Source organism: Perissodus microlepis, chromosome 14, assembly GCF_051167445.1.
Source record: "Perissodus microlepis isolate ML-2025 ecotype Zambia chromosome 14, ASM5116744v1, whole genome shotgun sequence".
Classification (NCBI taxonomy): Eukaryota; Metazoa; Chordata; class Actinopteri; order Cichliformes; family Cichlidae; genus Perissodus; species Perissodus microlepis.
In genome coordinates, this window is record NC_140474.1 from 38,021,671 (window position 1) to 38,165,849 (window position 144,179).

Here is a 144,179-nt window from a genome sequence, read left to right on the forward strand (position 1 = left end):
AAGTGGAAGACTTTTGCATTTTGTGTGCGATCTGTAAACTGTAATGGAAAATCTAACACATACTATTGATAACAGAGAGTTTAAGACTAGATTTATGTAAATGACATAAAAACCTTGTTTATATTTAAAAATAGGGTGTTTGATAAAAGCAGCTGGATTACTTGGAGAGGACATTGCGCGACTGTCTTATCGCATTTACTTCGCAATAAAATGAGTTGACGCACACTCTGGATTTTGTTAATGCAGTTACATGATTGCTGTTTCTTTCTTTGTAAGAGATGCTTTGACCAGACCACAATGTCAGACTCTCTCCTCAGGGCAGGTTTTTGACATAAGAGCAATGTTTGATGGGAAGAGACAAAGAAAAGAACACATATGTTTGAGTGGCTGGAAGTACAGCAACTCATCCACCAATCAGATGGTTGAACCAGGGGTTGCTCTCTGAAAGGTTTCCTGGTTTGGACAGAGAGCACTTAGATATGGGATGAGACATGTAGTATAAAGTGCTTTGAGTAGAAAAGTGTTGTATAAGAACGAGTCTATATGCAACATTCAATACAAGACTAAAGTCCAGAAATTTCACATTTTATTTTTTCTAAACTCTTAGCAGCAGAAATAGATTTTATTGATCCAACTGTTCTTTAAATTATTGTGATTAGCGAATGGACAAAGACTCTTTGGTGGAACATTTGTAAAGCATTAAACTTCCACACAGCATCACAGGTCAAAGACAGAAACGTCACCACTGAGGGTGCACAGTGGCCGACCGGCCCGGTGGTACCCCCAGGTGTGCGTGGCTGTGCTGAATGCAGGGTTTCCTCTCACAGGTTTATTTTCAGCTCATGCATCAGAAACTGCACAATAAGACTGTGCGCTTTAAGTTTTGATGACATTCAAACAACACGAATAAGCCAACAGTGCTGTATATGGTTTTACTTTGGACCACATTCAGTTCCCATCAGTGGAACTAAAGTGGTCCAGTGTGTGGTGTTACACTGCTTTGAAGACATCAGTGATTAATGTCTGTGTGAACCTGCTGTGCTGGTTATGTCACTCCCTGCGTCTCTCTTGCTCTCTTCAGCGTGACACCTGATACCTTCCAGACTATGAGGATCGTGTCACTGGCATCATCGTGTAATGTTTCATTTGTTATAATGCGACGGTCTTTGATCCAGTGCTGTCGCATTGAAAACAGACGCATGAATAGCAGCGGTAGTGAAAGGAGCCTTTTTACTGCCTATGTGTATGTGCGCTCGACTGCATGTTTTCCTTACAGCACTGTGTTGTTAAAATGCTGTGACACACACACACACACACACACACACAGTTTCATGGTATGAGTGTACTATGCATGCACAGTTCCTGCAGGTGAAAAAATGGATGCATTATGTAATATAAGTCAACCCTGTGATTTAGATAGAGGTGCACGGCCGAGATCAAACCAGTGACTCATATGAAAATGTCATTTTGGCACAGCATGGCAGGGGCAGTCACTGTAAAGATGACTGATGAAAACTGTAACAGTACCTGGAACTACAGCTAGCTGTTAGCTCACATGTGACGTTTTTTGAAGTAGAGATTTAGACCCGGATAAAACAAAACACATCTGGTGTTTGGGTTGATGGACCAGGCTGCTGTATAAGTTCAGCACAGGTAGCATGTATGAAAACTGTTTAATTAAACTATATACCATAATTACTGAGACTAGCAGCAACGCATTCATAGCCAGTTTGTATCTAACTATGTTAGTTAGGCATGGATTAGGAAAGCAGGTTCTCTAAACCAGGTGTGGGGAACTCCAGGCCTCGAGGGTCGAGATGCAGGTTTTAGAGATCACCTGGGGCAACACACCTGAATCCTGAACAATTAGTTCATTACCAGGCCTCTGGAGAACATTTTAATTTATCCATTTAAATGAGCTGTGTTGGATCAAGGACACATCTAAAACCTGCAGAACATCTCGAGGCCTGGAGCGCCGCTCTAAATAAAAGCGCTCATTGAAAACTTGATAAAGTTCACAGAAAGATGTGTTTTCAGTCAACTTACCTTAAACAGTGTTAGCTGTATTAGTGCACCAGTGACCAGTGTTGGGGAGTAATGGAATACATGTACCGACGTTACGTATTTAAAATACAAAATATGAGTAACTGTATTCTGTTACAGTTACCATTTAAAAAGGTGGTATTCAGAATACAGTTACTTTGTTGAAATAAAAGGATTACATGGCGGTCTTTTCCTGTTTCATATGTTAGGCTGCCCCCTCTCTATTTTTGGTAAAACCCAAACAAAACACGCGAGGCTCTAATGTCTGTGTCTCAATCTAACGGCCCATGTCAAGTCTACTTGCGGCCGCATAATGACGTGAAGAAATATTTTTAAAAATTACTGTTCAAAGAATTATTTAATATGAAGGCAATAGACAGAGTGTTACAGCCCAGCTGTAAGTAAGCTATTAAGACTCGACTGTACACCGTGTTCCTGTTTTCCTCTGAAACAATAAGTTCTGCTGGAGCAGCCTTTCAGCGCCTCTCTCTGTCTCTCGCTAGCAAAGTCGACCCAGACAACAAAATGGTAAATGGCCTGTATTTGTATAGCGCTTTACTCAGTCCCTAAGGACTCCAAAGCACTTCACACCACATTCAGTCATCCACCCATCCACACACACACATTCACACACTGGTGATGAAGCTACATTGTAGCCACAGCTGCCCTGGGGCACACCGACAGAGGCGAGGCTGCCGGACACTGGCGCCACTGGGCCCTCCACCAGTAGGCAACGGGTGAAGTGCCGTGCCCAAGGACACAACGACCGAGACTGTTGGAGCCGGGGGACAAACTACCAACTCTTGAGCCACGATCGCCCCCTGGTTCAAAACTAGCTTTACTTTGTAAAGCTAGTTTCCAGCTACAAGCCCGACACGAACCCGACGTATTAGCCAGAGGTCCCTTTACTACGGTTCAGAGCCGCGGACCTGTTTTATATACACGCCGAATAGTTTCTATACGAGATCACTGCAAAAAGTGCAGCCTTACCTAATGTCCACCTACTGTTACTCATTTATATTAAGATTTAAACATCTAGCTGGTGTTGGTATGGAGAGTAACCTTCAGTAACAGTAATAAATCACACAGCAATAGCACATTCATGTAGTTGTAAAAAGCATGATAATATGTTAAGTAATCCAAAGTATTCAGAATACGTTACTCTCATTGAGTAACGTAACAGAATACGTTACAAAATACATTTTGGGGCATGTAATCTGTAATCTGTAGTGGGACACATTTGAAAAGTAACCTGCTCAACACTGCCAGTGACAGCTGATAAAATCTGCTAATGTCATTTGAGATAGAATGGGCTGTTTGCTAAAAGTTCAAAACTCGTGTTGTAAGGGTTCCCGCAAAGATCACAGCCAGATGTTCCCGGCTGGTGTTTCTTGGGACTTGTTTAGCTGATTTTATTTTTTGTACCCTGCTTCAAATATCCTGATTAATGGGAGTCTCTGAGGACTGAGTCGCCTCAAGAGGCCATTACAGGAACTGCAGTTGGTTTCCCGTGACGTGAGTTCCAGGAGTGAACAAAAGCATGAATTTACTGTTATTCTGTGTGTGTCTGTGTATTTGCACGTGTGTTGCATGTCCTGCAGATTGCTTGTTCTCTGGCTGACTGAGTCACTGTGAAACGTTGCCTCCCCTCAGAAAGACTCATCAGCGTGGGCTGGGGTGAACTGCTCTAGTGTAAACTTGTTAAGCAAACACAGCGTGTTATGATTAAACTCATGCTGTCTCAGTGAAGCGCGATATGCGACTTAGAGCATAGCAGTCGGCATCGCGGCAGCTGGGGAATGTCTCCACTATCGTCTCCTCTTGTTGTTGTTTTTCCTAATTTCTCCTTTTTTCTTCATTGCAAACTTTTCCCTCTGCACAGTTTGTTTCTGGTCTGGCCGTCAGCCAGCGTGGAGCAGAGGCCGCTCCGCAGGATCAATGCCCGCTGGCAGCTTCGGCAGATTCTTGCCATCCATCGGTCCCGTCTCCTTCACATCACAAAAGACAGTTTTGTTTTGAGAGGCAAGCAAGCATTTAAAATGTGCAAGGTCTCAGAGTGGAAGTGAATTAGTCATTGTTGGTGTCTTGAGTGGGGCAGCAGGCTGGATCTCAAAGGTGCTGCTCTGTTTTTCATTAACTTGACCTTTTCTGGCTGGTGGAGCATTCAGTTTGTCACTTCTGAGTATACAGCTTTAGCACAATCTGTGCTGTCTGCTTTGGAAAACCTTGCTAAATTCATCAAGTCACGTGATCTGTGCACATGTCAGGGTGCAAACACGTTTGCTAAACTGTTATTACAGTCATGAAAATCCTCCGGCTAGGATGACAGACACTACAAAGAGCCAGTGACACTCGTTTCTCTCTTTGCTCTCTGCTTTTCGTTACAGCCCGCATGATTGTTGAAACATTGGAGGAGAGGGTAACTAACCCGGCCCTTATTTTGTAACATCTCCATGGCAACGTAAATCTATGTAGGCACTGGAAAAACCCCAATTTAGACCTTACCATTTTTTTCTTTGAGGGGAACAACAAAGGGGAAGAAGTGAGAGACTAATGCCTCCTTATGTCACTCAGATATGGTGTTAGATAGTGTGCATGTTGTTTCTGCTAACACTGAATTACACATTCTTAATTGTGTGTGTCAGTGTGAGACGCTGGCAGCAGTTGCCAGCTGTCACTTGCGATTAGGAATTCAGCTGAGTGTAAAACATATGAAAGCGACAGTGTTTGAACAGTTACATGTGTTTTCTTCTTCAGCCTTTATATATTAAGTCTGGTATTAAATAAAAGATTAAAGTACCAAGTCTCACCCAACACAGGACAACTGTACTTGTGCTACATACTAATATACAATATATACAGTACACAAAACAATGTGCACTATTGTGTGCTATTATAAGCAATGACAACAAAGCCTTATATATATATATATATATATATATATATATATATATATAAATATATATATATATATATATATATATATTTATCTTGCTGTCAGTCAAATTCCTGTGAATCTTTGCTAAACCTGACCCAGTGAGAAAAAGAAAAAAAAAGCCAAAAAACAGTTAGATTAAATGCAACAGTTTTAACCCAATTAAAATGCCCATTTTAAGAGCCATGATCAGTATATTTATAGTACGGTAGGAAAACTGCATCTTTTGTTTTTCATAACTCTGGGGTGTGTAGATCCCGGCTGACAGTTGCCCCACGATAACGAGCTGTCTACTTGGCCTCAACAATAACCACAGAATGTGAGCCAGATGTTACCACATACTGTGTGATGCAGCACATCCAAGCAGTAAAGTAGAGAAAAATTCTATTATTTTATTAGATTAATAATTAGCACTATTTGAATGATTTGTCTGGACGTTGGATCTGGACATGTCAAAATAATAAGAACATCATCTTCATCGTTACATCAAGCAGAAATCTCCGGGGCTGAAAAGCTTTTTGTTTGAATTTACTCATTAAACCATAATTTACTTATACAACTCTTTACAAACAACACGTGGCCAAAGTGCCGCACAGCAGAAATATCAACAATAGGAATAATAAATACAATAAATAAATAACAATAAAATACCCACTGAGTGAAAGGCCAGTGAATAAAAACGTTTTTACCTGGATTTAAAGAGCACCACTGATGTAGACGGCCTAGTGTGAAGTTTCAGCCGTGATTTAGGGACTGAGAGCAAGCTCAGCTGACCAGAGAGAACGAGGGGGGGCGTAGGGCGAATATACAGGTGCCAGACCATTTAAGGATTTAAAAACCAGTAAAAGGATTTCAAAATAGATCCTAAATTCAATTGGAAACCAGTGCAAGGAGGGCAGAACAGGAGTAACATGCTGAAATGTTCTTTTACCAGTTAAAAAGCGTGCCGCAGCATTTTGCACCAATTGCAGGTGTGCCAGAGTGCCCTGGCCAGCCCCTCGGGCCCCTCAGGCCCCTCAGGCCCCCTCGGGCCCCCCGGGCTTGGCAGCTTTTTGATGGACTCTTTATTTGCATCACTGTCTAAAACATTGTGATGTTAACTAACTACTGACTGTTGGCCTATTACAGACATATACTTGGTATTTCATAGATATTTCCAAATTAAACTTCTTGCGGTGACATGCTACGTGTCGCTCTGGAATTCTTTCATGCTACCTTTTTTATCAATTCAAAGCAAAGGAAACAAACCAAAATAATAAAGTTATATATAAATGTAGACATTGGACGGCTGTGTTTGATGATAGTTTCATAATCAGAGCTGTGCTGAATCACCACCTATGTTGTGGACAAAAATGTTCTAATGTTATTTTGTTTGTGTGTGGTTTGAGATAACAGGAAAATAACAGTATTTCATCCGTTTTTGCTGGGATCCCTTTGGGATGGAGCGTCTCACTACAATTATCTGACAGATCAATAAAGTATATGCACTCCTGCATTTATTAGAACTTAAATAAGAATGAGGCACTAATACGCAGAACCTGCTTTGGAGATGACAAGTGATTAATAGACAGTTAACTAATCGTCCATCCTATTAAATAGCCTTTGAAAATCGTGAAAGGCCTTTTGCTGAACATTTAACACAACTCGAAAACTGGTGTTGTGTTTGATAAGCGATTAAAGTTGGTCAAAAGTTTCAGCACGTCTGATTTCAAAGACTGCTGGACAGATTTCAGACACTGTACATGCTTTTTCCTCAGAAAAACATTACATCTGAAAATAGTTTGAGTGAAAGATCTGAAAAGATGAGCATTTCTGGATTATCATCTTTATTTGTGCAAACTGGTTCAAACAGTATTTGTTTTAAATATGTTGAAAAACATAAATATAAATACATGCGAGTATAAAGATAAAAAGGGAATTCATTGTAAAAAGTGCTGCTGAATGCATCCTGTAAGGGTTTAATTAAAAACACACAATGCTGGTATCACACATGTGGCTGTGCTCTCGGCTCTAGTTCAATTCAATTCAATTCAATTCAATTTTATTTATATAGCGCCAAATCACAACAAAAGTCGCCTCAAGGCGCTTCATAGATACAGAGAAAAACCCAACAATCATATGACCCCCTATGAGCAAGCACTTTGGCGACAGTGGGAAGGAAAAACTCCCTTTTAACAGGAAGAAACCTCCGGCAGAACCAGGCTCAGGGAGGGGCGGCCATCTGCTGCGACCGGTTGGGGTGAGAGAAGGAAGACAGGATAAAGACATGCTGTGGAAGAGAGACAGAGGTTAATAACAGATATGATTCAATGCAGAGAGGTCTGTTAATACATAGTGAGTGAGAAAGGTGACTGGAAAGGAAAAACTCAATGCATCTTGGGAATCCCCCGGCAGCCTACGTCTACTGCAGCATAACTAAGGGAGGATTCAGGGTCACCTGGTCCAGCCCTAACTATATGCTTTAGCAAAAAGGAAAGTTTTAAGCCTAATCTTAAAAGTAGAGATAGTTTCTGTCTCCCGAATCCAAACTGGAAGCTGGTTCCACAGAAGAGGGGCCTGAAAACTGAAGGCTCTGCCTCCCATTCTACTTTTAAATACTCTAGGAACAACAAGTAGGCCTGCAGAGCGAGAGCGAAGTGCTCTAATAGGGTGATATGGTACTACAAGGTCATTAAGATAAGTTGGGGCTGATTATTTAAGACCTTGTATGTGAGGAGCAGGATTTTGAATTCAATTCTGGATTTAACAGGAAGCCAATGAAGGGAAGCCAAAACAGGAGAAATATGCTCTCTCCTTCTAGTCCCTGTCAGGACTCTTGCTGCAGCATTTTGGATTAGCTGAAGGCTTTTCAGTGAGTTTTTAGGACTTCCTAATAATAATGAATTACAGTCGTCCAGCCTGGAAGTAATAAATGCATGAACTAGTTTTTCAGCGTCACTCTGAGACAGGATATTTCTAATTTTAGAGATGTTGCGCAAATGGAAGAAAGCAGTCTTACATATTTGTTTAATATGTGCGTTGAAGGACATGTCCTGGTCAAAAATGACTCCAAGGTTCCTCACAGCGTTACTGGAGGCCAAGGTAATGCCATCCAGAGTATGAATCTGGTTAGATACCATATTTCTAAGATTTTCAGGGCCGAGTACAATAACCTCAGTTTTATCTGAATTAAGAAGCAGAAAGTTAGCGGCCATCCAGGTCTTTATGTCTTTAAGACATTCCTGCAGTTTAACTCATTGGTGTGTGTTATCTGGCTTCATGGACAGATAGAGCTGGGTGTCATCTGCATAGCAGTGTAAATGTATGCTATGTCTTCTAATGATGCTGCCTAAGGGAAGCATGTATAATGTAAACAGAATTGGTCCTAGCACTGAACCCTGTGGAACTCCATAATTAACCTCAGTGTGTGAAGAGGACTCTCCATTTACATGCACAAATTGGAGTCTATTAGATAGATATGATACAAACCACTGCAGTGCAGTACCTGTAATACCTACAGCATGTTCTAATCGCTCTAATAGGATATTATGGTCGACAGTATCGAACGCTGCACTGAGGTCTAGCAGGACAAGCACAGAGATGAGTCCACTGTCAGAGGCCATAAGAAGATCATTTGTAACCTTCACTAAAGCTGTTTCTGTGCTGTGATGAGCTCTGAAACCTGACTGAAACTCTTCAAATAAGCCATTCCTCTGCAGATGATCTGTTAGCTGTTTGACAACTACTCTTTCAAGGATTTTTGATATGAAAGGAAGGTTGGAGATTGGCCTATAATTAGCTAAGACTGCTGGGTCTAGAGATGCTTTTTGAGTAAAGGTTTAACCACAGCCAGCTTGAAGGCCTGTGGTACATAGCCGATTATTAGAGATAGGTTGATCATATTTAAGATCGAAGAATTAATCAATGGCAGGACTTCTTTGAGCAGTTTTGTAGGAATGGGGTCTAAAAGACACGTTGATGGTTTGGAGGAAGTAATTATTGAAGTTAACTCAGAAAGATCAATTGGAGAAAAAGAGTCTAACTTAACATCAATGGTACTAAGAGTAGCTGTAGATAATATTACATCTGTGGGATGATTACTGGTAATTTTTTCTCTAATGATAAAAATTTTATTTGTGAAGAAGTTCATGAAGTCATTACTAGTTAACGTTAAAGGGATGGTTGGCTCAACAGAGCTCTGACTCTTTGTCAGCCTGGCTACAGTGCTGAAGAGAAACCTGGGGTTGTTCTTATTTTCTTCAATCAGTGATGAATAGTAAGATGTTCTGGCTTTGCGGAGGGCTTTCTTATAAAGCAGCAAACTATTTCTCCAGGCTAAATGATGATCCTCTAAATTTGTGACACGCCATTTCCTCTCCAGATTACGAGTCATCTGCTTTAGGGTACGTGTTTGAGAATTATACCACGGAGTCAGGTACTTCTGATTAGAGACCTTAGTTTTCACTGGAGCTACAGTATCCAGAGTCGTACGTAGTGAGGAGGTGAAATTATTAACAAGATAATCGACCTCTGTTGGGGTAGCGTTCAGATAGCTGCTCTGCTCTGTGTTGGTACAGGGCATTGAAGATGATAACAGTGGGTGGATTATATTCTTAAACTTAGTTACAGCGCTTTCAGAAAGACATCTACTTTGATAAAATCTACTCTCCACCGCTGTGTAATCAATTATTGTAAATGTAAATGTTATCAGGAAATGATCAGACAGGAGAGGGTTTTCAGGAAACACTGTTAAATGTTCAGTTTCTATGCCATATGTTAAAACAAGATCTAGAGTGTGTTTAAAGTGGTGGGTGGGTTCTTTTACATTTTGAGAGAAGCCAATTGAGTCTAATAACAGACTAAATGCCATGTTGAGGCTGTCATTTTTAGCATCTACATGGATGTTAAAATCACCCACAATAATTATTTTATTTGAGCTCAGAACTAAATTAGATATAAAGTCTGAGAAATCAGACAGAAACTCTGTGTAAGGCCCAGGTGGACGATAGATGATAACAAGTAAGACTGGTTTCTGAGTTTCACAGCTGGGGTGGACAATGTTAAGCATCAGGCTTTCAAATGAATTAAAAGTCTGTCTTGGTCTTTCATTAATTAATAGGCCGGTGTGAAAAATTGCTGCCACACCGCCCCCTCGGCCTGTGCTTCGAGGTTTCTGGTAGTTAGAATGACTCGGGGGTGTTGATTCATTTAAACTAACATAATCATCCTGCTGCAACCAGGTTTCTGTAAGGCAGAGTAAATCAATTTGTTGATCAATTATTAAGTCATGTACTAACAGAGACTTGGAGGAGAGAGACCTAATATTTAATAATCCACATTTCACTGTTTTACTCTTTGGTTCAGATGTGGATACTGTACTGTTCTTTCTTTGTGATTGTTTATGTTTAAGTTGTTTGTTGCTGGTTTTTAGTTTGTTTTTTGTCTGTTTGGAAGCTGACACAGTCTCTATGGAGATGGCCCTTCAGTGCTTCACTCTGAAACAAGCGAACAAACGAGACCACCAAAACATTCCTGTGGCTGAAGTCTTCACTGTTAACCCCACAGTCACAGCTCGGATCCTTCAGATTGATTGATTCAAGCCACGCTCTCGCTTCCTTTAGAGGAAGGGCTTCTGTCTAACCCGAACCGGTACGAAGCAGGCGCCAGTGAATTCAGCTGAAGCTGTTTGTGCCGAGTCAGATGTGAGCTATCCTGTATCCAAACGGTGCTAATAAGCAGAGATCAATCACAGCAAACTTTCAAACATCGTTACAGGCAGAACGTCCGAGTCATTCAAAGAACAGCTTCAGGTGTGTGAGAGAGCAATCACTAACTGTGAGCTTCTGTGAGCCCATAGGTTACACCTTTAAGGTAACATGCAGGACTACGTACAGTAAGAAAGAACTACAGCTTTATAAATGAAACCCACAAATGGGTGTTCCTCTGTAAGTTCCTCATAGTTCGTTGGTGAGCTGTTCTTCTTCAAGATGAAATGACAAACAGTATAACAGATGGATTCTTGGGTTCTTGAGAGCTGCTTTTCTCACAATCTAGGTTAAAAAACAGATGTGATAAGTTGGGTTGGGTCTGACTGTGAAACTACATGCTTATTAACTAATTACTAATGACAGTTTGTTAGCCAGTGAGCATGTTGCTTCATACCACAGATATTCCCACAGATAAAGGGAAGGACCGATATTTACACCACAGACTTTAGTTTGCATTCAAAACGAGGGACCAAGCCCAGAAACTAAGCAGGAAATTATTGACAGAGGTCAGGACAGAAAGCAGATTTCCCATCTACAGAACCAGAGGTCTTTATGCAACCACAGCTATTGCCAGATACAATGCAGGTTTAAAGCACTTCCGCATCGTCCATGTTTCATATATCTACAGAGACAAACAGTGTCCAACACTAGACAGATATTCTCAGACAGGTGGGCAAAGGTTTGAAAATCCCTGCGTCATCCTGCAGCTGTGCAACTATGTTACTATTTGTGGAAGAAATTCTGTTTTAAGAATATGAGGTTCTGGCTCGATATAAGAAGCCAATGTGAATTTCTGTGTATGTAGACAACAACATATCTGCATCAGCAACTGAAGTTGTTTATCACAGTTTATTGTCACATTTTGACAAACTTAATCCAATTCAGTTGAAAACCAATAGCTACTGTAATAAGATGGCAAAGACTCTTTTTTATTGACAATTTGTTGCTGTTTTCATGTCCCAAAAGTTGAAGACTCAGCTGTGAGTGGTGCCAGACCTGGTCCTGTTCTTCAAAAACCCTTTTAACAGCAAACAACCTCCAGCAGAGCCAGGCTCAGGGAGAGGCAGCCATCTGCACTTCCAGTTGTGGATGAGGGGAGGAAGACGGGACAAAAGACCGGCTGTGGAAGACAGACAGAGATTAATAACAACTAATGATTAAAGAGTGGTGTATAAACACATAGTGAGTGAAGAAGAAACACCCAGTGCATCATGGGAATCCCCGGCAGCCTACACCTATTGCAGCATAACTAAGGGAGGATCCAGGGTCACCTGGTCCAGCCCTAACTATATGCTTTACCAAAAAGAAGAGTTTGAGTCTTAAAAGTAGAGATAGTGTCTGTCTCCTGAATCCAAACTGGAAGCTGGTTCCACAGAAGAGGGGCCTGAAAACTGAACTGCCCCCTCCTACTCTAGGAACAACAAGTAGGCCTGCAGTGTGAGAGTGAAGTCCTTTCCCAGGCTTGATACTATACTGTGGGGTCTTTAAGATGAGATGAGGCCTGATTATTCAAGACCTTGAATGACTTTAAATTCAGTCCTGGATTTAACAAGAAGCCAATGAAGTACAGCCAGTATGGGAGAAAGATGTTCAACAGTAACTGGATAATTGACTGACAAGCAGTTTGTGGCCAGATGAGGCCACTTCCACATTATTTTAAGACAAATTAAGCAGATTGAAGATCTGGAGTTGATTCCAAGTGTTTCATTTGGTAGCTGTCCTCTGGAACTCTCAAGACATGATCTAAAGAGATGATAAAGTAAGATGAATGATATGGTACACCAATATTTTTTTTCAGTTCAAAAGGTCGTCTGTATCTAAAAATATTTCATATAGCTTGTAGCAGGGTGTGCTGTCTTGTTTTTAAGCACCAGCCTCTGTATTGGACTTGATTCTGTGTTCTGGGAAAAAAGAAGAAGGATCATTTGTTCTCTGGACAGCTGAGACACACACAGTCTGTGTGTGTGTGTGTGTGTGTGTGTGTGTGTGTGTGTGTGTGTGTGTGTGTGTGTGTGTGTGTGTGTGTGTGTAAGAAGTGTAGACACCGTATTGGAAAAGAGCATATGTTAGTGACTGGTCATTAGCTTGGTAAGTGCACTATAGGACTAACCTCACATGTGCTGCACTTTGCAGACTTCCATTCGTCAGAATAACACATTATCTTGAAAGCTCCTGAAAGCACCAAGCATCAAATCATTCCCACTTCCAGCATGGAAAAATCTGTCTCCCACTGCCATAATGGACTGCCTTTAAGGCAGGGGAGCTGCTAACTGTAGGTCCTGAGAAACAACACAGAATCATACGTCAGCCCAGGGTTTCTCTCTTTGAGTTGTAGCTGCTTAACCTAAAATGATGTTAGGGGAAAGTCTGGGATCAGCTACGTAGCTTTGAGGAGAGGAGGGGGGGAAATGCATGCTTGAAACCTTCGGTGGGAAAAAAACAGTGGTCACTGTGTGGACCTGCCATTTCTCTCCTGTTTTACTGTCTGTGTGTGTGTGTACGGTGCGCTGGGTTTTGTGCAATGCCGGGACCTCACCTAGATTCTTGCCTTCTAGTTTTTGGAAACTGTCGGAGAGCCACGCGTGTCTGTGCGGGAGCCTGGGATCGTCACCGCCGTGTAAGGTCTGATTATCACACACTGTAAATAAACTGCAGTTAACCTGAGACGTGTTCATGACAACAACAACCAGGCAGAAGTCCCCGAAATCAGGAAAGCCCAAACATCATTTACTCTGACACAATTGACCTTTCACAAGACGTTAATCATAATCATCACAAATTATTAACCCTGTAATATCCACCATGTGACCAGCAACCTGTTTTAGGTTCAGGTCTTGACAGCGTGGCAGGAATGATGCTGAAGATGTCGTTAATTAATGTTTCAATTTTAAATGTGACCAGTTCATTTTTTCAATAGGCTGTATATGGCAGGCTTCAAAGATCTGCTAATTAAACCATGAGTTAAACACTCCTCACCTTTTGATGCTGCCGGCCTCCTTAAGCCTCTGACAGTGGACGGTCTCTGTGTTTGTCCCTCTCAGCACATCAGTTGGTGAGCACACCTTTTACTACAGCAACTTCATATTAAAGAAATAAACTACAGTGGTGACAGATTCAAGTTCACATAAACAAGGAGTCTTCACATGTCGTGGACGTCCTTTGTGAAATATTGATAAACTTCACATACAAAATCCTGAATGACAAGGTTCCACCATATTTAATGACCTTTGTTAAGGAATATATATATATATTCGTAGTGTTTATTTTCTGATTATATTGTTTTATGTATTTTAAGAACAGGCCCATATATTAAAGGACACCTTTTAGTCATAAAGTGTGTCAAAGGTTATGAATTGCTGAGCAAGACTGAAACACTGTGCAGAGCAGGAAGTCTTGTGCTGAGCCTAGTATAGTGTAGTATTAAAATATCCCATACTGCAATACCATGACCTAAACTCATCGATGTAGCCACCTTTGGCAGATAAAACCATTTTTCCCATATCTGTAGCAGAAGTTCCCATAAGTGTGGACCTTGTAGGTTGCTTTGCTTTCACTCTTCTGTCCAGTTCATCCCAAACCAGCTCGATGGAGTTTAAGTCTGGAGACTGTGCTGGACCTCCATGTTTTCAAGCTCACCATCTTGTTCTGTTTTCCTGAGGTAGTTCTGGCAGAGCTTGGACTTTGGGGTCATTATCTTGCTGTAGGATGAACTCCTGATCAAGCAGAGGGTGCTGCATGGTGCTTGTAACGTTGGACCCAAGAAACATAAGCTGGAGCGAATTTGACGACAGCAGAACTTTTATGTAATACTGTGGTTTTGTACAGGGACACAGACACTCCCGCTCTCTCTCTCTGCTGTCACGTCCGCTCTCCTCCTCCGACTGTCACTGCCAACATATAAAGAGACACAATCACTGTCAGATCCCAGCACACCTGTTCACCCCGCCCCTGCGCCGCCCCGGGAGCTCACTGCGTCACCCCTCCTCTGCAGCTGGCCAGAGACCACACCCACGCCACACAGCTGTTGAATGCTGTGGTAGCTGTTTTGGTTCATGGTGCCTCCCACTCTACAAATCACCGACCCCCGATCCAGCAAACAGCCCCAGACCGTCACACTTCCTCCTCCATGTTTGACAGTTGATGCCACACACTGTGGATCCATCCTTTCCCCTACTCGACGAAGATCCTGCGTGATGAACCAAACAGTTTTGATTCATCAGTCCGTAAAACCTTCTTCCAGTCTTCAGTAGTCCAATGTTTCATGGCCCAGACGAGCCTCTTTTTTATCTTATTCTGACGTCTTCTTTCTTGCTGCATCTCGTCCTTTCAAACCTGCAGCTTGAAGTCTTCTCCTCACAGCTGAAACTGAGACATGCTCACTACGGCCACTATTAAGCTGCTTGAAGCTGTTGTCCTGTGAGCCGCCTATCACCAGAGATGGGCAGTAACGCGCACTAAGTACTGTACTTGTAACAAGTACTGTCGACCAAACTCCATTCCTGCAGAGCAGCTTGTTAGCCCATGTTGTTTTCCCTGAAAAAGGCCTTTTTGTACATTATTTTACAGTTTTGGGTAAACTTACCTTTTTTTAACCTCTGGCAGTTCACCACTTACCTTTGCACCATTTCAACCACTGGAGTTGAACAACTTGAACTGGAATAAATATGGACTGGTTCTTATAAAGCGCTTTTCAATTCAATTCAATTCAATTTTATTTATATAGCGCCAAATCACAACAAAAGTCGCCTCAAGGCGCTTCATAGATACAGAGAAAAACCCAACAATCATATGACCCCCTATGAGCAAGCACTTTGGCGACAGTGGGAAGGAAAAACTCCCTTTTAACAGGAAGAAACCTCCGGCAGAACCAGGCTCAGGGAGGGGCGGCCATCTGCTGCGACCGGTTGGGGTGAGAGAAGGAAGACAGGATAAAGACATGCTGTGGAAGAGAGACAGAGGTTAATAACAGATATGATTCAATGCAGAGAGGTCTATTAACACATAGTGAGTGAGAAAGGTGACTGGAAAGGAAAAACTCAATGCATCTTGGGAATCCCCCGGCAGCCTACGTCTATTGCAGCATAACTAAGGGAGGATTCAGGGTCACCTGGTCCAGCCCTAACTATATGCTTTAGCAAAAAGGAAAGTTTTAAGCCTAATCTTGAAAGTAGAGATAGTTTCTGTCTCCCGAATCCAAACTGGAAGCTGGTTCCACAGAAGAGGGGCCTGAAAACTGAAGGCTCTGCCTCCCATTCTACTTTTAAATACTCTAGGAACAACAAGTAGGCCTGCAGAGCGAGAGCGAAGTGCTCTAATAGGGTGATATGGTACTACAAGGTCATTAAGATAAGATGGGGCCTGATTATTTAAGACCTTGTATGTGAGGAGCAGGATTTTGAATTCAATTCTGGATTTAACAGGAAGCCAATGAAGGGAAGCCAAAACAGGAGAAATATGCTCTCTCCTTCTAGTCCCTGTCAGTACTCTTGCTGCAGCATTTTGGATTAGCTGAAGGCTTTTCAGGGAGTTTTTTGGACATCCTAATAATAATGAATTACAGTAGTCCAGCCTGGAAGTAATAAATGCATGAACTAGTTTTTCAGCGTCACTCTGAGACAGGATATTTCTAATTTTAGAGATGTTGCGCAAATGGAAGAAAGCAGTCTTACATATTTGTTTAATATGTGCGTTGAAGGACATGTCCTGGTCAAAAATGACTCCAAGGTTCCTCACAGCGTTACTGGAGGCCAAGGTAATGCCATCCAGAGTATGAATCTGGTTAGATACCATATTTCTAAGATTTTCAGGGCCAAGTACAATAACCTCAGTTTTATCTGAATTAAGAAGCAGAAAGTTAGCGGCCATCCAGGTCTTTATGTCTTTAAGACATTCCTGCAGTTTAACTAATTGGTGTGTGTTATCTGGCTTCATGGACAGATAGAGCTGGGTGTCATCTGCATAGCAGTGAAAATGTATGCTATGTCTTCTAATGATGCTGCCTAAGGGAAGCATGTATAATGTAAACAGAATTGGTCCTAGCACTGAACCCTGTGGAACTCCATAATTAACCTCAGTGTGTGAAGAGGACTCTCCATTTACATGCACAAATTGGAGTCTATTAGATAGATATGATACAAACCACTGCAGTGCAGTACCTGTAATACCTACAGCATGTTCTAATCGCTCTAATAGGATATTATGGTCGACAGTATCGAACGCTGCACTGAGGTCTAGCAGGACAAGCACAGAGATGAGTCCACTGTCAGAGGCCATAAGAAGATCATTTGTAACCTTCACTAAAGCTGTTTCTGTGCTGTGATGAGCTCTGAAACCTGACTGAAACTCTTCAAATAAACCATTCCTCTGCAGATGATCTGTTAGCTGTTTGACAACTACTCTTTCAAGGATTTTTGATATGAAAGGAAGGTTGGAGATTGGCCTATAATTAGCTAAGACTGCTGGGTCTAGAGATGGCTTTTTGAGTAAAGGTTTAACCACAGCCAGCTTGAAGGCCTGTGGTACATAGCCGACCATTAGAGATAGGTTGATCATATTTAAGATCGAAGAATTAATCAATGGCAGGACTTCTTTGAGCAGTTTTGTAGGAATGGGGTCTAAAAGACACGTTGATGGTTTGGAGGAAGTAATTATTGAAGTTAACTCAGAAAGATCAATTGGAGAAAAAGAGTCTAACTTAACATCAATGGTACTAAGAGTAGCTGTAGATAATATTACATCTGTGGGATGATTACTGGTAATTTTTTCTCTAATGATAAAAATTTTATTTGTGAAGAAGTTCATGAAGTCATTACTAGTTAACGTTAAAGGGATGGTTGGCTCAACAGAGCTCTGACTCTTTGTCAGCCTGGCTACAGTGCTGAAGAGAAACCTGGGGTTGTTCTTATTTTCTTCAATCAGTGATGAATAGTAAGATGTTCTGGCTTTGCGGAGGGCTTTCTTATAAAGCAGCAAACTATTTCTCCAGGCTAAATGATGATCCTCTAAATTTGTGACACGCCATTTCCTCTCCAGCTTACGAGTCATCTGCTTTAGGGTACGTGTTTGAGAATTATACCACGGAGTCAGGTACTTCTGATTAGAGACCTTAGTTTTCACTGGAGCTACAGTATCCAGAGTCGTACGTAGTGAGGAGGTGAAATTATTAACAAGATAATCAACCTCTGTTGGGGTAGCGTTCAGATAGCTGCTCTGCTCTGTGTTGGTACAGGGCATTGAAGATGATAACAGTGGGTGGATTATATTCTTAAACTTAGTTACAGCGCTTTCAGAAAGACATCTACTTTGATAAAATCTACTCTCCACCGCTGTGTAATCAATTATTGTAAATGTAAATGTTATCAGGAAATGATCAGACAGGAGAGGGTTTTCAGGAAACACTGTTAAATGTTCAGTTTCTATGCCATATGTTAAAACAAGATCTAGAGTGTGATTAAAGTGGTGGGTGGGTTCTTTTACATTTTGAGAGAAGCCAATTGAGTCTAATAACAGACTAAATGCCATGTTGAGGCTGTCATTTTTAGCATCTACATGGATGTTAAAATCACCCACAATAATTATTTTATTTGAGCTCAGAACTAAATTAGATATAAAGTCTGAGAAATCAGACAGAAACTCTGTGTAAGGCCCAGGTGGACGATAGATGATAACAAGTAAGACTGGTTTCTGAGTTTCACAGCTGGGGTGGACAATGTTAAGCATCAGGCTTTCAAATGAATTAAAAGTCTGTCTTGGTCTTTCATTAATTAATAGGCTGGTGTGAAAAATTGCTGCCACACCGCCCCCTCGGCCTGTGCTTCGAGGTTTCTGGTAGTTAGAATGACTCGGGGGTGTTGATTCATTTAAACTAACATAATCATCCTGCTGCAACCAGGTTTCTGTAAGGCAGAGTAAATCAATTTGTTGATCAATTATTAAGTCATGTACTAACAGAGACTTGGAGGAGAGAGACCTAATATTTAATAATCCACATTTCACTGTTTTACTCTTTGGTTCAGATGTGGATACTGTATTGTTCTTTCTTTTTGATTGTTTATGTTTAAGTTGTTTGTTGCTGGTTTTTAGTTTGTTTTTTGTCTTTTTGGAAGCTGACACAGTCTCTATGGAGATGGGTTTTTGGGGGGGTAGCAGGAGGAGAGAAGCTGCAGAGAGGCGTGTAAGACTGCAACTCTGCTTCCTGGTCCCAACTCTGGATAGTCATATTTTGGGGGGTTTAATAAATTTGTCCATATTTCTAGAAATGAGAGCTGCTCCATCCAAAGTGGGATGGATGCCGTCTCTCCTAACAAGACCAGGTTTCCTCCAGAAGGTTTGCCAATTATCTATGAAGCCCACATCGTTTCTGGGACACCACTCAGACAGCCAGCAATTTAAGGAGAACATGCGGCTAAACATGTCACTCCTGGTCTGATTGGGGAGGGGACCAGAGAAAACTACAGAGTCCGACATTGTTTTAGCAAAGTTGCACATCGATTCAATATTGATTTTAGTGACCTCCGATTGGCGTAACCGGGTGTCATTACTGCCGACGTGAATTATGATTTTACTGAATTTACGTTTACCCTTAGCCAGCAGTTTTAAATTTCCTTCAATGTCGCCTGCTCTGGCCCCTGGAAGACAATTGACTATGGTTGCCGGTGTCTCTAGCTTCACATGTCTGAGAACAGAATCACCAATTACCAGAGTTTGACCCCCGGCGGGTGTGTCACCGAGTGGGGAAAAACGGTTAGACACATGAACGGGTTGGTGGTGTACCTGGGGCTTCTGTTTAGGACTATGCTTCCTCCTCACCGTGACCCAGCCGCCCTCTTTCCCCAGCTGCTTGGGGTCTGCCGGGGAACAGCTAGCGGGGCCTACGCTATCTTCGGCTGCACCAGCTACAGGGGCCTGGCTAGCTACGGGTGAATGAAGGGTGCGAAGCCGAGTCTCCAATTCAGTAATCCTGGCCTCCAGAGCTGCAAATATGCTACATTTGTTACAGATATCATTACTGCTAAAGGAGGCCGAGGAGTAACTAAACATCTGACACAATGAGCAAGAAAGTGCAGGAGGGACAGGTGAAGTAGCCATGGTGCTAACGAGTCGGCTACGAGCTAAGCTAAGCTAGCGAAACAGTACAGAGACAGTGAGTGAATACTTTGGCTATAAATTAGGTAGTGAGTACACAGAAAGTGTGCTTCGGATGAAGCACGTGAAGATTATACTATGAAAGAAGAATGTATTTAAAAGTTGTTAATTAAATTGCTAAGCAAATAAGCTACTCAGAAACACCACTGTGTTTGAGCAGGAACAGGAAGTGATACTCTACCGCAGAGCGAGCGAGCTTTTCTACTCTTCTGAGCACTCAAAGCGCTTTACACAACTTGTGCATTCACCCATTCACTCCATTTTTCTCAGTGCTTTCTAACTAACATTCTCACACACGTTCACACTCCGATGGATGCATCGGAGAGCAATTTGGGGTTAATATCTTACCCAAGGATATTCGGCATGCAAACTAGGGGAAGCCAGGAATCAAACAACCAACCTTCCGATCAGTAGACGACCTGCTCTACTGCCTGAGCTACAGCCATCCCAACTGGTAGTGTATATCTGAAATTTAAAATCTTTAAGTTTCTGACTCTACTAAATTATACTTCTTTAGCATGTTTTGATAATAAGATAAGATAAGATAACCTTTATTAGTCCCACACGTGGGAAATTTGTTTTGTCACAGCAGGAAGTGGACAGTGCAAAAGTTATGAAGCAAAAATTAGAATACAATAAGAATAAATACAGTACACAACTATATACAGTAGAGAATAAAATATACAATAGGATAAAAATACAATACAAATTCTATATACAACTGAGTAAAAGTACAACTTTATCAGAAAAGAGTATTGCACTTAGTCTTATTGCACATGTGTGGATGTGTTTGATCAGTTGGAGTCTTTGTTGTGCAGTCTGACAGCAGTGGGGAGGAAAGACCTGTGAAATCTCTCCGTCCCACACCGTGGGTGCTGCAGCCACTGAAGGAGCTGCTCAGTGCTGTCACAGTCTCCTGCATGGGGTGGGAGATGTTGTCCAACAGTGATGACAGCTTAGCCACCATCCTGTCACTCACCACCTCCACTGGGTCCAGAGGGCATCCTAGAACAGAGCTGGCCCTGCGGATCAGCCTGTTCAGTCTCTTCCTGTCCCCGGCAGAGATGCTGCCGCCCCAGCAGACCACACCGTTAAAGATGGCTGAGGCCACCACAGAGTCATAGAAGGTCTTCAGGAGTGGGCCCTTCACTGCAAAAGACCTGAGTCTCCGCAGCAGGTACAGCCTGCTCTGCTCTTTCCTGTAGAGGGCGTCTGAGTTATGAGTCCAGTCCAGTTTGTTGTTCAGATGAACAGAAAGGTACCTGTAGCTGTCCACAGCCTCGATGTCCATACTTTGGATGTTCAGTGGTTGCTTGAGCCTGTGGAAGTCTACCAGCAGCTCCTTGGTTTTATCATTATCATTAATCAGATCTGATCCACCCTGGTCACTTGGTGTTAAAAACCAAACAACCATTCGTTTCTGTAGTTTTTGCCACAGTGCCCAAAGTGCGTCTTTTGTGGCAACATTAAAACTGTAATGGGTGCTTATGCAAACCACTTATTACTATCCATAGTAAATTTGCAGTTATTGAGACACATAGTTGAACAGGGAGGAACTTAGGCCAGACAACAGAGCTGTGACAGTGACGGTGTTCAACCTTTCTTTTCCCAAAAGCATTGTTTTTAAGTTCAAGCTTGTTTGTGCATTAATTACTTATAGGCTGGTCTACTGAAATTCATTAATATCATGTTGCTCTATAGTTCCCTTTCAGCTGATCCAGAGCACTGAAGCAAGAGAACTAAGTGGGACTAGAAACAGGGACAATATTTGGCACTCCGGTTCCTTCAGCCTTCAGCTGGTTCTTCTATTATGGAACCAGCTTGGATTCCAGAGACACTCTTAAGATTAGGACCTTTATTTCTAACATTGCAATATAGCATAAAGATGGTCGTGTGTTGTTGGAAAATTTATCTGGAACCACTACAGATTGTCTCATATGGGTTTTATGACTTTCTTATGACTGAAGAACTGAGCCTGGGTTATTACATGTCAGCGATTGACTGAGTGTACAAAGACTCTGTGAAATCAAAGGTGCTCTGCATGCACTTCTTTGATGCCTTGGCTCAGCAAAGGAACTTCACAGCCAGCTGTTTACAGCACTCCACATGCATTTAATTCTGCAACGCTGGTCATTCTGACGTTGTGGTTCAGTCAATGTAAAGAAAGGGCAACTTAAAGCCTCACAGGTTCCCATGAACTGGGAAACATCAGCCCCTCATGCTCATTAGCCACGTGAGTGGGGCCTGAATAGATGGACAGGCCTCCATTTTGAGAAGAGGAGGGGGAAGTTCAATCAAAATCCGCCTGATTCTTGGCTGAGGCCCGTGTCAACTGCTGTGTTGTTGTGTAAAGCAGATAATGTGATTTCCGGACAAGAGTTCTCTTCACACTTCTCTGCAGCAGCGGCCCACTGTGAGGTAAAAGTCCTTAAGATGAGCTCCAAGAGGGAGATTTTCTAAATACACTGGACTTAAGCTGACATTCAATAGGATCCTGAGCCATTCAGGATGCTACAGCCGGGTCCATTAAAGTGGCTAAGAACTCACACAGCACTCCTTTATTTTTAAGCACAGGGTGATACGAGGTGATGAACTGGGCGGAGGAGCTGTGTCAGCCAGTGGAACGGAAGAGTAATGGCTGATCTAATTTCCACATACACACTCAAATTAGAAATTATATTATTGCAGTGTCACACAGGAATGTATTCCCAATCCCTCATGGTAAACTCGGCCAGCTTGTACAGCAATTGTTTTTATTATTAATGCTAATTCAAACCACTTGCATGAATCACGGCTCTTTGTATTATGCTGGACCCTGTCACATCCCATCATTATGTTCTAAATGCTGTTCAGCTCCATGAACCTGTATTTAACATTCAGGAGGGATGTTTACCAAAATATGAAAGAAAATGGCAAATAAATAAATAAATAACCTAAAAATGAATTAAAATGTTTATTATAATTCATTATTTTTGCACTTCACCTAGTGTAACGGTGAAACTAGGGGGGGGAAAATCTTTTAAAATATGTTGTGTGCTTGATTGGTGGTGAGTAAAAAAGGCCCAGTTTATACAGGCATGTCTCAGTCTGTTGTCTGCTTTACTCTGATTAATGTAATGATGATGTATGAACATAAACATACGTCACTGTATCAAAGAAAACTTCAAACTAGCAATTAAGAACTTGAACTCACCGGCAGAATAAAATCCGCCTCCCCGACATCTACACTGTCCAACTTCTGCATTTGACCTGAATATAATGTCTGCAGGCCACGACACAGAATGCAAGTTTATTGTTCTGAAAAAGCAAGTTCACAGGACTCTGTGCAGTCTGGTGAAAAACTACATGCACCATTACTGCTGCCATAGGAATCGTGAGGGTAAATAGCATCCAAGTGCTGCAAACCAGATGCACTTGAGCAGGTCTGAACACCTCTATGTAAGCAGATGTTCTGACAGTTTGCCAGTCTTGAACATTCAGGTGTGCATTAACACAATGCCAGTCTTTCCAAGAGTGGCCAGCTGTCACAGTCCTGGGTCGTTGGCCCAAAATTTAGAGTTCAGGGAGCTCACGATCTTTTCTTTTGGATTCTAAGATGTGGTTTATTTTGTGTGTACAGTATTGTGAAAAAATGTCTGACCCTTCCTGATTTGTCACACTTACATGTTTCAGATCATCCAACTAATTGTAATATTAGGAAAAGAAAGACTGAGTAAATAGAAAATAGAAAACGTTTTTAAAAGATGATTTCACTGATTAAGAGACAAAGGTTATCCAAACCTAACTGGCCCTGTGTGAAAAAGCCCCTCTTATTAAATCATGAACTAACACGTTTGAAAGCTGAATTCAGTTTCACTAAATACACTCGGGCCTGACGACTAGCAGACCAGTCCAATCAAGAAATGACTTAAAAGCAGACTAAAGATCTGAAAGAGCAGCACATCACGTGGCGATCTAAAGAAACACCCGAGAAACAAGGCCACTGACATCTATCAGTCTAGAAAGGCTTACAAAGCCATTTCTAAAGCTTGGTGACCAGTGAACCACAGTGAGAGCCATCATCCAGAGTCCAGGATTCAACAAAAAGAAAGAGATTGGCATCCATGGGAGAGTCCAAGGAGAAAACCACTGTTGACTGAAAAGAACACAAAGGCTTGTCTCAAAACATCTTGATGATCCCAAAGAAAAATATTCTTGGTTCAAGCACACTTGGTCCCTGCAGCAGGATAATGATCCCAAACACACCAGCCAGTCCACCTCTGAAAGAAAAACCGACTGAAGACTTTGGAGTGGCCTAGTCAAAGTCCTGACCTGAATCTGGTTAAAATGCTGTAGCATGACCTTAAAAGGTTCAAGCTTGAAAACCCTCCAATGTGGCTGAATTACAACAATTCTGCAAAGACGAATGAGCCAAAATTCCTCCACAGTGCTGTAAAAGACTCAGTTGTCGCAAATGCTTGATTGCAGTTTTGCTGCTAAGGGTGCTGCAACGCAGCTTGGCCTTTTTCACCCTTAATAATTATAAACTGCATTCAGTGTTTTTTGTGTTAAAAAACAACTGTGCACAACTGTAGAGTGCAGAGAAGCTTTTTGTGTATTTTATGATGTGATCATGGTACTGTTAAACTATGTGAGTAATACAACCAAAAGAAACAAATCTTCTTAATCACATTTGGTGTTCTGCTTTAAATAATCTCAGCAGGTATTTGTGTTTAGATATTTGCAGAGATGGTTGGCCTTCATCACACAGCTGTTCAGAACAGTGATGGGAGGATGATGATTTGGGCCGTTTTGCAGCCACAGGACTTGATGATCTTAAAATCATTGAGTTGCCCATGCATCTTTGCATGCATCTAGAGTCACATTTGAAGCCATATGTGCAACATCTAAAGCTTGGCCAACATTAATCTTAAGAGAGCTTTGCACAAGTGAAAGCCAACAAACTGCAAAGAAGCAACACTGTAAAGAAGAGTGGGCCACAGTGAAAGTCATGCAAGTCAACTCCAAGTTATTACCTGTAAAGATGCTTCTACAAGCTAATGAGTGATGGGCATGCTGCCTCTGTGACTGCACGGCCTCACAGTCAGACTCACAGCAACAGTGTAACCTGAGCGCACAGACGATTGTGTTTCACTCATCAATATTTGAATTATTGGCGACTGTCAAGCCACTGTAGCTCGTCTCAGCTCGCGCTCTGTGCCCACAAAGTTAGTCCCATTGTCCGAGCGCAGTTCTTGTACCTGACCTCGTCTTGCGATGAAACGTCGTAAGGCGTTAATGAAAGAGTCAGTGTCAAGAGATGAGGAAACCTCAATATGTGCTGCTCTAATTGCCAAACAAGTAAAAATAACACCATACCGCTTCACAAGACATCTCGCACGCTTCACTTCAAATGGACCAAAATAGTCCACTCCAACAAAGCTAAATGGGGGTTTCTCAGGGGTCACTCTGCTTTCAGGCAACTCAGCCATCTGCTGCTGGCCTGCAGCTCCATGAAACCTTCTGCAGGTCACACACCTCGACATGATGCTTCGAATCAAAGTACCAGCACCAGGAATCCAGTATTTCTGATGCAGCTTTGAGAGTATGTGGTTCCTTCCACCATGACCCACCTCTTTATGAATATGCTGTAGAATGAGATTAGAAATGTGAAGCTCTTTAGCGATTATGACAGGATGCTTGGAATCTTCTGACATGACAGCCCTACTGAGACGTCCGCCAACCCGCAGCACATCATCCTCCAAAACAGGATTCAACTTATATATGTGGCTGCTTCGTTTCACAGACTCTCCCCTTTGGAGACGAGAAATTTCTTCGGCATATCTTTTCCTCTGACAGAACTTAATTATTTGCATCTCAGCATCCTCAATCTCTCCCAATGAAAGAAAGCCATGCCGGAAATCAACCTTATGTTGAGCATCTTCAGACTGAATTGTATCAGATGCAGACTGGAAATGTATCTTCTTGCGATGCAATAGCAATGTCTTGAACCTCAAAATCCAACCCATCACCCTGATGAGACGAGTCCAGGATGAGGCACGATGGATTAAAAGGGTCAGAGGATGATCATCATCGTGTGCCTGTAAGACCTCGATGGCAGCAGACACCTTAACTTCAGGATCTTCATGTGGAAGTTCTTGCAAGTTTTCTGGGTTCACAGGCCAATTGTTCTCTGGCTGTGTAAGAAATGCAGGACCAGATATCCATTCAGTGTCACGTAAAAAGGTCTCTGCCTTCATACCTCTGGAGGCAAGGTCCGCAGGGTTATGTGTGGTGTTCACATACCTCCATTGGGAGGCACTAGAAGCCTTGAGGATTTCTGACACTCTGTTCGCCACAAAAACACGGAACCTGGAAGTCTCATCGTTTATATATTTCAACACTGCGGTGCCGTCCGTCCAAAAGACAGAGTTTAAGAGAAAGTCCATCTTGAACTGCTGTTTCCATAGCTTGTCCAGTGTGACAGCAGAAACTCTGTTGGCAGTAACTGTTGCCAAACATCCTGGCCTTCCACAGCATTCTCGATTAAGTGGCCCATTCACTGTCCAGCCAAGCACAGTCCTAATGGCAAAAGGTCCATCACCTACACTCCGGATGACCTCCAAAGGTTCTAGAGCTCTGGGCATATTCATGCCAATCAAAAGCTCAACATTGGCATTTCTGGCAAATGAACATGCTTCAAATGTGGCCAGTCATCCAGGTCCTGTTGATTTGAGATGTTACCAATATCTACAGGCATTTTATGCTGAGTGAAGAGGTCAGGCATATCACAGTACATGTCACTGTCCAATCCAGCAACTTCAAGTTCAGGTACAATGAAACTGTCCACCACTTTCTCCTGTCCCATGGTGCGCAGGAGAATCTTTGTCCTCCTCCCAGCAATATTCAGCTTGTCCATAAGACCCACTGTACAAAAGGATGCTGAACTCCCTTGGTCCAGAAAGGCATACGTTTCCACTATTCTTTGACCTCTCTTTGATTTTACTTTAACTGGCACAATGGCAAGCTTACACTCCTGTTCACCGGCCCCAGTAAGACCACTAGTCTGGATCGTAACAGGAATGTTATCTGCCTCACTATTAGGTTTGACTTCATTCTTCTCTTTGTGGTGGATGTGGAGCATACTTGCATGTCGGAGACCACAGATTTCTGCATTCTTTGCTTATGTGCCCAGTACACAAACAGCCAAAACAGATGCTGTTCTTTTTAAGAAACTAAATCTTCTCATTATGAGGTTTCTTATCAAGCAGAGCACATGACTCCAGTGTGTGTCCGCCTTTGCAGAAAAAACAAGCCTTCACAGTGCTGTGACGATCTTGAGCCCCTGTCTGATTCTGTCTCGCAACATCAGAGACTGTTGTGGCAAAGCTACTTCCTTTGGCTCTTAGATGTGGAGAACGTTTCCCTCCATTGCTGCCCTTGGCTGCTAGATGTGTTGCTGGAACGTCACATAGATTTCCAAAGACGGGATCTGTTGCAATTTTAACTTGACGCTGAAGGAAGGAAACAATGTCAACGAATGCAGCTCTGCGATGTTGCCTTTCCTGAATGTCACATGCTACTGTTCGCCATTTGTCTTTTAACTTATATGGCAGTCTTCTAACCACAGCAAGCATATTGGCAGGTGTATTTAATTCAGAGAGATCATTAATCTCTTCCATTGCATTGCAGCATCCACGTAAGAACAAACAATATGCCTGAAGAGCTTTTCCACCTTCCGATCTAATCAGTGGCCATGAGTGAACTTTGTTCAAATAAGCAGATGCAATCACATGTCCATTCCCAAAGTGCTCATACAGCAGAGGCTTTGTCTTTACATATCCAGCACTCAGACATATGTTGACAGCTTTTAACAAGTTCATTGGGCTGCCCCTTGGTGTACTGTGCAAGATAATGCAGGCAGTCGCCAGCATCGCCAGTCTTCGCTTCTATGACCTGTTCAAACGAGCGCATAAAGGCCTGAAAATGTAAAGGGTCACCATCAAAGGTTTGAATCTCCCTTTTGGGAAGTGAAGAAAGGCTTTGCTGATGGACCAACATACAAGTTAATTCATTTTGTTTTTCCATAATGGACAACAGATTTTCATTGGCTACTGGATGAGCAGCTTGTGGCTTAGGCAAAGGTGGAATTGGTCCAAAAGCGTCAGAAGGCCCCATAAGAGCGGGTGCAGGCCTTTCCCTTTTCATATTCTGTTGCACTGTTTTTACTTGAAGCTCTGCATTCCCAGTGATTGCATTTCCTTTTGTAAGCGTCTGTGGAACAAAAGTCTCTGCATCCGCATTAAGAATTTCAAGGCTGTTCCCCTTTGTTTTAAAATATGATTCCATTCCATTAGATTTCCGTGAAGCGACGCTCCGCGTAGTGGATCCAGTTCTCAGCACGTTCACCTTTGCAACAGCTATATCCGCTTCAAGCTGAAGTTGTTCTTTCTTTCTTCTCAATTGTTCCTCCTGTTCTTCAAGAGAGTGTTTTTCTTTGAGCATATGTTGACGTGCGAGCAAGGCGGCCATTTCAGCTTCTGCCCTGAGACGTGCAGATGAAGTAGATGATACTCTTGAGCTTGACCTACTGCCTTGATTTGACACACTGTCGGATGGCAACACGTCATCATTAACATCATTCTGAGGATTGAGAGGTGATTGAGGTTCTTTTCCAGTGTGCTCTCGCACCTCCATTTCTCCTCCCAGGGAAGTTTCCTGTGACTGTGCCTTGTCAGATGATGGCCTCCCCGAACGTTTATCAGTTTCAGAAAGCCATATCTTAACATCCTCCATAAACCCTTTATTGTATTTAGCGATGCTTGAGAACCATGTATTTTGTTTATCTTTCTCATCAAATGAGATTAGAGAAAGTAAAGATTCATGCAATGCACTGGCATCCTTAAACAGGTGTGTTAACTCATCAAACTGTTTTTTGACTTGTGAATGATTTTTATCATCTTTCATTAGCTCTTTAAGAGACATAATAACACTTTTCATTTTGTTTACATGCCTTTTCCGATCTGTTTGGATGGTTTCAATTTTGTTTGCAAGAGCTTTCTCAGTGAGGGAAATTAATCTTTTATCCTTTTCAGTTTTTCCAACAACAGATGCAGCCTGCGATCCACTCATTTTAAGCATTCAACATGAGCAGCATGCCAAAATCCAAAACAAAGGCAACAGCAATTCCTTCAAACTCAGTTGAACGCCTGCAGAGCCACAGCACACACACACACCAAATCCAACAGCAAACGTAGCGGTGGGCGTGTCACAAAAACATCTTCGTATGGTCAGAATCCAAACTGCGTTCAAACAAACAACACACAGCACAAAAACACAGTTTACATACCACCGTCGTCTTCTCCTTATCTGTCAGACTAGCCGATTTTATGGGTGTAGTGGCGGCGGTGTGTGGGCTCGCGTCGGTGTTTATTCAGCGCTGATTGCGGGAGGCTCCATTGCCGTCGCACTTTTTTCTGACAAATATTGGCGACTGTCAAGCCTTTGAGTCGCCGAGCAGCTGAATAGGGGAATAATGTTGATGCGCCCGCTGTTTAAAACGTAAGTCAAAGTTCCAGGTTAAAACTCCTTTATTTGTTACCAAATCCTTAAAATCCGTAGAAAAACAGTGATCAAAAACATTCTAAGCTTGAGCGGTCAGCAAAAGTCGACTTCCCCCATCACCCACTCATTCACAAAAATTCCCTCGGGCCGTGAACAGGTGATATAGCAATCACTATTACTATTACCGACACCACGTGACCCAAAGCTACGCCTATCCACAACATTAATATTAATCTAATTACTATAGTTAATATGAATGGTGTCAGACAGGAATGCCGAGACAACCATTGCTGGGCTCTGCAGTTCTCCGATAGTCTTCAGTGCTGTTCCAACAGTCCATATTGCTTTTTATTTAAAACTACGGCAGCAAATCAGTCTTTTAACAAACCTTCTGTATATAAGATAAAATGGCCAAACCTGAAGTACTGACAACACTGACTGTATTTTGTTGTTTAGGTATGCAGGCTTTTCAAGAGAAACTAAACCTAAATTACATCAAACTTTACTCTTTCATTGCTGGTTCAACCAATTCAATTCAATTCAATTCAATTCAATTTTATTTATATAGCGCCAAATCACAACAAAAGTCGCCTCAAGGCGCTTCATAGATACAGAGAAAAACCCAACAATCATATGACCCCCTATGAGCAAGCACTTTGGCGACAGTGGGAAGGAAAAACTCCCTTTTAACAATCCACTCACATCATCGGGCAACGTAATCTCACCATCCTGCAGATTCTTTTTATCGCCCAAGCAGAAGTTCCAAGACGTAACATTCAGTCTGCACACGGACGGCCACGCTCACCAACCCAGCCTGCCTGCAATGCTCTGCGCCCAAAGTAAAACACATTAGTAATATATTATAATCTCACTATAGTTTGTTTTCTTCTCAAGAACTGAACACCGTCTGTGGGTGAAGTGCAACTAGTTTGATCTTTGCAAATCCACATATTTGACTTGGGTGTGATTCAGGCCAACAGTAGATAGTCATGTGGCCTTGTGCAACTTTACAAGTCAACCTTTAGGGAACTGATCTCAGACGATGCTCTGGCACAGACTGAACACTCTTCATCACGTTTTATCTATAAAAGCAAACGAGAAAGAACATCTGGTTTACTGGCTCACAGTTTTACCCATGGAGATCTAGAGGAGTTTGAAACATATCAGTAACATACTTGGTTTAGCTGCACATTTACAGAGGAAGGACTTTTGGCTGAACAATGCCTGCTTTAGTCCTTTACAGACTGACATGCTGATCGTGAACTTCAGGCATCCAAATGAAGTTAATGCATTTCAGACTGGGAGGTAGATGCTACCCTCAGAAGGAGAGAGGAAACGAGAAGGCTCAGTAAGCATCTCCATTTCCCACACCTGCCACAGGAGGGTGTAGGGTCTGCAATGGCAACGTCCTGGAGCACCACCAAGTCCAGGGCAGCACCCACCACAGAGAGCACGCAGAGTCACAACACCAGTCATCCACTCAGTTACCACAGAGTTTGCTGTTTAATCCTGTATGACCAAATCAACTGCAGCAATTCTAGCGAAAGCAATCGAATTTAACCCTCCGCAGCATCCTCCTCGTAAGCTCTCAGCTCTTGCAGGAACACATTCAAAAGTGCATAAATTCAAAGGTTGTTTTCTCATGAACTTCATGTCAAGCTCAGTCTTCAGGTCGGCAGTAGTCCACACATTCCAACCAACTTAAAATGGGGAAATTTGGTTCAAGTCACTTTGCTGTTCAGAATTTTCCAGTATTACACTCACAGGGAAATCGAGCCACAGTTATAGAAGTGCAGACCATGTCATTCACTGCAGAGGAAAGCAGGAGTCTCCAGGTTAGTGAGTCTCTCGCCTGCAGAGTGGTCTTTCTTCACCAGAGCAGCATCTGCAGCATCCCCCCCCCATGCTTCAAGTCAGCAGAAAAACGTCCTTTTAGTTTCTAAGAGTCATGAGGTGAATTTTGGGGTTAGCTCGTTAAACGTGTTAGCGCTGTGCAGCCCCACGCATGGAGCGATCCGTGTTAACGAGCGTTAATGCGGTTATGGCGTTAACGTCATTTTAATGAGATTAATGCTGACAGCATTATTATTTATATATATTTTAACCTAATGAAGGATATTAATATGATTCTAATTATTGACTTATCACACAGATAATTGTCAATAGAAAAAGAAAATAGAATAACCCACAATGGAAAAGTGTATTAAACCTACACATTAGGAAAATGGATGGATAAAAAATTGAAACCCAAACACGATGATAAAGCCAGACAGGATTACCTGGTTACTGGATGCTATATTTAGAAGTGGTTTACAACAAATGTCTCTTTAAGAAGAGGGAAACTTTGTGTTTAAGTCAAGTGTTTCCTTGACATATGCACACACCTGACCTCCTCCAGGTGTGGCTCTGAGGCTCACTAAAAGTGAGCCTGACTTTGACCTTAGCATCATAATCAGAGCGCGATGTTTTAGGGTGAATCTGACCCTGTAAACACGTCATTACTATTGAGAGACCTTTCCAGTGTTCACTTATGAGGTTGCAACCAAAAATTAAATTGACAAAAGAGATAAATACCCTCTGGGCCAAAAGGACTGCAGTGGGATATTTTAGGGGTTACCCACAGCTGGAAACATCGTCAGTTTAAAATGGATGAAAGCATCACATTAGTACATTTTTCTCAGTGCCTAAAACAGGACTTTTATTTGTGTTAGGTAATCACAATGCCAAGTTTATTATGTAAGCAGCAAGTTGTGGGTGGGACACACAAATGCACATGTGCTGTGGACCCTACACAGGAGAGCAGCTCAGTGTTTGGCACACGTGTGTTAGGACGATCATTTTTCTTTGTATGAACTTGTGCTGTCACTGAGTCCAGTGCCTGGTTAAGTATCCATTTTTCTTGAATATTGCCACAAGGAGACACATCAACCTGATTCTAGGTAGAAATGAAATGCACACACCTGTGTGTGATTCCCTGTGACAGCCTGCTTTAGCTAACCACACCTTCTAAAAAATGTTAAATATTATGACTAATAAGTCCTTAGATGATTGGAATGATGGTGTCTGCCCAACAATGCGTCAGGCTCGCTCGCCAGGCCGGGTGTGTTATTACAGCACAGTCGAGACAAGGGAGCTTAAATCAGCAGAATACCAAAGTAGATGAATGAATGTGTTTTTATCTGTAGTCATGCTTCAGTTGAGGAAGGGCTTAAGTATCAAGACTGTCTCGTGTGGTGGAAGACTGCTTGGCACAGCAGAAATATGATGTAACAGATACCAACAGGAGCGCTTCACCAAACATCCAGCCAACAACATGTGAATGTGGAATATCTGAATATCTCAATACTTTATTTTATTCAGCTAGATGAATGTATACATAGTATACAATACAAGGGACAACAGTTAAAACAATATTATATGTGCATGAATAATAAAAATAACTCTACATTACCACCTTTTAGATGGTGTAACTGGTCCCTCTAAACAAACGGAAAAAAGGTTTCTGTTAAAGGACAGAGTCGATCAATGCAAACTTCCAATAAACCCAACATTTGATCGTCATGCATGAATTTATGATTCAAAGTAGAGCGCATTACAACAGCTGAACCCTCTGCGGTCTAAGCAATCAGAGGTGGCGACTCTAACACGACTTCAGACTAATCTTATACTTTAAATATTTAATTTAAAGACAAAACAGCCAGTTTTGGAAGAAAGGCGTGAACAGTCTTTGATGTGAGTCAGTTAAGGTTATTATTTTCCTCCTTATCTGATTGGACAGACCTGTGAGACCAACGTAATAAAATGAACATTTCCATATTGTCATTGTCTCGGGTTGGGATTTGGGTTGGAGCTGGGGTCATTACTAACCACCAATCAGACTGCAGAGGGTTAACGTCTTAGTATCTACGTATTTGATTGGAATTTTCACACATTTAACATACAGACGTTTCAATTTGTAATAGAAGAACTGCCAAAATGCATGTAAGGAATTAATGTGAAAGGGAAACTATAGTTCTGTAATACCCGTAAATGGTTTGCTAGTGGTCTGGTGAATATTGCGAGGATAATGGCGAGTACAGACATACCAGCACGCCGTGGATCAACTCTCTGTTCAACAACACATATTAAAGCTACACCAGGGAGGAAAAACAACAGGAGCTGCTTAGTGATACATGTGATTTGTTTGTTTCCATAAGCTTCATCAGGAAAACACATTTTTCTTTTTGTAAACCACAAAGAATAAAATTGAACACTAGAGGAAACGGTCCAAAACCGTGTGTTATAAATGTAGGCAGATATAATAAATGAGCAAAAACAACAACAAAAAAAGCATTCGTTCCCTTCCTGTTGCATGTTTGTCACATGTTGTGTTATATTATTAAACACATTTAATAGCAGACAAAGATGACCGTAAATAGAAAATGCAGTTTAAATAATGATTTGATTTATTACGGGACAACAGGGACAAAAGCTACCTGGCCTCTTGTGAAAAAACCGAAATATTGGTTGGGCCACACTTGGCAGCAAAAACTGCAACCAAGTGTTTGCACAAACTAACAAAGAGTGTTTGACATTGTTGTGGAGGAATTTTGGCCCACTCGTCAGTTCTTTCAGAATTGTTTTAATTCAGCTACACTGGAGAATTTACATCCTGTTTAAGTTCATACCACAGCATCTCAGCTGGATTCAGGTCCAGACACTGACGTCCTGTGTTTCAGGTCATTTTGGGTCAAGTGGACTTTGAGGGACCATCTGACAGCCGGACATTCGCCTTCAGGATTTCAGCAGATTTCCTGATTCCATCAGTGTTGGCAAAGCAGACCAGACACACTGACAACACCAAGACTTTTCCTTTTATCAAAAGCTGTGTTAGTTTGACACCAAATACTGAGACTTGAACTTTCCAAACAGTTACATTTTTGTCTCATCAGTCCACACAAGTCTTGGGGCTCATCGAGATGTTTCTGGACAATGTGAGACCATCATATGTTCTTTTTGGTCTGCAGAGGTTTTCTCCTTGAACTCTCCTTTGGCCTCTTTCATATGGTTGAATCATGAACTCCGAGCTAACTGAGGCCTGCAGTTCTTTAATGTTGTTCTGGGGTCTTTTGTGACCTCCTGTGTGACTCACTGACACACTCTTAATTGTGGTGAGCTGGCCACTGCTGGGAAGGTTGATCACTGGTCCAGGTTTTCTCCCATCATGGATAATGGTTCACGCTGTGGTTCTCTTTTACCAACCTGACACATTGTGGTTAATCAGAGTAAATTCATGATTTAAAGAGAGTGATTTCTCACACAGCTAAGTTTGGATAACTTTTTTCTTAATTAGTGAAACTGTCAATTAAAAACTGCAGTTTGTATCTACTGAGGTTATCTTTGACTATTTCTGCTGCTGGCATTTTACTTTTAATGCTCTGTTCTTTAAGTAAATTCTCTGGTTGGGAGTCTTATTTATATTTTATCTATATAAATTTATTACAAATATTATTATTGACTTATATTTTGCGTGCAGTTTTAGTGCTCCATTGTCCTGCCATCGTCTCTGAGCTTACTCATTCTGTGTCCAGTCGAGGATGTGGATTGTCAGTAGAAATATATCTATCCTGCTAGATTTTCATCCCAGGAATTTTCCCAGGGGACTAAAGACAAATGTATCATGTCCACAGATAAATGTACAGCATGGCCCATCTGTCAGTGTCTGCAGGCAACCTAAAATGTGAAACCTTGGACTGTCTGCACAGCAAAGTAAACTGGACACCATGTCGAAAGATGCTTGTGTTATATTCCACATTCTTGGCCCCATGTTGTTAAGCAGTTGCACAAGTGTTTTGTTTTTCATACACAAAGTGCTTTCAGGAGATTCTCACAGTGCATTCAGGTCTTATTTTGACTTGGAGGGATTTCTGGATTTCTGCTGCTTTTACCACTTAACCTTTCCGTTGAGTTCAAATTCACTAATCCCTCGAAGAGCAACTGGAAGCAGCAGCTTGAATGGTTCTTCCCACAAAGTCTGTCACTGAAGCATTTCTGAGGCTCCAGTTTACTTCAAAATTACATTGCTGTCATAACTGGTTTAGACGTAGTGATAACATAGCAAGACAGTTATGATTTCTTTTTACAATAACGGATTAATTTCCATAATCTTTAGAAGCTTTACTGAGGAAGGAAGCAAACTACAAACTTCTATTGTTTGGTCTGTAAAATGCAGGCAAACATAAGGCAGTGGTTTCACGTCACTAGTTTTGTCTGGTAAACCAGTCAAAATGCTAAATTCGCTTAGAAAATGAAGTACATTATTGTACATTTAAAGGTACAGTGGGTACAGCTGATTGTTTCTTTTGTGGTCCCTTGTGGTTTGTGCTTTATGGAGTGTCTAGTCCTAAACCATGTAACTGGAGGGATGCAGCCACAAAGTGACGGGAATAATCTGCAGAAAATGGTCTGCGGCCGATTCAAACACAGGCACATTTTCATATGGGTTGTCTGCTTAACCAGGTGAGCTATAGCCTATTAATTAGGTGTACATTTAGTGTATGCTAATACTGACTAATTGGGAGGACATGAGTGCATCTACAGAAAAGTCAACTTTGGCCGACCATCACCTTCTGAAATCAGAATGTGTTAAATCTTAAAAAAAAATAAGGAAACCTGTAAAATAATCATTTTAATCTTAGATTTGAAGGTTTTACTGAATGTGTCTACATACTGTGTCCCAGTACTGCAAATCTAGAAGAAGCCGTGCAACCATGTATGCTTTCATGTATAAGAACATATATGTACTTTAAAAGATACACAAAGTTACCTGGAGGTCCAGGTATTTAGTCCTAGTTTGTATTTTCATGCAGGGGTTACCTAAAGGAACACAGATGGAATTTTACTCTATTTCTGAGGGTGAGTTGGGTGAACAGTATTAGTTCATGAATTTATCAATCCACCATTTCAAGTTTTTACCTGATCTAAAGCCTCCTGGAGGTCAGGGTTTGTCAGTACCAAGCCAGCTTCAGGTTGAGGACAGATATGAAAATCACTCTGTGAGCGTCTGTGCAGCTCCTGCAGAGAGCTGTGTTTCACTGTGCTAAGGCTTCGTACCAGCTTACAGGTCTTTGGCAACATAGAAGAAGCAGCTGAACATGTGTTGTTGCTCTATGCACAAAAGACACACATTAGAAACAGCATCATACTGACCGACTACATTCCCTGTATAGAATATAATTTCAGCTCAGCTCTAAACTTACTAATACTTTGGTCATTAATTCAGGAATTCTTTGATTTTTAGCTAACCTCTCATCATCCACCAGGTCACCTGTGAGCCATCCAGAGTGAAAGGAAAACTTAACGCAAGATTTCACTCTGTGACAGGACTCGTACACAGAGACAGACAAACACACGTGCACGGTCAATTTAGAATCGCCAGTTAATCTGTGTGTCCACCGCACAGACACGGGAAACACACCCAAAATCCACACAGATAGGACCAGACTGGATTTGAACCAATCAGGATCCACCACACCACCATGTCACCCTAACACTTTCTGAGTTTCTGTGCTATTTAAACCAAAACCCGTCGCTAACCCTAAAGAGTCATATTAGTCACTAATGACCTGGATCTGTTTCTTTTTGGAGACATATAAAGCTGAGTTCTGTGTTTCCTTTGTCCATATCAGACAACAGCCCATCGCACAAACCGGTAACTAAAAGGAAAACGAACATGTAGAAACTGCATGGATCAAGGAGGCCTTAAATGTGACATATACAGTACCATGTTTCACATTTTCATCAGTTCCTCAGTATTGAGAGAAGTCCAGTACACAGGCAAGACATCATCACAGCACAGTAATGCTTTTGAGATCTCACCCTGTGTAGGTATACCAAGAAGTTTGTGATCGCTGTCTTTACAAGTCTTCTGAACGTTTCCGACAGCGATTAAAAGTCTTTATGTGCATAACGGAGTCTTTCAGTAATGGTCTTTCCACGTCTGGATAAAGCTGTGAGGATGCAGCAGCTCTGCTGCAAACTCTAAGTCTTAGAAGGTCTTTTGTATATGCAGGCATCACGTCATCGGTGCTGGAAGAGGTAGACAAACCACGAGTCAAACCTCCCACTGCAGGTTTGACAGTTTGGGAGGGGGCGGTCTCCTTCCTTTCTCTTAGGGAATAAATGTCTGTCCTTCAGACCATGGAAGACGGCCCTCTCTGGTGTAGCCCCTTCAGTCACAGTAACAGTCACCTGACACAGCAAATTAATCATTATCATGCTGATTAGGGCTAAAGGTTCACTTGACTGCCGAAGGTAACCCCCCAGGCTGCGCCTGCTCAGCTCTAGCATTGCTTCAGATTGCACAGGTCCAGCTCCTGAGGCTTCCTTTTCCCAGAGCAGTGCTCTCTGGGCAGATTCAGGCCGTTCTCGGTAATACAGCGCACCAGCCGCCTTTTAAAGCCCCTCCCACATGACTTGGAGCAGTGAGACCAAGTCCCAACATCCCACATGGGACACGGATCCCCGCATGGTCTTACTGACACGGGCCGGTCAGCACCATCACAGTCCACAGCAGGACGTCCATCCACACTCTGGCACTGTACCAGCCTCTTCTGCAGACCACTCCCACAAGTCACTGTGCACGAATCCCATCCACCTGTCACCCAGTGACTCACGGGTCTCTTCCCCATCACCTGCTTCTTAGACTCAATTTTGTTGTTATCAGCCAAGACGCTGTTCTGTGATTTATGACTTTTTTCTTCTTTCCACAGAGTCTTCTCCTCCTTGCTCTCCTTAGCGATGTAGAAGGAGTAGCGTACTCTGGGAGGAGTCATCTTCCCCACAGAGAGCACCTCCACAGTCAGAGGCTCCACCAGGGGTCTGGTGGCCTGAAGGATCTCCACAGATGTGGAGGTACCGCTGTAGCGCAGAAGGCTGCCCTTCACCAGCAGGTCACGCTCAACAGCTGACACCACGTAGTTGCCGTTCAGGAGGTACTTCCCGTGGCGGTTCTTCACGGCTAAGTAGTTTTCATCGCTGACCATTCCTCGGTAGCCCCGTTGACGGATGTCAATGTTGGACGCCCCAACGGGCAGCATCACCACAAAGTTGTAGCCATGGCTGCAAATGAAAAGGTGTCAAACACTGATGATGTCCAATCGAGTGGTTTTAAATTACAAGTGCCAAAATATCATTAATACAAACTAATTAGGTCCCATGTGTTAGTGCACAATGCAAACAACTAAACTTAGCACAATGACAGAATCCAGAATAAGACCATGTGCCATTTCTATCAGAACCAGTCTTACCAGTACATCTTTGTGTCTTTGTTTGAAGCTTTTTATCAAAATACTTTATCTTTATGATTTGATTCCACTTTGCTGATGTACTGAATTTAGAAACATTCTGTCACATGGAGCAAACTGTAATGTACTAGGTAAAATTTGTATGTGGGGATTACTTACACTGGCTTGGTGAACAATCCTGAGACCTTCTTGCAGCCTTGGTTGTCCCCACCACATACACCACACTTATCAAACTTCCTGTTAGAGTCCAGCTTGCCGTCACAGCCTGCCTTGATGCATTTTCCCTGAACGCACACAGACGTAGTGTCCGGGGAACAGGGTGTCCCATCCACAACCTGCCACATTCACATCATGCATAAATACACACATCAGAGAGAGCTACCAGCCTTTACAATTAAATAAAGCAGAGCCATAAATCACTACAAACCAAGAAGTTTCCCCAGACTGATTGCCACACCATGTCAGTGAGACGTTGGCTTGTATTTCTGCTGATTTCATAAAAGGTTGCTGAGAAGCCACAGCTGTGCAGTGATTCTGTCTCTCCATCTTTGACTTTCTCACCACTCTATTGATTCTCTGCTGCCACCAAAACATCACCTGTCACTTTAAAAGTGATGGACGTAACCATCATCTCCCAAACTGTGAATAAGCAGTGACACGCCAACCTTTCTAACTCAATGCTTCAGCGTCCCATCAGGTTTTGACTCCTGACTTCTGAAGTGTTAAATACTGAGGAGTTCAGATTCATTATGAAGCATAATAGTTGATAGGCCGGTGTCATGTCTGAGCTCGTTACACAGATACAAGCGTGGCAGGACTTTCATTTTGAAATTAACAGCAGCGTAATGAAAGGTAGCAGTGCTGATCTTTGTACTGTGTACAGCCATCACTTATCTTTCATTTAATGAACATAATTTGTGTTCTTGAACACGTTTTTCAGTGTGAAAGAGTTGATAGAAACAGATACAATCAGACTTGTTTCCTGAGTGGAACGGCTGAAAATCAGATGCATACCTTTGGAGCAAGGACGTAGAAGTATCCGGTCCCATTGGCACGGCAGATGAGCTTGCATTTGTCCCTGGGAGAGATGCCTGAATATTTGGGAACCCAAACCACAGACGAGCCCAGCCGATTGGTGTTCAGGTTTAGGCCGTTGAAGGCCTCGCATTGCTCCTCGCGGAAGCTTTTATCTGGTAATGAAGCAACAGCCTCAAATTAGATGGACAACTACAACGCTGAAAATTTGGTCCTGCAATTTTGTTAGCCCTGACTTTGCTCTAAAACGTGTCTTTTGCAGCCGGGCTGAAAAACAGAGCCAGAGCTCATGGGGTCATGCCATTCTGGCTACATCAGCCTTTTAAACAGGTTCTGTTTTTGGTATTTTCAGCATTTTCAGTTGGGATGAGTCAGGATGAGGATTAAGGTGTTTGGTAAAAAGCTTTCTGGGGTGACTTTGACTTGGGTTGCTGGACAATAAACTGCAAAAACAGACAAAACGTTTCAGCACAGACCTTGAAGAACATATATATTTTTATTTTATGCAATCTGTGACACTAATTAGGTCTCAGCCTAAAGCAACACAGAGTTTGATTACCACTGTAGGCTGTCAAGGTCAGTGTCACACTGGCCTAAAGACTAGTTGGAGACCACCTGACAACCACCAGTTGCTAGGGAAAAATCAGTATTCCCCAACTGGTTGGAGGCAGTCATTGGCAGCCTCTGTAAAACTGATTGCTGGAGCCGCAGCCACGCACTACAAAAGGACAGTTAGCATTGCTGGTGTTTGCTGTTGTTGCTGTGTAAAACTGGTTGACCTGTTGGCTAAGCAGCAGTGAAACTGTGAAGAGTGGGATACAAATCAGACATTTAATCTGCCTTCAAATTAAAAGTTGACTGTTTTGCTGGATTTAGTGGTAAGGCACTTTTACTTTGAAAGCAAACATTCTCCATTTCCGATTTGTAGCACGTTTTCAAGTTTCACTGCTGCTCTGTGGTTAATAACTGAGTGCTGGCAGACATCGTGGCATGTTTTATAGAAACTAAAGTTTGGAGGTTGTGTGACTGATTCCACCTGGTGACAGACAGCAACAGGTCCAGAGTAAATGAGGTTGCGAAAGGGTCCTCGACCAGCCTCTAGGCCTGTGTGAATGAGCTCTAAGCTAGCCAGCTGTTAGTCTGCAGCAGTGCCGTTTTACTTAAGAACCAAGTAACTTTTCATTAATTAAATAATCTTAATGCTGAGCTGACTTAATTTCTTCGAACACAGAGCAGAAACTGTCGTACCAGGTTAGCACTAGCTAGTCCCATTAATGCTGCTGTTTCTGTGCTCATGAAAACTGTTAGCAAGTAAGCTAACAGGAAAATGACAAAGCAAAGTCTATGAGGTATTTATACACCTCTCTGACTGTTTTTAAATTTTCTGGCTAAAACTGAAGAAAAAAAATACTGAACACATGTTTGCATTTTAATCTAATGCTAATCTAATACTTGGATATAGGCTTAAGGAGCCCTCCTTGGGGGATTTATTGCAGGATTTTGCCACCTTCTGTTTGAATTACTTGCCATCACTGGACAAAAATACTCAGTTATGGTTGCTAAGGTTTATTTTTATGGTGAATGGTCCGAGGATCAGCGTACCTGTGTCAGGACAAGGGCTGAGGTTACAGGAACGGTACTTGACACGAAGGCCGTAGCAGTATTTGCCTCCGTTTTCAGGGACAGGGTTGTTGCACTGTCTTCTGGCCAGCTGAACTCCCCCTCCACAACTTCTGGAACAGTCACCAAATGAACCCCACTTCCCCCACCGACCATCGACCTGAGACAAAAGAACGATCAAAGCTGTTCGCTAGTCTGTGACAAAAATGCTGGAGCAGGATGGGATGCTGCTTTCTTTCCACACCCTGTCTCACCTTGATGTGCTCGGTGCTGTTCTTCACAGAGCAAGCCCCCTGGTAGCAAACCTTGCCGTTGCCACAGCTTGTGCCATCGGCCCAGGGGAAATGTCGAGTTTGGCAGACCAGCTGTCCTCGGGCCTTTCCCGTGCACCACAGCTTGGAGCAGGGCTGCATGTAAGGGCAGGGTTTGGAGCCGGGGCCAAATGCAAGCTCGCACTGACGGTGCAGGCTGTAGCTGGAGCCGGGCAGGTTGTCGGGCAGTGTCAGCTGCTTCTGAGGCTGGTCCAGCAGACAGTCTCCTAGAAACACACCGAGAGTAACAGCAAAGCTTTATTCGTGGAGTGATCAGTTTCTTTAAATAGCTACACTTAAAGCTACACTAATCAATATTATTACAAAAGGAGAAATGCCTTATTTGCATGTAGGTGGTGCTGATTGAGAAAAACCTGTTATGTAGTTGCACTAACAAGTGTTTGTAGCTGTTCACTGAGCTCACTGTTTCTTACACCCTTGAATGTTTTGGTTCAGTCTCTTTACTCTCATCATTTTGTGCAGCAGGAAATGTTTACACTACACTACATCACCTGCCCAGTACCAAACAAAGTCTGCAGCTAGCAGACGAACACTTTGCAGCAAAAAATGGGATGAGGATGTGAGGCGGTGACGAGAGCAAACACAGAACAGATGAAAGAAATGTAAATTGTGCACTTGTGTTTACCAGGTGGAAAGAAGCATGGCTGTCAATAAATTCAAACATTTCAGCATTGAATGTTGCCGGTCCTCTTTTCTCAGAGTCTGGTCATAGTTGAAAAACAGCTGCGACATGAAAGTTGAATGAATGTCACGGAGGATAAGAGTCTGATGTGTTCACTATGTTACTAAAGAAACACAGTTTAAATGTACAAAAGTGTATAGGACGTGTTTAAAAACAGGAAACAGGCTCTGACAAAGCCAGTCTGCCTGCACGGTCACGCTGTTCTTTGGGCTCCTGTTCACAGCCATTATTCTCCGTATTTGTTTTTCTTTGCAAAAACCTCGTCTATATTTCTCCCTTTGCAAGTGATGGTCTGACGCGACCTTTATTCTCCGAAACGTCGAGTTCAGTTTTTGGCGTCATAACATAGCTGTGGACGGGACATCGGGATTTCAACCAGGTTTGCTTGGATGATGCTTCCTGTCACCTGAACGTGTGAAAACTCATTCGAGGTCACTGAGCTTCATCAGTCAGTGGAAATTTAATTGAAAATGTAACCAGTGTACGTTCACCTCATGCATTCATTTTGATTTGTTTTATATGACACTGACACTGAGGTACATTTAGGTAAGTTAATGTAAGGTCCTGGCAGGGAGATAAACAATGATGCACGTTTAACACGTTTAACACAGACTTAAACCTGCAGCATCAAAGCCTATGGAAGACAGGCACTGCTTGAACTTATAAATAATGTGTGAACAAGCAGAGTGTGCTCTGCATGAGACGGTGCAGATGCCTGATCATGTTTAGTTTAAGCTAATGACTCAGTACTGTTAGCTTGTTCAGGTTCATTTGCTTGTTTTAGGAACGGCAGTCGTTGGTAGCTGGAGATTAGGGGTGATATAATAAATTAGTACATTTAATGACTTCACTTACAGTCACCCTCAGGATGGTTAATCACTCTGTTTGTGTATTCATAATCCAGAATAGAACAAATGTGTATTGTCATTATAACAGAGTGTTACAGTGAAAAAGCGTTCTGCTTCTCTACTGTACGTCAGGACATACGTATAAAATAAACTGAGAGAAAGGTAAACACAGGTCGCTCAAATAATACTGGAAAGGGAAAATAATACATTTTATTATAAAACAATAACATAATATAGAATCTGTATTTTTAATGTGTGAGCTGTACGTCCTCCAAGAAGGCAGGAGGAAAGAACAGGTGATGTTCACAGTGAGTGGGGTCCTTTGTAAAACAGCTGGAGTCAGTGGGGAGCTGTGACGCCGTCACCACCTGCTGTGGATTCTTGTTGTTCCCTGTGAGCAGCTGGTCAACCTCAGCACACGGCAGCAGGTCAGGAGTGTTGAAGACTGAGGCTACGTCCACACTAATGCGCTTTCGTTTGAAAACGCATCATTTTCTCTCCGTTTTGGCCGCCGGTCCACACTGAGACGCCGTTTTCCCCGAAGGAAAATGCAGCGTTTTGAAAACGCTCTCGAAAACGAATACATTTGAAGACGGTGCTTTCGCGTCGCAGTGTGGACAGCGAAAACAGAGACTTTCAAAGACGATGATGCATTTTAGTCATGTGATGCAGTCACGTGGCCAATTAACCTAAGATAGCGGAGGACGTTATACAGCAGTTGTTTTGTTTGCTCTCAGTTTTGTCAGCCCTAGTATTCTCACTCGCTTTTGCGACTCGCTGCTTTTCCTCGACATTTTGCCGCAACGTTTCAAAGAGCCGGAAAGTAAATAAGCAGCAGACAGAAATGAGGCAGGTCGAATCTTCTTGCGTTTCACGCATGCGCAGTAATAGAACGTAAGCGTTTTCAGCCGTTTCAATGTGGACGCACAGCTCTGTGAAAACGACAGAAAACGATAGTGTGGACGCCGAGCGTTTTCAGACAAAAACGCCGTTTTCAAATCTATCCGGGCCAGCGTGGACGCAGCCTGAGAGAAGTTGAGTCAGCAGGTGTTGATGCAGACGACGGATTTGAATGTGACGATCTGTTGTGAAGACACTCACACCTACCACATATTCCCTCTACCTCCTCTCTGTGCAGGCAGAGGACCGAGAGCTCAGTGCGCTTTGAGTTTCAAACTCCACTGTTTCTTTATTCCCGTTAGGTCCAGGTTATTGTGACAGCACTAGTCTGTCAGATGCTGCTTCACTGTTCAGGAAGGCCTGAGAGAAGGTTAGTCTTATTGGAGCTTGTAGGACTACAATGACCTCAGTCCACTGATGGCACTGGGTGTTTTGGCTGGAGGACAGCCGGCAGCTTGTAGATAGACATAATGTGTTTCCTTATCCAGAGAGCGTAGGAGGAAGTTTATGAAACCGTGTGCGAGGTTACAACTTCAGAATTGAATAGCTGTGCCTGCTGAAGCAAGAATGTCCACCTGTGTTCTCTAATATCAAGTAATATTCCATAATAAATGCATCGATATTATACTTCTCGTGTCCTTAACAGTTGTTGCTACATTAAGGTAAACTTGGAACCATCATATATTCCATAACATATGAGAAACATCCTCGGCTCTCTCGATCCATGGCCTCACCGGAGAAATCTTCATGATGACTTTATGGTCTCAATCACTAATTTAAGGTCTTCAAATCCAACACCTGCATGTTCTCCTCTACCTGCATGGGTCCTCTCCAGGTACTCTGGCATCTCCCCACTGTCCAAAGACGTGCACCTAGTGGTGACTCTACATGGCACAGGCTGCACCTTTCACCTCATGATTGATAGCTGGCGTATCGTTCAGGCCACACCACATAAGGAGAAGAGGATGAGTGAACATTGCAGCCCCCAACAACAAAGAGGTGATATCATGAGGTCTATGTACATCGTTTACATACAGTCAGTGGTTTTCTCTGATTCTGGCTCAAAACTCTAACATGTAGTAAAAACACAAACTCTCATCCAAAGAATGAAACATGAAAACCACAGGAAACAGAACCCAGACTGAAAATCAACAGAATCCAGATGGGACGTCCACCATGTCTCTTACTGATGTCTGACCGGCAGATAACACTAATCACTCCGTTAACTTGTCTTTTAGAAATTTGCTCTTGGCTAGAAATGAAAAAACCGAGTGATCCGTCAGAAAAACAAGATTTCTGGACAAGGATCCAGAATTTTCATTTCACGTATACCAGTTAAGTACAACTTTATTATCAAATCTGAACTCATGACAACTTAACGTCATATATGAATGAAATGCTGTGGCCTCGCCTCGGCTGTTTATCAGTCATGTAAAACAACTGTGTGACCAGTTGGTCCACATCAAGCCTCAGCATCAGCGTTCTGCCTGACGACAGGTGAGTTTCGTTTTTTACCTCGATCACATTAGGGGGGCGTGCTAAGCCATCAAAAACCACTAAAATGTTGCCCCTGCAATGACAAATAGTATTTATATTTTTCTATAATCAACATCTTTATAGTTTGCAAAGTCATTTGACTAATTACTACGTGTGCACCTTTTAAAAGTGGCCTGGTTCTAACTAAACACTCCAGTGATAAACTTGCTTTAGATCAATTGCTCCGACTTTTTAAAATAAAACAATATGATTGTGAGGCACAGTTCAATAACTGAATCCAAATGATTGAAAACATGTTAAACAGAAATATCATTTGGCATGAAATCAAGCAGAAATTACAGGCTTATCAACAAAAAAACGATTTTGTGGGTACAGTCAGATTGCTACCAGCTGAGAGCTGGATGACGAAGCCTGGACATAATTAGATGTTAATCAGAGTCCAGAAACATAAGCAGGAAGTGTTTACTAACCGTGACCTCTGTCCAGGAACTCGGTAACGATGGCTGCACTGCACACAGACCAGGGTCGGCTCCTGTCTATCTGAATCAGCGTGGGAGACATCATGTGGTTGTCCTTTAGTTTCCCAAATACCTCCTCACATGCCTTCACATTGTCGTGGGGCATGTTGAAAACGTGGCCTGAGGGAAAACAGTGGGAAGAGGAGGACTCATTTTGGTTCTGTTTTCAGTAAAACACGAGCACAATGAGTTAGTGCGGAGATAAAAAGAAATGCGAACATATTAATGCAAAGAGAAATCATTTACATACACACAGCAGCTCTACTCAGTCATCTGAAGCTGATGTCAGGAACAAAGCACTTTATTTCCAAAGGAAATCATTACATTCCCTAAATACAAGCAGTGCCTTCCAAAATAAAAAAGAAACATAAACTGTGGTTTTAATGCGGTTGTTCATGAGACCGGATTATTTCGAGGGGGAACTTGTGTAATTACTTAACATATATGAGGACAGTGTAAACCAATGCCTCTCCTGGGCCTCTCGGGTTACTCGTGCATCTGGTTTCAGGCTAAAGCCCTCTGTTTTTCAACAGGTTTCTCAGTGGTCACTCAGTCTCAGGAGTTTTTACAAGTTTGTGCAGTTTAATGCTATCTATTACTAAACATTAAGGCAGCAGGCAGAGAAGAATTACCTATTTATGTTTTCATTAGGAGTCACAGATTTATGCTGGTAATAGGCTCTTCACAAATTCTGGAAGAATTTTACAAAATGAATTTATTATGGTGCACAATCACCGTAATACATTGAAACTAGAATTTCATATAACCTGGTAACTGTCATGTCAGAATAAAAACATTATCCAGAGTATGTCATGGCTCTGGGTCTGTGAGCCAGTGTTGTGTGTATTTTAGTTTTATTTCATTGATTACTGTATTTTTCTCCATGTTTCCTGTCTTATTTTGAAAGAGTGTTGTGTTCTTTGGTCATTGCATTTAGTTTCACTTCCCAGTAGCGTCATTAGGTTCATGTGTATCAGCTGTGTCCTCATGTGTTTTCATTCCCCTAATCACCCTTGTGTGTATTTAGCCTGTGCTTTTCTGTTTAGTTATTGTCAGGTCGTCTGTTATCCCCACCATAGTCACAGTGTTTCTTAGTTTGTTTAGTTTTTATGTTTAACTCCTGCCACCAGGCAAATAAAGGCTCGCTCTTCATTAAAACCCAATTCCTCTGTCAGCATCTGCTTTTGGGTCTTATTTCCAAATACACCGGCGCACCCCGCTGCGACAGAGTAAAAACCAAGTGATGTTTGTGGGTTGCGTAAGAGGCTAAGCTAATGAGGCTAACCTGGCTACAGCCAGTCTAACAAAGAAAAGCACTGGGGGCAGGGCTAAGAGCTAGCTGTTTGTGCCAAAGTGTACTTTGTAACAGTACTTAGTAGAGTTTGGATAAAGCAGGCGAGCCATTCCCAGTATCTTCAGACCTTTAGGCTAAATTGCTTGCTGTAGCTAATAGCTAACTCACAGACACGACAGTAGTATGAATCTGCTCGTGTCACTCCAGAAGATTTCCGTGTCACTCACTTCCACCCCAAATGTTCGGAGATATCCCTGAACAATAGTTTATGTATGTAGTTTACAATTAGCAGCCACTGCTGGACGTTGCCCTTTTCCTTTCCACAGACTGGCTGGACTGTTAAAGATGCTGCTTTATGATATCAAATGAAATAGTTGAGATTTTTCACAGCTGCCATTTGCAGCTGCCAGAATACAAAGTTACATGGTGTGGCTGCTCGGTGAAACACTGAGCGCTGCTTTTGATTGTAATGATACTGATTTTCAAACACAGCATCAGATGAAGGCAATTAAATCATTTGACAGTTTGAAACCCACCAGTCCCCCAGGATCAAGACCAAGAACCACAACCGTACAATTCATCATGAAAATAATAAGTCCCACAGGCCGGGCTAGTCTGCGCACTGATTATGCACATACAAGTTTGTCAAACCCCAAATAAAAAAGTCATTCTGTGGTCGTGTTGGTTTAGTATGAGATGTATAATGTGAGAAAACTTCTGACCAAGTTCATGAGCAGTCGTGAAAGCAGAGGGTAAGCCGTCATCCTCGATGACGGAGCAGCTCCTCTTCGGGTCGCACATGGTCCCAACATCAGCCATCCCCAGCGTATCGCAGGTTGTGGCTCCACAAAGATCCTGGTGACACAGAGACAAATGTGTGCTTCTTTATTCTCATCGGAAGCCTGAAAAATCAGATTGGACTCGGGCCATGTTCCAAACATGCTATGTGTGGCTGGGCCCTGAGCAACACATTGAACAGACCATGAAAGGAACTAATTCAAAGCATGTGGGAGTGTGGTTTGCTTATTCCCTGTTCTTAAAATATATTGAAGCAGAGGGTTGGGGGAGATGGGCTGCCACAGATTTCCTCTTTGTGTTTCTGTACAGAGGTAAGAATATACCTCCAGCGCAGCGCAGAGTGGAATAAATCCACAGGAATCTATCTGACTGTGTTCATCGCAAAGTCTGTTCCCATCTACTCTCTGCTTACATTCACCCATTCTTAATTTACAGAACAGTTAAAAGTAAATTGTTTTTTTATGTGAACATATGATGTTTTTATATTGATAAGAATCAGTCTGTTGTTTTATTTGTTGTCCGAGCACCTTTATTAAATATATATTTGTCCTGATATGCCCTGTTGTACCCTCTGTACAACATTTTAGAGAAAACCTGTAGTTTCGGAGCACCCAAATGCCACCAAATACAGGTTCCCCCCCCCCCCCCCCCCCCCCCAAAATACAGACAGTACTTTAACCTACACTTGATGTAAACTTCACAGCACTCCTTCAAAGTGGTATTCAGAGTAAAACTCCACAGTCTGCTGCACCAGAACTGAACACAGTCATGTGCCTTTATGGTGGCTGCTGGTTCTGGAAAAGTAATTTGATTGAATTGCAAAAGTGTCATGATTGAAGTAAGTTGTACAGAGGAGTCGTCTGTACTCAAAACAAAACTTCAAGACAAAACTTCCAAAACCAGGATTATCCCCACACCTGTGCCCACATTTACAGCTGTGGTATTATCTTCTAGCTATGCTGTTAATGTAGTTTGAGAACAAGGAGGACAGATCACTTGTGGTTTTGTCCAAACTGAAACATTTCAACAAGTGTTGGGTTGGTTTCCATGTGTGACACTGAGGGTCCCCAGAGGAGCTCTCCTTTGGATTTCAGTCGTCTCCTAAATCAGCACCAATGTGCAAAGATTCAACATCGAGTATCAGAGGTGTTTATGTTCCTTCCAGAAGAACACTGATGTGTTGCTTCATGAGGTGCTGGCCTTGCTATAACCACCAGTGGATCAAATTCTGGAAATGGTCGTTGCTTTGATTTATGGCTGTGTTTATATAAAACTGGCGTTCCCATCAGCCTCAGGTGTATACTGCGCTTGTTGTTAACAAATGTCAGCGTTACAAAGTGATGAGTTATATAATGTGGTTTTTCAAGCGATCGGCTGAAGGAAAAGGAAAGTCCCTTAAGGATTTGGAAAGTATCTTTCTCCCTCTGCCTCAGTGGGATGCAGCTGCTGGGCAGGATGTATCCAAACTTACAGCTGTGTCTGCGAGCATGTTGAAGTTAGCTAGCGAGACAGCCGACAGGTTGGACTGTGCATTTTGGAGTGATTTGCATTAATCTTCGCGGGCTGATAATTGCGGTCTGGCATGTGCTTCAGATTTTGTGATAATGACACCTTTTGATGGCAGTGCTGCTTGTTCTTCTGGCTGCTCTCTGTAGGGGTCGCCATGGTAGATCATATCCCAGCATCCTCCTCTCTCACACCAACCCTTTGCATGTCCACCTTCACTATTTCTATAAAACTCTTCTTTCTCTTTTACTCACTACAAAATGTGGAGCTTCCTTGCAGCTCTACAATCAACATGCTTTGTTGAACATACCTGCGATCCGTCCTCTGCATTTGTCCATCTCAGCTTTGCCTCTCTTTGCCTACAAACACTTCTGTCACACATCACAAAGTCTCACGAGCATAATGTAAACCTTCCCTTTACAAATCAACCCTGACACTCGCCCCACCGACTCCACCCTGCCAGCACTGTCTTACTTCTGCTTTCATTCATCTTCTCTCCATAGCATTCCTCCATTTCCCCATGCTATCTTCCATCTGCTTCCTTTTCTCACTACAGATTCCAGCGTTGTCCGCAAACATCATAATCCACAGAGATTCCTAGCTGACCTCATCCGTTAGCTGGTCTTTCCCCGCTGCCAGCAAAGCGAGCCTCAGAGTCAGTAGTGTACCACAGTTCTGGCCCCATGGCTGGGCCACCACCACCACCACAGCTCAGAAACCACACTAGCGAGGTTTCAACTAAAACTGTCACTCTGAGAGATATTACCAAGCTTGTTGCTGGTTATTTGTTGTGGCTATGGTGTCGTGGTTAACCACATTTACCTAATACAAACCTGATAGCGATAGAGCTAGCACAGCCAGAGCTACATTAGCCAATAGGCTAACACTCTCTGTGCAGTCTAACCAACGTGTCCACGCTAACACTGTTTATTTTTGATAACTTAGCAACATGACAAGTCACAGATTGCAATGTAACAACTCACTATGAACACTAAGTGACACTAACAAATACAAATAGACTAGTGAATGAGTACGACGTTTTCACTGCTTACGTCCACATTAGTCTTTGACTTTAGCTCAGAGCATCGCTGCACACGCTGCACGTGCTTGGTGTTCAACATTACAGCAAACTGTATTTTCCCACTGAACTTCTTCTTGGAATAATGGCCACAATTCAACGATTATCAGTAATTTTGTAGCAAAGTTCTGTCACGAGGCTCACTGAAAAGGTTTCTTTGTGTCTCTGCTTCATTGTGTCAAGTCAGGAATGATTTTGTAGCCAAGTGGCTTTCATGTACCTGTGTGTTCCAAGTAAATATGAAGACAGCTGAGAATGAACTTGTTAACCCAGTGTTGGCCCAGTGAGGCTGTAAACACACACTGCCAACCATGTGTACTCCACACATCTTAGACTTCATAACCTATTACATTATTTTTTCCAGTGCAGCAGCTGGAGTCACTGTGCCCTACAAGGACAACAGCACTGGACCTGGACTTTCCTATATATAACAGTGTACAGTGTGATTAAGGGATGGTTCCCAACACTGGAACAATTTTTCATTCTTTTTGACGTAAATGTTTCTGTATGTTGCTACGTGTTAAGCAAAGCGTGTATCAGACGGTCAGCCAAAGTGGACCTAATGGAAAAATGACCCCCGATAATGAGCAGGCATTGAAGACGGAGAGACGGAGAAGTAAGAATCACCAGCCAATGTTTACAGCTCTGGTGACCACATGGGATTATCTGACAGCTGTGAACAGGCTGAACTCTTCAGACGGTGCCAACTTACATCAGCTTGAATAAATGAGGGAGTCTTTGGAATTCTAGCTGGATTCTTACAGAGTTTTTGATAGTATGAAGATGGCCACTACAGGCAGATAGTAATCCAGTTCTTATTCGGCTGAGGCAGATAGAGGTGAGGTCTTTCATGGAAAGAACTGGCTCAGCTGGTCTTTTCCACTGACGCACTGCAGCAGCCAACAGAAAAGGGGACTCGCAGAGCTGTGCAAGTCCTGGGATGTAGCTGCACCTATACTGAGCCTACTGATCGCTAGTGATGGGTAAATGTGGCAGCTGTGCAGGAATTATAACAAGTCTCCACAGCGACACTGGCCATTTGTGTTATTATCACATCTTGATAACGATAGCCTGTGACACAGAGTCACAGACAAGCACTGTTGCCGCCACTACTGCTGCTGCTGAGGATTACTCTTAAGGTCTCTGGGAGTTTGCATCGTCATCAGGCTTGCTCTACACTCTAACAATCAAACCTAGAAGCAACAAGTAAGCCACCTTTTAAAACTGGGGTGAAAAACACGACAACCTTAATTAGCTGTGGTCGTGTGAAATGGGTGTTTGAAACCCTGCAATGCTGGAAAGTCAGTATCAAACTACTGGTTACAAACTCAGGGCCCCTAGTCTATTTATACCACCCACTAAAGACATACTAATCAAATAGTTATAAAGACATGAAACAACCACAGAAATGCAAAACAGCTCAAAAAAGCTGTGAAACAATTACAAGGAGGTGGAGAAAAAAGAGACAGTTTCAAACAGCAATGCAAAGAAAAAAGACACAGAGACGTAGTGTCGAGATAAAGAAACGTGAAGTAAAAGCAAAACAAACAGAGACATGAAACGACCTCAAGCAATCAACAACAACTGCAAAGGGGAGCAAAGTACTACGAAAGATACTACGAAACACAAACCAACATGATGCCCAAAAGAACAGCGATGAGGCCCAACAAAGGCGTGTAAATGACTACAGAGATGCAAACGACCCCAACAAAAACTCACTGTGTGACGTAAACAGACGCAAACATACAAAGAGACAATCAAAACATTAATCAACTATAAACACATGCTAAACAACCTGAGACAGACACACAATGATTACATCAATGGTCTCAAACTTACATGAGCTGTGGGCCACTGCTGGCACTGTCGTCTCATTGGACGGACACTTTATGTTCAAGTAGTACAAAAACAAACAAATAAACAAGAAAACACCCACAAATACTTCCTAAAAAGTTTTGTTTGTTTGTTTTTAAAATTTCAAATATTGTATAAAAAGACCAAACTGCAAACGTGAACACAGATTTTAACTAACTGGATCCTTTCATTGAACAAACAAACACACTGGTCCTCTCTGTGCACACACGTGGCAGCACTGCTGCTGCCCTTCTGTTCGTGTTTAACAAATCAAACTGCAGACACGAGTGTGAGTCTGTCACTGAGTAACGCAGCCTCGGCGTGTTTGTGCTCTCTGCTCATGTCGTCTTCATATTAAATCATTTTTGGCTTTTTAAAGAACTTATTTTAACATTGCACTCGACAACAAACAAAAAAGTCACTTCAAGAGACAAACTGCGTTATATTTCTTCATGTCAGCAAGTAGGGCTGACGTGGGCCGCAAGTGGCCCCCGGGCCACGAGTTTGAGACCCCTGGATGACACAATGCATCTACTTCAGCTACAGCTGTGTTTTAGTCTTGGTGTCTAAGTGGACAGGGGGCCCTGTATGTGTTTGTGCCCCAGGCTCCAGGATCTGATCATCCGTCCATGAGTGCAGTAGTTCTGTTCTCTGCAGCACCCACACGAAGCATCTCTAATGCAGCTCTGGCTCTTTGACCTACCTGTTTAGTGAACAGAATGGCTGTGTCCCAGTACTCGGGGTGCTTGTCACTGTGTTTATTTAACTTCTTCTGCCAGGAGCAGAAGTTGCGCAGAGTCAGAGCAGCATTACTGGAAACCTTCGGTCCCTTGTCGTCGTCGTTTATCACCATGAAGCCCACCACCACTATGTTTATGGAGTTGAGGATGCTGGGGTGCTTGTAAAGCCTGGCTGCTACTGACATGAGGGTCAGAACGTAATGCTTTAGGCCATCCCCATGAAATTTAGCCATAGATTCATCTGCCACAACCAGCACCTCCACAAACCTGGGGACGGCGGCGAACCTCTTAGACCTCCCCAAGGAATTGAGCACAGTCTCGGTTAAGCCGTCCGTCTCCAGTTCTTTCATGTACTTGTATCTCTCCAGGGAGACGGTGAAGTTGGTGTCAGGTGGAACTTCACACCTGCTGGTGAAGTTTCCAGCTGAGTGCGCTGCGCGTCTGCGGCGGCGAATGATATGCATCCTGTCGAAGGAGTTTCCACGCACAGAGGCGGCCCCTGCGTCTTCAGTCTCGGTCTGGCTAATAAAATATTCCACGCCGTTATAGAAGAATCCCCCCTGCAGGCCTTTGCACAGGCTCAGCGCGGCAAAGGAGTCGGGGTCTGCGTTGACATCGCCGGAGTAGAAGCATTCCCTGAATTCAGAGCCTGCAAAGGTGTCGGGTGCTGAAACACTCCCAGCTGCAATGAAACTCGAATCTGGAGACAGATGGAGGTAAAAATCCTCTCTGAATGCACGAAGTCTAAACACGATCTCATCTTCATTCATCTGCTCGGCGCGCCGGTGCAAATACACTCCGGGCTTTTTCTGACTCAGGCGAACAGGTCTGCAGAAATCGACCTCCATGCAATGTGTCACCTTCAAATAAAGCAAGAACTGCGTAAAAAGAACGAAAGAACTGCTCGGCATCGCCATCTCTGCTCCCACTCGGGACAGTCCGCCGTTCAAGAAGTTGTGCGCAATGGCACCAAGCTCAGCCCATGCGTCTTTTAAAAGCCTATGCACTCGCGCGTCCTCCCTGCTGCTTTCCCATCTTGCACCGTTTCCTGTCTGCACGCGAACTTCTCTGAGCTGCTCAGTTTTAAAGTCGCGCTAAACTCCAGCATCGCTGTCAAACAGAAATCTGAGTGCGTGTGCAGGACGGAGCTCATTGGCCAGGCTGCCCGCTTTGTGCTGCAGAGCGCAGCCACTTGTAGCTCTCCAAATATTATTGTTGCCGTACAGCATGAGCGACATGAGCATCATCCCCACGCAGTCTGCTCAGACAACTCTGAATCAGACATGTTTCAGAAGAGCACACAGAGTATCACTTGGTCAGAAATAGATACACTGATAAACGTTGGTCATGAATTTCAATCTCATCAAAACATCAAGCAGAATCATTTACATGATATCATTGGATTAAGTAATAACGTGTATGTCACTTTAATATTGCAGCTGGAGGTGATTTGAGTGACTTCAGTACTGCTGGATCAGTACAAGGGCATTAAATCTGTAATTTAATAAAGTACAGCAGTGACTGTACAAAGTTGGGGGTAGGGAGGATGGGCTCCAGCCGCTGGCCTCTGTTCTGTTCGGCAAAAACAGATGAAAACGTAACAGAGATTGATTGATTGATTTGGGAACAAGACCAAAGCCCTCCTAGAATCAAGTGTTGCCATCATGACAGTAATGACTCTAATATTATTGAATGGTCAACATTACAGAGTACCACACGTCTCCAGCTTCTACTAAAGAAAACGGGGAACAAGTGAAAACAGAAACTTGATTTTTGGGCAAACAGCGACACCTAGTGTCTAACGAAGAGTGAGCACAAACGCTCGGTCCTTGTGCTTTGGCGCCATCTGCTGGTACATGTCGTGATCTGTACATCTGTTTGGGGTGCAGGAATTTTTTGGCATTTGTTTTTGATTATTTGATGAGTTTAACATTCAGTTCAAATGCAGTTTTTTATTCACTGTGTGTAAAATTTTGCTTTATTTTAGTATTTAAAAAGAAGCTTCTTCAAACGTCACACATTGGAGATATGAGAAGAATAACGTTCATCCAAAATCATCACTAACGCGATTAGACGTTTCCCAGTGTTCGGGGTCAGTTCCAAGCAAACTCGGCGCCTTTCTTCGTCTTGCTCTTTTGTGCGGGGGATGAAGCAGGCCGGATTTGGAGAGGGGCGGGGTGGGGGGCTCCGGGCCCTGTGGGGGCCTGCCACTCACACACCTCCGAAATAACTCGCGTAGCGGACTCCCAGCTATGCGTAGTATAGATGTCCTGTCGCTGCCATACAGCACGCTGGGTTAATAATAGGAGCGCGGTTGTCAAGCTGTTTCAGAAGGGGGGAGTGTCGGCCCATTCTTATTGGACCCGTTTTATCCTCGAGTTTCTCATGAAGTGTGAGTGGGAGGAGAATTTCCAGCAACGGAGGATATCAAAAATAAACCCCCTCATGTCCAGAGAAGAAGGGAAAGTATAAATACCCCCGATATGTCCAGACTGCAGCGGTGCTGGTGAGCGGCAGAACAGGGAACGATAGCTGGCCGAAGCTGAGCAGCACACTCTGACTGGGAGCTCACTTTCATTTCAGTAGAGACGTTATTGCGACTGAAGAAGAGAAAGGACATCATCTTTGTTAGAGTCTTTATTTTTGATCCACTCTTCAGCGCGTTTCTGTCTGCAGACGATGTGTGCCACTGCGTGTTTGCTCTTTTCGCTCCTGTGCGTAGTGAACGCGGCACTTGCCTCTTCGCTTGAATCAGAGGATGTTGTACCTGTTCGGATAAACGCAAGAACCAGCGGGCGCTTCTGGAAGAGAAGCGAGGAGCAGCCGAGGTTTGTCCTCAGTGCGTTTGGCAAAGACTTTACTCTAAACCTCGTCCCGGACACCAGCTTCATCGCGCCTTCCTTCACCATCCAGCGCATCAAAGCCAGAGACGTTGGAACTTTACGCAGCGCTCCAGGTGCCCGAGCCGTCCCCCAGAAGCTTATGAACAGGTCAGAGGAGAGCGAGGGCCACCTGAGGAGCTGCTTTTACTCCGGGAACGTGGATCAAGATCAGAACTCACTCGTGGCTGTCAGTCTGTGCTCGGGCATCTTTGGCTCCTTTGTAACGGAGGGCAAAGAGTATTTGATTGAGCCCAAACTCCACGGCGGCCCGGGGCCAGCCTCTGCCGAGGAGCCGCACGTCATCAGGAGGAGAACATTCAACGAGAGCAACGGTGTTTCCCTCCCGTTTGATCACGCGGCCGTGGAGCAGCACAATGGGGAAAGTTTTACGCACGGCGACGGTGACGCAAGGAGGGAACCACGCCGGAGACGCTTTGTCTCCGCGCCACGGTTCATAGAGACCCTGGTGGTAGCAGACTCAACCATGACCCACTTCTATGGAGATGAAATAAAGGTCAGACGCCATGAACTCATTCTTTCCTGCACGCACACACTTACTAGGCGCCCAAACAAAGCTTGCCTTTAATTTCTTGGCTTAGACTCTTCCATAAACAGGCTGCTGTTGTAGACGTCATTCCATTAAACCCCCCCCCCTTTTTATTTTCCCATCCTGTCTGCAAAGTCAGGATTCACACACTCGAAAATATAAAGGCAGGCATATGTTTTTCTCTCCGGCTGCATAAAACATGTTTTGTCAGTGAGGGACCTTGGGAGGAAATCGATGAGCTCCCTGTTTTTCACAGAAAGATGTCAGGCCAAAGAAATGCAAGAAATGCTAGAGCACATTCCTAGGGACTTGGTCACCATTTGGCAGCAAAGCCTCAGCATCACCAGGAAGACTCACAGCGCTTACAGTAGCTTTTCCATTCTGTCTGTACTCCGTGATTCTTTAAATCAGCCCTTCTCTCCCGCATAAAACCTTCAGTGTTTAAAGTGCACTAAATGTTTATTACGTCCTCCTTCCAATCTGAAATCAGTCCTGGTTCCAACCAAAGCCAAACCAGTAATAAGTAGGACTGTGCCAAAGTCCACACCAGCCAAATTCTAATCTGTTTGTGTTTAAGTCACTCCTCAGCTGCCAAAGTCTCCATAGTATTCCCCAGGCAACCAGACACAAGGTGAGGAGAAAGGTTGCACTGATAAACTTGGCTCACAGTGGATTTTCCATCCCAAATCACACATTCCTTTTTATTTCTATGCAGTTTTCTACAAATAGGGGCCGTTTCAGTGATTTGGTTTCCCCAGGCAAAAATCAACATGTGGCTCCGTGGGTGTGCTCACAGCACATGTGGAAAAACTTTCAATGTGGGACTATCAACCCACCCTAGAAAAAATGATTTCACCGAGAATACACATCACGGCAAAGCCGCTCACACTGTCTGTGATTTGGCAGCTCTGAAACACGGTGACACAGCAGCTCAGTGGAAATCCCTGACGCGTCTCCTTTAATGATAATAATAATTCCAGGCACCCAAAGCGCTTTACAATTCCACTATTCATTCACACACTGGTGGAGGCAGCTACAGTTGTAGCCATATTGCACCATCGGCCCCTCTGGCCATCACCGGTAGGGTAAAGTGTCTTGCCCAAGGACACAACGACCAGGACAGAGAGAGCAGGGGGATCAAACCGGCGACCTTCCGGCTACAGATGAGCTTCCCGATCCCCTGAGCCACAGTCGCCCCGTGATTGTGTCACGGGGAAAATGATTTCAGGCCACAGGTGCAAATACATGTCGGTTTGTCTGCCTACAGCTTTGGCCATCTTGTATGATGTTGGCATCCATTCCTTTTCTTTGTTTGCTGCAGCAGTAACATACAGTCCAGGACAGCTCCACATATCAGCCAGTTTAATTTCCATTGTAGAACACATATGTGCTCAGTGAGTGTACTTTATAGTGTTTATGCTTTTATTTTTGTGCAATTACTGCATTTGGAAAAAGTCTCTTTTCCATTTGAAGGCATCAAACGAGGCTCGGCACATTAGAGCCGAACTAACCAACACACTGGCCCCTCTACACGATTACACATGCACATCTAGTAAGTAAGAAAAGGCAAAAATGTGTTTGCAATCTGTTCAAAATTTTACAATGAAGCTTGTCCCGCAGACACAAAACATCATTAAAGTCCCCTGGAGTAATATACCGCACACATGCACACGCTTTCTTGTCAAGATTTCATTAAAAAATTCTCATTACCATCACGTGTATGTTTAGCTTGCGAGGGACAGCCAGCCTGGCTCCAAACACATCTGTAGGCTGAATCATAAATATCCTCTCCTCCACAGCACTACATCCTCACCCTCATGTCCATGGCCGCCCAGCTTTATAAGCACCCCAGCATAAAGAACTCTGTGAACATGGTGGTGGTGGAGATGCTGGTGGTGGAAGACGAGGAAATTGGACCGGAGGTCTCCAGCAATGGAGGTGTGGCTCTGAGGAACTTCTGCTCCTGGCAGCAGCGCTTCAATCCACCAAGCCAGAGGCATCCCGAGCACTACGACACTGCCATGCTGTTCACTAGAGAGGTGAGGAGCCAGCAGACGAGCATACATCTGATTTTGTTATTTTTCTCGTTTTTTGTTTTATTTAAAGCTGTTTAGGTCTTTGAAATAAAACACAGTATCATCTGCGAATAAGGCTTTAAACATTTATCTTTTAAACAAGATGAACATCTTAACAAGAAGTCATTAACTACACTTTTTATAGCTTTTAACTGCACAAGTTCAGAGAAATGCCATCATTATCCCTGAATAAAGGGATTGTTTAGTATCGTGCAATTGAAATTCTAAGATCGCGCGATGACATCTGGACTGTGCAAATGAGTACTCAGCCATTTAGTAACTGAGACACAATTAAAACCTACAGGCAAAATTAAGAGTTACTGTGAAGTGTTCATTAAGTCATAATTTGCAAACAGCAGTGGCCTGAGAACTGATCCCTGAGGAACACCGGAGTATTTCAGGTTTCATTGAAAGGTTTAACAATGGGAAGTGATTTAGTCATGAAGCAAAAATGTAAATGCTAACAAATAAATTCTATTTTTTTTAATGTTTTATTGAACAAATTCCTGTGTGTCCTGTAAAAGGTACATGTATTTCTCTCCACTGCTGAAGGTGGATTCTCATGTTCACATAAACTCACTGTATGCCACCTGCTAGCAACCAAAGCAATAAAGGAAGTTAAAGAAGGAGAATTAATGTATGATTCTCTAAAACAGAGCTAAGGCTAATGCTTTTAAAGGGGATTTATTACAGCTACATTATATTATTAAAGCAGTTCTGCGTCGTATTTATGTCGTAATGGGACTCTGTGCGACGCTTTTTCACCGACTAAACGAACTACAAGTTTATGGCAGCCATCCCAGCGCCCCTCTCCCTCCTTTTAAGCCAAGTTTCTTCTGACTGGCTGCTCTTCATAAATAAAACCCACCAAGTGGGTGGGGCTTGTACACTCACAGCAACAGATGCGTAACAGAGATGAGTGTATTAGGGATCTCTGCTCACAGTGACATCATACAGATCCAAAAGTAGAAAAAAATAGTTTGAAGTAAGAAAGTCAGATTTGACCTCACATGGATTATTTGTTACTATTTGAAACGTTCATCATGTTTAATGTTAGGATCCTTTGAAGTAACACATCGTGTGTGATACAAAATAGGTTATGTGCCCTCAGCTGGACGTGTTTAGCAGTTCATGTAGTGTGTGTGTGTGTGTGTGTGTGTGTGTGTGTGTGTGTGTGTGTGTGTGTGTGTGCGCGTGCTAGCAAAAAACACTTTGACACAGAGTCAGTCACCACGATAGGTTACAGCAGTCAAGCTTTTTCTTCAAAGTGCGGTTTTGCCGTGCTTCACAGAGGATGGACGGTCCTCTCACCATCACGTTCTGGCAGATTTAGTTTCAGAAGACAACCAGCAAGAATGAGTCCGAAAACAATCTCTGGTGGAATTCAGTGCCCCGCCAGCTGTGGGAGCATAATGCGGTTTCACAGGCAGCAAAGCCAACCGCCCAGCAATTATCTAAGCCAAAGTGCCACACAGTGGCACAGGTGCACTTTAGAGCAGCTGTAGTGACATTTGGAGGTCTCCCAGCTGAAACAGCGCCTCGCTTTAAACCAACCGTTGTCATACGTTATTTTTTAACAACCCATAGAAAAGAAAAACTTTCGAGCTGCCAATTAAGGATGCTGAAACCAGACTGCAGAGATGGAATAATCTTTTCCAAGCTGGGGAAATGTCAAAGCAAAGCAAACAAATTGTTCTTTATGGATGCTTCGACAGGAAATAAGTTCACAAGTCCTCGGGGTTTGAGTTGCGATTGGCTTGTTCTGCTGTATTTGGCTGCCTTCTTCCATCTGGTATGTGCGTGTTGACAAGGTGTTAGCAGACAATACATTAGGCGAGGAACTTCTCTATTATTAAATTTTTATAGCTAAGTGCCCTGGTTTGCGGCTCGATTTGATGACAGGCTTGGCATTTATCCGCCTACAGAATGACGTTAGCGTGTAAATCTGACCCCGGATCTGAGAAATAATGGAGAGAACATATGGCTTTGTGCTGTGTTGTGCTGGATTGTTGAAGCGGCTTTTCTTTGGGGGAAACCATCATTCACGCAAACCCGGGTTTCTGTTTGTTTTTCCATTTCCGCAGAAATACGCTTTGAAATGCAGAGGACAGAAGGCTCCTCGTGGATGAGCTAACTTTAGTGTCCCTACAAACGGTCGAGCTTTAGTATGTGGCCTGCTCGGGGTTGCAAATGCGTGCCGTGCAAGCCGCAGTCAAAAGAGAAGACTGACGCTGCGTAAAACGCAAAGCTCGCGGCGGGTTGCATGCATTGGAAACATTTCACTCGTGCATCTTTGCGGTCTCACCGCGTGTGTGTTTGTACAACATTGCGGTTTGAGCTCTGACCCATACGTCGAGTCTTGCATCTGCATGAAAGGCATCTTTTGCTGTTGTGGAATAAGGTGTGCAAACACAGACTGAGCTGCATTCAGTCCCTGTTTCCAAGTCCAGATGTCTTTCCAATCACAGAAGGTCCCGCCTCGTGTTTTTTTAGAGAAGGCGAGGCCGTGGATGCATCTGTCCATCCTACACAGAAATAAGGAAAGATGTCTGATATAACACACGGTCACTTCTCCCACAGCTGCAGACAGCTGCGGATATTTATTTGCTTTTGCTTAATGATGGAAACACTGAGTAACATGCTTTTGATTTTTTAAATACATGGTGAAGGTTATATAACAGTCATCAAGGGTTGCTAATATATTTACTGTATTTACTATTTGACAGAATAATGGCTTTAAGTCTTTAACAGTCCAGCCTGCAGTGCCATATATCCACAAGCTATCAGGCAAATATTTGGGATGTATAAAACATTCGGACGTCGCCTGTTTCAGTTTGAATCTTTCTGAGTCGCTCTTTCAATTTAGTTTGAGTGAAACGCAGTTTTAGCAGCAGTGCAGCTGTTCCATTACCTTTGCTGGCCACTGCCACTTCCCTCCAGTGTATACTGGTTCTTGTCACATACTGTACATAGCGCTCCAACTTTATGCAAAGCTGCACTCGCTATGTTAATATGCAGCTAGCCACCAAACTATATCCACACAGGAGGTGGTTGTAACACCTCAGGCTGTTACTGAGTGTGCATGAAAACTAGTCAGAGAGTCCAAGCAGGTCAACACAATCAGGCTTTTTACTGCACAGAGGATGAAACTCGGTTCCCCAGCTCCACGTCACACTCACTCGTTTTAACAATATTAAAATTGCTGCTTCGTTTACTTTGGCATAATGCACATTATTTAGAGATTTCTGTACATACCTTTACTGTAAGAGGACTGATTGTGCTAGCTTCACTCTCCAGAGGCTCATTCTAAAAACCCTGTGAACCGAATATTGTAACAAGCAGCCACTGATGAAACGTTGAACCAGTGATTAATTATAAACAGACTAGAATAAATAAGCAATTTAGCAAAAACGAAAAAGTTGGTTCAAAGTAGAACGGAAAGTTTAAAGTGACCAAACAGCTGACCTAGACACTAAAGGCAGCTGTGCTCACGGGACACTTTGTTTGAATTTGGACCCTTTTTGTCTTCAGAACTGTTTTAATTCTTCGTGGCACAAACACGAAACGTTCCTGGAAACATTCCTCAGCGATTTTGTTGTTACTGACACAATAACATCACACAAGTGCTGCAGGTTTGTCTGCTACACTTCCGTGATGTGAGTCTGCGATTCGAGAACATCCCAAAGGTGCTCTGTTGAACTGAGATCCGAGTACAGTGAACTCATTGTTGTGTTCAAGAAAGCAGTTTGATATAACTGAAGCTTTGTGGTGTGCCGTCATCAGAAGACGTGCACATAAAGGGCTGCACGTGGTCAGAAAAATACCCAGGTAATTAATGCTCACCGGTCCGGTGATGTAATAGGACAAACTGCTAACACAAGGCAGGACGGATCCATTCTTCCATGTTGTTTACATCAAATTCTGAACGTTGCAGCAGAAACCGGAGTGGCACCGATCGTCCTTTTTATTCTTTCTTCCTGCTGGAGTTTGAAGTTCATGGAGCTTCACTGAATTCCAGCTTTATCTGGAGAACCCGTTCCCCTCCTGTATTTGAAAAGCCCAGAACGTCCGAGATGCTGGTGTGAATGTAAGGAGAAGCCACCAAAGTGAAACTACGAACATGTAATTATGGAGAAACAAAGTAGCTCTTTTTTTCAGTTTATTCAAATCTGACATTTTTGTTCTGTGTTTGTGTTTCAGAACATCTGCGGTCAGAAGAGCTGCGACACGCTGGGCGTGGCCGATGTCGGGACGATGTGCGATCCCAAGAGAAGCTGCTCGGTTATCGAGGACAACGGCCTGCAAGCTGCCTTCACAGCTGCACACGAGCTCGGTGAGGTCGCATTGGGGGGCTGACGCGATCCTCGGCTTTATGGAAAAGCTTCTTAGATCGAGTTTTCAGTCATTCCTAAACACTCTCTCAAGCACCTTCAAAAACTGTCACCTCCTGCAGGTCATGTGTTGAGCATGCCTCATGATGACTCCAAGACGTGTGAGAGACTCTTTGGGGATTTGGGAGGTCATCACCTGATGGCGCCTCTGTTCGTCAGCCTCAACAAAACCATGCCTTGGTCGCCCTGCAGCGCGCTCTACGTTACCGAATTCTTTGACAACGGGCACGGTGAGGCACACTGCAGCTTGTTGCTCTACAGCGAACGCAGACATTAATGTCTTGTGCCAGTGTGGCTGCCTGCCACGCTGTGACTCTGTTATTAGGGCTGACTCAGAGATGTATAAAACATACGCTTCCTCTCATCCTCTCGTGAACCGAGGCTTTCCTGCTTAAACGTGCCGCTCCCCTTAAATTACGGGTTGGACGCTCAATTTGTTTCGCCCGAGGTTTCCACATCCTGCTCTCTTTCTTTTGCCTTACCTCTGTTGCTCCCTCTCCCCCTGCCTTGCTGTGCATCTTGTATTGTTTGTATCCTTGCTAGATCTGTCAGTGAACCTTCTTTTCCACTGAGTCATAATATGGACTTCTTCCTGTTCCCCACCTCCTCGGCCAAAAGCAACAGCTGGTGTCAGCAAAATATGTTCTTTATCAGTTGGAAAATGTTTCCAACAAAAACTCATGTGGCTAAGAATGTTCATTCCGAACCGCAGATGTCATTGACAGCTCCAGACAAAAGCTTATTGAATGCAATAAAGATCATTAGAGGAATAATGGAAAACAATCAGATTTGGATTACCTGTCAGACGTCCAGATTCAGAGCATTAGGCTGCCTATAAACATGCACTACATTAGTTAAAGTGAAATTATTCTGTTTTATAGTCAGGACACAGCTTGCACTGAATACTTTCCCACTGTTGTCATGCCACACGCAGCATATTTACGATTGTCACTGTGCCGCGAGAACCACAGTCTCCACAAACCCCGATATAATCGGCCTCATACGGACTTGTTTTGTGCTGTAACCACAGGGGACTGCCTGCTCGACGTCCCAGAGAGCGCCATGCCTCTACCAAAGGAGCTGCCAGGCTCCAAGTACAGCGTGGACCAGCAGTGCCAGCAGATTTTTGGAGAGGAGTTCGTCCACTGCCCCAACACCTCCGACAGCGATATCTGCAGCCAGCTGTGGTGTCAGGAGGAGGGGACGCTGGAATGCTCTACCAAGAATGGGAGCCTGCCCTGGGCTGATGGCACCCCCTGCAGTGCCAATGGAAGCTGCCTTCACGGCGTCTGCGTGCCAGTCTATGAGGCGATGAAGCCACTGGTAAGCCCGAGTCTTTTTCCCTGTTTTTTAAAAGACACCTTACTAAGTTAAATTTGATGGCAGTAAAATCCTTTGCTTTCATGAACAGGGACCGGAAGTATCTGAGCTACCAGCTATGAACCCCAGCATTAGCTCGCGGTATCCGCTGTGTAATTCTCACTACTGAGTCAGTGCCCCTCCCACACGACGTCTTTTATTTTAAAGTTTGACCTTTTTATTGTAATATTGGTCAAATATTGGAAGTATTGCTAGCAGGAATTTTATCTCAACACAAATACTGCATCCAAACTTGCCGACTTAGCAGCTCTTATTGAGTGCTCACACATGATCAGTGTGTACATTGAAAGATATGCTTGCAAAGTACTGTGGAGAAGCCTTAGAAATATGTTCACCGTGATACACAACTAAGAAAGGGACACAGTTTGTAGGTAGATGTGCAGAAATGCACCTCGTGCATGCCTGTTTCACATCAGTGCACCTGCTGCCTTCGTGCCGCCGTGCTAGTGAGCCTGATTTTTTTTTCCCTCGTCAGTCGGTAAAAAACAAAAAGTGAGGCTGACGTTTGTTCATTCAGCTGTTTCCCAACACATGAGCCACACCATCCTTGTAAGGCCATGAGGTGATTAGGCTTGTAGTGGCTGTGGCGACAACATAAGGTCACGATTGCTTTTGGAAGAAAAGAAATATCAGTGCAGCTTTGAGACCAAAGATTTTCACACGAGGGTCAGAATTAGGGCTGGGTATCGTCACTGATTTCTAGAATCGATTCGATTCCGATTCACAAGGTCCTGATTCGATTCGATTTGAATCTGGGAAATTTTGCCTCAGACAGTCAGAAATATTATAATTCAGATCAGCACATTTACATATTTTTGTATCTATAAAAAGGAAGCTAACGCTTTCCAGACTCAAAGGTGTGAGCATCACAGCGAGGCCTTTGTGTCAAAGTCGCTGAAGATAAAACAGAAAAACATGAAGGAGATTTTCCTGTTCTGGGATTTTATAAAAATATTCTGCAGTACATCAAAAACGAAAGAAAACCATTAATCAACACATGAACATCACCTCTGAGTTACAGCGGTTTTATTAGAGACACGGCGTTTTGCATTTTGCATAATTTAAAAAAGTTTAAATTTGATCAGTATTGAACGACAGAAATTAGGTTTTCTTTTTGGAAGTAAGTAAAAGGAAAAAAAACAGCATCCGACAGCCTGTAAACAACGGTAGACGTGTGCGTAACAAGCAAGAGAATAATGAAGAAAACAGATTTTTAGACGGGAAACTGAGAGAGAGAGAGAGAGAGAGAGAGAGAGAGAGCTGTGCATGAAGTGTGATTTTATCCTGGTGGAAGCAAAACAGCAAAAGTCAGAGTGAATTCATGACGATGTTTATGTGAAGCGCAGTTTGGATCTTCTTTTGCTGCTGGTTCGGTCAATATTGTTTGGAGAGAGATAAACTAACAGCTTTAGAATCAGTGCAAAAAGGGCGCGAACACAAAGCTCGACCCGCCGACACATCAGAATCAGTCGGCTTTCAGCCCCGACCGTGTCCGTGCCGTCGGTGAGAAAGCCACATCTCACTGATTCTGATCCGTCGGCGGCTCCGAGCTTTGTGTTTACGTCTCTGTGCAGAAGCCGTGTTCCTGCTCTCATTTACTGTTTTAGCTGTTTGGGGGTTGTTGAAATTTTGTGAGGTTTAACCTGAGATTCTGGCGTTTTGGGCAAAATAAATTTATATTAAAAATCGATTCAGGATTTTAATGAATCGATATCACGTTATCCAAGCCAGAATCGATTTCAATCGATAAATCGATTATCAAAACCCACCCTAGTCAAAATCCTTGGTTTTCCAAGCTTTTTTCTGAAGCACGTGTTTTTTCAGTAACCCTTACAGTCTTTGGACCCTGTTCCCATCTTCTTGCATGTTGCATGCTGACATTGTTTATTTCACTGGCTCACCACCAAAGAATGTTCACAGTGTCTGATGAGTCACTTCCTTTCAACAGAGTAATCAGGTTTGTAGCCATAAAGCTCTAATCAGCACATTTTGGAGGTTTTGCTCATGCTGCGTTAGATAAGCTGTGGATAATGCACGAGTTGTCTCACAGTTTATTCTTAATCTGATGTTCCAATTAACATAAATGCACTAACTGCATGTCTTTGGAGTGTGGGCGGAAGCTGGAATACCCACAGAGAGCCCACGCAAATATGGTAAGAACCATCAAGCTCCGCCCCAAACTGTGGATTCAAACCCACAATGATAGCAGAGAGATGATAGCAGATAGCAAAGCTAATACGCTAACAACAGACAAGTGATGAGAGTCAGCAAGGCCAAAATATTCCCTGTGGTGGAGAATGTTCTTTCTTAAACTCACCGCTTCCATAATATAAAACTGCATGTTTGTAGAAAGTGTTGCATTAGCTGAGACCTGACTCGTTTTCATAAATGCTGCAATTTCAAGTTGAAGTACAGACATTAAAGGGCTCAGAGAACGCATTATAACCTGAGCTGTGTCTGACTTTGGCGAGTTGAAATGCAGATCCTTCACGATACCTTTTTAGATTTCCTCAAAGAACATCTCAGCATCTTATTTAAGGTCGGTCGCCTCGATACCTTCTCCTTGTGTTCTGAATACACATCTGTTTATGAATCCAGACATGCTGGCCGTTGGGATGTGGTTCAAGCTTATAAAACTTCTGGAAAGAACAACCTTGCTAGCAAACACACATGCACACGCGCACATACTCACTCAACGTACAAACTTGGAGCATGGCAGGTTCTACTAGCAGTGAGTGACACATGTGGCAGGAATGTGGGTAGAGTCAGACAGCAGGCGCGTGCCGAACTTCAACACAGATTTAGCCTCGAGTCGCGGCATGCCAACACGCTGTGCGGCCTCAAACCCAGAAGCCCAGACTGTGGTTTAGGCTGCACAGCTGACATTGCCTTTGGCTCAGAGCACTAACCAACTACTCTGCTCTTTTTTTCCTGTGTGTTTTACCGCAGATGGTTGTGGACGGCGGCTGGAGCTCGTGGGGACCGTGGCAGCAGTGCTCTAGGACGTGTGGAGGTGGGGTGGAGTTCTCCTACAGGGAGTGCACTAACCCAGTGCCTCAGAATGGAGGGAAGTACTGTGAAGGCCAGAGGGTCCAGTACCAGTCCTGCAACATACAGCCATGTGACAACAATGAAGGTAAGGGTCAACGTAATACAGCTTTCAGCTTTCAAATGAACAAAGAAACAGCTTCTTATATCGTTTGTCCCCAACAAATGTTTGTCCCACATCTGCACTTTCCATTGTCCTACATTTGGCCTTGACTGGCAGCATTGACCCGGGGTGAGTCTGGCTGCCACAGACCTACTGTAGATCCGCTTTATGCAGGCCAGATGTTAGGTGTGTTGACATATTTGGGCGAGGGTTGGCCCCACCGCACGTTGACCCCACCTTATGATGTTTTGGCCACAGTTTCCAAACCCAACCCTCGCCATAAGCCACAGGAACATTAGGCCACAGGATGTGATCCCCGAGTGCCTCTGCCAAAGCCCAAGATCTACATCGCAACGTTAAGAAAAACTCTCTAAACCTGCTCTGAAATGTGCTGTGTTCTTCCCTAGGCTCCACCATGTCTTTAGAAATGAAAATTAAGCTTTGCAACAGATGGACATTTTTATGAAGAAAAAAACAAAACAAAAAACTACGTATTAGCTCGTGTTCAAACCACTCCACAAACTCTGGAAGAAACTGTGTAATTAAAACACATTAAGCTTGGTTCTATCTAGAACCTCTTTTCTGCCAAAGTGCTGCCAGTGTTGTTGAACCACACTGCATTTCAGGTCTGGGAGATTTTTATGTAAAATCATGAGCAGGAGAACAAAACAGGTGCTTATAGACATCTACCGACCACTGATGTCAGCAGATCCAACTTTGTAGTTTTGCGGTTTTGACTCGTTCCAGCTTTTTGCGACATTCAACTGTCTTTTCTCTACAGAGTTGTAGATAAAAGACAATTCATTGTAGATAATGAGCGGGGACAGCAGAGCAGGCTTGGATTAAAACTTGTGATATTTCGACTTGAGCAGCAGAGCTCGGATGGGGGCAGGGGTAACACAGGGATGGAAACAAGTGACGAGCTGGAAGCTAAAAGTCTGACGCTGCAGACATTACAGATGGAGCTGCAGGCGAGAGGAGACGAGGGTCGGGATTCTGTAACGAGTAACAACAAAATAAGAACTTGCATAAGCACGCAGCAGGCCGGTAGTGGCAGAGTTGGATATTTGTAGAGAGCTTGATTGTTGTGATGAGGCACAGCTGGCACAGATCTGCTCGGACTCTAGAACAGCTGTTTGCACTCAGACAATCACAGGCCGACAGGGAGACGGCACTGGAGGCAACAGGGGGACGCTCAATCGAAAAACAGCATTTTCTACACTGACCCACAGCCTGCATATAAAAGACAGATGTAGATGCTGTGATTTGAGCCATCTTGTAAGCAGGGATGGGGGGATGGGAATGCGGAAATGACCACCCATGCAGCAGGGACATGTCAGTGACACTAGTGTGGACACTAATTTACAAATTAAGACTCATGTTGTAGACATGAAACTAAAGACTCCAATGAAACATCTTCACTGAGGGCAGACCAGAGGAGTCACTAATGTATCACTGTAACCAATAAAAGAACTGCAAAAACACACTATATGGGCCAATGTATCAGGCCACGCCTCCTACTCTTCGAGTCAGAGTGTTTTACAGTCACGCACTGAACGGTGTAGCCTGCCTTTAGAAACATTAGCAGAAGAATGGGTCGTTCTAAAGAGCTCGCTGAATTCCAGTGTGGTGCTGTAACAGGATGGCACCACTGCAACAAGTCAGTTCATGAAATGTCCTCCCTTCTAGATATCACGAGATTAACTGTGAGCGTGAATATTGCAAAGGGGAAGCTTGTAGAAATCTCCCCAACTCGGCCATGAAGCATCGTCCATCGCCACAAACACTGCACGCTTCAAGCATGGCTGAGCTCCTGTAGGTGTGATGTGCAGCTGGCCCAGTACGTTTGTCCATATAGTGTTTTCTAATCAGGTTTTATGTTTTGATGCTACATGATTAATTGTTGTCCACCAGCCTGATCCAGACTCTGCTGGTGTTCATCTATTTTTCTGCGTTGCTCTAATGAATATAAAAATACAGTTGATCAGGTGTTCGGATTATACAAATAATATTGTTTTGGTAGAGTATCTTAATTTATTGTTTCTTCATGTTAGGTAAAAGTTTCAGGGAGGAGCAGTGTGAGAAGTACAACAGCCCCAACTACCTGGACCACAACGGGAACGTGAAACAGTGGATACCAAAGTACGCTGGTGTTTCTCCCAGAGACAGGTGCAAGCTGTTCTGCAGGGCCCGGGGCAGCAGTGAATTCAAGGTGTTTGAATCCAAGGTACAATAACGTCACTCAACAGCAAATCTCAATGAAAGGAAAGCCAGTAGTCTGAAGCACTGGTTCAGTTTTTTAAAATCAGAATAGTGGTTTTAGAAAAGCGTCACTCATTGCAGTTTTTCCTGAAGTCCCAGCTCTGCTTCATAGCCAGTGTCATAACCAGCTCCAACATCATGACCGTGACCTCCATCCACTGATGAACACCCTGACATGATGTTGAACTATATTCAAAATATAGTTGAATGGGACATGTGTAGTGACCCACCGATGCTTGCTCCATCCCTGCAGGTGATTGACGGCACCCCCTGTGGCCCTGACACCACATCTGTGTGTGTCCAAGGACAGTGTGTGAAGGCAGGCTGCGACCAGGTGATAGGATCCAACAAGAGAGTGGACAAGTGTGGAGTGTGTGGAGGAAGTGGGCTCACCTGTAGAAAGATCACAGGCTCGTGCAACAAAGCAACGTAAGCCGATCAGATCAACGATAATAAAAATGATAAAGCACTAAAAGGCTTAGACAAATATATGGATGTCTTTCCTTCTACTGTAGTTGTGACAAATTAATTAGTTGATTAATTGATTGTGTTGTTAGATCATATTTCGCCCATTATCATACAAATCTTTTTTTAAATTCTACTTGCTTATGTTGTACTTGAGGCCCATTCACAAGAATTTATTCACCCCAAATATCAATTTAGGTTCTTCATAACTTTTGGCCCAGCCATTTGTGGTATTCTGATTATGTGTCTCATTTTATTTATGCTTTTTCTGATCTATTCAACATAGTTTAGATAAGATTAGTAGTTTCATACATGTTGGTAGGTTGATTATAGTGTCAGCACAGCTTCTTTCACTCTTCTTCTGTTTCAAACCAAGTTCATCTCCTTTCACCTGGAAGTTCTAATTAATACACAGATAAGATATTCTATAGTAAACTGTTATCTGTTCTTTTTCTTCTCCATCAGCTATGGATACAGTGACATTGTCACAGTTCCCACTGGCGCTACTAACATTGACATCAAGCAGCGGAGCCACCGAGGAATCAAGCATGATGGCTACTACCTGGCTGTAAAGAGAGAGAGTGGCGGTTACATCCTTAATGGTAACTTCTCCGTGTCCACGGTTGAGCAGGACATTCCGGTGCTGGGCGCAGTACTGAAGTACAGCGGCTCTTCCACGACGCTAGAGAGGATCCAGAGCTTCAGGCAGCTCAAGGAGGCCATCACCATCCAGCTCCTCGCCACTGCAGGAGATGGTAGCCCTCCCAAGGTCAAATATACTTTTTTCATCCCTAAAGATGTGACTTTGAACAAACCCAAGGAGAAGAAGGGCTCGTCCCTGTCTTTGCATATGATTCATCCGTTTGGCGTGCCTGAATGGGTGCTGGGCGAGTGGTCTCTGTGCTCCAAGACCTGTGGATCCGGGTGGTCCAGGAGAAATGTTGAATGCATGGACGACGAAGGCTTCCTCTCCAGTCAGTGTGACAAAGACCTAAAGCCCATAGACATCAGGCCCTGTGCAGATCTGCCCTGTCCCATATGGCAGATGGGACCTTGGTCTGCCTGCTCACGAACTTGTGGTCAGGGGGAGCGCCACCGCAGCGTTTTCTGCATAGACTACACTGGCAAGACTGTTGAAGCAGAACAGTGCGATCCAAGAAAGATCCCAGAGCCGGTGTCTGGGGAATGTTTCAACCAGGACTGCTTGTGAAGAACACGAGTACAGTGGACTCATGGTCATAGTGCACTTATGAACAATGGATGGATTACTGAACAGGCGGACGCACCAAGAATAATGCTGGGGCCCATTAGATCAGGGACAGTATGACTACAAACACACACAGAGCGATCCACAAAACCAAAGAAATGATAATTATGACCATTCTTTTTCACCTGCAAGATGTTTTATGCCTCTTTCAATCTGGAGGGTCTTGTTGTTACGCAGGAGTGGCAGTAGTGGCAGTGGTGGTGGGTGGGGGTTAAACGTCTACATCCCAGGGCCCATTGCCTCATAATCCATCCATCTTATCAACTGGTTGCATCAAATCACATCAAAGGCTTTTAGCTGAATATTGCTTTGTCATTCTGTTGACATTTGACAACCACTATTGAAACAATGGAAATCTACCTCAGGATGTACATGTGATGCTATGCATAGTTGCTAAGAGAAGGTGCAGTGTGTGTGTTTCCTCCAGAATGAGAAATTTAGTCCAGCTTAAAAGATTGTTTTTGGAGGCCGTCTGCTATAAACAGCAGTTCGGTGGGGCTAGAACAATGAAACCTGCTGTCAGACACCAGCACAGTGTAAATATACCTCCTCCAGCTGTAATTCACAGAATCAAGCCCCTATAGAGCTTTGATCGAGCCACTTGCCCTTAAATAAGGTACGGACGTACGATCGAGGCACTTGTGTGTGATTGCTTCGTCTTTTCAAACACACATTAATGTAATTTGTGTTAAATTCGTGTGACGAGGACGTCATGGTTTTATCTGGAGAGTTAGTATTGTTGAGCAAACCCATAGCTCTCACTATATTTACTGGCTGCTGGAGCCAACATCAAAAGCTAGGCATTTCCCACACTTTGTACATGTATTAGCCTCGATCATGTCTGGTCTTTCTGATCAGACAACCCAACGACAGACCACTCGACCCCGTAAAGTAACTGTAGCCTTGTTCCATGTCCACGTGCATCACAGTGTAGTTGAGCAAAACAGCAGTACAACCAGTCTGCAATATTTTATTTTGGAGGTGTTATTACTAAGTTAAGTGATAAGCATATTATCTGTCATGTATATGAAAAAATAACAGTAATTTTATTCATTTTCCCTTTAGTTCATGCATCATATGCAAATGTTCACAGATGTTTCAGACTCATGTGTGTATATTTGATTTCTTCATTCCTGTTGTTAATTTACAGTATGTTATAAAAGAGATGGAGGATTAGGCCTGTATCCCTTCAGTGAAGGAATATGCTATTATTACAGCTTCCTTTTTAAGCTATTTATTTTTGTAAAGTTTTTACCTTGGACATGTAAGTAACATGGCAGGCGCTGCTGTCTTTGAGATAATTGTCTATAAAATGGTCAAATAAACACATTTATGTCGATGCGTTGTTCTCTTGTACTGTGAGTGACCCTCCACAAAACATCACTAAAAACATATGAAAGTGGCATTATTAACTACGCATAGAAATTTCGAGTGAACATTAGCGATAAGGACGTAAGATCTCCAGTATGGAAGCCCGTTTCCGCCACTAAAAGAACAATCAAAAAAACAAGTATCCATAACTCGAAATTTCAAGTTATTAACTCAAAATTTTGAGAAAAGTATTTGAGTTACTTTTCTCAAAATTTCGAGTTAATGAGTCGAAATTTCGAGAAAATAATTCGAAATTTCGAGTTATGGATCCTTTTTTTTTTGTGGGCTTCCATACTCCAGGGTTCATTTTTAGGCTGAATGACACTAAAACTCACCACAGATGTGTGGAATTCTTTTAGGTGGCCTGGTAGCGTTTAAAAGTTGGGTGAGGCAAGTTTTACAAACCGAAACCTTTTCCAAAGTTCTGTAAAAATCCTCCCACGCTGGAATAACTTCTCCACTCAAATATTTCAAAGACAGCCATATGAGAATATATTCAGTAGCTGTGGTTAGGGAGGAACCCAGCCACTTAACAACATCCTGTTTTAACGCCTGTTATTCTATATTCTGAGCTTGGTTGATGTTAAAATCATAATAGTTCAAAAATACCAGCATGACCATAATCACGTTATCCACAGTTCAGTTTGACTTTCAGTTGGTATGTAATGTTTCAGCAGACCGTAGAGCTTTATCACGCTGAAGAAATTCAAAGTCTGAAATGAAAGCTATTTAAAAGAAATAACGAGAAACTTTTTTGAATGTCAGTCAAATGATGACCAAAAAATAACTGTTCAGCTTCCCGTTCAATCTTTCTCCTGTGTAGGAGTGCTGGGGGCTGTTCATATGTTACAGTCCATCCATAATGATGGTTGTCGTCATCTTGTTTAGTTAATCATTTAATTATCTTCTTACACCAGTTCAAATGATTTATTATTATTATTATTTCTGCTTTTTTTCTGGCATTACTGGGAAAATGGACCTTAGCCAAAATGCTATATTGCATTGCAGAAGGTGGTCAGGATTATCCTCTTCACCAGAGCTCAGATGATCCAGTGCTCTTCACCAGCTTCCCCCCCAGCAAAGTATACTGAACTAGCCACAAGTGACTGATAGAAAATCTCCTGTACTGTGCTGCACAGACCGAAGCACCTCAGCTTCCTCGGAGTTTAGCCTGTTGTTGGTCTATGTACTCTTCCACCACATCAACATCCTGTCCCAAGATATTCACCAGTTGTGCAGCTGTCCTCTTACTTCATCCCTAGTCTTATTCAGATACAGAAGACCTTTCTCCGACTCCATAAAATCACCCACTGTAATACTCCTGCCCATCATAATGTCCAACCACTGCAGATTCATTAGGAGTATTTCTGCAGGTGGCATGACCCCGAGTTATACTGAAAGTCTGAGGTTTACATGGTTAACAGGAGCTCCTGAACTGCACACCATCATTTTATTTAAAAGTTACAATAAATAGAGGCATCAAGAAACACAGGATGTTGTAATATAAAAGGATTTAGAAGAGTTAAAATCAGAATTTCCAAAAGTCAAAATCACAGATTGTAAGTAAAAGATTATCAAATTACTTTAAATAATAGATGTGATAATATAAAGACGAGAAAATGTACAAATACAGCAGATTTGCACACGTTGCGATTCTATGAACATCTCTATAGAGAAAATATAAACTTCACACAAATGCATACAAACAGCGGGGACCCCCAAGCTGCCCCGAGGTGTGCGTATACAGCTTAATGTGAGACTTCCTGTTTCTGACAGTACTGTACAGTACAGTGGGAGATGCGCGTTGCATTGTGGGGGTACAAATACAGCGCAGAAAGGACAGCGGGGAGCACAAAGGGGTAAAAACTGCACCTCGGCAACTTTTAACACCAGCCTGCTGTAATGTGAATTCATGTGAGCCTTAATTAAAGCGCGACTTTTGGCGGCTGGCAGGCTGACAACTGCTGGAAGAGCGAGGAATGTGAAGGGAGCGGAGAAGAGCGGCAGGGCACACCGCTGTCTCCAACTGCTTTGTCAGCTGAGCTGTTTGCGACCCGAGGCCCATCCGTTATCACAGGCCTCACCCGAGAAGGTAAACTACCTTCGTCCGCTGTGTCTGATAACGCTAACCGTGGTGTGTATATTCCTGTCTGGTTGTGTTGCTTTCTCGACACTGAAAACGACAGACAAACCAACTAAGAGCGCCGTGTTGTCTCAGCTATCGCTAGCTTGGCAGCTAATGCCAGTTAGCTCCCGTGGAGCAGCTGCGTCAAAGTGCAGCGGCTAGTCTGCGGTCAAAACGGAAATGGGAATACGTCGGCTTCAAAATAAATGAAGTCAATTAAAAATGTTCTCTTATTTTGTATATTTCTGTCTTAGTATTTATGCGGATTGGTAAAATCTCAGACTGCAGTGCAGTTCAGAAAGCTAACTTAAAAAAAACACCACAGGTCTACCAGCAATAGTTGTGAATAACACATGAATATAAATGATGACTAGTATAAATGGCTATTATAGTCATATAATAGTAATAATCACTTTACGTCGTGCAAGTTGTAGGTAACAACTGTGTTTTAAACCCGTTGAACGACACCAGTAACTGTCGCACATTAACGTGCCCCATTTGCTTCAAATGATTTGTCAGGTTCGTTTGGCTTTTATTTTGAAAATTCAAATCGCCTCCTGGCAAACTCGGCGTCTGTTTGACACCGTTAGCTAGTGTTTGCTAAACTGTGATTGTTGTTGCAATCATGTTCGCGGAGCATCTTGTCCACTTGAAACTGAGATGCACACACACTCGAAACACACACACACACAGTCGTTCTTTGTTTGTTTGTTTTAGTCACATTCTCAGCTTTCTGCTGTTATAGTCCTGCACTTTTGCTCACTTTGGTTTCATGCAATGCAATTAGTATAAGTGCAGGATGAAGGCCACGCCCCCTCGCCCCTATCGTCTGTCATATAGTCGTTGTTTAATCAGTTGCATGCAAGCTTATTCGTCTTATTATTCACCTGCTAATAAACTAATAAACAGCATCAAAACAAATCCAGAGTCTAATGTGGGAAACAATCATGCTCACTTTTAAGTAGCTGTTACAAAGAAGTATATTTATGCATTTTTCCTCCAGAATTTGTGTTAAAAACCAAAATATCTTTCAGAGTGTCAAACCTAATGTTTGAACTTAACATGAGGATCAACGTTATTGTGGCGTGTTCAACAAGTCATTTTGAAATGTTCTCTAAATTAACTTTAGAGTGCCTCCATAGTGTAGTGATTTAAATAGTCCTCTAATGAGTGAAAGGGCCTTGGTCTGATCACAGGAGGACACAAAGTGAGGAAGAGCTACTGGTGTAAAGGAAAAAAATCTCTTGTGAATAAGCGAGCAGCCAGAAGTTTACCAAGTGCCCGTAATAGCGCTTTAAAAGGCTTTGTTCCTATGGACGTTACAGGATTCTCCCATGAATTTCACTTCAAAATTCTTTCAGTGTCTCTGTCAGAGGAAAGTTTGACGAGGCAGGTAATATCATGGGTTAGCACACCGGGCAGATGCTGCATATGTGGAGGAATAACATTTGTTATTGATTTTTCTGCACACGTTTTGGAATAACTTGGGCGTGGAAAGTTGAATAGTCGATGCAATTATTTATTTTCTTCAAATATATCTTCTCTCTTGTTTTTTATCTAGACGGTAAGAAAGATGGACATACAGGGCTCTAGACTAACTTTTTGCCATGGGCGTACCGCCTAACTTTAAAAAGTTAGGCGTACTGGCACAAAAGTTAGGCGCACACAAATTTTATAATAATTTATATAATATAATGTGTTTTTCTGGATACACTGTGCTTTTTCAGCATTCAAAGATTGATGACACCGTGTCAGAGCACTGGCTATGAATTTCAGAAGGATCAGGCCTTAACTTAACAGAAAAGTTAGCAATAGTTCTTTTCCTATTACAGCTACATCCACTTCTGTCGTGCCTAGGCTGCTCACTAGGGCTGGGTATCATCACTGATTTCTATAATCCATTCGATTCCGGTTTTCAAAGTCCCGATTCGATTCAACTTAGCCTCAGACAGTCAGAAATATTATAATTCTGATCATTTATCAGGACTGACTTCATCAGAATTGTGAACATCACAGCAGATGCCTTTGTGTGAAAGTAACTGAGAATAAAACACAGAAAAACATGAAGGAGATTTTCCTGGTCTGGCTTTTTATAGCAGACAACCTTAAAAATATTCTACAATGTTCTGCATATAAAGTTTAAATTTCTTCAGTATTGAACAACAGAAAAACAGGCTTTCTTGTCCGAGGTCATTTAAGTGAAAAAAAGAAAAGAAAAAGACAGCAGCCGACAGCGCTGTAAACAACGGTAGACTGGTGGGTAATAAGCGAATGAATAACACAGAAAACAGAGATTGGAGACGGGAAACTGTTCTTGAAGTACAGAGAGAGATAGAGAGAGAGCTAGCTGTGCATGGAGTGTGATTTTAATGTGGAAGCAAAACAGCAAAATTCATGACGACATTGATCAAATGTGAAGCGCAGTTTGCTGCTTCTTTTGCTGCTGGCTCGGTGAATTTTGGTTGGAGAGACAAAACCTGCAGCTCAGAATCAGCGCAAAAAGACGTAATCACAGCGCGGACCGGACGCATCAGAATCGCTGAGCTCCGACAGCGTGTCCGTCTGCGGGCCGTCGGGTGAGAAAGCCGAGAAAGACAAAGCTGATTCTGATGCGTCGGTCCGTTCTGTGTTTACGTCTTTGTGTGGAATCCGTGTGCCTGCTCTCATCTGCTGTTTGGTTGTTGTTGAAATGGTTTGTGAGCTTTAATCTGAGAATCTGGCGTTTCTGGCAAAACACAGTTATATTTAAAAGTCGATTCAGGATTTAATGAATCGCTTTATTCAAGCTACTCACCTCCCACTTCCACCTGCACTTTCAACTGGACCACGGCCAATCAGAGAGGTCCCGCCCCTTACTATCTCTGATTGGTTTAGTCCATGATAGGGGCAAAATGTGTGTCTGTTGTTGACCACAGGGAAGGTTGCAGATTTTTTTTTTTTTTTTTTTTTGCTACCCGAACAGTTGGTCGCACAGGTGCAACCAAATATTTTTTTTTAGTCACACCACTGAAAAATTTGGTCGTATTTGCGACCAAATTGGTCGCACTCTAGAGCCCTGACATAGCTTCCACCATCCTGCAATCTGAAGGCCACCAGGTGGCAACAGATGTGATCGTTAAGAGACTCCCAGTCTTACAGAAGTGTGCCGGGGTGAAAAGGCTTTCTTATGTTCGTCACCCATTATGAGTGACATCACACTAAATAAAAAATGAAGCCTGTTTTATAAACGTTGGTCAGCTGTGGTGTTTTCCACTTGATCATTGGCTAATGACTTACAGTCACAGGCCTGTCCTGTGAATCCACGGGCTCTGCCTCACGTTCTACTTTTAGAAACAACTGAGAGCGTAGTGCTCTATTGAGAAACCATAGAGACTTTTAAGACAGGACGGGGCCTGATCGTTCATAAATTTGAGAGAAGAAGGATTTTACCCTGAATTCTGGATTGAACCAACCTGGCTGCAGCATTTTGGATCAAGTCAAGACTTTCAGGGAGTTTTTAGAAGAACCTGAAAATCTGAAACAGGATATTTCTCATTTTAGCAACATTGCACAGATTTAAGACATGCCTGTTGTGAAACCTGACCAATTTATTGCTGACATTATTTGCCAATGTTAGCTATTTTCTGCTAGATTGGCATTTATAACAACAGTTGAATGAAGAATTTAAAGTGTAGAGACACCCTTCAACCATGTTGTGGGTGTCCAAATTGCCTAGTTTGCCCACCAAAGAGGATTGTGCAGCGTCGCTGTTGAAAACACGTACTGTGAATGCTACAAAGGGAACAACCAGCGGATTCAAGCAGAGTCACGCAGACTGTGAATAAATAAGAGCGCGTAACAAACGTTTTATGTTTCTGCGTCTGAATGAAAAAAATATTGTCTGGTATTTTGAATTCACTCTTAAAAAGGATTTGTGTCGTCTGACTTCATAGGTAAATGCACAGCAATGCAAATATAAATATATAAAGAGGTCCTTGCACTCTGGAGCTCCATGATTCCCTCGAATCAGCACAGCCTTTTTTCTTGTGAAATGTCTGTTTGCCATCTCAGCTTCATGTTAAAGAACATTGATTTGCACAGGTTAACAGAAATCTCTTCTTCTGACAGGAGTCTAACCTCGTGGTGGAAGTAAAGCTCGTTTTCTAATATGCTCTGTTTGCTGGTTCAGACTCCTGTTGCACCACCGCAGCCCAAATCTATAATTCACTTTGCCTTTACTGGGCCAACATGGCCCAAGAGTATTTTCCTTTGGTGAGGCCGTGTGAAGGAGAGTGCGCTCTCCCTGTGAGAGCCCCTTCACTCGAGCTCTTGTTTGATGGAAAATCTCATGCCTCAGAGAATCCACGTCTCGCAGACAGCTGCTTGAGCGTCCTGTAGTGCGCTGGCCTCCACATGGGTCTGGCTCGCATCGCCGCGCATCTGCTTTGATTGTCGTTACATAACTTGGCATTTGGTCCTCTGCGTTCCTACCCCTGCCTGCTTTCAGCCCCCCTTCACCTTCCCCTCAGAAAGCACCTCTTTATATTCCTCTCTACCTTTATCCACTGTCCTCTGAACATCGAGCACTTGCCTGTCCCCCTCTGTCTCTGCTCTCGACGTCATGTCTTGCAGGGTAATATTTGACCCCTCGTTTTGTTTCTGTACTTGTGATTGTTGAGTAAGTCAGTGATTCCACACCCGAGTCTTTGACAGCTCGGCCTGGATTTGACACATTGACAATGATTTAAAGAATAGTCATGTAAAGTTTGGGTCAGTAGAAAAGTCTCAAACTAAAATAAAGACAAAACAGGCTCTTAAAATGTCTTCAATGTCCTGTTGCTTCTTGGTGTTCAAATTGAAGTGCGAGTGCGATTACTTGTTGAAGTTGTCACATTACTCACTCGGCGTCGTTCTTCTTTGGTCGCCACACACACATTTTAAGACATAGTGATGTGGTGAGACACACTAATGTGTCATCTTCTACTGGTCCTTCGTAGGGCTGGGTATCGCCACCAGTGTTGGTCAAGTTACTTGAAAAAAGTAATCAGTAACTAATTACTGATTACTTCCCCCAAAAAGTAATCCCGTTACTTTACTGATTACTTATTTTCAAAAGTAATTACTTACTTAGTTACTTTTAAAAACACGATTTACAACCTGAATAGGTGATAAAGTGATAGATCTTTCAGCCCAATTCTACTTTTTCTGCATAATCCATCATACAAAATGTAATCAAATGGAAAAGTCTCTTTTTTTTAACTTGTTTTATCAGTTTTAATCTTTTAACTTTATGCATCAAGCAAAAATTAAATTATCTGCAACATTCTCTGACTTGAAGAAATTAGTTTAACATTTAAACCTATTTTCTGCACATTCCAGCACATAAAATAAAATATTTTTTTTGTGTTTACACTCAGTCTTTCAAATAGATGCAAGTAAAACACAGCAGAAAGTAAATAAAGTCGAAGACTAGCGGTCCTGTTGCTCTATTTTCACCTGTAAAGCAGGAGCAGGGTAGACGGAGGTTTGCTCTGGTGCAGGTGAGCCGCAGCGGTCAGTGGAAGGATACGGCAGCTTTTCTGTGAGTTTCCCATCACGTGGTAGCTACTCGGTGCTTGTTTAGGGTTTTTTTCGCTGTAAAAAGAAGTCTTCTTCCCACGCACAACGGACACTAATGTTTTTGTCACTTTTTATGGGATCAAACTCAAAGTAAGGTCAGTACTTCCAAGCTTTAAACGCTGCACGCTCATACTCTCTCTGCACTGATATATGATCCATTGTTGATCTGCACACAGCTGTTGTCACGAACGTCGCACTCGCTTACGTCACTGTCATGAGACATTCTCGCAAAAAAGTCACGATTTTAGTAACGCAGTAACGCAGCGTTCCTACGGGAAAGTAACGGTAATCTAATTACCGTTTTTGCAATAGTAATCCCTTACTTTACTCGTTACTTGAAAAAAGTAATCGGATTACAGTAACGCGTTACAAGTAACGTGTTACTGCCCATCTCTGATCGCCACTGATTTCTAGAATCGATTCGATTCAATTCGATTTGAATCTGGGAAATTTTGCCTCAGACAGTCAGAAATATTATAATTCAGATCAGCACATTTACATGTTTTTGTATCTATAAAAAGGAAGCTGACGCTCGCAAGACTTTATCAAAGGTGTGAGCGTCACAGCAGAGGCCTTTGTGTCAAAGTCGCTGAAGATAAAACAGAAAAACATGAAGGTGATTTTCCTGTTCTGGGATTTTATAAAAATATTCTGCAGTAGATCAAAAACGAAAGAAAACCATTAATCAACACATGAACATCACCTCTGAAGTTACAGCGGTTTTATTAGAGACACGGCGTTTTGCATTTTGCATAATTTAAAAAAGTTTAAATTTGTTCAGTATTGAACGACAGAAATTAGGTTTTGTTTTTGGAAGTAAGTAAAAGGAAAAAAAACCAGCATCCGACAGCCTGTAAACAACGGTAGACGTGTGCGTAACAAGCAAGAGAATAATGAACAAAACAGATTTTTAGACGGGAAACTGAGAGAGAGAGAGAGAGAGAGGGGGAGAGAGAGAGAGAGAGAGGGAGAGGGGGAGAGAGAGAGAGGGGGAGGGAGAGAGAGGGGGAGAGAGAGAGAGGGGGAGAGAGAGAGAGGGAGAGAGAGAGAGAGAGAGAGGGGGGGAGAGAGAGAGAGAGAGAGGGGGGAGAGAGAGAGAGAGAGAGAGAGCTGTGCATGAAGTGTGATTTTATCCTGGTGGAAGCAAAACAGCAAAAGTCAGAGTGAATTCATGACGATGTTTATGTGAAGCGCAGTTTGGATCTTCTTTTGCTGCTGGTTCGGTCAATATTGTTTGGAGAGAGATAAACTAACAGCTTTAGAATCAGTGCAAAAAGGGCGTGAACACAAAGCTCGACCCGCCGACACATCAGAATCAGTCGGCTTTCAGCCCCGACCGTGTCCGTGCCGTCGGTGAGAAAGCCACATCTCACTGATTCTGATGCGTCGGCGGCTCCGAGCTTTGTGTTTACGTCTCTGTGCAGAAGCCGTGTTCCTGCTCTCATTTACTGTTTTAGCTGTTTGGGGGTTGTTGAAATTTTGTGAGGTTTCACCTGAGATTCTGGCGTTTTGGGCAAAATACATTTATATTAAAAAATCGATTCAGGATTTTAATGAATCGATATCACGTTATCCAAGCCAGATTCGATTTCAATCGATGAATCGATTATCAAAACCCACCCTAGTCCTTTGGAAGTGTAACAGCAGCATCAGAGACAGCCTGATGACTACATATAAAACAACTATTCAGTAGTCATCATAGCCGCGAGTAATGACATACTGCTGCAACTATCAAAAGTATAGTTTATAGTATAACAGCAGCTACATGAGGATGGTGATATTTTGGTCAGTGCTGTAATCTAACCTCATTCATTTGACTGAGGTCATGCACTTCCTCAGCTCCTAAAATGTGTCTGTTTACAGTGTTTTTCTGTTGATTGCTGATTTAAGTGAAGTGAAAACCAGATACGTGTCACAACGTTGGGGAGGAGGGCCGTGAACACGAAGGCGAGATAAGCCCTGACTCGCTGTTTCTGATCTGTGTTGGAAGGAAAGCTAATCCTTGCACACCTACAGTACTGAACCTCCACCAAAGGATGTCTGTGAATACAGAGCAGGCGAAGACACTCCCGGGCGGCAGCGAGCGCACAGCTACACCTGCTGAAGCTAACAGCCAACTGTTACGCACCACAGAAGAGCCTAACTGGTCTCCGACCCGGACCAAATGCAACAGCTTGTAGAAAGAAAATCAGTTTTAGCCGTCTTGGCCTGAGCTGAACTGAACAGTGATTTAATTTGAGCTGCTGTGAGGGAATGTGGTGTGATTGAGCTATAACTGATTTATAATAAACAACAGCTTTGTGTCAAAAAGTGAACACAAGAAAGGTAAATCTTTTCATGAGTGTTTTTCTATTTTCTCTGTGGCTCAGGAGGTCGGTGGTTTGATCCCTGACCCTCCCAGTCTGCTTGTCAGTGTCCTCGTGCTGATACAGAACCAGAGTTTCTCCTCATGCGTTGACTGGAGTGTGTGAATATGTGAGAAACTGGCACCTGTAGACTCAGAGTAGCAGCCCTTTAACCAGATTCCTCGTTTTATCTGTCAAAAAGTCTAAAATCCACAGACACGTCTAATTAGTCGTGCACCTGACCAGCAGCTATACGGTATATCATTTTTACATTGTTTGGTTAAGGTTTAAAAAGGATCTTGGAGAATATCCACAGTATATGTTCATTCACAGCGATCTGTTTCTTTGTCTCTTACCGGTAGAAAGGACTGGCGCGGTAACACTCCTCTTTTCCAAACGGAAGCATTTATTTATGACTTTTTGTCTCTGCAGGACACGCATCCTTTGGATAAAGAGGAATTCCAACATGGGGGTGAAAACCTTCACCCACAGCTCGACCTCGCACAGCCAGGAGATGCTCGAGAAGCTCAACGCTTTGCGCAACGAGGGTCATTTATGCGATGTCACCATCCGAGTCCAAGACAAGCTCTTCCTGGCCCACAAAGTGGTTCTGGCCTGCTGCAGTGAATTCTTCCGCTCCAAACTGGTGGGCCGGCCTGAGGAGGAGGACAAGTTTGTGTTGGACCTTCACCACGTGACGGTTAGCGGTTTCGCTCCCCTGCTGGAGTACGCCTACACGTCGACTCTTTCCATCAGCACGGAGAATATCATCGACGTCCTGGCAGCTGCCAGTTACATGCAGATGTTTGCTGTGGCTAGTACGTGTTCGGAGTTCATGAAGTCAAGTATTCTGTGGACTCCGGGTAACAACAATAACAACAACAACATGGGAGCGGATAAACCTCACGAATCGGCACCGGAGAGCGCCTCGTCAAACTGTGCCCTGACACCGCTGGATGGCAGCGTGTCGCCGGTGTCTTCCGATTGCAGCGTGATGGAAAGAAATGTTCCCATCTGCCGCGAATCGCGAAGGAAACGCAAAAGCTTTGTGTCGATGGCTTCCCCCGAGAGTCCGCTCAAATGCACTACACAGATGGTCACCACCTCCCCTCAGATCCCCAACCCATCGCCCTCGTTCTCAGACAGCGCAGCCCAGCCCGTGGAGTCCTCCCTGGCCTTCCCCTGGACTTTCCCTTTCGGTATCGACCGGAGGTTTCACTCGGACAAATCGAAGCTGCCGGAGAGCCCTCGCTGTTTGGAGCAGGGAACCCCGGGGACCTCGGAGGTAGTGGTTGGCCGTCGGCTCAGCGACTTCCTAACGTGCGAGAGCTCAAAGACGGTGTCTTCACCTGTCGCAGCGGAGGAGGAAGATGTAAGGGTGAAGGTGGAGCGTCTCAGTGACGAAGAGGTCCAGGAAGCATCGTCACAGCCAGTCAGTGCCTCTCAGAGCTCGCTGAGTGACCAGCAGACGGTGCCGGGGAGCGAACAGGTCCAAGAGGAGCTCCTCATCAGTCCACAGTCCTCCTCCATAGGTGACCGTCTTCGTCCTACCTTCACGGTGCATTGTTGTATCATATGTGCACCGACTATATTTGGTTAAAACGTTCGGTTTAGATCAAACTTGTGTGCATATTGTGTTTCTCACTGGTGTAACGGGGCTGTGTCCTGACCCACTTAAGACGGCGCTGCTTTGCAAAGTGTGCAGTCAAACCTGCCTCGCCCTGCTCCCAGAGCTGCCTCCCCACCCACTGGATTTTTATTTGTATTGTCTCAGTGGAAAGTTTTATTGTCCACTGGTCCAAATTCAGCTTGAAAGGCTTTTCTGCCTTTCCATAAATAAAAAAAGGAAATGGAAACATTCGTCATTTTTTCCTAAACTGTTTAGTGGCACAGTGCTTTGTTATCCAGCAGCATCAATCCCGAAGCAGGGGATTAGCCTTCAAAGAGTGCATTAGTCTAACCGTGTCCAAGATGTCATGCTTTAGGCTTTATTTTCAGTCGACAGCTACCGTGAGTCATTTTCTTCCCTCCGTCTTCCCAGGCTCGATGGATGAGGGCGTGTCAGAGGGCTTACCGTCAATGCAGAGCACCTCTAACGCTGGAGGACATGCGGAAGATGATGAGAGGTATCGTGATTTGTTGAAACTCGCTGTGAACCAATCATAAAGCAGGAAAGAACATATAGACGCGGCTCTCGCGACTGAACGTCTGGGCCACACCTGGTTAGACAATAAAGACGTCGTGTTTAAATGATGCACGGTAATCTAAAGAATGGTCGTTGTGTGATAAGATAACTCTTTATTGTCATTGCACAGTCATACATAGTACAGTAGTACAATGAAATTGGAAAACTGTCCTACGTCGGCACTACATATAACACAACACGACACGATGTGACACATCACAACGCAACAAACAACACAACACAGTATATTAACTTAGTATAAAAAGAAGAATAAGTGTATGTGTATTGCACACTGTTATTATTGCACATTAATTATTATTGCACCTTGTTATAAATATAAATATTATTGTTATTGTTTTAAACATTGTTACCTCCCCCCTAAAAAAGTCCAGGGAGGTATCCAGTCAGGTCAGCTGTTTGCATTGATCAGGGCTATCACCCTGTTGTAAAAGCTGTCCTTGAGTCTGTTTGTTCGGGACCTCAGCAGCCTGAACCTCCTGCCAGACGGCAGCAGCTTAAACACCCGGTGTCCTGGGTGTGTGCAGTCCCGTAGGATGCTGCGTGCCCTCTGGAGACAGCGAGTGCTGTGCAGGTCCTTCAGGGAGGGAAGAGGATGTCCAATGATTTTTTGGGCCATGTTGATGACCCTCTGGAGTGCCTTTCTGTGTGCTGTGGTGCAGCTGGAGAACCACACACGATGCAATATGTCAGCACACTTTCAATGGAGCAGCGGTAGAAGACGGTCAGCAGCTCCTTCTTCAGGTCCATTTTTCTGAGGATTCTCAGAAAGTGGAGACGCTGTTGGGCCTTCTTTAAGACCGCAGAGGTGTTAGAGCTCCATTGGAGGTCTGTGTCTATGTGCACACCCAGAAACTTGAAACTGGAGACCCTTTCCACGCACTCCCCGTTGATGCTGACAGGCTGCAGCTCGGACTTCCTCCTTCTGAAGTCAACTACCAGTTCTTTTGTCTCAGTGTGACGCACATCGCTGTCATCACTAATCACACGACACAAATAAACACATATATGCTTGGTTAGGGTTGTGCTTTCTGTTAACTCCTTATTTTATAACCAGCAGATGCAACAACGGTACTTGTAGGTGCACGCACATGCTTGTTCATGCTCACGCTTTTGCTACGTTGTGCATGTCGAGTTGTTACCCTGATCCGCTGTCAACACTGTTAAAATAGAAGAAGGGCATTTTGATGATAGATTAGAGCTCTATGCTGTGGACTGGGACTGGACTACATCAATGACTAGTCCTCTGTTTGTGTTTCAGGTTGGAAGGTATTCAGTATCCGTACCATCTCTACATCAGTCCTTCTACACGGCCTGGCACCAACGGCCCTGACCGGCCCTTTCAGTGTCCGACCTGCGGAGTCCGGTTCACACGCATTCAAAACCTGAAACAGCACATGCTCATACACTCCGGTAGGTGAAATATGAAAGCAAGCGCATCACAAGATTCTTCATATATGACTGCACAGCACCACGCCCCTTTGAAGTAAACAAAAATGTTGCAGCCTTTGTTTTCTGAGACATTTTTTGAGACGTTGTCTTTTTACTTGGAGACAAGAAGAACAACTGGGTTAATACATTTCTCGGTTGTGAAGTTGCTAATGAAGATTTTAATAAAAAGGTTAAAGCATACAAGTTGCTGCTCTTGTAAATGCCTCAGGAAACAAAGGAGACTTTCAAGGAGACTCTGATCTAAGAAACCTTAACGAAGGCTTTTTGTGATCTCACACGCGTGGACACAAACACTTGTGTAATGCTAATGTACAGATCAGCAAGCGTGGTTTTGTCTCTTTTTCCAGGCATTAAACCTTTCCAGTGTGACCGCTGTGGGAAAAAGTTCACACGGGCCTACTCCCTAAAGATGCATCGGCTGAAGCACGAAGGTAAACGCTGTTTCCGGTGCCAGATTTGTAGCGCCACATTCACGTCCTTCGGTGAATATAAGCACCACATGAGGGTCTCCCGACACATAATCCGCAAGCCGCGGATTTATGAGTGCAAAACGTGCGGCGCCATGTTCACCAACTCTGGCAATTTAATTGTACACCTGAGGAGTCTGAACCATGAGGCATCCGAACTAGCAAACTACTTCCAGAGCAGGTGAGGAGTCAGGGGGCGCCGCCCCCATCATTTACTCAGATCTCACCTGGATGAGAAAAAAGTTGAGTTTAGATTCTAACAGAAGGCTCGTTGTCGTGACTTTGGCTTTGTACAACTGTTTTTCAGATGATTTGAATGCTTAGATCAAGTGTGTGTATTTACTGGGGAACTTTAACTGTTTTCACAATTGTTTTATATTTTGGGAATAAGGATTATCTGATGAGTTGAATGAAAACGTCATGACCGCTCTGATAACTGTGGTGTAAATGTGAATACTGATAATACCTAATAAGGCCTTGTCCACAGCACTTTGCCTGTCTGTTTGTTTCGGTCACTGCTGTGAGCACTGTGTGCTGTGGCAGGTGTGGAAACCCTTTGCCACATGATTCAAAACATGGGAAAACTGGGAGTCGTGCCCCGTAACTGGTCCCAGCACTGAAATAAAACAGAGAATATCATTTCAAGTTTCTCTTTGAATAAACAACAGTCATTCAATTACATGCATATGCTTGTAGATGGGGCTGCCGCAAATTATTGTTCTGATACTCAACTAATCAGATCCATTGGACGTAAAACGTACAGCTGACTGCACCAGCAGCATCTGCTCTATCATTAGCTTACAGCTGGAAGTGTTGAAGGTGCTCACTAAAAATAAAAACAGATGATAGTTTATTAACTTTTAATGAAGTTTGCAGATTGTTTCGGTGGAGTTGAATAAACTCGGCCGTCTGCTCCTTGCTGTCTAAAATATATCAGGACACCGGAGCAAACTCTCGAGCGTCTCACACTTCTGTTTAATCAGCTGTGTGAAAACTTTAATCTCAGCCAAACCGATTTACTCAGGAACAAATAAAACACTGAAAAAGCCAAACAACAACATTCATAATAAGAGTAATATGAAAACTAAGTAGCTGCCGCCATTGTTGGAAACTGGAACTGGCTGAGCCGCGCTATGAATTCTGCCATTTGTCAGCCGCATTTGGAGGAGTCTTCGAATTTGGACATCCTTTGTCGCGTCGCTGTGACATCATTGGCTTACAAATGCAGCCGCAGGAGGATGCGTCCTCTGAATTTGGACACAGCTACGATACCGGGCACAGCTTCTTCTTCTTTGGTGTTTAACGGCAGCTGGTGTCCTTGTAGATGCAGTGCTGCCACCTTCTGTTTCAGTCCGTTATTACACTCTTAAATCAACGATTTTGATAGTCGACATAATTGTGACTAGTCGTCGTCATCATCATCATCATCATCATCATCATCATCATCATCATCGTTTATTTGTATAGCACTTTAAGAACACACCAGGCAGACCAAAGTGCTGAACAACACAGATCAAAACAACTACCAAATTAAAAATACCATAAAATCATTACATACAATAAAATAAATAAGAAGGTGTCAGTTTCCTACAGAGTTAAAAGCCAGGGAATAAAAATAGGTTTTCAATCTGGACTTAAAGACCTGCACTGATGACGCTTGTCTAATTTGGAGGGGAGGGTTATTCCAGAGCATCGGAGCCGCAATTGAAAAGGCACGGTCTCCTCTGCATTTCAGCCGCGACTTAGGGACCGACAGCAGCAGCTGCTCAGCTGAACGGAGCGAGCGAGGAGGAACATGTGGCTTCAGCAAATCAGATAAGTAGACAGGAGCCAGACCATTTAAAGATTTAAAAACCAATAAAAGGACTTTAAAACGAACCCTAAATTCAATGGGAAGCCAATGCAAGGAAGCCAGAACCGGAGTGATGTGATCGAATTTCCTACTACCGGTTAAAAATCGCGCCGCCGCATTTTGCACTAACTGCAGGCGTGACAAGGTGCCCGACCCGACCCCTATTAAAAGGGAATTACAATAGTCCAGACGTGAGGTGATAAAAGCATTAATAAGAGTTTCCAAATTGGGTTTGGAAAGGAAAGGCTTAACCTTCGACAGGCGTCTGAGGTGATAAAAAGCTGATTTTACCACCCCATTTACATGACCTTCAAAAGTAAGCGCAGAATCAAGTTTAACACCAAGATTAGTGATTGAACTTTTCAGATGAGAGGTCAAATCACCAAAATCAACATCTGGGGTATCAGTAGAACGATGCGGGCCATATAAAATTACTTCCGTTTTGCGACCATTAAAATTCAAAAAATTATTTGCCATCCATAATTTAATATCGCTAAGACAGTCAAGCAGTGGTTGACATGGGGAGGTATCCAGATGACTAAAAGGTAAGTAAAGCTGACAGTCATCGGCATAGACTAATCGTGGCAGCCCTAGGTGGGATGCTAATAACAGTAGCCTTGTGAGCTGGGTGTAGCAGCAGAGGAACCAGTCCCCCAGCTGCTGCAGGCTCCGGTTGGAGTTCATCACCAGCTCACTTTGGAAAACGCTGCTGGTAGTTTAGTTACCGTTCGACTGGCCCAGCTTATGCCACACTAAGCAAACACTTCCTGGCTGTAGCGTTGCATTTACTGCACAGACACGAATGGTCTCAAGCTTTTCATTTAAGTGTCAGTAAAGAAAGTGAGTGGAGACATTTCCCAAAATGTCAAACTGTTCCTTTAACATTCACCACTGAGAGGAAATTACAAATACCTCAAATTTGTTTCAGCTCTGACTGAAAGACTTCCAGAAGTAAGAGGATGAAGTGAAGTATCGAGAGTACAAACAAGAGCTTACTGAGTTTCCTTAACACCCAGAGTAACTGTCCAAATTATAACCCGTAGTAATAAGCACGCCTGAGAAACTGTAGCGTACTGTAGCAGGTACTGTGTGTGGTGCCTTTGTCATCTCTGCTTCTTTAACCAAATCTAGGAGGTTATTTGTTTTCATCATCAGCTAGTTAGTTTTAATATTACTCTTATTAATCTTTCTGGGTCACAAAATAAACTTTTAACATATTTTCAGGCGAGAGTGTAGCTGTGTGAACTTCAAATATCTGCTCGATTTATCGAGACATCACATATTTGCAAAAGCGCGGCGACGTTCTCGGAGACGTCTGTTACCCACCAGCTCGAAAGCTGACCGTGAGGTCGAGGGTCACTCGAGCCGGCGAGAACGGCAAATTTTCAGATCACCGCCGTCTTTGGCTACTCAGGTTAAACATGATATATGAGTCACTTAGATAACTTAAAAATGTTACTGTTTGGCTTTTTCAGTGTTTTATTTGTTCCTGAGTAAATCGGTTTGGCTGAGATTAAAGTTTTCACACAGCTGAATAAACGTCAAGCAGACAACAGATTAAACAGAAGTGTGAGACGCTCGAGAGTTTACTCCGGTGTCCTGATATATTTTAGATAGTAAGGAGCAGACGGCTGAGTTTATTAAGCTTCACTGAAACAATCTGCAAATTTCATTAAAAGTTTAATAAACTATCATCTGTTTTTATTTTTAGTGAGCACCTTCAACACTTCCAGCTGTAAGCTAATGATAGAGCAGATGCTGCTGGTGCAGTCAGCTGTACGTTTAACATCCAATGGATGCACGATCTGATTAGTCGACTATCAAAATAATAATTTGCGGCAGCCGTAGTTTGACAGTCTGCACATGTGCAGCTGCAGGATCGACGGCACTGACACATTTGAAAGGACATCCATGGAAACCATGTGATGAAAGCTCGGTGTCCCTTTGGCTCAGGCAGCACCAGTTTCTGTATCTAGATGAATTTCGATAATAGTTTACAGCACTCGTACCAAACGTTCATGTAAAGGATGAATCCACCAATCCCACACACTGAATCAGTGCAGTTGTTACACTAATGACGGAGTCAGATGAAGGTGCATCACAAAGATGATGAATTTATTAACAAATTTAAACTATGCTGTAACTACAGAAAAACACTCTAAACATGTTTCCTCGGCCTTACTCATTTTTATTTATGATAGAGCGTGCTGTCATAGAAGGCCTGTTATCCCTGTTTTATTGTCTGCTTTATATTTACTGTACAGTGATTGTACAATTAAGCTGAAGCCTCAGGCTTTGGGTTGCTCTAAACATTTAGTTTCTGACAGTTTTTCCACTTTTGGCTCAGTATGATGTCAGTAAATATGGTCGTCTCAGGCACACCGTCGCCGTTTAAACCCAGTGTTTATGAGGGAGAGCCAATCACGCCAACGTTTACCTAAAGAGAGGGCAATGACGCCGTCTGTTTCCAAACGCTCAGGAGCTGCAACAGTTTACGATGTTTTTCTTTCAGTTGTAAAATACTGAAAGTTACCCCTGAAGACGTTTTCAATCTGCTACCATGTGAAAGAAATACAAGCAACAAACCTTACACGTGTGACCCTGATGATGGAAGATGTGGAGTAGCTTTTAGCTTTCAGCGGCCCGATTATGAGTTTCCTGGTTATCTGGATGCTGAAGGTGGACAAAGTTTCAAAGAAGGAGTTTGATGTACTGTGCAAAAGTCTTGAGTGGATTTCTTTATATATATTTTCTGCTAGGAAAATAGGAGCTTGTTACAGTGACTTGCTGAGCTTCAGGAACATTTCTCCATTCTTCTTCCCAAAGCTCTTATTTGGACTGCATTTTGCTCCCTTCTCTCTGAAGATGATCCCACACTGCTTCACGGAGCTCTGGGCTCCCACTGGTCCTCGGTGTGGTTTGTCTAAGCAGGTATGCTTTTACTGCATTGGCAGGATCTTTGTCATGCTGAAGAATGACGCTGCTGCCGAGCAGAGGCTTTCCACATGGTGGATAAAATCTGATGGTGCTTTTCTGCATTCATGGTTCCATCAATTATGGCAAACTCCTCAACACCACTGACTGAAACATGTTTCACTGATAGGCTCTAGCAGCCTATCTACAAGTGCCTAAACTGGTCCCTGGGTGTTAGCACTGATTCATCTGTTGACTTTGGGCCTTTTAACGCTGGAATGATTCAGCTCAATAATAACCAAAAGAAGCGGCACAGAAAAAACTTGAAAGTCAGCCTGAGGGTGGCTCAAGACTTCTGCACAGTACTCCAAAGCTCAGGCGTCGGACCATCACAGACAGGTTTTAAACTGAGCTGTTTGTGCTGTTGCACAGACAATCCCTAACCCTAACCTGCTCATCTCAGGCACACGGCTCTCTCTTCAAATCGTCTGTTTACGAGGAGCCACCAATCAGAAGAGGGAGAGTGGTCTTGTTCCAGATAGAGGACTAACTGAAGCACAGTGGGATAAATATTTAACTTAAATATTAATAGAACTTGTTGGAGATTAGTTTCAGGTTTTTCAGCTCATTCCCTGTTGGCTGCAGACCCACTGCCCCTCGATAGTCTCCTCTGTTGGCTCGGTGTTACCGTCGGGATAAAGTCTATAAATACCCAGACCTCATCCCTAAAGTAGCCGCAGTGTCATCGGTACATTTTTGGTCTACTGGTGGTCACAGTGACAGAGAACTCATCTCCATGGGGAGACACGTGGACATATGTTCTGTGTATTACAGTATATGTATATACAAGTATTTTACAGTGTGTTTTTGTGAAAATCACATGTGCGGTTATTGTCGGGTGACGGGGAACTTAACGTGTTCTCTTGCTCCACGCAGTGATTTCCTCGTGCCCGACTACCTGAGCCAGGTACAGGAGGAGGAGGAGGCGCTGGGAGTCCAGTACGAGCTGGAGGAGACCCAGCATCATCCGGTCTACCCGGGCAGCACCTCCGCTTCCACCACCACCCCCGCCTCGTCCTCCTCCTCAGTGCAGATGCCCGTCATCTCCCAGGTCTCCTCCTCCACCCAGAATTGTGAGAGTTCCTCTGGCTTCCTGTCACCTGAGCCCCTGGATCCCCTGGAAGCCCCAGCCTCCCCGAAGATGGACGCCGATGACACGGCGCCCATGACAGAGGAGACCAAGATGGACAACAGCGTGGGTGGCAGTTCCCCAGAGGTGTTTGAAGAAGAGCAGCAGCAGCAGCAACATGCTCAGGCCAAGGAGGTGGCTTCCATTACCATAAAGTGATTCGAGTCTTCTACTTGCCCATTATGTCTTATTTTGCAGTCATGTCATATGGGAATATCGGTTGGGACGACTGGATGTTGCCGCCTCATCGTGTGAAACTGTCAGGACGCTGCGATTGAAGTTTTCTGATACTTCGACTGACTGGCGTTTCTCTACGCAGATGCTGAACACCTCACCAAACCCAGCAACTCAATGTCAGCTGTTGTTGTTGTTGTTGTGGGGTTGTTTTTGTTTCAAATATAATATTTCATAAACTTTCACTGTTGATGTGAGATTTCAGCGGGTCAGAAGATCTCGCTCGAAATCCAAGTTTTTTTATGAGTCACTTAAAGGAGGAAGGTTGTTTTTTCCCATATGACGTGAATGCAGCACAAGCTAAAGTCATTTCTGTCTTAGCCAATTCGAGGTCTGTTAAATCGAAGCCTTGCTCTACTTTTGGAAAGTGCCTGAGAGTTCCCATTTTAACAAAGTACCGTGTAGAGAAAGAAAAGGTCTTTGCTTTGCCAACAGTGACAAATCAAGTCTTTGGAAAAAATGTTTGTATTCATTTGTAGTGCTGATGCTAGTTTGTATTGGCAGAGACTGTGTTATTCCTTTAGTGCCGTTGCTATAGGCAAACTGTTAAATGTCAATATTATCTATATTGCAATAGCTTGTACTGTAGTTTTACTATTTGAATGCTGTGAATGTTGGTTGTTGTGAAATGATATGTCAGGTGTGTGTATGTGCATTTCTTTGATCAGTATGAACACATTTCATTTTTTGAAATTACTTGACAAAGTATTCCCGAACACATCTGTGCAGTATACGATTTTCCTGTTTAGACTTCGTGACGTCAAATATCTCAAGATTGGATCGGCACTAGAGCGACTTTTATTTTGTAATCCAACGAAATGGATACAAATCGAGACTGAAAAAATCACATTGTTACATTGTCGTCAACGACTGCAGTATTATATATTCCCAAATGTGATATGGCAATGTAGCATCCCAGCCTTCTTTCCAAAGGCAGTTCATTGGATAGATGTTCATGTGGCTCAGCAGGTGCGTTGGACACTGCATCCTGACTATTGGAGCGATGTTACACTGACGGCGTGATTTTCTTTGCGGCTCTGTGGGACTCTGAACTCAACCAGGATTTAGTTTTTTTTCTTTCTAGTTGTTACAAAGGGGACGATTCCCTGACTACCATTAACACTCACTGAGCAGTTTACTGGGAACACGTAAACAGTGGCACACATCCACTACATCCCCTTTAACAACGACCATTGTATAAGCTTTGTAACAACAACTTATGGATAGACGTGGCAGTGAATTACACCGAGCGGTAACCTGCAGGTGGCAATGCTAAAAACTGCAGTTCCTCTAACGGCCACTGGGGGCCGACTGTGGAAGCTTGTTAATACGCAGCATCTCACGTATATGGGTGTTGACCTTGGTGCATTAAATTCATTTGTATGTGACCAACATGACAGGCTGTGTGCCAAAGCCACAAAGAAGCTCGTGTTTCAGTCTTTTATCAGAAACATCAAACTTTGCTCCTGTTGATAATTAGCTCTCCACCCTTTCATCAGTAACGTTGTGCTGGCTAACGTCGAGACTCTGAACTCTAAAACTAATATGTGACGTCACAGTTCGAGGAGTATTTTTACATTAACCGTTAAACTGCTCAGTGAGTGTACAGTTACTGTAGCCCAGGAAGCAGGAGTGACCCAGTGTGACAGCCATCTGTGTGATCACGAGGCTGTCGAGTGTTAATGTGATAATGTTGTTTTGAAGTAACCCGTCTGCTAACGTGTGAACGCAGCGTTGAACCTTTGGAAATGTTACCCACGCAGGCCGTTCTTCGTGTTACTGATTATTTTAAATGTGGATTTTCGGGTCAGACTTTCTGTTACCCGCATTGTGCCAACAGGCTTGTGATTCTGTTGCGCCTGAACTTTGAGTCGAATGCTACTGACTGCAGCTGGGTTCTGTGCTTAGGTTCACCATGCGCCCCCCAAAAGTCGTACAAACGGCTCATTCTTGCGCTCACTCCAGCAGGGTGCACGAGCTCGATTGTAAACGTGAGGATGAATACTGCTGAGAATCCAATCAGAGCCGTCTTAAGAAGCAGCGGCGTCGGCCCGTGCCATCCGTTCAGCCCTTTTTTAAATGTCGTGCCATTTGCCCTTTTTCTCTGGGTGCAAACCGAGCTTTTTCCTCTAGGACCAAATGTTCTCTCTCTTATTGGGGATTTGCCGTGGCAATCAGTACTTGCACATATTAAAAGAAAGAGATAATCATTCAAAGCGGTCCATGTTATTTAGCTGAGGGGTCCTGCTGTTCTGCCCTTTACAACACTGTATGATGTTGTGCATTGAAGAGGCTAGCCTTAGTAAGTGGACCTATTAACTCTAGTTGCACAATTTCAGAATTGAAAAAAAAGAGAGTTTTCTATTCTCCACGTGTGTGTCATGCTTTTCATGTGTTGTGTTGGTGTGTGTATTCAGATCACCTTTTTTATAATGAAATGCTGCTGTTTGTCGAAACGCAAAGTGCCCAAAATATTTTTGTGAACCAATGGTGTGCAATAAATGGACCGGTGTCGTTTTAAAGGTTTTCGTTTTTAAAAATATACATATATATATATATATAAAATATAAATATATGAAAAAGAAAATAAGAATGTATCATTTTGTTTCAATCTAATGTGACTGAATGAAAGCAGGCGCGAGCCCGTTTGATCTGTGAACATCTGTAAGCTTTGACATGAAACGACTGGTTGTGTTCAGCTCCTCTGTGTTTGTTTGGGAAGGTTGCATGTTCGTGTCGTTCCGTGAAGTGAAAGAGAGCATGTGCTGAGTTGGTGGTATGTTCTGTCAAGGCCTTATTTTGTAGCCGACTCTTCATCCGATCTGTTGTTCAGCATGCCCTCTTCTTCTTTTCTGTACGTTATCCCTTTTTTATGTGCAATGTTTCAAAAGATATCTTGATTATACGAGTACACTTGATGTTGTATATGTTTTCCAGTCCATACCATTTATTTAAAAGTATGAAAATAATAAAAAACAAAAAGTACCCCCCAAACTGGTAGCTCTTCATAATGGCATATATATATATTTTTGGTGATTTTTCTATTCTGGTTGCTGTTTCATGGCATCTTTGGATATTCTTGTTAAATGTGAATAGAACAGCTTAGCCTGGGAGTGGGCGGGGCCTTGGTAGTCTTCACTTTGTGACTGTCTGCAATGTGTGTGTATATATATAAATATCCAGTATATACACTCATACTATGTTGCATCTTCTTTATACTGTAGGCAACCTGATTACAACCTGCTTTGAGACAGATTGTTGTACTTTGTGTCTTTGATATTGTATTTAAACTGTAGTTTGGAGAACCTGTACAAAAACATCCCAGATAGTAATGCAACCTGCACACACTGTATCCGGGGAACTGACGTTTGTGGTGGTGTTGAGTGTTTTAACTGGATCATATTCCACAGTTGGCTGTTAAAAACTGACGAGACCACTCTGTATTTAAGAGTTTATGGTTGTTCTCAATCTTTGCTAGTGTTCTGGCTTTGCAGTCCTGTTGTTCTTAAAAATAGTTGTTTTGTAAAAGTTTAAAATGTAAATAAAAAAATCAAAGTCAGAAAGATTGTCACTGAACTTTGAGGATTTATTTCGGAGTGTGTGGAGTAACACGCTAGGGTTGTTGGCCCTGCCTTTGTCAGGCTCTGTCCACTTAACCTGGACCCCGTACTTCAAGACAAGTTGAACATACGCACATTTTTCTGTTATCAAGCAGTCACAGATACAGACAAGTACAAGTACAGATAAGACAGTATTAGGAACATATAAAGACAGCTTCTACAGACAACGAAACCACTTCATGTTTTTAAAGTTGAACCCACTTAAAAGCTCCCAAAGAAAACATACCAGCAAAAACACGGTGCTTGTAAATCAAGACAATCTGACTGATTACAATGGTTTCTTCCATTCATTTCATCTTTTTTATGTGACAGTTTTAGCATTTGTTCTTTTAGCTGCGGCTGTGCTTAACAGTCTCATAGTGAAGAACAGATAAAGCCTTAACTGAGACAGAGGCTTAGTCTAACTACAGATTTGACAATTCGGTTCAACTCAGTTTTATTTTGCGCCAAATCTCAACAGCAGTCACTTCAATGTTCTTTACATTATAAGACGCTGCAATAATACAGAGAAAATCCCAACAGTCAGATGAACAAGCGGGAAGGAAGAAACCTCCAGCAGACCCAGGCTCAGGGAGGAGCACACACCTGCTGCTACTCGATGGGCGGAGGGGAGGAAGAGAGCCAGAGGTTAATGATAACTAATGATTAAATGCAGAGTGGTGTGTAAGCACTTATTGAGTGAAAAGAGGTGGAGAAGTGAAGAAGAAACAGTGTGTGCATCAGTGCATCATGGGAAGCCCCCAGCAGAGTTACCCCCATATCACCCTATTAGGTCAAACCACTAACCTTCTAAATAACAGGTGCTGCTCTGCCTCCTGCTCAGGGTAACACTGCCGGTGGTACTGAAGTTACCTCGATAAGCTCAGACCCTGTTTGTGGTGCTTCTGGTCGGGCATTTGCAAATCTGCCCATACAAATACCAACCAGTACCTTAGAATACTTACAAAACTGAAATGAAACCAGCCTATTAAACAATCTGCTATTGCGAAACATATAAACAAACAAACTTCCCACTTCAGAGGACCCCACAGAAGTCACCGTGCACTGTCACAGTGAGCAGCCTGCGAGCCATTCAGCTGCTGTTTCATTCTTTTGATTTGTGTTGATGAAATGTGAGATCTTCCACTGTCTGCCTGGAGGACGGTTGCCACCACAGCTAAGTGCTGTGTTTTTGTTTCATTTATAACAAAAAGCCACAGCTGCTGTCAAAGGCAACTACTGTGGGAGGCGTCGTTCTCTGTGTGGCAGACGAGATGCTGCAGAATGAAAAGATTTCAGTGGATTGTTGTTCCACCTTGTCAGCGCCAGTGTGCACGTGTCGCAGGCCGTCTGCAGTAACCTTTAGGGTAGAAGTGATCGACTGGCTTCAAACCCACGGTGCTCCGGGTTTACACACCTGTGCAGAAGAACGCACCACTTGTTTATGTGGACCTATACTGAAGCATAATGGATGTTTACTGCTGTGGGAGACGAGAATGTGAAACAGTCAAAATTTCCACCTTCAACCAAACGTGCTGCCTGAACCTTGAACAAAGAATTTCAGTGGAAAGTTTCATTTCTGACGGGCTGCAAACTTAAACCTGCTCAGTTTACAAGCTGCTGTCATGGAGTCGAATTAAAACTGAAGAACAAACAAACAGCAGCCAAACCATGAAGAGGTGGGAGAGGTCCGGGGTTTCAATCTTATTTCATACATTTTATATTTCATAACATCAGCATCGTAGACAGTCATAGTAAAATTCATGATGGCATCAGGACTGGTGTACTGGTACTGGGTGGGAAAACTGAGTCATGAATTCATAGCCCTGAATATTGGAGTGTTTTTAAAGCTATTAATATATATTAATACCAAACCCTGGTTCTGGTAACAAGTTGCCTTTCATAGTCATTCCCAGAAATATTTAGCGGAGCAGAAATGACCAGTGGATGAAAATTTGGCTAAGCTGGAGTCATTTGGGAACGTCTGGCTGATCGTAGACCCATCACAGGAAGTCCTTCTCTTCCCGCGGCTCATGTTGGATGAATCTAAATATTTAAAATGTTTCACACACAATTGTTTGTTTTTCTAAAGATGCACATTGGATGATTTAACCTCCTAGGACCTGGCGTCCACATGTGTGGACATCACATTTTGGGTTGTTTAGACCAAAATACTCAATTTTGCTCTACAAGGGCCTGATATGCACTTACGAGGACGTTATGCTGCTACTGTTCTATCAAAATTTTAAACGAATATCCTCATATGTGGCTCTGATTTTTCTTAGAAACAAAAATTAGAATAAAAAAAAAATCTGGTAATTCTTTGTTTTTACATTCATTGGGTCCCAATCAGCCCAAATATCGAAGAGAAATGAAAAATGCTGCTGTGGAAGAGTTCAGGTCTCAGGAGGTTAAAGTAGATGATCCTTCTCTCTTTGCCATTAAAGGCCAAATAAACTACAGCTCGTTTGGATTACGCAGGTGGATGAATATGAATGAATGGGTGACGGAGCAGTTGTTCACTCCCACCCCACATGCATTGCTTCCAGTACAACTCCATTGCGTAATACTGGGCTCAGACTTGTAAACGTTTACTGCAGATGCATTTATGACTTGTTTACATTCCGGGCTTATCTGCAGGTCGCGAACGGCCCGAGGCGAGTTCTTAGACACACTGGATACAGCAGTTTTCTGAGCGATAATGCTGTGGCGCGCATCAATGCCAGGAAAAATAAAACACACTGCATGACTAATACACATGTCATACATTCCCAATCAATGGAGGGGTTGGATTCAATGGAATATTCCACAAATCCCGACCTTGCCAGATTCATTAGCCCTTTGTATCCACAGAAAATAATAACTCTGTCTTTCAAGCGACCCGAGGATCTGGGTAATGTTACCGGTGATCATTGCAGTTGACATCTTGCAGTTATGCAAAAGGTTTGTTCCATTACGTTCAAAGATTCAGGGACCATGATGACAGCTGTCTGAGAAGGATTGACCGCAATGATTTCTCCCTTTTCCACAGCTGCACTCGTGTCTGTCCACCAGTAGCTCTACTGCACTAAATACCTGCTAATAGAAGCAATAAGAAAATCGCTTCATCTGCCCACTGTATTATGTCAATTTCCATTCATTTCTAATGAGCTTCTCAGAGGCTCACTCAGTGTCTGATTCTTTCCACTACAGCTCAGAATTTATTGTGCTCTCTAGTGGTGGAAAAACCTCATTAAAGCCAGACACGGAACACCCGGCACTTCATTCCAGTGTAAATTCCTTCAGCTCACGTGATGTCGCACACAGTGCTGTGGATAGACGAAGGACGGGGAGGTAAACATGGCCGCCTAAAGGGCCTGTTGCAGTGAACCGATGGATCTATCCTGTAGTAATAGGAGAGATAACCTTTGCTGTTAGCACATCAGCAATCTGATCATTTTGCTGCCTCTAAAGGCCACTGTGATCACGGTTTAGGAGGCTGTGCACGCTTTGTCCTTCACTTGTGTTAATATAATAATATAATACTGATCAAAATAAGTTGCCTTGTCTTCCGGTCCCAGCAACACCTCATAGGATCCAAATTAAAGCTAATTTCATGCTGTGTGTACAGAAAGTGACTCGGACTCTTTGTGTGATGCCCCCACATGCCTCTCTGCCAATGATCCTGACTGATAGATGTTAGCAAAGTTCATCAGCACGTCTTTAGTGTGACTTCTCCCATGGCTCATGCAGTTGCCATACAATAAGATGAGACATTAAGAGTTCCCAGAGAGTGAAAGGACCAACTGGGAGTTTTTGGCGTTCGAAGCGTGAAACTATTTGATTACTTTTTCACTCCAAGCCTCTCTCCTATGACTCTGGGAAGTTGTGGCAGATTTGTGGCATGCTAGGTTTACCTGGAGAAGGTCACAGTGGTGTTGTGCAGGAGAGCGTTTTGCTTTGTAAAGCAAAGGGAGGAGGGGGGGGGTAGCAACAAACTCTTTGATTCTTTGATAAAGTCGTGGATCTGGGTCATTTTGTACGGAGCCCCGTGGGAGAAAAAAAAAATTAAGACGGACTTTTGCGAGATCTCGCAAAACTAACTCGGGATCTCGCAAAACTTTTGCGAGCTCTCGCAAAAGTTTTAGCCGCATTCTTCGGACGCCGACTCGAAGCCGACCGGGAGGTCGAGGCACGATGTGCCGGGAAAGCGGTGTTCCTCCCGGCTGTAGTAGGTCTTGAAGCTAACGGGAGGTCTCGACCTCCCGTTAGCTTCGAGCTAACGGGAAGAATGCGGCTAAAACTTTTGCGAGATCTCGCAAAACTCCGTCTTAATTTTTTTTTCTCCCATGTCCCCTCCGGGGCTCCGTAATTTTGACCCAGCATTTTCAGTTTCATATATTTGTCTGTATTATGGGTGGTATTCTGATTCTCTTGTTATGCTTTGTTGATTATTATTATAATTCTATGTTTCCGTTTATTCTGGTTTAGGGTTTTGTTCTTGTGCCCTCGTGTTTAGTGTAGGTTTAGTTCAGTGTCAAGTCTGCGTCTTTGTGACTTGTTTGCTTCCTGTTTTACTTTGAAGGTCCTTGTCTTATGTCAGTGTGTTCAGTTTTGCTTCCCCCGTCTCGTCAGGCTCATCAGGTCCAGCTGTGTGTAATCTCCCAGTGTCCTTCAGGATGTATTTAAGTCGTGTGAACTCGTGTTCTGATCGTTGGTCTGTCTGTGAATGTACCGTGTGTTCACCCTGCTGTCATCCTTCATGTACCGCCGCTCCCCTTCCTTCACGGCTCCCTCCGTTAGCCGTGACAGATAATGTATTTGAGTGGGTGAATTTTGTGACCATTCCTTAGCGGCACTGAAGTGGCCGAGGGATTTCTAAAGAGGGGTGGACATGGAGTAGCGCCAGCTACTTCAACACTTACTTTAAAGGTGATTAAATATTTCCTGTTGATCCACCTGTTTCACTCTCGGCCTCCCCTCAGTCACCTCTGCGAATGATCTTGGTCTATTCCACCAGTATGACAAGATTTTAATATTTTGACAAATAATTTAACGGCTTGTGATGAAACTAGCTGCTTTGGTTTGTAGATGCAGTGCTGATGATCGGGGAGCTTCAAGCTTAAAGAAATTAAATAGCAGTGCAGTAATGAATCACAGTTCATATTGTTGACGTGATCAGCTAGCTAGCCGGGCTGCACGTTATCCATCATATGTTTCTGTGAACCTGGAAGCATCTCAAACACGGGCTGTGTTTCTTTGTATCCACGAGTCCATACGTTTATAAGGCCGTAGCATGTGTTCATGGGGGTATATAACTGGAAGAAGTATCCTTACCTCTCCCTGTCTCCTGTCTGTGTCACTGCACAGTTAGCATTATAGTGCATGGATACTCCATTAATCCAGCACAGCTCTGTGCAGCACTCCCTTGCCTACTGTGCTGCTAGTAAACGTTTCAGGATGAAGTGTTTTGCAGGTAGTGCTCTCGCGCTGTGAACTGTAACACATGCTCATGCAAACTGCTCACGTTCTTCTCTGTTTGTTCTAGCAGAAGCACACAGGAGCAGGGTAAGAGAAGATGGCTTGGATTTGCAGCCGTCACTTTGAAAGCTTTTGCTGACTGCTGAGCGATAGTAAGTAGTAAAACACATTTATTCATATGAACATGTGCCAGACGGTGACTGTTTCCAAACATTATCCACCCACCTGTCTATCCTCAGGCTAGGAGCACATTTTCCAGCAGCAAACCATCCAGTGGGTTACATAACAGAGTCAAGATTTACTGTACGGCTGGTCAGCCTAGTGGCAGTCCTGACTTCCTATCCAAGCTCTGGGAAGGTGGCATCCTGCCCACCTGGGACTCGTATGGTTTCTAAGAACCATCTCCCATTCAGAAGCCGAGCTGTCCAAGCAGCTGCTGCTGCCTGTAGCCATGCTACATACTTCTGTTTGAGGTTATGTGAAATAGATTTATTGTTTTAGAAGAATCAGTGTGAAACTGCTCTGCATGGACACTTTGGGGTAATTGAGTCATACGATGGCCTGAGAGTCTTTGTGTGGCTCTCCGGATTTTCAGGAAAATGGTTCCATGTGTTTGGGTATGGAAGACATCAGTCTTTGTAGACAGGAGCTGTTAGTCTTCACCTTTAGCTCTGCTAAAGACATGTGCCACTGGGCAATGCCTGCCTGCGCTCGGAGCAGCGTCATTCACACCAACTCTGTGTCCCAGCTGATAACAGCAGAGCTGATGCACAGGAGTCCTTTCACCGACACTTACGGTTGGATGTGGTGACAGAAAATAACGTCCATCTGTAGGAGTAACAGGAGCTTTTTAAATCTGTCTGCCTGTTGTTACTAATGGTTTACTGATTTAGAGAGAGCACAAGAAACACTGACATACAACAGATTTAGTGACTGGCACATCCAGCAGACACTTACGTAATGAAAACAGTATATTTGGACAATAAAAAAATAAAAACATTTCTACACAGATCCTCAGAGGCTCAAATGTAATACAAATGTTTAAAGAAATGACCGTTAAATTAAATATGCTAATTTCAGCTCCATTTTTAAAATTCTTGGGTAGCGGCTTGATTTACGACTAATTTCTTCTGATTGGCTGTGCCTCAGAGACAGAAGCTTTTTGCTGCTGGTGGGAGGGGCTTTACAGCCGAGGCTGTGCTCCTCTCTTTAACACCACAGACCCAAGAGTAGGAAACAACATGTTGAAAGCTGAATGCTAAGAGCAGGGAGATGGCATGAGCGACATTAGAAAATATGCGCACCAAACTAAATGATTTCAAAAGCACGTATTTATGACATAAACTTTAAGATTCCTGAATTCAGTGATTTGAGTGTCTTTGAACATGGCGTGGTTGTTGTTGGTGCCACATAAGCTAGTCTGAGATTTTCCTTCATCTCCAGGGTTTCCAGAGAACGGTCTGAAGAAGGGAAAACTGTTCTCCGGGGAAAATGCTTTGTTGGTGTCAGAACAGACCAGACTGCTTCAAGCTGACAGAAACGCAACACCAACCAAGCTATGCAGACAAGCATCTCTGAACGCACAACACGTCAAACCGTGAAACAGGAGGGCCACACACTGAAGAAGAACCACACCAAACACGTTTCGAGTAAGAACAGGAAACTCAGATGACAACTCAGTTTCACGACAGTAAGGATCGGCCAGCATCGCCTGGTTCGATGAGTAGTTGATGTGGTAGACGGTAATTTGGTGTAAACGGCATGAAAGCATGAAGCCATCCTTCCTTGTGTCAGTAGTTCACAATAATGGTGGCGTGTGGAAAATAACGAGTTCACTGTACTCAAAAGACCTCAACAGTCACCAGATCTCAGTGCAGTGGAGCAGCTTTGGGATGCGGTGGAGAACGTCACGGATGTGCAGCCAACAAATCTGCAGTGACTCTGCAAGGCTTTCACGTCATTGTGGACCAAAATCTGGGAGGAAATGTTTCCAGGTCCTTGTTTAAGCTGCGCCACGGTTCTGAAAGCAAAAGGGGTCCAAACTTAAAAAAGGGACCGGTGAGGGTATGACCTACCACACATTATCAGCCGTGTACATGTAAAAATATACTTACTGCGTGTCCTGAGGTAGAGAATCTGGAAAGAATGTCAGGTTTCATTACTTCCTGTGCCCTGATATTAGGACATGTGGGTAGATTAAATCTGTGTAATGTGACAAAGTGCTGACACTGGCCCGTATGCCAGATGTTTAGTGCAGTCTGAACCTTGAGCTACAGTGCTGGCTCACAGCATTTACTTGCACACACACGCCGACTTCATTCCTTAAAAATGAGTTCATGTTTAGTGTGAACATCCACGACTGGAACGGAAGATACATGACAAAATATGGAAAAGCAGAAGCAGTCGTCTTTAAATTACACTGGATATATGATGGGTGACATAGCGGTGATGAGCACGTGGGAGGCGACACACTGAATCTGGGCTGCTTCACTTAGTACAGTAGAGCTGTGAACAGCAGTAGCTGTCCAAATGTATAGTTCAAGTCTTATTTTACCAGAAGTGTATAAAGCACATAATTATGGAATAGGAAACAATAACCTGGTTTTAGTCTTTTAATAAATAGTCCATCTTATCTTAATGACCTTGTAGTACCATATCACCCTATTAGAGCACTTCGCTCTCACACTGCAGGCCTACTTGTTGTTCCTAGAGTATTTAAAAGTAGAATGGGAGGCAGAGCCTTCAGTTTTCAGGCCCCTCTTCTGTGGAACCAGCTTCCAGTTTGGATTCAGGAGACAGACACTATCTCTACTTTTAAGATTAGGCTTCACACCTCTGTCTCTCTTCCACAGCATGTCCTTATCCTGTTTTCCTTCTCTCACCCCAACCAATCACAGCAGATGGCCCCGCCCCTCCCTGAGCCTGGTTCTGCTGGAGGTTTCTTCCTGTTAAAAGAGAGTTTTTCCTTCCCACTGTCGCCAAAGTGCTTGCTCATAGGGGGTCATATGATTGTTGGGTTTTTCTCTGTATGTGTTATTGTACCATCTACTGTACAATATAAAGCGCCTTGAGGCGACTGCTGTTGTGATTTGGTGCTGTGTAAATAAAATTGAATTGAACATAAAAGGAAAAAGAGACCTTTCCCCCTGTATGTGTAGCATACAGTTTAAACATACAGTGACTCCTGTTGGGTATCATAATGTAAACTGAGTGCTTACAAGTGAACAATAAATGAAAAGAAACAAAAGTCAGATGTGGTGAAAAAAATGAATAACAATTTCCAATTCAGAGCGTGACATCATCTGGCAGTATTTCTTGATGTGTTAAAAGAGGACAAACCAGAGATTTAATGTGAGCATCCAGAGTGAAAGCTGCAAAAGTCACCCCAAGGTTCCTGATAGAAGGTTTAGCAAATGTGTCAGGGGCACCTCCAGTTTCCATTACCTTAGATACAAATGTGTCAGGGACGTAAACACGGACGTCTGTTTTCTCTTCACAGAGTTAATGGCCTCTCAGGCTGTGTGACTCCTAAATGACAGTGACAGCAGCGCTGCGGTGGTGGTGGAGTGGATTTCATCTTCCGCTGAAGCGCTGTACGTCAGCGGTGCTGCATCACGTCTTTGCTCTGCAGCTGCTGGGCACCTGAAGCTTCTCAAGTATCAGACGTCTTTGGAACATTGCAGTGATGTTCTTGCATCTTGGAGTAAGACATGCTTTATGAGGTTGTCTAATGGCATTCATACGTACTTACATAAGCTTAATTTATCAATGAGGTATTTGGCCTCGCACTCCGTTTGCCGATGTAGCAGTCTGCTGTCACGCTGTATAATTTGGTTAGCGGGATTACGCTTGAAATCAAACCTCTTTTGTCCGAGTAGTGCCGGCAGCGTTATCGGAAAAATGTGTAAGTGTGAATCCTGGGGTAAGTTGTAGGGCTTCTCCTGGGTAACTGGCTGGATTTCCCTTTAGACCGCTGCCTTATATGGTCTGTCATCACCAGGATACAGGCTGACTGCCTGCCTGTCCACCTGTCTGATTAGTCACTTTGTGCTCCACATAAAGGGAGTCCACACAGTCAAAAGCATCAGCGTCACAGCAAAACTGGGAGCGACTGCATGCTGCAGCATAACGGCACTATCCATCAGTTATTTCCAGAAGTCTGCACACAGTCAGCTCGGAAACGCTGAACTGGAGACGACGCTCTGTTTTGATGACTCGGGCTGTTCATTTGCAAAAGTGTCACCAGGCATTTGCCAGAGCGTCTCCTCACGAGGATGTGCAGCAATGATTCTGCGGGTATGAGTTAACCTGGGCAAACTTTACTAGTGTTCACGTGTGCACCTGCTATAAAGGGTGTGAGCAAAAAGAGGGGCTGTGCCAAGGGTGAGTCTCTGAATAGCAGGTCGTGGTCAGTAACTTTGCTTGAAAGCTTTACCCTTCAAAGCCACATCCTCACACCGTGACATACAGCGCTATAGAAAGCACACTGAACTTTTCACGTCACACAATCTCCCACATCAACAAATGCGACGACGATCCTGTCACTAACCTTTGTGCTGGTGCACGACCCCTCTGCCCCCCGAGCCGAAGCCACCATAATAGGGGTCATATGATTGTTGGGTTTTTCTCTGTATCTATGAAGCACCTTGAGGAGACTTTTGTTGTGATTTGGCGCTATGTCAATGAAATTGAATTGAATTGAATAAACACAAAGTGGACTCCTGTTCTGGATTTCAGATGACATGTTGGGGTTTGGGATAAGATGAAAGCAATGAAATACAGTTCTGTCTCTGTGCTGTGGTTCATTTCTATTTCAAACAGCAATCGATTGTCTGGCGACAATCTTTTCTAAAACCCTGGCGAGAAGTCTGGAAAAGGTTCTAAAATTATCCAAGGACTTAATATCGAGAGAATATTTTTTCAGAAGAGATCATACACTTGTTTTTATTTGAAATAAACCGGGACAGAAGCAGTCAGGAGTGAGGAATTCATTACAGACAGAATGTGCAGCTTCTTTTAGGAATCTCACGGGGAGCTTATCCAGAGCACATCAGGGCCTCATTGTATTAATCATCTCAGCGAGAGCCTCCATAGAAACAGAGTTAAAGTGTTTGAAGTTCAGATGACTAACGACAGGTTAAATTGTGCTAAAACCCTGCTAACACACACATATGCCAAATATCTCTTGGATGCATTAATCGCACTGTGACTGTGTGTGGATGTTGTATAGAAAGCAGTTGTGTCAAAAAAGCATATAAAAAGGTGCTTCTGTGACTGAGGCAGGTTCTGTAAAACAGCGGTCTCCAACCTTTTTTGCGCCACGGACCGGTTTATGCCCGACAATATTTTCACGGACCGGCCTTTAAGGATAAATACAACAAAATAAAACTAGTACCGGTACCGAAAAAAAGAAGATTTATTCATAACACACGTGAAAACCGAGTAAACGATAAAAACGATAACAAAATAACGCTGAAAACCAATAAAAACCCTGAAAACTATACATTTCACACCTGAGCCTCAACTCTCGCGGCCCGGTACCAAACGACTCACGGACCGGTACCGGTCCGAGGCCCGGGGGTTGGGGACCGCTGCTGTAAAGCACTCTAAATGCTCAGCTAGAGTAGAAAAGCACTGTATAAGAACCAGGCCATTTATCATATGGATAGAAAGGGTTCATACATGTCGTCCTGTTAAATGAGACTCGTGGGCAGGTTGGGGCAGTGACTGCTGTGACTCGGCTGCTGTGCCGATGGCTCGGTATAAAAGTAAGGGCTCAGGTGTGGTAAAGGAAAGCTGACCTGTGGCTATAAGCTGTGGATACTGGCCAGTGGAACAAGCTCACAGACATGACCTTTGTGTGAAGAGACTGGGTGAAGAGCTCAATCATGCAGAACGTCCTAGCATACATACACTGGATCTTATGTAGCACTTCTCTGCTATAACATAGCACTCGAAGCACTTTGTATGTAGCTGATTCTCTTTGCATCAAAAGGAGACAGCTGAATGGGTTCAGGCATCAGACTGGGACCCCTGTTGGAAATTTTCTTTAGGCATGTCCAACTGAGACAAACATAGGACATTCTGGACAACTGTCTCTCAGTTTGCTTGGGAACCAGTTTGGTCTTCTCTGCTTGGACCAATTTATTTTGTGACCTGGACTAAGGTAAGTGTTGGATGATGGATTGTGGCCTGTGAACATGGTTGTTACTGTTTATTGTGCAATACAAACTGCACTTTTTTAACAATCATAATTGTGACGTGTAGGAGAAGATACATTTCTAATAAATGGTTTGGTTTTACAGATGTGCTGTGAGGACCACCATACTCCCAGCATGGTGTTGATATCCACCATGTAAGAGGAGCCTTTCCCAGTAAATCTCCCCCAGGCTACTCTGCAGTATCACTTAGATTAAAGTGCAGAGTTTAGACATTTATAAAGAGTCATTTTATGACCTACTGCTCAGTATCACAGCAGTGAATTCCATTAGTGCTAAAACTCTTTATAAAAGAGGAATCTGAAAGTAAGGGTGAAGGGAGCCAGTCTGTTCTGTGTGTACTTGGCGTATGTGCACCACCTGTGGAATTCCCATAGTCTTTACCAACACAGGAACAGACATTCATTTTTAGAGAACTCCTTCACAACATTCCTGTTTGTTTGGTTGTTGGGTTGTTGTACCACGATCTGATATCGTCGTGTTGGTGTTGTTCCCGGATCAACATAGTAAATGTTGTTCCAGGATCAACATTGCAAGTGACCAATCAGAATGTTGTGACGTCATACTTTTGCGATTTCGGGAAAAACCGCCGTAAAACAAAAAACTGTACTTAAGCTGCGAGAAACCGCCTCTGTCCGCCGATCAACGGACCCTGACCGTTTAATAAACGCTAAGCTGAACTGATATTGTCCTTGCAACATTGGAATTTCATAAATGCACGAATGGCTTGGTGCGCCAAAGAATAACGTCACAACAATGTGATTGGTCACTTGCAATGTTGATCCTGGAACAACATTTACTATGTTGTTCCAGGATCAACACCAACACGACGATATCAGATCGTCCTTCAGGCTACAGCGCTCCCTCGCTATGACGCGGTTCACCTTTCGCGGCCTCGCTGTTTCGCAGATTGTTTTGTGTGCAGTTTTCCATGGCTTTTTTGTTTGTTTGTTTCTTACACCGTATTGTGTTCTGCGTTCTGATTGGCTGTAGACCATTGTCTCGTGCTGTGTCTCCTGTACAGTACAGAATGCGTTCAGCTCGTCAAATTTACATAAATCTTCGATCCCTATCAGCGTGACTCTGAAGTGCTGCACTTTATGTTTGTAAGTTTTCTCCCAACAAACACGACAATGCCGATGAAACATTTTGCACCGTCAAAGGCTCCTGCAGTTGCCTTTGGTTTCATTCTATAATACTGGACTTATTTTTCTACGAAGGTTTGAACTTTAGAGTGTTTAAACAAGAGAAAAAAGTCTGAGAAAAGTGTATAAAGTGTGTGGTGAGGGGTTTACGGCCTTAAAACATCTAAAATAATTGTAAAAAATAAAGTTGGCGGATTTCACCTGTTATTTTTAGAAAGTAACTCCTGCGATAAACAAGGGACCGCTGTACTGTTCAGAATTTAATCAAACACAGTGGCCAGCTTAGTCTTCAGTTTGAGTCTTCGACCAGACTGTCCTCAAAGTCAGTGTCACATTTGTCATTCAAACTGAATTTTAATTCCATTAGTTTGTGTAATAAAGCTACTGATCAGAAAACTTTGTTTGTTTTTCATTCACTAAGTTGTGAATAGTGCTGGATCATGAGCCACATGAGTTACTATGTCAATAATGTTCTTGTTAAATTTCTTCATGCATTTTGAGCTCTTTTCAAATTTACAACTGCAGGCTAATGGCTAGCCAAACAGCGAGCCATTAGCCTGCAGTTCATGCATTCAGAAAACACCCGCAGTCAGCTTAGGTCATATGGTGGTGTCAGCCCTGGCGTGGACATATTTGTGTCAAACAAATGATGAATTAGTTTGTTTGTTACCCATTTAATCATCTGGTTACTCCACAGATTTGTCTCAAGTGGAAAAATGTGGAAAGGTTGAGGTCACATTTGAAATCTAATTTGATCTCACATTCTCTCTTACTGATGTTCCTGAATGCACCGAGGAGTCGAGTAAGTTTAAGCCATAAGAGAGATTAAAACTCTGGCACTTTTGTCATGGAAAAAATGCAATAAACAGCAGTGCAGTTATCAAGGCTGAGCGAACATCAGACGTGTTTGATAAATAGATGGGCTGGATGAAGAAAACCCACGTGAAAGGAGACAGGCATACACATGTGCAACTTTTATTTGACTTTGGCTACTACAAACACTCAACCGTAACAGTGAATTTTGGAGAAAATGAATCAGATGTTTTCACTACGGGGGATAGCTGGCATGTACATGTGAGCGTAAATCTCATGTTCTCAGTCACATGCTTGCTATGCAGAAGAAGAAGCAATGAAATGTATTATTTCGGCGTGCTCTCCTACAACATAATTGTTTTGGAGATGCTCAGCATTTGAAGGGCTAATTCTGTAACTGGGAGAAAGCACTGACCATGTGTTTTTGTTGGTCTGCCATGAGTCGTGGCTCCAGATACAAAATTAAATTAAGGGCTTAAAATAAAAATCAAATCTTAAGGAAGTGAAAGTGTTCATCCAGTTTTGGATCCTGTTAGACCCAGTGAAGGGAGACAATTTTCCAAAGGGAGTGAGTAAGTAGCAAATAACATAAAATTACATAAGCTGCAGAGGAAAGGCTGTAGGCAGTGGAGGGGTATAAAAGTTTCAGTGTTCAGCTTGGTGCCCTTTCAAGCTGTCTGCTCATGTGGAAACATATGAACATGTCAAATTCCAGCCTCTTGTTGTGAACAGAGAGGCTGTTTTCAGCACAAACAGTGCAACAGTGCACCACTCAATTTGCACTGCCGTTTCGCCAGCTGGGATGGTCTCTAAGTGGCAATAAGTCCCACATTCCTGCTGTGTAGCATTTCTGCTGAGGGTTTCTGATCTGGATACCAGGGACTCGGTGCTGGCTTGGCTAGGTGTTAAGATTTGCAGCTCTCAAAACTTTCTGTTTCAGGAGAAAACATCCCCATTACGCTGCACTGATAAATATAAAGTACAAATTTGCAGTCATTATAAGTAATGCTGTTACCTCATCCTGAAGGTTTGCAGCCACTACAAGCTGTAAAGTTATTTTCTACTTTCTGCGGTAGGTCAGATGAATGTTGAGATGTGGCCGAGGGACAAGCTGTCTGTCACGGCTGTTATCTCAGATCCTTTAGCGGCTCAGTCGGTCACGAGAACACACCACGCAAGAGACGTAAAACCTTGTAGCAGGGACCGAAGGCTTGATGGACCAGCTGAGGCTTCGGTGAGCTTTCCCCGACATATATTGAATTGTTATGCTGAGAGCCGGCACGACAGAAAATGATCATTTTTTTCAATTCAGCATACCGAGCACCTGGATGGCTACAGGGAGATTTTATATCTGACTTTATTGTATTGTGTTAATCGAGTTCTAACTAATTAATTGTAACTCTGGCCACTTTAACAAAGCATTAACACGTTACTAGACCTGCAAATAGAAGCTGTGTCTGCCTCAGAGTTTGAGCTGCTGTGTTTGTAGTTTTGGTGGCTTTTGGAGGAATTTAATTGAATTATTGGACACATACCGTGCTTTGCTGTGAGGTAAAGAAAGTTTACCTCAAGAGACACATGACCAATTCAGTTCAGCGCCAAATCACAACAACAGTCTCCTCAAGGCACTTTTCACTGTAAGTAGATCCTACAATAACACATACAGAGAAAAACCCAACAATCATATGACCCCCTATGAGCAAGCTCTTTGGAGACAGTGGGAAGGAAAAACTCCCTTTTAACAGGAAGAAACCTCCGGCAGAACCAGGCTCAGGGAGGGGCGGGGCCATCTGCTGTGATTGGTTGGGGATAGATAGACAGGATAGAAGACCGTTCACACCCTTTATCATAACTATTATAACCGTAAGCCCACAGAAGCCCCAGTGTCCAGAGAAAACATGCAGACTCAGAGGGTGGACTTAAACCCAAGGCCTGCTTGCTGTACGGGAACAGCTACAATCAGCGCACCGCTGTGCGGCTGATTTCGATAAGTGTATATGACTGAGGCTGTTGTTATTTGTAACAGCATGTTTGACTTTAACATTATAGGTACAGGGTGTCAGACTAAACCAGGAGCACAAACATATTGACCATGAATGTGTTCACATTTAAAACCTTTCACTCACACATCTGCTCATTTTGCATCATGTTGCCCTCTCGAGTTTCACACTCTCTGATAGTCTGAGCAATTCTTATGATGCAGTTTAAGCTAGCTAGCAAACTAAAGTGGTAGGCACTTAAAAATGGACTCCGTTTCCCTGCAGATCAGTATTCACATAATGTGCCCAGATACAACTGACAGCTGGTAAACAGGGCGCTGTATGAGAAAATGCTTCCACGGTTGTTTCTGAAGAAAAATGTGTTCAAGTTTTGGGAAAAGGGTCAACGAAATTAAACATGACAGATGTACTACGTTTGGTATTTGTGACATTCTGCTGTTTTGTTGATCAAATGAGTTAATTATGAAATCAGACTTTTATTAAGTTGCATCACATGATTCTTCCACCAAATCCAGAGGAGATTATGTAGGCTGGAGTGTATTAGAATGATCAGCAGCAGAGGTTCCACTTGGTGTGTGTGTGTGTGTGTGTGTGTGTGTGTGTGTGTGTGTGTGTGTGTGTGTGTGTGTGTGTGTGTGTGTGTGTGTTGATGATTCACAGCTGAGCTATTCAAAGTCATTTCCAAGTATGTGTTATTCCTGTAACAATGCTGGGATGAGACTCCCGGCTGCTGTCAGAGTTACATTTGTGATGCATTGTTTTCAGGCGTTACTAAGGACACTATCTCTACTTCACAGGAAGCCTGACGTCAAACAGCGCTCTCATCTTCTTAAATAATCTTGCCAGAGATCTCGAAGGTGCTGCCTGGACAGTGTGTTCAGCGCAAGCTCGTCCCTGGGATTTTTTTACACTCTCATCATTTCAGCCACGTTCTGCGACCCGAGCTGTGTTTCCACCTCCTCACGTACGTGTTGAAAAGAGGCTCTTAAGATGACAGATTTGCGACACAGGGCACGTGCTGCTGGCTTTAAACGCACACTTTCACTTTTTCCTCATTAGCCACCGTCTGCGACAACTCTGTTTCATTTTGAGATGAAGGGTGAAATTTATATCAGACAATTAGGACCAGTTTTTGGAGCACATGAGGGATTTCTGAAGCGATGCAGCGATGTCCAACCCACCAACCAACCATCAGAAAAGGGTCTCAGCACTTTTTTCCATTCAGTCATGACAGAGTCTTTCCATCGCATTTCAGGGAAATCGTGGAAAAGCCGACCTGACAGCGGTGACAGTAAAGCGCCTACGACACCTCTGACATTTTCCAGCAGTCCTGTTGTCAGCCAGCACATCTGGCCAAGTTTAGGATGGCAGAACCTGCATATGAACATGGAGGAAATTAGTTTTAATCATAATATGTTAGTAAGAATGTGCGACATGTAGCCACGCATACTGAAGGTCAGTGTGACGGCTGCATTTTTATTTTGTAGATTAGCATCATTCATCACTCTGATAAGTTTAAATAGAGTAACCTCAGAACAAGGAGTCACTCATATCATTAGTTCAGACTCAAACACTCAAACCATAACCCTGCTGCACGCTTGAGAGCGTAGGCTTCATGCATGGGTGATATGTGAGTCCTATGCTGGTGCTGCTGGGGCGGCAGCATCTCTGCCGGGGACAGGCAGAGACTGAACAGGCTGATCCGCAGGCCCAGCTCTGTTCTGCCCTCTGGACCCAGTGGAGGTGGTGAGTGACAGGATGGTGGCTAAGCTGTCATCCCTGTTGGACAACATCTCCCACCCCATGCAGGAGACTCTGACAGCACTGAGCAGCTCCTTCAGTGGTTGCGGCACCCACGGTGTGGGACGGAGAGATTTCACAGGTCTCCCCACTGCTGTCAGACTGCACAACAAAGACTTCAGCTGATCAAACACATCCACACATGTGCAATAAGACTAAGTGCAATACTCTTTTCTGGCATCATTGTATTATACTCATATTGTATATAGCATTTGTATTCTATTTTATTTGATTGTATATAGTATTTTATTTTATTCTATTGTGTACAGTATCTTATTGATATCTTATTCCAGTGTTTTTCTGTGCAACTTTGCACTGTCCACTGCTCTAACAAAGCTAATTTCCCATGCGTGGGACTAACAAAGGTTATCTTATCTTATTCCAACCATAATAAACTAATTTATTAGCCAATAATTAGCCGCCCTAAATTAACAGTGTTGGTAATAACCACTGTCATGTCTTATATTCCTGTAATGGTTAATCTGCCAGCGTGGATCAAAATGGTCTTTGTGTTGCTTCGGTGCTAAAAAGCAATTATGGTAATTATACACTTTTACAAAAAAAAGCTGACAAAATAATAAAGCAGGTCATTAAGATGTCAAATTACAGTTATTTACATGCTAAACTGCTTTCTTAAAGAAGTCCAGTGTGCCGGCTCACATTTGGGTATAAAATGTCAATTCAGTTTATTTGGCTTGTTTAAAACAGGCAGTGGGAGAGTTTTAGAAATAGGTGGTTAAACATAATTCATTTTCATTATTTGTGTATCACAGTAAGGCACATATGTACACGCCTGAGCTGGGCTGTTCTTTCTGGGGTTATGAACTTGATTGCAGAAGTATAGAGCTTTTCTGTAGAGTACAGCAGAGGTCCTCAACCTTTTTTGCACCACGGACCGGCTAACGTCTTACAATATTCTCACAGACCGGCCTTTAAGGTGTTAACGATTAAAAACCCTGAAAATCATCAATTTCACACCCGAGCCTCGACTCTCGTGGCCTGGTACCAAACCACTCACGGACCGGTACCGGTCTGTGGCCCGGGGCTTGGGGACCGCTGGAGTACACAGCTTTTTTTCTACATTTTTAGGGCATAATATAACATACATACGCTGGATGAGTAGCAGAGGACGGACACACACACTTGTACTCACATCACAATATAATACCAATATAATCTCAGTTAGCTGCAAACTGTTGCATGGTGTAACTTTACAGGATAAACTGTTATTCTTGCATAAGGTGAGATACACAACTGGTGAAAAGTGCACCTGAAGCAACATGCTCAGAATGAGTCACCATGTCTGTTTCTTACTAACAGCTCCAGGACTGAGTACAAACAGTGCACACTCTCACTATCACTGCACACTCTCAATGATAGCTGACGAGGTCAGAAGTCTTGCAAGAACACACGCGACTCTGGATACTGAAGCTCCTGTGAAAAATAGAGCCTCAAATCAGAAGTAAAGTCAAATTTCATTTGTATCTGCAGGGAGGCTGACACACCTGAGCCCCGCCCGCCTACAAGAGCGAACTAAGTCCGGACTATGATGATGTTGTTGGTGTGTACTGGTGCAGCCATGACAGTGTGAACAGCAACCGTGAGGAAAGGGCTTAATAAAGACGCTGAACAGTATAAACATGTAGTCGGGTCTGCCGTGTGATGTTTACAATGACTTATGTAGCAAAGAAAAAAATGATAAATAACTCTAAATATGTTTTATATTTTAGATTCCTCAAAGTATGGCACCTTTTCTTTGTTGACAGCGCTGCAAACCCTCGACCTTCTCTCAGTGATGTAGTCACCTGAGACGGTTTCACCTCACAGGTGTGCCTGCCAGGGTTCATTGGTGGAGTTTCTTGCCTTCTAAATGAGGTTGGGACCATCAGTTGTGTTGTGCAGAAGTCAGGTTGGTTCACAGCTGTTAGAATTATATCATTGGTTCATATTATGGCAGTCAGAAAAACCATCAAGCCCTACGATGAAACTGGCTCACATGAGGACGCCCCAGGGAAGGAAGACCAAGAGTCCCTCTGCTGCTGAGGATACGTTCACCCGAGTCACCAGCCTCAGAAATCGTTCACAGCAGCTCAGATCAGAGCCCAGATAGATGCCGCACAGAGCTCCAGTATCAGTCTGTGTGTCTGATACTTTATGGTCAAATAGCTGCTAAGAAACCACGACTGAGGAAAAGCAACGATCCTGATTATTCAGAGCTGCTTTCAGGAGAGTGGCCATACCAGATGTAGGAGTCTCGAAGATCTTGAGCTAGACTCTTCTGATTTTTAGATTCCAGCACAGTAAATAGAGTTTGCAATTCAGACCTACAAACCTGAATCAGGTTGCACACAACACAACCCAGCAGGTCAATGAGGAATCTTTCTTTTACTTATCAAGGAAAATGCTAAATATGCCTTAAATTAAAAGAACACCATTACAATGATCTATTCTGATAGCACACCTAATTAAAACAAAACTAAAGCATATCATCAAAAGGTAACTGCCACAGGAATCACAACTGTCAGTGAAAACACCCACTAACTATGTCTGCTGCTCTCAGGGCATCATATTCATATTGATAAGAACAAAAATCCCACAAATAAAGATGCTCCATCTTCTGGTAATTCAGCACTTGGAAGGCGGTGCCTGCTGCTTGTTACCTGCTGGTGGAGAAGCTTGTTGTTCTTATTGTTGTTGTTTGTGTTAAAGTTTTCTAAAATGGGAGCTCCAGATGATGAATACTACTACTTGTTCAAAGTTGTACTCACTGGAGACTCTGGAGTGGGGAAAAGTGATCTGCTGTCCCGTTTCACAAGAAATGAGTTCAACTTGGAGAGCAAGAGCACCATCGGGGTGGAGTTCGCAACCCGCAGCATTCAGGTGGATGGCAAGACAATAAAAGTTCAAATCTGGGACACAGCTGGGCAGGAGTGCTACAGAGCCATCACCTCAGCGTATTATCGGGGTGCAGTCGGGGCTCTCCTAGTTTACGATATTGCAAAGCACCTGACATACGAGAATGTGGACCGCTGGTTGAAGGACCTGAGGGACCACGCTGACAACAACATCGTCATCATGCTGGTTGGAAACAAGAGCGACCTTCGACATCTCAGGGCCGTGCCCACTGACGAGGCCCGAGCATCTGCAGAAAAGAACAGTCTTTCATTTATTGAAACTTCAGCCTTGGACTCCACTAACGTAGAAGAAGCATTCAAGAGCATTCTCACAGAAACCTACCGTATCGTATCTCAGAAGCAAATATCAGACAGATCTGCACACAAAGATTCTCCAGGCAACAATGTAGTGGACATAAGTGTCCCCAACAATGGATGGGCAGAGGGGCAACAAACTCCTCTACTGCCAAAGCCTGTGACCCCCGACCTCCTTTCCCAGAGTCACGTGAGTCTGAATACATAGAATCATGTTTCAGTAATCAAAATGTGAAACCTGTAACAATACCGCAGCAGACCCGACGATGTTTGCATGTTTTTCAGCATAGTTATTATTTTGCACTCGGTTGCTGAACACACACCTCACGGCTGCAGCTTTCCAGCTCAGCCACACACACTACCAACAACACACACACACAGACAGCCTGTTATGGCGGCGAGGCGTGATTGCAGATACCGTGCAGGTGCATGGCACACACTGCAGTGTAAGCATATCTATGTTTCATCCCTTCTTTGCTGAGCCACAAGCATAAAGCTTTGCTGGGATCAAACTTTGTCATGGAAACTTGTAAATGGAATTATAGAGAGTGCTGAAATTTGGAGTAACAGGGGAAGACTATCACATGTACAGATAGTGTATCAGTGTCACAGCAAACAGCCCACTAGCCTGGTTAGCCAGGTTGGCACAACATGCTGTTCATGAAGATGCTTATTGTTCACCAAAGCAGGAAGCTGCCCTAATCTAGTTCCCAGCTCTTCACTTGATCTACAAAAATGCACCTGAATCAGCACATGGATGCAACTTTTACATGCACCTTGGTGATGGTGGAATCACTGGTGGAATTAACACCCACACAAAATCAAATCTGACATGAGACACATTACTTATACCTGTAAAGGACGCATTCACTGATAATATATGCATGAATCAATAAAAAGAAAAAGCTGGAAATGGAAAACAAAATAAAACAGAAAAGAAAACGCTTCATTAGTCGTCATATTTCTTGGCAGCTGAGCAAATGCTCTCAAAAATGTGGTTATTTGACCATCTGTCAGAGTCATTGTTTTTAATGGCCAATGAATATAAATAAAGTGTTGATGTTATGTAGTTTTACCACCAGAGGGCACTGTTGGCAACGTGTTTGAGCTACAAATGCGACAGCTAGCTGTTGGGCTGTTTTTGTCTGTTTGTTTAGTGCATGTTTATGTCCTTTATGGGTAAGGCCTCGGCTCAGTGGGCGAGCAGGCCCCACATGCCCCATGGTTGGAGTGCAGTAGCCCGGGGCTGAGTCTGACCTGGGTCCCTGCTGTGCGTCTTTTGGTGTCAGTGTTCACTGTCAAAAGAAAATGTTTATGTCCTTCATAAAGGACAGGACATGTTCTGTCGCATTGTGAGCATTGGTGTTTTTAAGCGAACAACACAGCGACTTTTTTCCCTTTGTGTCAATGCAGAAGCCTTCCAGTGATTTGTGGAGGAAAGGTGGAAGAAAAGCGCTCCACAAATACATCAAGGCTAAAAACAGCAAGTAAAGATGGATGATACATGAAAAAAACGACTTTTCTTGCCAGGACAGCTGTCTTACAGGCATACTCAGCGCAAAGGTTTTACATAATTTTCACATATAAGTTTGGTTAAACTGATCGATCAATCAGCCTGCCTGCAGAGGACTCAGCTCGCTGTCACAGCTGATTACAGAGGAGGGCCGAGGTGTGGATCTCCACTCATCTCAGGAATGTGTGCAGGTTCCTCTCCAAAAGCGCTGACGTCAGGAGTAGCCTTGGATTAGAAACAGGCAGGTTATAATAAAATGGTTGTGCTGTACAGCTGAACTGTTCCTTATAAGAAGACTCCCAGTGCCAGTGAACTGTGCGCCAATGAGACACTGAATGACAAGAAGATTCATCTATACACCCGTAATGTTTATGTGTGTTTGTGGATAATGTGGTTTATTGTAAACGTGGTGTTTCACTGTTCACACTTTCTTTTCCATCCAAAGAAAATTATTTTCAGCTGTTTCTGGTCTAGTTCCCTTTTCCATGGTTCTTTAGGACCCTGGAGGCCGCCATGGGCTGTGCTAACACTAACAATGATGATCTTTCTGTTCTCCAACAATTAGCCTAATATATTGATAATTAATCAACGTTTACAATTCAAAGGCCTTAAAACTTCTGAAATGGTCTTAAATTTGGTTTGAATGTGTGACCTTATACATGGTGATGTGTTGCATTTAAAACTGTTGTCCTTGAAACTGAAGGAAAGTCAGTAAAGTTTATTTATTAGGAGTTTTTCATAGACAAGTGGTGTACACAAAAAATAATAGGCAATATAAATAAATAAAAACAATAATAATAATTCAATGAAACTCTCAACAGAAAGCCTTTTTAAATGAAATGTTCTTAAAAGAGTTCAGCATTAAAAGAGGCCTTCTGTAACACCAGGACATGTCCTTCAACGCACATATTAAACAAATATGTAAGACTGCTTTCTTCCATTTGTGCAACATCTCTAAAGTTAGAAATATCCTGTCTCAGAGTGACGCTGAAAAACTAGTTCATGCATTTATTACTTCCAGGCTGGACGACTGTAATTCATTATTATCAGGAAGTCCTAAAAACTCCCTGAAAAGCCTTCAGCTGATCCAAAATGCTGCAGCAAGAGTCCTGACAGGGACTAGAAAGAGAGAGCAGATTTCTCCTGTTTTGGCTTCCTGTTAAATCCAGAATTCAAAATCCTGCTCCTCACTACAAGGTCTTAAATAATCAGGCCCCATCTTATCTTAATGACCTTGTAGTACCATATCACCCTATTAGAGCACTTCGCTCTCGCTCTGCAGGCCTACTTGTTGTTCCTAGAGTATTTAAAAGTAGAATGGGAGGCAGAGCCTTCAGTTTTCAGGCCCCTCTTCTGTGGAACCAGCTTCCAGTTTGGATTCAGGAGACAGAAACTATCTCTACTTTTAAGATTAGGCTTCAAACTTTCCTTTTTGCTAAAGCATATAGTTAGGGCTGGACCAGGTGACCCTGAATCCTCCCTTAGTTATGCTGCACACGGTGTAGCTGCTGGGGGATTCCCATCATGCACTGGGTGTTTCTTCTTCACTCACTATGTGTTAACAGACCTCTCTGCACTGAATCATATTTGTTAATAATCTCTGGCTCTCTTCCACAGCATGTCTTTATCCTGTCTTCCTCCAATCACCTCCTTAGCAGATGTGAGCCTGGTTCTGCTGGAGGTTTCTTCCTGTTAAAAGGGAGTTTTTCCTTCCCACTGTCACCAAGCGATTGCTTGTAGGTGCCTGTTTGATTGTTGGTGTTTTTGCTGTTTTACTGTAGGGTCTATCTTACAATATAAAGCTTCTTGAGGCAGCTGTGATTGGACATTGTGTCAATAAAACTGTCAGTAATTTTCATTCAGTGAGTTTTTCCACTGACAAAGTCAACAACATGCACAGTTAATTCCCATTTGCTCAGTCAGAATTTGAAGAAAGTACCGTCTCTTCTAATCTCAGCTACGCACCAGTGATGTCATCTCTGAGAGCTGAGGTGCCAAGGAGCTACACCCGATTAACACACACTGCTGTTATTAAAGGAAACAGCTGTATACACAACCACAACCCTGGACCAGAGAAGCACCTGTTGAGGCGCACTCGAAGGACCACACAGGTGAGTAAACCAAGCACACATTTCTGGGCCCTGAGGGAAGACATTGTACATAAAGGAGTGATTTAGGCAAACTCTGGCTTCTGTTTTGTCTTAATCCTTCGTGTCAGCTCTTGCAGAGAGGAAAGCCGATTGACGGGCCCACCTTTCTGTGCTTTTGCACGACAAATGAATTGAAGTTGTCAGACCTGCTTCTGTCAGCCAAAACGTTAAGAAATACAGTCATTATGGAGATATATGTTCTCATTCATGAGGTCAGCTGGGAAAGCAAACAGACGATGTGCAGCACATTGAGTGTTTGTGGTTTTTCATACTCGCACACACCACCAGTGAATAAAGACAGGGTTAATGTCTGTACTGGGACTGAACCAACATTTGAACTTCATTGGAGGAAGCTGGAAGCCAGTGGCTGTCCCCACTGTGCAGACTCCTAACCTTACATAAGTCAGGACACATCTGCAAATCAACTTGGCCAACATCAGGAAGGTGCCCATAGCAAAAAGATTCACAAATGGGCCACACGTTGTACATCGATTTGGTCGGGACGTATTTTTTTTCAGTCTTGCAGGCCTCACTTCATATATCATTGCTTTCCGCATTAGATTTCTGTGCTGCATAAAAAAAGAAAGAAAAACATTCACAGAGCTGCTGACGACTTACTGTTGAGCTGTAACACTGCTTCTGCCTCCATCATTACAGCTAATGATTAACTGCTCAGGCAGCTTCCCCTATTTCAGTTTACTATTACCAGTGTTGGGTAAGTTACTTTAAATTAGTAACTTAGTTACATTACTAGTTACTTCTATCAAAAGTAACTCAGTTACTTCAAGTTACTCGTTACTTTCAGAGTAACTAGTTACTAGGGAAAGTAACTTTGGTTTTACTCAGAATTCTCTTGTTAATGTGTTGCTTCCATAACTGGATACCCAGCCAGACTGCCAGTCTTCCAGCTTGCTTACTTGCCACAAGTGCACTGTGCCACCTACCAATAGAAAGGAAAAAGTAATGTGCATATTTCCACGAGAGAAATCCCACGCCTGGACCGCCGTTGACCGCCGCCATGATTCTAGCCTACGTCAAAGCGTCATGTGCGCTTTTTACATCCAACACAAAAACTGCAGTCGTGGTGCTTTGATTGTACTCAGAACTCGGAAATTCTGCCTTCTGAATAGGAAGATGTAGGTAACACCAGACTGCAGATGAGCTGCATACAGAGCTGGACTGGGACAAAAATCGGCCCGGGGGTTTTGACTAGAGACCGGCCCACCATTATAGGAAAAATCATAAAGGCTTTGAATGAAAACAAACACTGTTGTGACAGTGATGTACACTGTTCTGATGGTATATATGTATTAATCTATCAATCGTTTGTTGTAAGATTCAGATAATTATTTAATAAAAGCTAGATATTTTAAATGAGAATAAGAAAGAAAAGTATTTCTTTGTGCCCCCCTTTCCCTGTTAATGCCCTACCCGCCCCCTGGCAACACTTTGCTAGACCCGCCCCTGCACAGTTACCAGCTGTCAGCTACTTAGAAAAGGATCCTGGTGTTATTTGTCTCTCAGAAACAGTTCATAACTTCCCTTCAACTCATTCATGTCACCTAAAAGGTAAACCTGTTCCTCCATCACCTGTTCAGCTCTGATGATTCAGTAAGGACATCTCCTGGTTTCATCTTCATGTTTCCCTCTCACCACATATCCAAACCGACATCATGACCAGCAGCTTTACAGCTGTGGCTCCAGCAAACATCAGCTGATACTAGAAAGTAATATTAAATAAATTCTAACAACAGCTGATCAAGCTTAAAGCTTAAGCCGATCAGCTGATCATTGATCAGTTTCATGATTGAAGTAGAAACAGGAGAGGGAGGGGAGAGAATGAGAGAAGAAGAGGCAGCTGCAGCGTAAAGACAGAATAAATCCAGCTTTGTCTTTTTCATTGTAGCTGAAGTTTGGGACAAACTGCGTCTCTTCTCAGCTCAACACGAAACGCGTAATATTTTCTCTGAATACGAGACGATTCCGTTTTTTAAGGGATGGTCAGCAACTCTACTAACTAACCTTATGAACATAATAAAGTTCACTATGAGTAACATCATAGCACCCACCCAGCTGTATATAAACTCCGTCATGCTAGCTAGTACGCAGTACGAGTTATTGTAACTAATGGTAAAAAGTCAGCACAACGAAAATAAACTCCACCTAAACTTGGTTTATATCTGACCCAGATAGACTGCAGGTCATAACTTCTTACCTGAAGTTCAGTTCAGTTTGTAGAGGGCTAGCAAAACAACCGTTTTCGAGGGCATTGCCATATTGGAATCACAACTTCTCTGACGAGGTTAACCAGAACGCCGTTTACTCGAGTGTGACATCATTCCCAGGTCCGTGTTCCGATTTCCGAGGTAAGTCCAACGCAACACATGAAGTAATGAATAACGACTCTATCTAAATCCCAGTAACGATTAATGCGTTCCTGATTTTGGCATAAGCAGTTACCGTGCTCGATACCAGAATAATAACATAGTTACTGTAACACGTTACTTAATAACGCGTTAGTCCCAACACTGAGTATTACTGCGTAAATGTAAAAATCCATCTTTCAGATAGGACTGCAACATTGTTGGGCTTCATTAAGCAGCAGCACCATTTAAGCAAACTATGTTTGCTTGTTTTTGTTACCTAAAAAGTCTAAAGTAAGTCTAATGTCTAGGGTTTGGTCACCAGTAATGAATGAGTGTGACTTTGTTCTAGCAGGATAACATCTCTGCTTTTGTGTATGATGTGGTCCTGTGGCTTTATCAAGCCATGGTTTCCAGCTCACACTGCAGAGCGTTGTGTTTGAATACAAAGTAGCTGGAATGAGGTCCTCCATGCCCGAGGCCGTGGTTCTCAACTGCAAAAGGTTGGACTGTCTGTTCTGGGTTGGCGATTTCTGCTTCATGCGGAGGAGTTCAGGTGTCTGAGTCTTGTTCATGAGCAGGGGAAGGTGGACTGGAAGACTGAGAGGTGGATCGTTGCATCAGGTTTATGGTCTGCTGAAGTGAGGAGAAAGTGGATCTTGAAGCCATGAAGGCCAACATGGAGATCTACATTCACACCCTTACCTTTGGGTAAACTTTGGGTAGCGACCAATACAATCTGATCACAGCTACGGGCGGGGGAGACTGTCTGAGCTCAGACAATTCAGAAAGGCTGCAGAGTAGAAACACTATAGAAGGTTTGCTGTGGTGTATGGCACTATTAGATGTTCGTACTATACGCTTTACATGGTATCACTTTTCATCTGATGTGTGCATGGTTTTGTTTTATACCTTAAGCACATTTTACACATAATCAATTGCAAAAACGACATTTTTTAGAGCTGTTCACCAACTGAAGGGCTCCAGTCTGACAGGATCTTGTGACCAGCTCATTAGTGCAGCTTCTCCACATCTTTTCTCTGGTTAACAGATCATGGTGGACTTTTTTTCAGGGTCTGCTGAAACACTGGACACTGGGTGGCCTGGGGGGATTACTGCACCCAGTATTCATGCTGTTGTCCAACCTGACTGTACTGTGTGTTAATCAGAACTTCAAAGGCCTTCACAGAGGGTGTGCGAGTCCTTTTAAGGAGAACTGTAAAAGAGCTTTATACTGAAGTAAGTGAATAGGCAATATTTACAGTGTGTAAGTGCACGGCTTAAGTTTGTATGCTCCCTTTTTCAGAGCTTTTTGGCTTTCCTCTTTTCTTACGCCCACAAGAACACACACCCAATACAGTACACAAAACCTCTCACCCTTACACATTCCTGCATTTACCCTTGTGGGTTTTTTTAGTTTGTTTTGCTGAACCTGCTGCTCCTGCTGACGTCTCGTTGCACCACATGCTGACTTCTGAGTCCAAGAGCGTGGTGGCCTGTCTGTGAACTGAGGGCAGCATCTGTCTGAGAGCTGTACCTGGCTGGTACTACGATGTGCTCCAGACTGCTGAGGTCAGAGGGTGAATGTAAATGTTTATGTCTGCTCTTAATTCCCTAATTAGGCCAAATTGGACATATGAGAAGGTGATGATCTAGCCTGGCCACAGGAATTTTCATGGACAGAGTGCTGAAGTACCTAAGCACTGATTTTAAACACTTAAGGATGAACCTGAAGCAAAAACACTGGGGATCATGTATCTTGCATCAATATAACTTTTTTGTGACAGGAATGAAATGCTGTGCTAAACTTTGCTAATGTGCTAGCCAGAAGTGCACTTCCATATTGTAGAAGTGCAGTTAGTACGTAATTTACTTCTCTTTTAGTTCAGCCCTCCACCAGCTGATGAGATAAATGCCCAGTATAAGATAAAGGTCTAAACATCTCTTACTTTACTCAGATTTCACAGAGTGTATATTTGTTAATAATTTGATTTGAATTATTTTGGATGAGGATAAAATGTAAGATGATGGAGAATTTCAGTTTTACTTTACAATTTTGTTTAGTGTAATGTTTACAGTTATATTGTATTTTCTTTCCTTATTTAATTTTTACGTACTGTTCCTTTAATACATGGCGATTGTGCACAGGGGGAGCGATCGCGATCGGCACTGTGGAGTAACGGGGCTTTAACTAGCTGTGGAGTCAAACAGTTTTCTTACTGTGTTTTGCAGTGTACAGGAACATTCAGACGCATTACTGTATTTCAAGACTGTGGAAATAAATGTTTGCATGTTTGTTTTCAACTACAAGCAGACTTTGTGGATTATTTTCAACTGCACAAGGACACGCGTACGGCCTGACTACCAGCTAGTGCTTCCGCGGAAATATGCCCTTTAGCTCTGCTTTAGTTAAGCCTTCAGTTTGTACAGTTTGTTCAGTTTGGAATTGGATTGTTTTTAATCAAAGGTTTTGAGACAATAGAGCTGCATCAAAGCCGTGGGCTCCAGCTCACACTGAAGCAGCAGAAATGAGATTTAGCACCTCCAAGACTAAGCCACAGTCGTGGTCATGAAAAATGGTTGAGCGTCCACTCCAGCTGAAGGAGTTTCTGACCTAAGTGGAGAAGTTCAGCTACCTCGTGTGAGAGGAGAAGGGAGACGCACAGACATGTCTGCAGAGATACGCATGCTGTTCCAGACAGTTGTGGTAAATAAAGAACATGAAAGAAAAGCTGTTGATTTAAAGGTCAATCTACGTCCTTCCAAGTGGTGGAGATCAGTTTTCTCCAAAGGATGGTTTGGCTCTCTCTTGGCGATAGGGTGAGAAGTTCAGTCATCAAAAGGAGCCAGTTGAAGTGTTTGGAGCGTCTGATAACGATGCTTCTGGGACGAGGTGTTCCAGGCATGCCAGAGTTGGAGAAGACCCAAGGATAGGTCCAGACCGGAGTGAGTGAAGACATCATGTCTCTTGGATGTCCTGGGAACACCTCAGTGTTTCCCAAGATGAGACTTTGGAAGTGGCTGCGAGGAGGGACGTCTGTGACTCTCTGCCTAGGCAACCTTGGATAAGTGGAAGTGGATGGATGGATGGATGGATGGATGAGTGGATGATGGATGGATGGATGGATGGATGAGTGGATGATGGATGGATGGATGGATGGATGGATGGATGGATGGATGGATTGATTGATAGATGGATGGACAATGGATGGATGGATGGATGGATGGATGAGTGGATGATGGATGGATGGATGGATGGATTGATAGATGGATGGACAATGGATGGATGGATGGATGAGTGGATGATGGATGGATGGATGGATGGATGGATGAGTGGATGATGGATGGATGAATTGATTGATAGATGGATGGACAATGGATGGATGGATGGATGGATGGATGAGTGGATGATGGATGGATGGATGGATGGATGGATGGACGAGTGGATGATGGATGGATGGATGGATGGATGGATGAGTGGATGATGGATGGATGGATGGATGGATGAGTGGATGATGGATGGATGGATGGATGGATGGATGAGTGGATGGATGGATGTATAGATGGATGAGTGGATGATGGATGGATGGATGGATGGATGGATGGATGAATGGATGGATGGATGGATGGATGGATGGATGGATGGATGGATGGATGGATAGATGATGGATGGATGATGAATGGATGAAGGATGGATAGATAATGGATGGATGGATGAGTGGATGATGGATGGATGGATGGATGGATGGATGGATGGATGGATGGATGCATGGATTGATGGATGGATGGATGACGGACGATGGATGGTTGGATGGATGGATGGATGGATGGATGGATGGATTGATAGATGGATGGATGGATGGATGGACAATGGATGGATGGTTGGATGGATGGATGGATAGATGATGGATGGATGGATGGATGGATAATTGATGGACGGATAATTGATGGATGGATGGATGGATGGATGGATGGATGATGGATAATGGATGGATGGATGGATGGATGAATGGATAGATGATGGATGGATAATGGATGGATGGATGGATGGATGAATGGATGGATGGATGTATGGATGGATGAATGGATGGATGGATTGATGGATAGATGATGGATGGATAGATGATGGATGGATGGATGAGTGGATGATGGATGGATGGATGATGGATTGATGGATTGATGGATGGATGGACGATGGATAGATGATGGATGGATGGATGGATAGATGATGGAATGCTGGATGGATGGATGGATGGATTGATGGATGGATAGATGATGGATGGATGAATGGATGATAGATGATGGATGGATAGATGATCGATGGATGAATGGATGGATAGATGATGGATGGATGAATGGATGGATGGATGGACGGGTAGATGACGGATCGATAGATGGATGGATGAATGGATGGATGGATGTATGGATGGATGAATGGATGGATGGATTGATGGATAGATGATGGATGGATAGATGATGGATGGATGGATGAGTGGATGATGGATGATGGATGATGGATGGATGGATGATGGATTGATGGATTGATGGACGATGGATAGATGATGGATGGATGGATGGATAGATGATGGAATGCTGGATGGATGGATGGATGATGGATGGATGGATGGATTGATGGATGGATATATGATGGATGGATGGATGGATGATAGATGATGGATGGATAGATGATGGATGGATGAATGGATGGAAGGATGGATGGATGGATAGATGATGGATGGATGAATGGATGATAGATGATGGATGGATAGATGATCGATGGATGAATGGATGGATAGATGATGGATGGATGAATGGATGGATGGATGGACGGGTAGATGACGGATCGATAGATGGATGGATGAATGGATGGATGGATGTATGGATGGATGAATGGATGGATGGATTGATGGATAGATGATGGATGGATAGATGATGGATGGATGGATGAGTGGATGATGGATGATGGATGGATGGATGATGGATTGATGGATTGATGGATGGATGGACGATGGATAGATGATGGATGGATGGATGGATAGATGATGGAATGCTGGATGGATGGATGGATGATGGATGGATGGATGGATTGATGGATGGATAGATGATGGATGGATGGATGATAGATGATGGATGGATAGATGATGGATGGATGAATGGATGGAAGGATGGATGGATGGATGATGGATGGATGGACAATGGATGGATGATTTGATTGATTTGATTTGATTTTATTGATTAGCATTCAAATATCTCAGTGAAGACAGAACAAAGATCTACCACAAAGCAAGAAAGCACGAGACAAGGCTAATCAAAAGGTATTGGCTGAAGCATTTGCTTATTACGCCAACCCTTTAAACAAAAGATCTTTTTGCATGCAGCTCCTGTACACAGGGCTCGAAGCAAATAATAAAACAAAGAAAAAACAAAACAAACAAACAAACAAACAAGAAAAAAAAACTTTCCACCTTAGATAAGTAACTACATCAAAGCAAAAGAATCAAGAATTTTTTATTTTTTATTTTTTTGCTCTTTTCATTCTTGATATATATATTTTTCTAATACTCTATTTTTAAACAAGGAAAATGAACTACACCTTTTTAAATCACTGTCATAACTATTCCACAGGTTAACTCCTCTAAGAGAAACACATCTCTGCTTTATATTTGTCCTTATCTTGTTTTTTTTAAAGAAATCTGTTCCCCTTAAGTCATATTGACTCTCTGTGACTTTAAACAGCTTCTGAGTACTGCGGCAAAGCAAGTTATTTTGTGCTTTATACATTATCTGTGCCATTTTATATTCAACTAAATCATAAAATTTCAGGGTATTCAGATTAATAAACAAAATGTTAGTTGGTTCTATATAGTTTGATTGGTTTATAATTCTTATAGCTCTTTTTTGTAACTTGAAAATAGGAAGAGTGTTCGTTTTATATGCATTACCCCATATCTCCAGACAGTAAGTCATATATGGAAGCAACAGAGTACAACAAAGTGTGTATAATGATTTTTTGTTCAGGACATGCTTTGTTTTATAGAGAATAGCAATGGTTTTTGACATTTTTGTTTTCACATGGTTTGTATGAGACTTCCAACTCAGCTTATCATCAATTATCACTCCAAGAAATTTATTTTCGTACACTCTTTCAATTTCAATTCCATTAACCCTGATTTTAGATACATTTTTCATTTGTCTAGTGCCAAAAATAATCAATTTTGTTTTCTTTATATTTAATGATAACTTATTTACATCAAACCAGTTTTTTAATATATTTAGCTCCTTTTCCGCTGTAGTCAGAAGCTGTTCTAGGTTTTTACCTGAGCAATACAGAGTGGTATCGTCAGCAAACAATACACATTTTAACAGTTTGGAAATGCTACATATGTCATTTATATATAATATAAATAATTTAGGGCCCAGCACAGAGCCCTGAGGAACCCCACAAGTTACCTTCAACTGCTTAGATTTTACATTATTGAATTCGACATATTGATATCTGTCATCCAGGTAACTTTTCATCCACTTGTATGCTAACCCTCTTATGCCATATCTCTGTAGTTTATTCATTAATATAGATCAATTGTATCAAACGCCTTTTTTAAATCTATAAAAACACCAACAGTATATTCCTTATTATCTATAGCATTAGATATCCCTTCTACAAGTTCCATCACTGCCATCAAAGTGGACCTTTTTGCTCTAAAGCCATATTGGTTATCATTTAGGAGATTATGCTTCTCAATATATTTATCAAGTCTATTAACAAATAACTTTTCTAAAATTTTTGAGAACTGTGGGAGCAGTGATATTGGCCTATAATTGGTAAACTGACATCTCTCTCCGTTTTTATGGATTGGAATAACTTTTGCTATTTTCATTTGTGAGGGAAACACACCAGTTCGAAAGGACAGATTACAAATGTATGCGAAAGGTTGCACTATATATTCCATAATACTTTTAACTAATATCATGTCAATACCAAAACAGTCAGTGGACTTTTTATTTTTAAATGTCTTCACAATGTTAATTATTTCTCTATAAGTTACAGCACCAATAAACATGGAGGACACAATCTGAGTAATACGTTTATTTAGGTCGTTATTATTTCTTGACTCTGGAATTTCTTTTGCTAAATTAAAGCCAACATTTACAAAGAAATCATTAAATTCATTTGCAATGTCTTTAGTTTTATCAAGCACAATATCTTTATCTTTTTTAAAATAATCTGGATAATTCTTATTTTTTGAGCCCTTTTTGATTATACAATTTAATATCCTCCATGTTTCTTGTGTGTTACTTCTACTTTGCTCCAATAATTTGTGGTAATATTCTTTCTTACTTGTTCTTATAATATTTACTAATCTATTTTTATATAACTTGTACTTTATTTCAGCATCTTTTGTCCTCTGTTTTATGAATCTCTTATATAGATTATTTTTCTTTTTACATGCATCTTCTATCCCCTTTGTGATCCATGGCTTATTTGATCTGTGATGCTTTCTAGTGATTTTCATTAAAGGACAATGTTTTTCATATAGTGAAATTACAGTTGATAAGAATACATCATATGCACTATTTGAATCTTCATTTGCAAAAACCTCATTCCAATTGTGTTCCTTTAAGTCCACCTGGAGGGCAGCAATGGCTCTTGTTGTTCTATGTCGTATCATATCAAATATTTGATTCTTTTGTTTAGTTTTAATCCCAAAATAATTCTGGTGGCGCTGTCACTTGGTGTTCGCTCGCTCTGCGGTAGAGTATCACTTCCTGTTCCTGCTCAAACACAGTGGTGTTTCTGAGTAGCTTATTTGCTTAGCAATTTAATTAACAACTTTTAAATACATTCTTCTTTCATAGTATAATCTTCACGTGCTTCATCCGAAGCACACTTTCTGTGTACTCACTACCTAATTTATAGCCAAAGTATTCACTCACTGCCTCTGTACTGTTTCGCTAGCTTAGCTTAGCTCGTAGCCGACTCGTTAGCACCATGGCTACTTCACCTGTCCCTCCTGCACTTTCTTGCTCATTGTGTCAGATGTTTAGTTACTCCTCGGCCTCCTTTAGCAGTAATGATATCTGTAACAAATGTAGCATATTTGCAGCTCTGGAGGCCAGGATTACTGAATTGGAGACTCGGCTTCGCACCCTTCATTCACCCGTAGCTAGCCAGGCCCCTGTAGCTGGTGCAGCCGAAGATAGCGTAGGCCCCGCTAGCTGTTCCCCGGCAGACCCCAAGCAGCTGGGGAAAGAGGGCGGCTGGGTCACGGTGAGGAGGAAGCATAGTCCTAAACAGAAGCCCCAGGTACACCACCAACCCGTTCATGTGTCTAACCGTTTTTCCCCACTCGGCGACACACCCGCCGGGGGTCAAACTCTGGTAATTGGTGATTCTGTTCTCAGACATGTGAAGCTAGAGACACCGGCAACCATAGTCAATTGTCTTCCAGGGGCCAGAGCAGGCGACATTGAAGGAAATTTAAAACTGCTGGCTAAGGGTAAACGTAAATTCAGTAAAATCATAATTCACGTCGGCAGTAATGACACCCGGTTACGCCAATCGGAGGTCACTAAAATCAATATTGAATCGATGTGCAACTTTGCTAAAACAATGTCGGACTCTGTAGTTTTCTCTGGTCCCCTCCCCAATCAGACCAGGAGTGACATGTTTAGCCGCATGTTCTCCTTAAACTGCTGGCTGTCTGAGTGGTGTCCCAGAAACGATGTGGGCTTCATAGATAATTGGCAAACCTTCTGGAGGAAACCTGGTCTTGTTAGGAGAGACGGCATCCATCCCACTTTGGATGGAGCAGCTCTCATTTCTAGAAATATGGACAAATTTATTAAACCCCCCAAAATATGACTATCCAGAGTTGGGACCAGGAAGCAGAGTTGCAGTCTTACACGCCTCTCTGCAGCTTCTCTCCTCCTGCTACCCCCCCAAAAACCCATCTCCATAGAGACTGTGTCAGCTTCCAAAAAGACAAAAAACAAACTAAAAACCAGCAACAAACAACTTAAACATAAACAATTACAAAGAAAGAACAGTACAGTATCCACATCTGAACCAAAGAGTAAAACAGTGAAATGTGGATTATTAAATATTAGGTCTCTCTCCTCCAAGTCTCTGTTAGTACATGACTTAATAATTGATCAACAAATTGATTTACTCTGCCTTACAGAAACCTGGTTGCAGCAGGATGATTATGTTAGTTTAAATGAATCAACACCCCCGAGTCATTCTAACTACCAGAAACCTCGAAGCACAGGCCGAGGGGGTGGTGTGGCAGCAATTTTTCACACCAGCCTATTAATTAATGAAAGACCAAGACAGACTTTTAATTCATTTGAAAGCCTGATGCTTAACATTGTCCACCCCAGCTGTGAAACTCAGAAACCAGTCTTACTTGTTATCATCTATCGTCCACCTGGGCCTTACACAGAGTTTCTGTCTGATTTCTCAGACTTTATATCTAATTTAGTTCTGAGCTCAAATAAAATAATTATTGTGGGTGATTTTAACATCCATGTAGATGCTAAAAATGACAGCCTCAACATGGCATTTAGTCTGTTATTAGACTCAATTGGCTTCTCTCAAAATGTAAAAGAACCCACCCACCACTTTAATCACACTCTAGATCTTGTTTTAACATATGGCATAGAAACTGAACATTTAACAGTGTTTCCTGAAAACCCTCTCCTGTCTGATCATTTCCTGATAACATTTACATTTACAATAATTGATTACACAGCAGTGGAGAGTAGATTTTATCAAAGTAGATGTCTTTCTGAAAGCGCTGTAACTAAGTTTAAGAATATAATCCACCCACTGTTATCATCTTCAATGCCCTGTACCAACATAGAGCAGAGCAGCTATCTGAACGCTACCCCAACAGAGGTCGATTATCTTGTTAATAATTTCACCTCCTCACTACGTACGACTCTGGATACTGTAGCTCCAGTGAAAACTAAGGTCTCTAATCAGAAGTACCTGACTCCGTGGTATAATTCTCAAACACGTACCCTAAAGCAGATGACTCGTAAGCTGGAGAGGAAATGGCGTGTCACAAATTTAGAGGATCATCATTTAGCCTGGAGAAATAGTTTGCTGCTTTATAAGAAAGCCCTCCGCAAAGCCAGAACATCTTACTATTCATCACTGATTGAAGAAAATAAGAACAACCCCAGGTTTCTCTTCAGCACTGTAGCCAGGCTGACAAAGAGTCAGAGCTCTGTTGAGCCAACCATCCCTTTAACGTTAACTAGTAATGACTTCATGAACTTCTTCACAAATAAAATTTTTATCATTAGAGAAAAAATTACCAGTAATCATCCCACAGATGTAATATTATCTACAGCTACTCTTAGTACCATTGATGTTAAGTTAGACTCTTTTTCTCCAATTGATCTTTCTGAGTTAACTTCAATAATTACTTCCTCCAAACCATCAACGTGTCTTTTAGACCCCATTCCTACAAAACTGCTCAAAGAAGTCCTGCCATTAATTAATTCTTCGATCTTAAATATGATCAACCTATCTCTAATAATCGGCTATGTACCACAGGCCTTCAAGCTGGCTGTAGTTAAACCTTTACTCAAAAAGCATCTCTAGACCCAGCAGTCTTAGCTAATTATAGGCCAATCTCCAACCTTCCTTTCATATCAAAAATCCTTGAAAGAGTAGTTGTCAAACAGCTAACAGATCATCTGCAGAGGAATGGTTTATTTGAAGAGTTTCAGTCAGGTTTCAGAGCTCATCACAGCACAGAAACAGCTTTAGTGAAGGTTACAAATGATCTTCTTATGGCCTCTGACAGTGGACTCATCTCTGTGCTTGTCCTGCTAGACCTCAGTGCAGCGTTCGATACTGTCGACCATAATATCCTATTAGAGCGATTAGAACATGCTGTAGGTATTATAGGTACTGCACTGCAGTGGTTTGTATCATATCTATCTAATAGACTCCAGTTTGTGCATGTAAATGGAGAGTCCTCTTCACACACTGAGGTTAATTATGGAGTTCCACAGGGTTCAGTGCTAGGACCAATTCTGTTTACATTATACATGCTTCCCTTAGGCAGCATCATTAGAAGACATAGCATACATTTTCACTGCTATGCAGATGACACCCAGCTCTATCTGTCCATGAAGCCAGATAACACACACCAATTAGTTAAACTGCAGGAATGTCTTAAAGACATAAAGACCTGGATGGCCGCTAACTTTCTGCTTCTTAATTCAGATCAAACTGAGGTTATTGTACTCGGCCCTGAAAATCTTAGAAATATGGTATCTAACCAGATTCATACTCTGGATGGCATTACCTTGGCCTCCAGTAACGCTGTGAGGAACCTTGGAGTCATTTTTGACCAGGACATGTCCTTCAATGCACATATTAAACAAATATGTAAGACTGCTTTCTTCCATTTGCGCAACATCTCTAAAATTAGAAATATCCTGTCTCAGAGTGACGCTGAAAAGCTAGTTCATGCATTTATTACTTCCAGGCTGGACGACTGTAATTCATTATTATCAGGATGTCCAAAAAACTCACTGAAAAGCCTTCAGCTAATCCAAAATGCTGCAGCAAGAGTACTGACAGGGACTAGAAAGAGAGAGCATATTTCTCCTGTTTTGGCTTCCCTTCATTGGCTTCCTGTTAAATCCAGAATTCAAAATCCTGCTCCTCACATACAAGGTCTTAAATAATCAGGCCCCATCTTATCTTAATGACCTTGTAGTACCATATCACCCTATTAGAGCACTTCGCTCTCGCTCTGCAGGCCTACTTGTTGTTCCTAGAGTATTTAAAAGTAGAATGGGAGGCAGAGCCTTCAGTTTTCAGGCCCCTCTTCTGTGGAACCAGCTTCCAGTTTGGATTCGGGAGACAGAAACTATCTCTACTTTTAAGATTAGGCTTAAAACTTTCCTTTTTGCTAAAGCATATAGTTAGGGCTGGACCAGGTGACCCTGAATCCTCCCTTAGTTATGCTGCAATAGACGTAGGCTGCCGGGGGATTCCCATGATGCATTGAGTTTTTCCTTTCCAGTCACCTTTCTCACTCACTATGTATTAATAGACCTCTCTGCATTGAATCATATCTGTTATTAACCTCTGTCTCTCTTCCACAGCATGTCTTTATCCTGTCTTCCTTCTCTCACCCCAACCGGTCGCAGCAGATGGCCCCGCCCCTCCCTGAGCCTGGTTCTGCCGGAGGTTTCTTCCTGTTAAAAGGGAGTTTTTCCTTCCCACTGTCACCAAAGTGCTTGCTCATAGGGGGTCATATGATTGTTGGGTTTTTCTCTGTATCTATGAAGCGCCTTGAGGCGACTTTTGTTGTGATTTGGCGCTATATAAATAAAATTGAATTGAATTGAATTGAAATTGAATTAATTTTGAAAAATTGCAAAAGCAGGAAGATGATTGCTTATATCAGTTATAAGAAGTCCACCTACTATTTCATGGTCAATTTTATTTGTGAATATATTATCTATCAATGTAGCTGTATCAATTGTTATTCTACTTGGTTTTATAATTACAGGGAAAAGGGAGTTATTATACATTGTACTGATGAAATCTGTTGTTTTCTGATGTCCATTTGGGTTTAGCAAATCTATATTAAAATCACCACAAATTATTTGCACTTTTTTATCATTTAGGTTGCTAAACATAGCAGCAAGTTTTTCATTGAATGTCTCAAGGCATGAACCTGGTGTCCTATAGATGCAACTTATAATTATATTGTTAGCTTTTTCAACATGGATTTCAATAGTGACACATTCCAATACCTTATCTATGGTGCTTGACATACATTCAATCAGACTACATTTCAAAACTTTATCTACATATAAAGCAACACCGCCTCCTTTTTTATTCACCCTGTTCATTGTAAATAATTCGTATCCTTCCAGTCCCATTTCACTAACTTTCTCATTATCGAGCCATGTTTCTGATATTGCAATTATATTAAACTTTTTTAACTTACTTAAACATTCTGTAATTTTAGAAACATTTTTATACAGGCTTCTACTATTGAAATGTATGACCGACAATGCATTTGTCATTTTAATATTCATATTGAATTGGTCATCTGTATAGTACTCACAAGTATTATTGGTGTTATTGTAGAAGTGGGTATCTGGGTCAATGTTACTTTCAGGGTCATGCATGTTGTGCTCTGCATAGTTAAACGTTTTGAAGTTCGTTTTCTCAGTGTGTGTGTGGCAAAATAACCACCTTGACAGTCCTTTTCATATTCAAATTCTTCCTCTTCAATATCTCTGAATGGAAACCTATAATCTGTGTCCAAACTTGTCATTTATGTGTTTTTTGTTTTTGTTGTTGTTTTTTCCATTGTTTTTGAGCCGTAAGGCCAGAAACACTTTCCATGCCCATTGTTCATTATCCAATCGTCACTTTTCCAATAGATTCCATAGCAGATTCCTGATTATTTATATTGCTCTAAGTCTTTGAGTTCTCTTATCATCACAACTTTCGCTTCTTTGGGATTGCCATTTAGTCTTATCATTACTTTGCAGTTCCTCGTCCATGTCGCTTGTATCTTATTTTGTTTTCTCAGGCTGCGTGCCTGTCTTGCAATTTCAGCAGTCTTTTCCGTTAAATGTTCATTTAAATACACACCAGTCCCTTTTAGCTTCTTACCCTGTTTCAGTAACTCAATCTTTGGTTTGCGACTCACAAACCGAAGAATAATTGATGGCTTTGTTTTACTGTCTTTTCTGGGGAGCGTGTGGCATGCTGTAATATGATGGCTCTGAATACTTACATTCTTCGTTTGAAGGAATTTTATCACTTGCTGTTCAAGCGTTTGCAGCTCCTCTACCGGGGCATCTTCACCGTCTTTACCTCCGCCAGCTGTTACTCTGGCGTAGGTTCGGTGTTGCGTCTCCAGTCCACTTATGACTAAAGCATCCATTCTTGTGTATTGTTCAAGGTCCTCGATTCGCCGTTCCAAGTCGTCTATTTTCTTGTCCTTGTCCTTTATGAGGTTTTTTAGTTGTTTTATTTCATCCATTAGGTCATGTAGCATACCTTGTTGTTTAGCCACTTTGCTCAGTTCATCAGACATGAAATTAAGCGATTTCCTAATCTCCTCCAACTCCTCTTCAACTCCTGGGTTTGCTTTTTTAGGCGGCATTTTGAAAATGATGAGATTGGTATTTCCTTGTGATGGCCCGTTGAAGTCACTGTCGATTTACTTGTTGGTGCCTTGCTAGAGGAGCCTGGGCCCAGTGGCTGCTGGAGGATCCTGGGCCTGGTGGAGCAGGAGGATCCTGGGCCTAGTGGCTGCTGGAAGAGCCTGGGCCTGGTGGCTGCTGGAGGATCCTGGGCCTGGTGGAGCAGGAGGGTCCTGGGCCCAGTGGCTGCTGGAAGAGCCTGGGCCTAGTGGCTGCTGCAGGAGCCTGGGCCTAGTGGCTGCTGCAGGAGCCTGGGCCTAGTGGCTGCTGGAGGATCCTGGGCCTAGTGGCTGCTGGAGGATCCTGGGCCTAGTGGCTGTTGGAAGAGTATGTAGTACAACCTGCTTTCTGTGGACGATGGATAGATGATGAATGGATGGATGGATGGATGGATGGATGGATGGATGGATGGATGATGGATGGATGGATGGATGGATTGATGGATGGATGGATAGATGATGGATGGATAGATGATCGATGGATGAATGGATGGATAGATGATGGATGGATGAATGGATGGAAGGATGGATGGATGATGGATGGATGGACAATGGATGGATGGACAATGGATAGATGATGGATGGATGATGGAAGGATGGATGATGGATGGATGGATGAGTGGATGATGGATGGATGGACGAATGGATGATGGATGGATGGATGGATGGATGGATGGATGGATGGATGGATGATGGATGGATGGATTGATGGATGGATAGATGATCGATGGATAGATGATCAATGGATGAATGGATGGATAGATGATCGATGGATGGATAGATGATCGATGGATGAATGGATGGATAGATGATGGATGGATGAATGGATGGATGGATGAATGGAAGGATGGATAGATGATCGATGGATGAATGGATGGATGGATGGATGGATGGATGGATGGATGGATGGATGATGGATGGATGGATTGATGGATGGATGGATAGATGATGGATGGATAGATGATCGATAGATGAATGGATGGATAGATGATGGATGGATGAATGGATGGATGGAAGGATGGATGGATGATGGATGGATGGACAATGGATAGATGATGGATGGATGATGGATGGATGAATGGATGGATGGATGGATGGATGATGGATGGATGGACAATGGATGAATGGATGGATAGATGATGGATGGATGATGGATGGATGGACAATGGATGAATGAACGATGGATAGATGATGGATGGATGAATGGATGGTTGGATGGAAGGATGGATGGATGGATGGATGGATTGATGGATGGATGGATAGATGATGGCTGGATAGATGATGGATGAATAGATGATCGATGGATAAAGGATGGATAGATGATGGATGGATGAATGGATGGATGGAAGGATGGATGGATGGATGGATGGATGGATGATGGATGGATGAATGGATTGATAGATGGATGGACAATGGATGGATGGATGGATGGATGGATGGATGGATGATGGATGGATGGACAATGGATGAATGGATGGATAGATGATGGATGGATGAATGGATGGATGGATGGAAGGATGGATGGATGGATGGATGGATGGATGGATGGATGATGGATGGATGGATGGATGGATGGATGATGGATGGATGAATGGATTGATAGATGGATGGACAATGGATGGATGGATGGATGAGTGGATGATGGATGGATGGATGATGGAAGGATGGATGATGGATGGATGGATGAGTGGATGATGGATGGATTGACGAATGGATGATGGATGGATGGATGGATGGATGGATGGATGAATGGATGGATGGATTGATGGATGGATAGATGATCGATGGATGAATGGATGGATAGATTTTGGATGGATGAATGGATGGATGGATGGATGGAAGGATGGATAGATGATCGATGGATGAATGGATGGATAGATGATGGATGGATGGATGAATGGATGGATGGATGGATTAATGGATGGACAATGGATGGATGGACGATGGATAGATGATGGATGGATGGATGGATGGATTAATGGATGGATGGATGGATGGATGATGGATGAATGGATGGATGGAAGGACGGATGGATGATGGACGATGGATGGATGGATGGATGGATGAATGGATTGATAGATGGATGGACAATGGATGGATGGATGGATGAGTGGATGATGGATGGATGGATGGATGGATGGATGGATGGACGAGTGGATGATGGATGGATGGATGGATGATGGATGGATGGATGATGGAAGGATGGATGATGGATGGATGGATGAGTGGATGATGGATGGATGGACGAATGGATGATGGATGGATGGATGGATGGATGGATGGATGATGGATGGATGGATTGATGGATGGATAGATGATCGATGGATAGATGATCAATGGATGAATGGATGGATAGATGATGGATGGATAGATGATGGATGGATGAATGGATGGATAGATGATGGATGGATGGATGGATGGATGAATGGAAGGATGGATAGATGATCGATGGATGAATGGATGGATAGATGATGGATGGATGGATGGATGAATGGATGGATGGATGGATGGAAGGATGGATGGATGATGGATGGATGGACAATGGATGGATGGACAATGGATAGATGATGGATGGATGGATGGATGGATTAATGGATGGATGGATGGATGGATGATGGATGAATGGATGGATGAATGGATGGATAGATGATGGATGGATGGATAAATGGATGGATGGATGATGGATGGATGATGGATGATGGATGGATAGATGATGGATGGATAGGTGATCGATGGATTAATGGATGGATAGATAATGGATGGATGAATGGATGGATGGATGGAAGGACAGCTGGATGATGGATGGATGGATCAATGGATGGATGGACGATGGATGGATGATGGATGGATGGATGGATGGATAGATGATGGATGGATAGATGATGGATGGATGAATGGATGATGGATGGATGGACGAATGGATGATGGATGGATAGATGATGGATGGATGAATGGATGGATGGACGGATGGAAGGACGGCTGGATGATGGATGGATGGATCAATGGATGGAAACTAAAACTAAAACTATTAACTACTCATTATAAAAACTACTCATTAAAAAAAAATTAAATTAACAGAAACAATTTTGTGAACTTGGAAATTTTGATAAAATTTGTTGTTACAAACTGCCTGAGGAGGGTTTCATGCACATGTGTGCCTTACACGTCTACAAGCCTTGGAATCGACTGCCTTCAAAAAGTTTCATTTTTATTGAAATATCTACATTGATTTCCCTAAACCCTGCCTCTGCTATAAATCAAATAATAAGAAATAACAGCTAAAACTGACGCTGACTGTATACACCTGTGTCCATGGAAGTGAGTGGAACATATGAACTCAATGATTGTTGAATGTTGCACCTTCTGCTGTGCCACCCATTGAACTGCAGCATATTTCTCTACAATGGGGAGTCAAAAGTCTCCTGTGGGCACTTTCTCAGGCACCAAAACAAAAACAGGTGGGTGACTGCCAAAATGATAAACCCAAAGCTTTAAACAGTAGTCCACAAACCAATGGATGACACCACAGTGGTGGTAGCATTCATTTCTTATTATAGAGCCTGTGGCTATGGCGTCATTGCTGACTCTTGTGGCCTTTGGGAAAGCCACTGCAGTGCCTAGCAACCGTAGCTATGTTTCAAACAAACGCACAGAGAGGAGATATCAGGTTTTTTCTAATGCCGGGTCTCTGGTTTTATAACAGAGGAGTCTCTGGGAATGAATCCTGACCTGACTTACAGGAAGCACAAGGTGTCGTTCTTATCTGAGAAGGTGACACACGAGTATTTTAAGTGTAAAGAAACGAAATAAACAGTGGAAACACTGCTTACAGGGCGTGTCGTACTAGAGAGAAAGGCATGCAGTTTATGTTAAGCTCCACACTCTTCCTCCTGACGCATGAAATCAGTGTGTTGTTTCTCTTAAACCAACACACCCACACTCGGTGCTCTGATGATGTGGACGTCATGCAGCAGTCCTGCTTTAATGGTTAAAATGTGTCAGCGTTCAGATCTTTGCATGCTCCTGCACATCCCATTCACAAGTTTCTTTGTAGAAAATAACACTAAACAAACAGGCAGAAGCTTTCCATGGAGGGTGACATCATCTACATCCTGTAATCTTCCTGACGTTGATGCATTAGCACGGCTTACTTACATCACCAATTTGATAAGGAGAGTTTGTTTGACCTCATCTTTCCATCTTCCATCCTCCACAGAGCTCTTTGCTTGAACCGTGTGTCCTGCTTCCTCTCACTCCTGAACTTTCAAGAAGAGAAACTGTTTATAAAGTGCTGAAGAGAAGGATTAAGTTCCCTTCAGCATAATATGTTTCCACGCGCTTGTCCAGGATCTGTAATAAATCACTACTTTAATGTAAGAGCACGCCGGCTGCGTGTGGCTGCTTTAATGAATTGTTTTTGCATTCATGGGTCCATTTTTTTCTGTAAAGCGACAAAAAGTGTTTTTGTTTGAGAAGTGGAGTTCAGATAGCGGACTGGTGAAGGACTGAAAGCAGAAATACACATCTGCCCCACCATCGAGTACCTCTTTGGCCTGCGTGTGCCACAGTGACGTGTATCTCTGTGCAGCCACAGCTTGAATAAACATTTATATTACCCCACTCAGCAAAATGCTTTTTCCAGAATCTCCAAAGAATTTAAAGTATTTCTCGAGTGTGACGAAGCACTTTAATTTCCAAGACAGAGCGAATGGCTCAGAGACATACCAAAGCTTTACAAGCTGGAATTTCGTTTTATGAGAATAATCCCTATATGTGCATGATACGCACAAACAGCCCTCCAATACTGTCTCCTCCTTGGCCCAAGGTGAACACTCCATGCTCTGGAAAATTCCACTCAGCTGTCCAAGACCATGTCCTACGATGAGAGGCGTGTTATTACCAAAGGTGACAGAAAAAATACCAGTTTGGGATTTTCTTTAAAAGACTGAAAATCTTAAATGAGTCTGAAAGTTTACGAGGACCTTCTGATTTAGCTATTAAACGCAACTCGTATTTAACCTGGTTTTCAGGTTACAGAGACTCACATTAAACTGACAGAAGCCATTTGGTCAGGCGTTGTTTTGACCGTTGCTTTCGAAAGTGCACAAAGAAATGTCTGGCAGAAGAAAACTATTGATAGCCTCAAAGCTATCATAAGTCAGACTTTGGAGAGACAAAGCAGACAAATTGTTGCTCTTCAGCGTCATCTCATTCTTATGCAATGGGCAGTGTTGTTGTTGTTGTTACTCATAAAAAGTAATGTATTACACATGCATTGTTACTTTGTTACAAAGGAATTTGTTACATTACTTTTGCATTATTCTGTATCCATCCATCCACTTATTTCTTCTGCTTATCCGGGGCCGCCAGCCACCTCCTCCAGTTTGTCCGGGGGAACATCAAGGTGTTCTGAAGCCAGCCGAGAGATATACTCTCTCCAGCATGTACTGGTTCTGCCCCGGGAATAATCCTGGTGGGACATGCCTGGAATGCCTTCCCCAGTCCACATGTAGACTAGTTGGGCAAACTCCAATGCACTCCCGAGTATCCTCGAGAGGGTAGAGAGCTGGTCCGGTGTTCCACGACCGGCATGAAAACCACTTTGTTCCGCCTGTATCCAAAGGACGGACAAGCAAGGATCAATGTCCTGGTATCGAAATATATATTTGTGCCCTGTGGAATAGACCACAGACACTCCTGTGACTGTCTGTTTTTCACACTTGGGCTGAACAAATCCTCACTGATTCAGTCTCAAAAGGCTTGAAATGGAAATGTTCTCAATGCTTTAAAACTCCACAAGTAGCTATGTAAAGTAATGTAAAAGTACATGAATCAGCAGGGATAACGTAGCTGAAATTTTAATACTCTCTCTGTGTGTGTGTGTGTGTGTGTGTGTGTGTGTGTGTGTGTGTGTGTGTGTGTGTGTACAGGTTTTTACTATACTTGTGGGGACCAACAGCCACATTTTGAGGGTGAAAAATTTTCACTCTCAAAATGTGGTTTTAGTGTCAGGGTTACAGGGTTGTGGTTAGTTTAGGTTAAGGGTTAGGCAAACATCTTTGATGGTTAGGGTAAGCAGCTAGAGAAAGCATGATGTCACGTCTGGTTTGCCACAAGGATAGCAAACCAGAGGGAGAGAGAGAT

General features: G+C 43.0%; 3 protein-coding genes and 1 pseudogene across 4 annotated transcripts; 3 read left to right on the forward strand and 1 right to left on the reverse strand.

The window, feature by feature from the left end:
• Window positions 1–32,634: 32,634 nt before the first annotated feature.
• Window positions 32,635–54,609, reverse strand: LOC146374402 (A disintegrin and metalloproteinase with thrombospondin motifs 15-like). The gene is made up of 8 exons (XM_084951077.1): window positions 53,362–54,609; window positions 48,145–48,277; window positions 46,081–46,248; window positions 41,606–41,889; window positions 41,334–41,511; window positions 39,711–39,886; window positions 38,856–39,031; window positions 32,635–38,511 (listed from the first exon to the last, which is right to left on the reverse strand). Exons 1-8 carry the CDS (start codon window positions 54,313–54,315, stop codon window positions 37,734–37,736), a joined length of 2,847 nt encoding a protein of 948 aa, XP_084807203.1. The 5' UTR covers window positions 54,316–54,609; the 3' UTR covers window positions 32,635–37,733.
• A 987-nt stretch (window positions 54,610–55,596) lies between these two features.
• LOC146374403 (A disintegrin and metalloproteinase with thrombospondin motifs 8-like) lies at window positions 55,597–73,226 on the forward strand. Its single transcript, XM_084951028.1, has 9 exons — window positions 55,597–56,794; window positions 58,627–58,866; window positions 63,103–63,235; window positions 63,356–63,523; window positions 64,324–64,616; window positions 67,623–67,809; window positions 69,879–70,051; window positions 70,340–70,515; window positions 71,017–73,226. Exons 1-9 carry the CDS (start codon window positions 56,078–56,080, stop codon window positions 71,759–71,761), a joined length of 2,832 nt encoding a protein of 943 aa, XP_084807154.1. The 5' UTR covers window positions 55,597–56,077; the 3' UTR covers window positions 71,762–73,226.
• A 1,738-nt stretch (window positions 73,227–74,964) lies between these two features.
• On the forward strand, window positions 74,965–97,133 carry zbtb44 (zinc finger and BTB domain containing 44). 2 transcript variants are annotated; one of them, XM_084950619.1, is made up of 7 exons: window positions 74,965–75,048; window positions 75,143–75,281; window positions 83,690–84,789; window positions 85,299–85,383; window positions 86,722–86,873; window positions 87,260–87,560; window positions 93,081–97,133. In XM_084950619.1, the coding sequence occupies exons 3-7, from the start codon at window positions 83,724–83,726 to the stop codon at window positions 93,490–93,492; spliced, it is 2,016 nt and encodes a 671-aa protein (XP_084806745.1). In that variant the 5' UTR covers window positions 74,965–75,048; window positions 75,143–75,281; window positions 83,690–83,723; the 3' UTR covers window positions 93,493–97,133. The 2 variants fall into 2 exon arrangements, with proteins under 2 accessions (XP_084806745.1, XP_084806744.1); XM_084950618.1 differs by having other exon boundaries at window positions 74,971–75,281.
• Window positions 97,134–117,320: 20,187 nt separating this feature from the next.
• On the forward strand, window positions 117,321–117,975 carry LOC146374405 (ras-related protein Rab-11B pseudogene; annotated as a pseudogene).
• Window positions 117,976–144,179: the final 26,204 nt, after the last annotated feature.

Bases quoted from the DNA above. Each gene is read 5' to 3' on its own strand.
- LOC146374402 (XM_084951077.1), bottom strand. From the start codon at position 54,315: ATGGCGATGCCGAGCAGTTCTTTCGTTCTTTTTACGCAGTTCTTGCTT. The intron at 41,512-41,605 runs GTGAGACAGGGT...CTTTTGTCTCAG, and splicing joins ACAGCACCGAGCACATCAAG to GTCGATGGTCGGTGGGGGAA. The intron at 39,887-41,333 runs GTACGCTGATCC...CTTCATTACCAG, and splicing joins CAGCCCTTGTCCTGACACAG to ATAAAAGCTTCCGCGAGGAG.
- LOC146374403 (XM_084951028.1), top strand. From the start codon at position 56,078: ATGTGTGCCACTGCGTGTTTGCTCTTTTCGCTCCTGTGCGTAGTGAAC. The intron at 58,867-63,102 runs GTGAGGAGCCAG...TTTGTGTTTCAG, and splicing joins CCATGCTGTTCACTAGAGAG to AACATCTGCGGTCAGAAGAG. The intron at 67,810-69,878 runs GTAAGGGTCAAC...TCTTCATGTTAG, and splicing joins GCCATGTGACAACAATGAAG to GTAAAAGTTTCAGGGAGGAG.
- zbtb44 (XM_084950619.1), top strand. From the start codon at position 83,724: ATGGGGGTGAAAACCTTCACCCACAGCTCGACCTCGCACAGCCAGGAG. The intron at 84,790-85,298 runs GTGACCGTCTTC...CCGTCTTCCCAG, and splicing joins TCCACAGTCCTCCTCCATAG to GCTCGATGGATGAGGGCGTG. The intron at 85,384-86,721 runs GTATCGTGATTT...TTTGTGTTTCAG, and splicing joins CATGCGGAAGATGATGAGAG to GTTGGAAGGTATTCAGTATC.